The sequence below is a fragment of the Mixophyes fleayi genome, chromosome 2 (genome assembly GCF_038048845.1).
Source record: "Mixophyes fleayi isolate aMixFle1 chromosome 2, aMixFle1.hap1, whole genome shotgun sequence".
NCBI lineage: Eukaryota > Metazoa > Chordata > Amphibia > Anura > Limnodynastidae > Mixophyes > Mixophyes fleayi.
The window spans coordinates 201,313,257-201,457,435 of NC_134403.1; the positions used below are offsets into that span (position 1 = coordinate 201,313,257).

At 39.7% G+C, this 144,179-nt stretch overlaps 1 protein-coding gene across 2 annotated transcripts; it reads right to left on the reverse strand.

Annotated features, from left to right (window-relative positions):
• Window positions 1-24,983: 24,983 nt before the first annotated feature.
• On the reverse strand, window positions 24,984-97,233 carry LUZP1 (leucine zipper protein 1). Of its 2 annotated transcripts, none has more exons than XM_075195339.1 (5): window positions 97,025-97,233; window positions 51,460-51,508; window positions 31,897-35,025; window positions 28,045-28,209; window positions 24,984-25,298 (listed from the first exon to the last, which is right to left on the reverse strand). In XM_075195339.1, the coding sequence occupies exons 3-4, from the start codon at window positions 34,885-34,887 to the stop codon at window positions 28,069-28,071; spliced, it is 3,132 nt and encodes a 1,043-aa protein (XP_075051440.1). In that variant the 5' UTR covers window positions 34,888-35,025; window positions 51,460-51,508; window positions 97,025-97,233; the 3' UTR covers window positions 24,984-25,298; window positions 28,045-28,068. The 2 variants fall into 2 exon arrangements, with proteins under 2 accessions (XP_075051440.1, XP_075051441.1); XM_075195340.1 differs by lacking the exon at window positions 97,025-97,233 and adding an exon at window positions 88,238-88,258.
• Between the last annotated feature and the right edge of the window lie 46,946 nt (window positions 97,234-144,179).

The window sequence follows — 144,179 nt, forward strand, 5'->3', positions numbered from 1 at the left end:
TCAGCCCAGCCTATCATAACCTAGCACTGGCAACTTTTTTCGTGTGGAGACACCCAACAGCTTTCATCCATCTGAAATTGCCCCGCAATTAAGCCCAAGTTATCATTGCTTGTGTTTAGACCACTTTAGGGTGGGAAAGTGTTCTGTTTGTTTTTTTACATCCAGGCGCCCACCCAGGCAGGGGGGGAAGGGGGGAGTTCGAGGTCTCCATACCCCCCCCTTCTCCTGCCAGGACTGTTGTCAGGCTTGTCCACTTCCTTGTACCCAGCCATGGATGTACAGATCTGTTCTGATCCGATCTGCTCCCCATCTGCGGTATACGCCCGCCCCCCTCTTTCACAGGATGGGCGGCATGTCATACTGCAGTAAGTAGAAGACAGAAGTGTCTGCCAAATGGAAGGAGGTAAGAAGGTAAGTGAGGGCTTATTGTAATAAGGGGGGAAGCTGGTTGTTAATTTATTGGTGAGGGTGGGTAGTAATCATTTACTAGTGTGTGGGAAATATTAATTTATTGGTGGGGAGAAATAAATTCATAGTATTATCTAATTTAATAGTGGGGTTATAGTTATTACTATTAATTTAAGGTGGTGAAATGGCATTTTTTAATTGATGCCAAGGTGGTATGGGGCATATTAATTTAACATGGGAGTGAGTTTTGGGAGAAGGAGCTGTATTTTTTAATTGTGAACACCAATTATTTAAAATTAGGGCAATGTGGGGGGACATATGTTTAATAATTAAATGGAATACTAATTAATTATTTACTATTGGGGCTGTTTGGGGGGGTGGGGATAAGTGTATTTATAAAATGTGAATACCATTAATTTAATGTCAGGGCATGGTGGGGAGAATTAGGTCTGTCTATTAACTCTGAATGCTATTTATTTAATGCTGGGGCTAATTGGGTGGGGGGGGGGTAGGTCTATTTATTAGATGTGGGTGATATTAATTTAATGTCAGGGTTGGTAGGGAGGAAATAAGTCTATTTATTAAATGTGGAAGGTATTAAAAGTTTGGGCTGGTAGGGTGGAAATAGGTCTATTTATTTAATGTGAATACTATTAATTTAATGTTGGTCTGGTTTGAAGTAGGGTGGCCTATTTATTAAGGCCTAATTATTAAACATAGGTGCTATTGATTAACATCTGGGTTGGTTGGGGGAGGGAGGCCTAAATGAGCTCATTCACTGCTAAACTTTCCATATTTTATGTATCTCCCTTTTTAGCAAATAGGGCTCCAACATTCCAGGAACCAGACAAGCAGCAACCAAGGAGGTGTGCAGCACCGTCTGCCAACTGTCCTGATTCTGGTGACTACAGTCTTGATTTTATGTGACTAGCCCGCTCAGTCAGGAATTTGTCCTGACTGCAACGATAGTTGGGATGTATGTCCCACTTCACACTGTACTACATCCATCCCAACTATTCTTGCAGTTGGAACAAAGTCCTGACTGAGCGGGATAGTCACATAAATTGGGACTGCCCCACCAGAATCAGGACAGTTGGCTACCATCGCCGTGGCATTGGGGAATGGAAACCCTCCTCTAAAAATCCTGCGTTTGTGTTAGGAACCCCTCCAGCCGGCACAACACAACCCGGAATCTACTCTGCCAGTCAGGTGTTCACTGGAGCCCCTGATGGTGGGGACAGACTGGGCTGCAGACTGACAGAGGGTCGTGAAGTGTGTACCGGCTGGGGAGAACCCAGGCAAGCGGAGTAAGGTCCACGCAGAGGTCAAGGGCCGGCAGCGGACAGCGGTATCAGTAAACAAGCTGAGGTCAGGGGGCACAGGCGGATAGCAGAAACGATAAACAGGCCAGGGATCAGGGTCACAGGATACACGAGCGAAGTCAGTTCAAAGCCAAAAGGTCATACACGGTAAATCAGACGAGGTCTCAGAAGACTAGAGCAGGAACAAGCAGGTCAGCAGACTGGAACACAGAAGCTATAACTGGCAATGAGGCAGTAGACCTCATTGCCTTAAATACACAGATGGGCCAATCAGAGCTTGCCTGCACCCCTGAGGACTAATCAGCAATCTGGCTCCAGACCAATCAGGGCTAGACCCTGTCAGACACCCATCGTTGCAGGCTAATGCCTGTAACTACAGCCCTGCATTAATTAGCCCACAGGCTTGCCTGCGCACGAGCCCAGCAGTTCTCCTTTGCTGGGACGCGGCACTCTCACTCTCTCTCAGCCTCCTGACTGTTGTCTAGGCAACGGCCGGGACGAGCCCCCGTAAGTGACGTCCCGGTCGTCATAGCGACGGCCGGGACGGATGTAAGGAGGTCGCGGCGGCTGGGCACCGCCGCGGCTTGTAACGGTTTGCTCCTACCATTCATCACTAAAATGCTAGTCATCAAGCTGATGATGATGACAACTGGTGGCTGTAGTATGTGGCCACATTATGATATGCATCTTGCTGCTGAAACATTTAACACAATATTCCAAGTTGCACATACATGGCCTAATTCATTTCTGGACATTCAGCACTGTGCATGCCCAGAAACGCAATTGCATGCAATTCATGTCTGTACTCCCGACAACTTGACAGGCAGAACGGGGGAAGGAAGGGGAGGACTAATGCAGGTCGTGTACAATAAGGGCATGCCGATACAGATGCACCCGGTGCAGGGAGCGTTTTTTCAGGCCACATGTCGGCCTCTTTGAAATGTCAGATCCTAAGGTGATTCATCACTATCGGCTTCCAATTCATGTCACCATGGACACAATATGCATTGTGCACAGTGACCTATAGCCTCTGCAAAACAACACTGACCAAACTCTTGGCGCTGTAACATTTCTGTGCATCTGTCATTCCAGATCACAGTGGGTGTTGCAAAAGGATTGTCCCATCTCACCTTTAGTTGTGTACTGAAGGTGGCGCTGCGGACTTTCCTGTCACGCATGCGTAACTTTGTCCATTCGCCACACGATGAGGAGTCCCTTTTGAACATAAAGCAGAAATCTGCCATCATAGCTGGTTTTCTGCATTTATTTTAGGGGTAGTAGATTGTATATAGTCCTAATTCCATTACGTGAAAATTAAGCTATCTTTAGGAAAGCATATCCCCTTGATAAATGTTCAGGCTATATGTGATACACAAGTGCTTGCAAAGTGTTAAAATGGTGAAAGGTAAATCCCCTCGTATAGCTGGTTCTCGAATGTGCCTACCCAAGCAACATGGTGGTTTAGTGTTACCAGATTTACATAAATATCATCATGCTTGTCTATTATCCAAAATAAGAGATTGGTCTCTACCCCCAAATCAGAAACCTTGGGTTGATTTAGAAAGGGCATTGTGTTTGAGGTTCCCACTAGAGGACTTGATCTGGGTCCCTAAATCCTGGCGTCCGGCAACTGCTCTTCTTCCCAAGATGATTAAAGACTCCTTGGCAGTGTGGGATAGGTTTATTGCTAATTGCCCAAATCTCACGGTCCCTACTACAAATATCTCACTGGTAACTGTAGCAAAACTTATCCCAGAGTTAAACCTAAACCGTTGGATTGAGAATGGGGCTAAATCTTGGTCAGATCTACTTGAGGAGCGAAAGATTTTGTCATTTACGCAAATACGGGATAAATTTCGCCTCCCCGCCCAGGAATTTTATAAATATTTGCAAATTAGACATTGGTTCTTTACCCTCCCTGGACAGGGATTGGAAATGTCTCGTGCTCCAGCCCTGATTTATACAAGATTGACGAAGGGTTCTAATAGGGCAGGTATTACCTTTTGGTATAAATTTCTCTCCCCTCCCATATTGGATACTAAGTCCAGATCCCAAATACAATGGGAAGCTGACCTTGATATAACGCTCACTACTGGTGAATGGAAGAAAATATTTACCAATTCCTTTCAAATGTCCAAATGTGTGAATCATTCGGAAATGATGGTGAAGTTCATTAATAGACTCTACATTACGCCGACTCGTCTGCACAAAATGTGGCCCGCTCAGTCCAAATTTTGCTGGAGACGATGCGGCTCCATAGGGGATATTATGCACATATTTTGGGGGTGCCCCCTCCTCTGTCCATTTTGGGAGCAGGTGTTTGAGTTTGCCAATAAGATCACCTCCCAAAAAGTAGATCCCACCCCGGAAGTGGCTTTACTCCAGCACTTTCCACAATTCCCTCTTCATGCTAGATATGTGTTTTGTCCCATTTTGATAGCTGCTCGAGCAGCGTTGGCCCAAAACTGGAAAACTCCCGATCTGCCCGCGTTAAACAAAGTGATTGCTAAAGTACAGTTTAGCTTCGAGATGGAGATGTGGGGGATGCCATATTCTTCATCCCCCTCATCACCCCTAATAAAGTGGTTTTCCTGGCACGTGTATACTACAGAGGGAGAGGGGGCAACCAGAACTCGTACTGATTCGTTGCTACCCCTTTCACAGTTCACCTTGTATGAACCCCTGCCAGAATTCACATAGTTTTATGATGGGAATATACCATTGGGAGTTTGCCCTCCTGGTTAATACCGGTTTCCTTTTGTTGTTTTACTGTTCTACTGACCTGATAGTCTCTAATGTATTAAGTACCGTAAATTTCGATGCAATGTAATGTGTTTACCCTACTATGTACCCCCCCCCCCCTTCCCCTCTCTTTTTTCTGGTCTTTCCTTCCCCCTCCCTTCCATTTTTTTTTTCTGTATCCCTTAACTTTGGAAAAAAATAAAAAAAACACTATTGAAGTTAAAATGAGGAGTGGTTCTTCATTACCTGAGATTAGGAAGCTGAGTAACCAGTTTTGACCGCCATTGTTTTGACCAGAATTTAGACAGACAGAAGATAGACATGGAGGCACCAACCCAGCAGTGGAAAAGTGCACATGGAGAGGATCCTAATCCCTCCCAGTCTATCCTGAGACAGAAGACCTAGGACTACCCATGAAAGACGGGATTTCCACCATGGCAAATTTGGACAGTTTAAAAAGCCTGCATATGGAACCCAGGGATGTTCAAGGATTCTACGAAGCCTGGTGTAGAGTTTCGTCTCTCAGTAGCTCCATTGTGGTTCCTGCTTCAGATACTGCATCTGATACACATCTACTCATCACATCTTGCTATTGGGAACCTTTGCTCCACCCAGAGTTGCTGTGGGCCTGCTGGAGCAGGGAGACTGGGGTTCTGGTCCCTACCAGCCCTGTAGAGAGCTATGTATGAGCAGCTAGGATCAGCAAGACAGAATAGAATTTGGGCTACAGCTTGCTGGCAATTATTATTATGGTGAGATATCTATGGGCTAAACAGCTTTGCCGGCCAGGAGTTTAACTTCTGAAAGATCCGGCTGACCCAAAGGCTTCATTGCTCCAGCAATAGCCTCAGGACCACTCAACTTGGCTACAGCTTGGCCAAGACTTGGTAATAACGGATCATATAGGAACTAACAGCTCATTACGAGTTTGTCGCACATTTACCTTTGGAACGGACAGACAATTTAGTCCGGTGTTGAGTATACCCTCCATACTGGTGTACCACCATTGCATCTCCTCCACGACTGCATCAGGAGCAATATTAACACTGTAGCTTGGCCGGATGCCAGTTATGAAATAAAATAACACCCAATAGCCTCTCAGTGCTTTTAAGTGTGGTGAGCACTTGGGGTGAGATTTAAATTATTACTATGGATTACATAGGGTTGTTAGCTTTTGTAATAAAGATACTGTTATATCCATCCTCTCTTTTTATCTGTGTGATCCTGAACCCTTAGATACCAGGACTTGCCTTTGGGTTCCTACTCTAACATCCTGGTGTTTTCCAAGATTATATAGTTTTTCATACACTTTTTGACATGTGTAGGGTCATTTTAAAAACCTCAAAAATAAAATGAATTGACAATATCCATAGTGTAAACTACCACTTTATGCCTATGTAGAAACTTTACATATGCAGCCATTTTAATTATCTAGTCTCCAAGTGATACTCACAGAAAACACATAAGTAAACTTGACAGTTTTTTTATGTATCATGCATAATAACTACATGCCTGTATGTTGCGTTTATAAAATTATAACATTAAGTTATTTTAAATTTCATTATTCTAAAATCATGACTTGCCAATGTCTGATCGCTTGATTACATCAACCAGTGGTTATAGATAGAAAACAAATACTGTGCAAACTTAGAAAAAAGAAACCGTAATATAATGCTTATTCACTTCACAAAATTAGTATTTTGACCAACAACTCTCAATCTTGTGTCAGATATTTGATGTAGCTAGTAATTTATTATTGCTGAACATTTGTTCTTTTAAAATATTCTATTGCCAGAGCTATGCTGACAAATCTACATAGCAGATGGGGAAAAACAAGATTCAGCACTTTCAGTAATAGCACAATCAAACTGTTACCTGCCCAAACATGCTTACAGACAGAATACTAGGTTATCTCCAAACAAAACAGAACATTCCTTAAAGCAGAGTAACTCTTTATTCCATTGCTACATATTTAACCATAATTCTTTAAAGATTTTGGGGAGTGTTTAATACTGTAGTCTATTATACTAAATAAATATACATAGTTTATTAATTAAATTATCAAATATACCTATTTAAAAAAAAAAAAAAAAAAAAGGCACACTGTTAAAATCAAACTAAACATCCATATTAATCATAACTACATTTAGCCCTTAAGTACGACACTATGTAGAAGAACTCTAAAGTCGGCTACCCATTTTACAATGTGATTATACTTTTTTTTTTATTGAATTGTTAAAGAATTGACAAATGTGGGTGACAATCTATCCAGTACAATCACATGCATTGATATTCTGATATATCTCAAAGTGTCAAATATTTGTCTAAAATGCTCCAATTGTAAAAAATTGTTGTGCTAATTGCCTGTTTGTTGAACTGTGTAATTAAAAGTGATCTGAACATGTGTACCTCAATAGTACATTGATGCTATTGTACATAAATGTGATTAAGGGAAAAAAAATGCATGTGACCATCTTAACATAGACTAAGATAACTGCGAATTCTACATAAAGTAAACATATGTAGCAAAACAAAGCAGGTATTTTATTAATCGAATATATACTATCATAGACATATATAAAGTACCTTATGAATGTATCCATCTATTTCATTGCTTGATCCTCTCCACTGTATTGCTCAAAATGTAAAGTAATTGACGTCTATCTAACGCATAGTTTTTATTATTTTAGTAGATTGAATAGTGAAAACAGATGTCACTGTTTATACCTGTCTGTGCAGAGGTATTGTCTGTAACATCTGAATGTTATTAAAAAGCACAACATCCATCAAACAAAACACAAATAGCGATCGCTATCTGCATAATGTTTAAAAAAATCAACTTTCAGGATAGGAAGAATTCAACTTAAGAGGTAGAGCCCTACAATGATTTTCTAAAAAGACACGTTATACTAACAAAATGGCCATTTTATAAACAGTATGGATGACATTTATGAAAACAGGGGTACAAGTAATTTTCAAATAAGGTAAAAAAAAAAAGGGTGCTATCTCCTCTTTAAAAGTATAACTAGCACCAGTGCTTATTCTGGACTTGAAACCGCTATACTGTTTTGTCAAGGAGTGTGGGAAAAATGTATTATTTTGAATGGGGATACTGTTTATGATTTAGAGTATGTTGCAAAGTGCCGCAATGTGTCTCTGTAACAGGCCAAGGAAACACTTAGCGGCAGCGATTTTACCAAGACCTCCGCTCATTTTCCCCTCATGTCCCATAGGCATGCGAGTGGAAATGAGCTGAGATTTTAGCCGGCAAGTTGCGCAGCCGGAAATAGAGACAATATCCGGTGGCAACTCACAGCAATTTGAATCTGCCCCTAAAAATATATATTGGCTCAAAGCTACTTAAAAAAACAAAATGATTTTACTACAAAAATGTACAAAAAGTGGAAAAATCTGATTGCCAACAAACCCATCAAGGTGCTCCTGCTGTAGTAGACCTATATGCACTGCATGTAAATTTATTAGGAACAGGGAATTGGAGATTATATCTAGTGTCATGAGTGAAAAATATAAATAAATAATTCTATTAACTGTGAAACTTCATTCATAATTTATGTGTTGCACTGTCCGTGTACCCTGCAAAATTTGGGCTGTATAATTTGTTTATTTAAAACCCGTTTTTGGGAAACATTGGTGTAATATTATAAGTGGATGTTCAAAGTGTTTAGAGACACTTTTCTCAAGTACATGCGGGTAATCCTGCCGGCCTTATAATAACAGGGGTTGAACACATTCAATGAACCTCTAGAGGGGGAGATAGATATAAGAAGTTGTATCTACAAGCGACTTTCTGGATGTTTAGGTTACATACTTACATCCATAGGGCCTTAATTAAGCTACAGCTTTCAGAAACCTGCATGAAAGTTGATTTATCCTTCCCTCTGCTTCTTTTAAGTGTTAAGAATGTATTTTTAAGTAGAATATAGAACTGTATCTAGTTATGATGGTCTATAATTAGATGTAAATATGCATATTTTTATTAAGTAGTGCAGTATCAAAAGTTTTATAACTTAATAGGACACTATCTGGATAAGGAAACATATATGTATGTATTTTGAGAGGTTAATTGATTGGAAATACAAACAAGTTTAGATTTATATTATACTAATGGGATTCATGTAGTTATGATCAGTGGTTGAAGCGGAACTTTAGATGTGGTGGTATGAAAAATGTAATGGAAAAGTGAAAGGAATTTGAAAGTTTTACATTGAAGGCAGTAGGAGAAGTGGCGGTATGGCATACCATCGTCTTCACTGCTCACTTTGACCACTGGTTGGGATTGTAATTATTGGGGTTTAAGATGTGGACCCTATGAAAATAGTACCTTTAGTGGTCCAATTCTGTTTGAAGTGCTTTCTTTTGGCATCGATATTATATATGTGTTAGGACTTCATATAGGTCCTTTTGAGGTTACTGTTGTAATATTACAGTAAATGTATGTTCTTAACATGTATAATATTTGGTGATACTTTATAGTAAAATGGGATATTTTTATAATTGTGTTTCTAGGTAGTTTTGCTGACCACTTCCTTTGCTACTTTTAAAGAAAAGACCGGCTTCTAAATTTGCTCATTTGGCTTACTAACCACACAAGGGGTGGATTAAACACAGTGCAATTTGAAAGCTGCTAATTACGATACGGAGAGGAAGAAGAGAGACTTCGGTGAATATGCAGATGGTGAACTGTTGTTAAAGGAAGCTTCTTTATACATATAAGGCACATATATGATTTTAAGGGATTTTTTTTAGCTCCTAATTTGTTAGTGTGGTTATTTAAGCACAATTTGTTTTATGAGGGTGTTCTATGTGTATGCTTTTTATTTAAAATTATTTATTTTCCTAATATTCATTTTATCCTTTAATAAATTAGCTGATGTTTTAAATGCCAATTCTGTTATGAGTTAGATCAAAAAGATGTACTATATTAATAAAAATGTGTTATCTTCTCTAACACCCCTGCATTATAATTTCATGTTTCTAAGATTTGCTGATTCACTAATTATCTGTGACCCTTTTGTCGTTAGTAACTCAATTTCAGCTACTTGTTTTCATTTGGTGATCTCATGTAATACATGCAGCTGGATCCACCCTACTGATGCAATCACACTCTGTTTTGTGTGGTTAAAATGATTAAAGTCTAGATCCTATACTTGCTAAGGACTGGAGACAGTAGTATTGGGGTATGACACTTCATTATCTCCTGAGCAGTACTAGACAATTCCTGTCTGGATTTAACTATGCAGTCCTTCTCACTCCTACTTCTAACCTCTTTTCAACCTTTTGAAATATTCTGTACTATGTTTCCCAATATCGATATCAACAAAGAGCCAAAATTATAAAAGAGAAAGTATAAATGTCCTCTGCAAATATAAGCATCAAGTTTATAAATTCTTTTGCATACTGCTGCAGAAAAATTCACTTTGAAACTACAGTAATAAATGCAATTAAAAAATAATGCTACTAATTAAACAGTTTCAGAATCGACTTAAACTGCAGTAATCATATTAACAGAATACACACAAATCTCTTCCACCAATATGTTTAGTCCAACGATCCAAGACGATGGATCTTCAGTTTATACAGTAAAAACACATAACATATGGACAAAAGCAGTAACAATAGTTACATAGAGCAATAATCTTAGTTGTCTATAATTGTTACGCCATACAATAACGCTGATTGTCACTAGATAGCAAACCATATGATACATATTTCTTTAGATTTTAATAATCATAACAGTAACAAAAAATAATTACACAAAATCTATATAAACATATATCATTCAATCAATAATAAATATATTTAATGATCGAAAGCTGAAATAAAATAAATAGGATTTTATAATAATGATAACAAAGTAACACCAATAATAAATAAACAATAAAATTAATAATTATAGTAGGAGGCAGAGCTTCTGACACAAACTAAAATGATCTAAATAGATTAAATTAAATGATCTAAAGTGTTCTATCAGAAGGGCAATACAAATTCATTGGTAAATAGAGAGGGAAAGTATTACCTCCTTGCAATACCATAACAATATTAAGTATTATGTACAAACATGGAAACAATAGTTCTAATCAGCATTATATAGCCTCCAACAATATCTACACATACCCAATAGTATGACTCAATATATATTGAATAAGCTTTTGAGACACATTGAATCCATTAGATGTTAATGAACTCAACCATATCATTAAAACCTTGTGGAGCGAGGGTCTTCAACTGAAAGATCCAATGGGTCTCCCTTTTACACAAAAGATTAAAACAATCATATTCCCCCCAAGTAACATGGATCTGTTTGATCGCTTTCACTTCAAGTTCCTTCATATCTAAATTTTGACATGATGTGACATAAGTAGGTAGACTGAGTTTTCACTTTCTTCAATATGTTCAGAGTGATGTTTCAGAAACCTTTTATGGAATCTAGTTGTCTGCTCTGTGGTGGTCGAGTACTGATGGGATTTCCTTCCCTTACCTTGTCCTCCAGACACGAGTCAGGTTCTTTTTTGGTCGGATATCCGGTGGTCAGGAGATAAATACTTCAATGAAAGGGACAAGGATTGGTCAAATAACTTGGGTTTATTAATAATGCAGCAGAGATAATTTTGGTAAGCCATCGCGCCACTGACCCCTTCAACTCAATGGTAATGACAAAATATTCATTTGATCAACATAGAGCATAATAGCATTTAACATATAATATACAACTGGTGAGTATAAGGCACAATAGCGATAACATCTTCAATAACAATAAATCAATTTTTAGGTAAATCACTTAACATTAACATTCAACTAAAACATTTGGTGCACCAATATTATCCCTGGTAACGTTACCATATTTTACACTCAGTCCTGGGCTGACCTGTGCACAGGAATTTTGTAGTACATTAAATCTGTCAGCATAGAGGAAAGCAAGTGGAGGAATCTGTGACAAAGGTGATTTGCAGACCTACTATATTTTCAACTAGAGTTCCTTCATATGATCGACTTCCAGCAGTAATACATCTTATCTCTCTCAGCCTGTTCCTGAGGTAGTGAGCAGCTACATGGAAAGATTCAACTCAGATTTCTTATCTTTCGGTCTGTCTTCTTGTCACTCATAAACCTCATCTCTCTCCCTCAGAAGTCTAGAACTTTCCTCTCCCCACTGCCTTCTGGGAGTTCACAGTTATTACCAAAGTTAGTGGACTTGTTGCTATGACACAAAACTCCTCCTTCCTGCACATCCTCTTGGGAATTGACCTTTTCAATTCAACTATCAACTGTCAATTGTCAACTGTCATTCCCACTGTCTCTCTCTCAGCCTCTATTAACCCCTTGTAGCCCTGCATTTCAAAAGCGTGTATGTACTTCCTCTGTGCTGTCCAATAGGGCTTTGGGTCACCACAGCTCCATATATTGAACCCCACATTGACATTGTATGAGAAGTTACAAAGCTTGACCAACAGTCAAAACATTTTTCTTATAGGGAATTTTTCTTTTGCTATAGAGGAAAAAAAAATTACATCTGTGGTCCGCATAAGTACGTGTACGGCATCTTGACTTCCCCCATTTGTAGAAACCATTAGGTCTACTAGTCGACCAATTCAAATTAATGTCCTTACGAGTCTCCTTCAACTCCTCCTTTTAAAAAAAAACCTAGGAGCTAATTTTTGTTTCAAACTCCCTAACACTTTCTAAATATAGTTCTCTCCTTATTATTACAAGGTCAGTTCATCCAGCTACAATAGTTCTTCTCTATGATCTTCCTAATCTCTAGACCATATGTATTAAATCAGATAATTAAAAAGTTTAATAAAACATCAAAAGACAGATCCACGGTCTTACTTTTTGCCAAATGTACAGTCTAATAAAGTACTCTGATCAGTTTCTTCAACCTCCTTAAGAGCTTTCTCAAGGATAAAGTCAAGATATCATTGTCTTCTAAAAAACTGATTTAACATGTTCTGTTTATTCTGAACAGGACAGACATGTCCTGCTTGCTCTTCGTTGGAGCCCAGCTTGGAACTCTTTCTGGGCCCCGCATTTCACCTATGGAGATGCCTGCCTCTGCTGCCGATACTTGCTGCTAATGGCTCGTAAACTCGGCCACCACTCATTTGGGTGCTTCCTCCTGCTGACCCAATACCCAGCGGCTGTCTCTACTTTAGACCGTGGCTTGGGCCTTCCTCTCCGGTCTCACCTGTTTCTACTGCCGGCCCTGCATACTTTGGATCCCTTCCTGTGCTCCTGTAGACTGCCCGCTGTTCCGTCCCCGACTGTCATCTACTCCAGACCGCAGCTTGGGCGCTTTTCACCCTCATGCCTCCAGGTCCTATCTCCAGCTACTGATCCTGCCACCTAGTCGCTGACCCAACTCTTGCTCTCCTAAGGCCGCTGCTTGGACTTTCTGCTCCTCTTCCCCAGTGACTCTTGGAAGCCCTGACCCCTCCGCTTGTCTTCCCCACCCTGGCCTCCTTTACCAGAACAGTCACCTTCTCAGTGCCTCCGGATCCCTGTTCTGCAACTTGCTGCCTCCTGCTGGACCCGTTTTGCTCCTCGTTGCCTTCTTTTTTTGTCCTTCCACCAGTGCCTCTGGACCCCTGCAATGCTCATCCTCCCACCATCTGTTCTGTTTACCACCACCTCCTTTGCCTCACTGATTCTGTCCCCTTTTTCCACTCACCTGTGGGCCCCAACCCATGGCCACAGTCACTCCCCCTCTGGAACTCACCTGGACTTCCCTGACGCTCTACTACTGCTGGACCCTGCTCTCTTGCCATTCCCTAGTCTCCTGACCTCACCTGACTTCTCCCAGCTGTTCCCACTTGGTCTCCTGGAGATATCTGCACTCCTGCTCCTGTGGATTCCTACCTCTGGACTCACCTGTACCTGATGTCTCCTGTGGACACTTACCCTCCGGACTCCCGTACAGGAGGTCTCTCACTATTTGTTGTAATGTACTCTTCTTCTCTGACTAGCTTTTTACTTTATAGCACCGCCTATTGTTTGCCTACATTGTACTGCACTTTGTTGTCTTTGTACCTCTTTGCTCATTTTAAGTAATTCTCTACTAGCTGCTCTCTACACTTCCTGTTTCATTTATATAGCACCATCTTTTGTTTTTGCCTGCATTTTACTGGTTTTAGTTAGAGATACTCACTGACCCCCGTGAACTAGTTTTGGTTTTGGATCTGGATTAGCTTCGGGTTTTGGTTTTTGCAAAACCGCCCTCATGTGTTTTGGTTTTGGAATTTTTAGAAAAAATCCTAAAATATGCTAAAATCACATAATTTTGCTCTTTTTTTGTTCCTACATTATTATTAACCTCAATACCACTAATTTCAAGTCATTTGCAGTCAATTTTGACCACCTCACAGATTACAATATTATTTTCATACACTTTCAAACAAAGAGTGCAGAGACCTAGCTGGAGGGTAAGCGACAGAGCAATGACACAATACACGGCAGTTCCTAACACATCTAGGACACATTGGCACACAGCAGTGGCAGAAAAGAAAAATGGGTGTCTGCCCTCCCTCCCAACCACCCACTATGTTGGATCTTAAAAAGGATTCCAAAACTCTCGAGATCCGACGATGTAACAATGACGTTTTGCCTCGTTTTGAAATCCAATGGCGCGCAACAGCACCGAGTCGGCTCGGCACGGTACTTGGATCTGCTAAATTCGGGTATGTTCGGTTCTCGGGGAACTGAACCTGAGCAGCTCTAGTTTTAGTACTTCATTGTTCATTATTGTGTGATTCACCACTTGTTGCTCTCCACACTCTTCCTGTCCCCTCTGTACCTTTATCTCTTCCTCCACTACACACTCCTCTCTCCTGTCTCCCATCATGCCCCCTCATTCATGTCCTATACCCATCCTCTCCCCCGACCCAAATTCTACCCCTCAACACGCTCCAGCAACCCTACTAATCTTATCCACATCTCCCCACATCCTTCCCTTCCTTTCTCCTGTGCCCTTTATTACGGATGGATCTGGTGTTCCAAACTGCCCGCTATCCATGACCTTTTCATCTCTAACTCCTTTAACCTTCTTGCTATCTCTGAAACCTGGCTCTCTTCTTCTGACACTGCCTCCCCAGCCGCTCTCTCCCATGGGGACCTTTCCTTCACCCACTGCACCAGACCAGATGACCGTCCGGAGGTGATGTGGGCCTACTCCTATCCCCTAACTGTACATTTTGGGTTCTTCCCACGGTGCCTTCCCTCTCCTTCGAAGTTCACTCCATTCGCCTCTTTTCCCCCATCCACCTCCGCGTCTCTGTCATCTACCGTCCCCCTGCCTCCATTAAACTTCTCGCCCTTTCTTCCTCTTTTGGTCTCTCAGTGGACCTCTTCCCCCACCCACAGTCTTGGTCACTCCCTTGACCTCATTTTCTCCCATCTTTGTGTTCTCTCTGACTTATCTAAATCTCTAATTCTCCCTTCCTTCTCTCTGACCACCACCTCCTCTCCTTCTCTGTTTTCCTTCCCTGCTTCGCCTCCCCCTAAAACTATACTCACTAGGCGCAATCTTGATGCCCTTGACCTGCTTCCTTCTCCTCCTCTTTTGTAACTCTCCTCTCCCCTCTTCCCACCCTAGCACGCCCTGACCAGATGGCTTCCCTCTACAACTACTCTCTCACCACTGCCCTGGATGCTGTTGCCCCCGTCTCTTCTGTACGTCGCCGCAACTGGCTACCTCAACCCTGGCATTCTAAATTCACCAATTTCCTTCAGAGGTACACTTGTGTTGAGGAGCGCCTCTGGAGGAAATCTCGTTTTCTAGCCTATTTTCTTCACTTCTAATTTATCCTCTTCTCCTACAGCTCCGCTCTCTCCCTTGCTAAACAAACCTTTTTCAAGTTACTCATCTCTTCTCAGTCCCCTCCCCCCTTCCTATCCCACTCTCCCTCTCTGCCACCGACAGCCTCAATTTTGGAGGAGAAAAGGAGGCAATCAGACTTGATATCTCCCCTTTGGTTCACTCTCCTGCTACCCCTGTCGCTCTGCCTTCCTCTAACAATGAAATCATCTCCCTCATTCTTTCCTCTCCCCCAATCTACCTGCCACCTGGATGCCCTCCCCTCCCACCTCCTCCGCACCCTCTCCTCTACTACCTTGCTCACCTCTTCAATCTGTCACTCTCCACTGGCATTGTCCCCTCTTCCTTCAAACATGCCCTTATCTCTCCCATTCTCAAAAAAAAACAAATCTTTTGAAACCTTCTCACTTGCTAACTATCGTCCCATCTCACTTCTCCACTTTGCCTCTAAGCTTCTCGAGAGGGTAGTCTACAACAGCCTCACTAGGACCCTCTCCAATCTGGCTTCTGACCCCTCCACTCCACTGAAACCGCCCTGGCCAAAGTTACTAATGACCTCATCTCGGCTAAATATAAGGGCCAATTCTCTGTCGACCACCACCTCTTGCTGCAATCCCTTCAATCTCTCTTGGCCTTTCTGGCTCTGTCCTTGCCTGGTTCACAGCTTATCTCGTCAACCGCTCCTTCTTCGTATCAATTTCTGGTTTACCCCCCCTCTGCCCTCCCTGTAGGAATTCCTCAGGGTTTGGTTCTTGGACCTCTACTCTTTTCACTCTACACTACCTCCCTGGGTGCTCTCATCACATCTTTTGGTCTCCAATATCACCTCTACGCTGATGACATTATACTTTATATCTCTTCTCATGTCATTTCCCCCCTGCTTCTCTCTCGTGTATCTGACTGCCTTTCCACTATTTCTTCTTGGATGTCTTCACGTTTTCTCAAAATTAACATCGCTAAAAAAGAGCTCATTGTCTACCCTCCTTCTAAATCTTCTTCCCATCTTGATCTCTCTATCACTGTTAATACCACCATCTCATCTATTCCCGTTCTCGGCTGCCTGAGCATCACCCTTGACTCTTCCCTCTCCTTTACCCCCCACATTTAATCTCTCGCCCAATCCGGTCGCCTTCAACTCCGCAATATCGCCCGCATCCGGCCCTTCCTTTCTCAGGATGTCACCAAAACCATTATCCATGCACTCATTTCCCATCTTGACTACTGTAACCTTCTCCTCACCAGTCTCCCCCTCTCCCACCTTGTCCCCCTCAGGTCTATACTTAATGCTGCTGCGAGACTCATCTTCCTCTTCCGGCGTTGTTCTTCTGTCTCACCTTTCACTGGCTTCCATTCCCTTACAGAATCCTCTTCAAATGCCTCACCCTTACCTACAAGGCCCTCTCTCACTCCACTGCCCCTTACCTCTCCAATCTCTTCTCTACCCACACCCATCCCGTTCCCTGCAGTCGGCCAATGACCGTTGCCTCTCCTTCACTCTGATCACCTCACCCCACTCCAGAGTCCAAGATTTCTCCTGGGCTACCCCCCTCCACTGGAAGACCTCCTTCGCTCCATCCGACTCTCCTCTAATTTGTGCACCTTTAAACGGTCACTTAAAACCCACTTTTCACTCAAAGCATAACAGCCAACCACTTAACCTGTTCTCCATTCCTCTCTTGCGATTGCTACCCTCCGACTCCCTATTTTGCCTCCCGTCTGTTTGCCCTCCCTTTAAGATGTAAGCTCTCACGAGCAGGGCTCTCTTCCTCCCTGTCTCTACCTATTCTTCTGCTCCATCTTCAATGTATATGCTATGTTTGGAGCTTTGAAGTCCTGGTACTTTTCGTTTATTGTTCTGTATGTTTTACCCTGTATGGTCCACTGTGTCTGTATCCTGTACGGCGCTACGGAAACCTTGTAGCGCCCTATAAAGAATAATAATAACATATCTGCTCGTTTCCTAAATTTCTCTATAGTGGTACAGTTCATACTAATATGAAGTAACTGGCCTTTAGGGTTATTTTTTTCATGACTTGAAATGACTGCTTTTGCAGTTAAGATATTTGTTAGAATCTACCTCCTTTGTAAAGGCCTCTGTAACAATATAATTAGCCATTGCCGACAGTGCGACATCCAAATGGTTAATCTGTGAATAACTGAGTGCTAGTGAATCAGAAACCAAAATAACTGATTGAGAGAAATTTTAAAAGTGTAAGTTGACAGATCTTCACTATCCCCCCCCCCCCCAAAAAAAAAATCATCGATATACCCGCCATAGAGAAATAGGCGGGTCCCATATAGAGGTTAGAGAAGCTTAGAGCAAACCTAGTTCCCATGGCAGTCCCAAGTGTTTGTAAATAAAAACATGAATCAAATAGAAAAAAAAATGTGATGTGCATCAAAATAAACTGTATGAGGGTGATTAAATTAGAAAAAAAAATGCGCTATGTGTCTCTGGAACGTGCAGAGACACCTTGCACACATTTTTTTTTTTTAGTGTATATTTTACTGTACTACCAGTAAAAATGCACAGCCACAATGTTTTCAGGAACATTGCAGCTAACGGATCTCCCCCTATGGATCATAACACAAAATCATGCAACATTTAATCCATAAGAACATTTTTTCAGAAAGTGTTCAGCCGCCAAGACCAGAATTGTGAGGTATGTTAGAATAAAGTGATTCAACATCACACGTGAGAAATTGATAAACTTTTCTAATCAACTGACTCAAGTTTCAAAAAAATGTGTGGTAACCTTTGTATGTAATTTCAAAAGAGATTACATTACCTGGTAAATGTGAATCTACAAAAAAGAATGTTAGTTGTGAGGAAACACACTCTTGAGATGATAGAACACCCAGGGGGTGATGTGAGGGATTTGTGAACTTTAGTTAAATGATAGTAAGTAGTCACCACAGGATGTGTGATAGACAAGAACTGAAAGTCTTTTTTGTATATCAAGGGCACCATCTGGTATGTAAATTCATTTTGATTCAGAAGGGTTGGATCACCATCGAGTGTAACCTAAAACTTATCATTTAATTGTCTCAAAGCTTCAGACACATTCTAGATCACCAAACTCCCTGCTTTATCCGCTGGCTTAATAATGATCTCTTTATCAGAGATTAGATTTATGAGGGCCCCCTCTCCTATTTTGTTAGATAATTCCTGAGTGGCTCTTATACAGATCTATCACATAATGCCCTACAATCCTCCATTGTACTTTAATAAAAACTCTCCACATAAGGACCTTTAAATTTTAAGGGATACAAATTTGATTTATTCCTAAATACCTTCAATGGAATAGGGTTCTCAATAGCAAAAAATATACCATTTCCAGATACATCAGTATCCGGACATTTAGCTTTTAAAGATTCGACTGCTCCCAGAATCTCCAAATCTTGACTGTCCTTCAATGTTATCCTTTTTGAGAGCTTTGTGTGCAAAATATCTCCTGTGAATCAATGTTCTGACATACTTATTCAAATCTACAAATAAATTGAAAAGATTAGGTTTAGCAGCAGGAGCAAACTTTGGCCCCTTTTTCCAAAAGCCTAAATTTTAGACTTATCAAGAACCTTAGATGATAAATTCAAAACTCATTTCAAGGTTAGTTTAGACATATACTTTTTGAGCACCTTATTATTCCCTCCTCTACATCCTGTTGCTCGAAAGATCCGTTTCTTTTGGGCGTAAGGTTTAGCTTTGATCGAACTTTAAGCATGTAAGGGGTTGTGAACCTCTTCCTAAAAAAAAAGAAGAGGAAAAGGCAATAACTTTTGATGTCACTGGGTTTTTCACCAACTTAGGCTTTGCCTTCTCTTTTCATGTTTCTTGTGACTTTTTGTAAACCGTCAAACCTATTTTTGTATGGACCAAATCACTATTTGGACCTGTTCTCTCCCTGCAATGCTACATGGTTTTTCCCAGGTGCAAAGTTATTGTTTTTTTATGCTTTGTTCTCCTTAATGACTCAGGCCCAAGGACTACAACTCTGCCTCCTCTCCATCCCATTTGCCACATAAGCTCAATGATGACCTATATAAAAAGGTAATAAAAATAAATAAAAGATGCCCAATCAAAATAAAATAATCAAAATTAGGCAATAATTAAATAAAAAGCTAAAATAGTGCCTATGTAATCTGTTGCTCTCAAAAATAGTGTAGTGAAACCTGTATACAATATTTTGTACATCAGTGCTTTCGTCACTTTTATTTACATTTTAATGTTTGTTTCAGTCAAGGGAACATTCAACCAGGGATTTGCAAAGGAGCAAGGGGTTTGTTAATATAATCTTTTCTCTAGTATCACTAATTTCTTGAACCGTCCCTGGCTGACAGCACATAAAAAGGTCCAAATATAGGGAAGGGGCATCATCAATAATAGGTCAGAGGAGAAATGTGCAATATAGAGATGATGGGGGGAATGTGTGACCATAAATACAACATTGTGCATGTGAAGGTGTCGCGACGTGTGCGCGCACGCGTGACATTGCACGCACAGAGATTGGCACGTGTGTATGCCCCTACTGCGCTTCCGCTGTTGACGCATGCACTGTCATAACAAAGAACCCCACTGTGTGTACCGATTCAAGTCAGCACGCACATAAGGTCCACGTGTGTGTGGTGAATCACCACACATGTTACCGCTGGGGAGGCCGGGAGTTTCCGGGTCTGGACTATCAAAGCCAGACCCGGGACTCCCCCTAGCTCTCTTCCTGCCTGCCCCTGGACAATGAGCATTACACTACAGAAAAGGGTTAATAGGAACACTATAAAAGAGGGTTAATAGGGACACACTACACTACAGAGAAGATATAGGAAAGGCAGTATACTATTAGGGATACACTACAGAAAATATATATTCTAGTATATTACACTACAGCAAAGGATAGGAATACACCATACTACAGAAGACCTACACTATGCTGCAGAAAAGGACTCTATACTACAGGAACGTTCCCTACACTGCAGATCAAGAATTGGATCTAGGATACAAGGACTTGATAAGTATCATTAAAATTTTTATATATATACACACACACATAGAGATTATATATATATATATATATATATATATATATATATATATCTATGTGTGTGTTTGTAATGTGGATTTAACTATCTGTATACATATAACTGTGTAGCTATAGTCTGATATCTGTGATAGTTAAATCATTATTATAAATACTGATTCTTATCAAGGATACATATGTAAAGAAAGGATAGCATAAGGAAAAAGGTGGTGAACCTAGGGTTAATGTTATATTGAGATACTATATTATGTTGAACAACGTTATGATATATGTGTGAACTGTGAATACAAGCTTTTCTGTGTTAACAGTAAAACACTGATTTAAATGTACATACATATGTTGTGAGTATTGGTTATTTATAACGAATACATACTGTGACGTACTGCTGAGATACAGTGGTTATTGGATAAATAATTCTGTAAAGCGTGTGTTATTTAGTGTGGTCAAAAGACTGAGTAAGGCAACACTGTAAGGAAAAGAGCATAAAAGTGCGAGTTTTATAACGAATGTATCTGAGAACATAATAAGAGGACAGCGTGCGCGTGTGAGGCGCTACCACAGGTCCTTTTACAGTGCATTTGACAGACTTTAGTTTTTTACTCAGATGAAATTACAAAACGCATACAAAAAAGAATCAGCCACAAAATGAATTGTGAAGTAACAAAGCGACAGATTCTTAAGAATTGTTTTTATTATCAAAGAACCATAATGAACATCTGTACAGCCACATTAAAAAAAACAAAAAACAATTGATAGGTAGAGTAATGTAACAAGAGTTAATACATGAACTGAGTGTAAAAATATATTTTATGGTTTCTATGGTTTGTATACGAGATACATGTGAACATTACAACATAAAGCAGCTCAGGAATTTGCTTGTGTAAAACAATGTGTTTAAATGAACTGATGAAAGAATTTCTACCAATAAGAGATAAATATTTCTTGCAAACACACACAGAAAGCAGTCTGTAATAATTTGACTTGAAGCATAACCAGAAAATATGCATAAACAGAGTTGTATATAGAAAATAAGGTTTCCTTCAGTGACTTTGCAGGAAACCTCCAATTAATTAAGTTTAGTCCATAATACCTTAAGAGATCAGAGATCGGTGTGCAAGAATTGCGATTACATGCTCACATTCAGACAATGCTTTGTGCTCACGAAACCATCACATTGTAAGCAGTGAAACATTGTAAAGAAAATAGTGTTTTTGTTTTTTTTATACTTACTACCACATAGTGGCAGAATACTCTAAGCACTTATTACACTGGTCAACAGATTGGTGCATATATATTTTGCTCTTGGTATCCTGGACTCCAATTGCAGTCAATATTAAACATCTAAATGCTTATATTTAAAGCATTAACTGAGCAAAGATACATTTTAATTACTAAACTAAAAGACCTCAAACACATGTAGAAAAGAATATTAAAATAAAACAACAAAAAAAACCCACACAGGGTAGACAATGCAGATTAAAACATTTTCCACCTTCAGGAGGACTTCAATTGTTTTATTTATTTTTTAAAGACCTCCTGCAGCTTTTACTAAATATACTGCTTCCATTTCCTGTACTTTTGTTGCCAATACAAGACTGCATTTGTCTTTAATGTACCCTTGCAGATATACGCTGCAACAAATATAGCCAGATAATATACAAACTGAAGATAGTATTTTTTAATAAAAGCTTCAGGGCAACATGTACAAATAAATTAAAGTCATCTGAAGGTATAAAACCCCTTTACGTGCAGAGTGAGGAGTCAATCCTGGAGGTCTGGTCCTACTTTCATTTTTATTACAAAAAGTGGTGCAAGCACATTTTAAATGAGGTATCATTGGTACACGTTGCATTCCTGCTCTACAATGAGTTCTCCAGCACCAGTCAGGATTAGTTTCTGATATGGCGATTGCAGTGAGATGATTTTATAATCTAAACAGCCCAAAAACAGACTAAGACATATCAATGCACCAAAACAAGAAACAAACAAGATCTCAGGATAGCCACATGCTTCAAATATCTAATTGTTTAATTTAAATCAAGTATGTCTTGATATGTAGTATAAAAGTGGAGGACATTTACAGTATTATGTTTGCGTGGGTTTCCTCCCATACTCCACAAACATACTGGTAGGTTAATTGGCTGCTATCAAATTGACATGTGTGTGTGTATTGAGAACTAAGCTCCAAAAGAGTCAGGGACTGAAGTGAGCGAGTTCTCTGTACAGCTCTGCGGAATTAGTGGTGCCATATAAATAGCTGATTATGAAGTGCCTGAAGATTCCCTTTACTTACAATACAATATCCAACCAACCACAGTTATTTTCCACATTGCTAACTGTTCTATAAGGACACACATCTGGAAAGTCGAGTGACAGGATCAACATTCAATTTGGCCAATACAACTGCATGGCCAAATTGGTGAAACTTGCATGCTATTGTGGTCGACATTCCAGATCAAAATCGGTATTGCGACTAGTGATGTTCTGACCACATTTTCTGCCATGCCCAATAATGCAGCATCATCACTAAGGACAAAAAAAAAAAATACTGTAAAAAAATAAAGTAAATTACAAAATGAAACTCCGCTTTAAGAAAGGGAACCTGACCATTGTTATGAACCAGTTTATTAAAAGCAGTTTTTAAAATGGATTAATATAGTAAAAACAAGTGTAAAAATCTTATCCCAAATTATGATTATACACTCATTGTAAAAATGAAATATTTGTCTTATCAATCAAAATTCTTGTTTTTTTCCAACGCCAGCTGTTTTCTTGTTTCACTTAAAACCATTTCTGTTAAAAAATTGGTACATTTATGTTACATGCATGCAGATACAACCAAGTAAGTACTTATTCCTGCTAGCTGTATTGACTATTTGGAATATGAGCAGCCTTAGGCTATGGTAAATGAATGTGACTGCAAAGATCTAGGGTTCATGCACAAAGGAAAGCTCCTGCATTCAACTAAGCATAAATGCACATCAGAGTGCTTTCAAAAGCCATCATCAAGAAATATATGGACAGATATGGATGCTATGAGCAATGAAGAGGCATAACAGATTTCACTCATTCTATGCTCCATTCTGCACTCCACATAAACATCCAAGTTGCTCTTGTGTTCACCATAGGAAGATTGTAAGTTATGTCTACATTCTGCAGATAAAAAAATAATAATTCTGGGACACATTTGAGAAAAAAAAGACAAAGTAGAAACAAACCCAATGTACATGAACAGTGTTGGCCCAGGAATGTACAGAACAGGCATAGCAGCTAAATGCCTCTGAAAATTAAATTTAAAGAATGTTGAAAGATGATAATAACTGCTAATACCACATGAAAATAGTGCTTCTAGGCAAAGTAACCAAACAACATATAAAAAGAGACCTCGACAGTAAGAAAACTTAATTGTGACGGATACAGTTTTGTTAATATTTGCATTAAAGAACAAGTTGGTCTCTGAATGCTGATTGGTCATGATGGAACCTAAAAATAAAAAAATATTTAACAAGCAAAAAAACCCCAAAACATAGATTGACAAAAGGGAATGACGTGTATTACCATATACCTACATTGCTAAAAACTAAAGCTTGGAAAGATCAAGTGACCTCCCTCACTCTGTCTGGGTAAGTCATATGTTATAATAAATACGAATTAAAAAAAAAAAAACAACAACTATTTAAATAAGGTTTATTTTATTTGGGCCAAATTAAAGGTGTGCCTATGGACTTGGTATTTTCTTGCTTTAATAGGTGTATTATAAAAATAAATACATATCTCCCTACCAAAAAGACAATATCTATCAATATTCAATTTGGTCACAGGTCTAAAAGATGACAAGAATAGATTAATCATATGTACAAGCGTACCTACCACCTACACATATTGAACGCATACATTATGTGGATTAAACAGTATTCGCAAGAATGACGCTTATCAGTTAAGTAGGAACAAGCGACATCACTAAGGCACGAATAAATCAATATTGTTTCAGACCACAAAATGGTGTACACTTTCAGTCTATTAAAAGTGATAGTTTTTAACAGGAGTGCATATTACGCAAATCATGTGATTCCTTTGGTTTCTTTTTCACTGCAATAACCTTTTATAATAGTACATAAGACAATATATTTTATTTAGTAGTCTTGTATACAATTTTGACTTTAAAATAAACAGTTTAAAAACACACAAAAATTGTTTTTGCAGAGGAACGATTTCTGCTATGATGAGAATAAGACTGCATATTTGACAAATGTAAAAATATGAAAAGCTGGGGATTTAAAAAACAAAACAGGAAGCGTCTCATGCTTCTAAGAATCTGTTTCTTGCTCCTATATACATATACAATTTGCTGCAAGAAACTATACATTTATCTGATATTTATACATAGTTACATGCGTAGCATCAATTAAACAGAACCAGACTGTACAGAACTTAGAACTTGCACACAAAATTTTCTACTTGCCCTGCACATCTCATATAAGTTAAAGAGTGGATTTAAAAACCATGTACTTTTAGTACCTACACATTTAAGAGCAGTAGCCATGCAAAATATATATATATATATATATATATATATATATATATATATATATATATATATATATATTATATACACATATACATATACATATATATATAATTCTTTTTTTTTCCTTTTATTTATATATCCCATCAAGAGCCATTTTCAGTACAGAGTATTATATACAATTGCAACATCTGTGCCTTCTTTTTACCCTGAGAAATCATGCAGTTATTCCCTTGCCTAATTTGTGGATAAAGCTAAAGAATAGAAGAAAATAAACAAAAATACTAAAACTAAAACAAAATATGTCACAAAGGTTGGCTGAGGTCCATTCAGTGCTGGGGGGGGGTGGGGGAGGGTACATAGGAACAATAGGAAAACAGTGTCTTCTTCAGCTTTAAAGTGGATAAAAGTCCATTTTCTTCTAGAACACTGACCTGGAACAAAAAGACAGTGGAGGTTAGAACTGTACCAGATTAAGTTCTTGATGACCCTACTACTGTGGTGTTAATCATAATGTCAATTCTCTAGCATGTCCAAATTATGAACACAAAACATTCACCTTGTTTGCCTAAGTCTCAATTAGGGAAAGCAACATATTAGAAGATAAAACTGATCCATAGGACATCTGATGTGCAGTACAGGAACTTAGTACTGTAATCATTAGTTGTTGTTGTTGTTGTGATCCAAGCTGTTTGTATTAGCTTAGAGAAGAAAATACAAAATGGATTATTGCCACTTCATGTAAAAAAAATGTATTTATGAAAAATAAAATAAAAATGAATGTATGCTCACAATGCATATACACAAATTAACTTCTGTACAAGCTTTACTGCTATAGTTCTCAATCTAAAAAAATTAATTTTCATCTCAAGACGCCTTAAAGTCTTGCCTTGATTACTTGCATTTGCTTTCTTGCTATTATCAAGGCGTTCAAAAACATAGCTGTGAAGTGTAAGTAGTATCCATATTCAAATGAGTCATTGAAAACCATTACATATCAGGCAAGTAAATAGGAACACCGTTCCATTTACAATTGCATTATGTCTGGCTAAAAGATGGTTAGTCAATTCATGCAACAATACAATTTGAAGAATAGCTTACGCTGTAACTGCACAGGTTATAAACATTTAACCACTTTATGAAATATGAGATTGATAAATAAAACTAAGTTGGCACATGGCAGTATGATAATTAAAATCATTTTCAGTTGCTGGCCATATGCTTCTGCTGCCATAGCTAGACCTCAGGTGCCAATGACAATGAATGTGGTATAGTGATGTGGCCAATATACCAAATAATACCACCCATCACTCAACAATGGCAAAATATAAGATACAAATATAAATGAACCTAGATAAAGAAAACCAGAAATATATATCGCACTGAAACACAAACCGGAACCTACATACCAAACTAATGCAAAAACAATATATGACATTAAGGGACAATTAAAGAGGAATGCACCACAAAAGAAAAGAAAAAGACACAGGTATAGGTAGAGGGATAACATGGTATCAGCTGATGACATCACACAAGATACAAAAGCATTATGGGCCCAATTCATCTTTGGGGTGCAATTCCTATTTTGTGCCGTATTTTGCGTTAAATTGCACTGCCGCATGCTCAGAAAGGGACTTTACACAAGTGCATGCAATTCAAGTACAAACGCAAATGACACTTGCGACAGCCTAAGATTTGAAGGGAGGAAAGGGACATATGCATGTACAGTAAGGGTGTGTCCAGGATGATCACATGCATCCGATTCAAGCTCTGGGTATCTCCGAGGTACATGATTTTAGCTGTAACACATGCATTCCAGAACATGCGTTTGCAATTAAGAGCAACTTTTCAAATACATTTCATGCACAGAAGACATCAAGAACATCCTGATTTATGCATTTCATTTATAAATAGTTTTGTTTTTTTATTTTTTATTATAGTATTTACAGGTGGTAATGTATTTAAATATATTTTTTTCCCCCAAGCGTTCTGATGGGATTTTATATTGCACATATGTATATCCTGCAGTGTGTTCTGTCTGCATACAGCAAGTACCGTATAGTGTACTTATACACGTATTGAAATGGAAACGTTTCTTGAGATCCTCTTGCACTTGAAGTAGGACGTACGTGTGTGCAATTTGCAGCCGATTTTAAAAAAAAATAAATAAAAAAATATATGAGTCATGTATGCTCCATCAATTTTTTGTGTTCGAATACAAACAACGGTATTTTAATATAGAACACACAAGCATTCTATGAACCATATTAATACTAGCACAGAAACATTGTTCTAAATTATCTATCAAAACCGATATGAACACATCATAATAATGGAAAAATTCTCACTATGCGACAAATGTGGACTATCTGCACCTTTTTTTCATGTTTATTATTAAAGTCTTTTGATCTTTTTGTAAGCCTGGAGAGTGCACCCCTTTCTCTTTAATATTATCAAAACAGTTCACTTCTATCTTGGAGTAGCACCATACCAGATAAATCTTGGATACGTGAGTGTAGCATATATAAAATTTGATAGTTCTCTAATGAAATCACACACCAACAAAACTTATAAATGGGTGAGGCTGCAGTCAATTTTAAAATGATTGAAATAAGTCAGTAATATGTATTGGTTATAGATCTAGATTTTTGTGCACTCGCCATTTTTAGCTGAGTTACAACAAATAAAGCTACCCTGTTTTTTTTTGTTTTTTTTTAAGAACAGTCCTCACCAACTTTTGTCAAATAACAGATTGTAAGAGTTGATTGTGTTGTAATAGAGCCTGTTACTTTGAGAGCAGAGTGCACTAATCAGGAGAAACACTGGGAGTAAAGAAGATGGCCGTTTTATTTTTCTTTCTGTCTTCCTTATAAATACTGCTGACCTATATGAACTTTGGGGCCAACTTCATTGTGAAACATTTCACACATTTGTTAGATCAGCGCTTCACATTCCTGTAAATTGTTTTAGGCAAATGAGCATTTAAAAAACATTAATTGTATAAACTTTAATTTTCTTTTATATAACTGCTGCTGACAAGCTCAAAAGGAAATACCATTACTACTACAAAGGGTATCAAATCTGGTATTGCTAATCATATGTAATCACTGTTCCGCTTTAAAATTCACCCCGCTTGTTGGTTTCTTGTTGGGATGCAGTGCCTATGTAAAAATGCTTTACCTTATTCCCTTAATGGTATTTAATTTAATGCTCTAATTTTCGTATCCGTTCCTCCACCATACTCTTCTGAGGCCTCTGGTTTTGATTTTGAGTCTGCCTCCATCCTGAGTCTGCTCTTGACAGTTTGTCACTTGTATATTTTCTTCTGGAGCTGAAATCGTCAACCTGAATAGAAAAATCCCAGAAAGGAACATTGTGATAAATACCATAAACAAAACTGAAAAGAAAAAAAAGGTAAAATAGGCTTAAAAGTCTAAAAATTATCTGAAATTCGTATGATATTTGCTTAAAAATAAAATGACAATGTTTATTCCCTTGTTTACTTAAATACAGTTGTGACCAATTAGCACCCTTTCTTCAAATACACCATTTCTTCCAGAAAAATATTAAAAGGAATAATTATTTTGGTATCCACATATGTATTTGTTTTACAGTGGAACAAAACAGAAAAAAAAAAAAAAAAAAAGAAGAAGTCCTAACAAATTTCCCATAGAGATCATTAATTGGATCAGAGAAAATTGACACCTTTGGAACTGAACTCACTCATTAAAAAAAGCTTCAGTAGAGAAAATAACATTTTTTTTTCTATTTTGTGAAACTGTGTGTACAGCAATGTACATGGAGAAAAGAAAGCCAGAGAAGTGACTGAGGACGCCAGACAGAAGTTTGTAGCCAAGCATGGACAATCTCAAGGCTACAAATCAATCTCCAGATATTGTGATGTTCCCGTACAACCGTACATTATGTTAAAAGTTTAAGGCTCATGGCATTGTAGCCCACATGTCTGGAAAGAGAAAACTTGATGGAAAGTTACAGTGCAGAATTGTTTGGCAGTTAATCAAGGTACTTTCTCCACAACTCAATTAGATTCAAGCAGACCTTCAAACACATGGTACGACAGTTCCTACTTTCACCATATGTTGCCTTCTCAATGAAAGGGGGGTATACGGTAAGAGGCCCAGTAGGGCACCATTGCAGAGAGAAAGACATATAACAAAGCCTGACAGGAGTTTGCCAAAACACATCCAAACAAGCCAAATATATTGTGGACAGTTGACACCAAATAAGAGCTTTCTGGTAAAGCACATTATCCGTATTTTTAACAGGAGGCAAAAAGAGAACACCACCTTCTTTACAGTCAAACATGGAGGAGGTTCAGTAATGTTTTGGGGCTGCTGTTCTGCATCTGGTACTTGGCATCAAGAAATTTTGAGAATACCAGACTATTATGCAGTGTAATGTTGAACCCAGTGTCCAAAAACTCCATTGAAGGTCATTGGTGTTACTGTCCTAATGGAATACCAAACACTTCAAAAATCCCCTAGGAATGGTTCGAGACAAGATGCTGGACTGTGCTTAAGTGTCCTATATGGTTGTTAATTTAACCTTATGATTAAAGGAAATTGTTAGTTATTTGAAAAAAATACAAGGGTACCATTATTTTTGGCCCCGACTGTACTACTGATAAAGGAGAAGTGTATGGATGAAATTGAGATTTTTAAGCAATAAACTGATGTTAAGGTTGTTTTGGGGAAGAGACAAGAGGACCTGGCTAGTGTGAGATAAATAGGTTTCCAGAAGCCCCAGGCAACATCTGAAGTTTGTAGCAGTTTCCAGAGTGTAAAGATTGCATGGCTTACACTGAAACAAGAGGAAAGGCGGGGTTTACCTATGGTTAATATAGACAGGCTCTTAAAAACAATTAAAAAAATAAAAGAAAAAGGACCAGACATGAATTGGCACAATTTATAGATTGTGCCAATTCATGTTGAAACAGATTGGTGGCTGCTTACTCTGGATCAATTGCAAATATAAAGGATAACAGGAGATCCAAAATAGGTTGAACCTCATCAACTTTAAATTCAAAAGAATAATTTTTCTTCTCCAGATTTGCTGATGTCTACATTGGGAGATGGGAGCAGCAGTATATTTTCAATAATAATCCTTTTAGAGAAAAATATTAGAGCCTTCAAAAAAAAAAAAAAAAAAAAAAATGAGGATATTATTATTGCATGGGAAGGACCTAAGGAGATATTTGAGGAGTTTTTTTATATATTTAAATATAAATAATTTTAATTTAAAATTTACTTCTAAACATTCAAGACTCTAACATATAGTTTTTGGACTGCATCTCGGACACTATGAATTGGAACCCCAGGCAAGAAAATAGACACAATCATATATTAAACCAGGGGACACAGCAATATCTATCCGCATTTTAATCATTTTACGCCAAATTCCTGGAAAAGAAACACCCCATTTTCACAATTATTGAAAAGAAAAATAAGAATTGTGCAAAGGACAGTTGTTTTGATGAACAAGCAGACATCTATTGCTCTAGGTTTTTTGAAAGGGATTACCCCCTCAAATGTAATAGTAAAATTAGTGCTAAAAACATCAATCAATTTTCCTTTTCTGCTATATGAGTGCGCCAAAACTGTAAGAAAATGGCAACTAAGTAGATATGGATTTCAGAAAAATGGCAGTCAGTATTGTATAGGATTGTTTAGACCATAGGAAAATGGCGGCTGCTAATTTATGCATGGACTCCCCAAAAAAATGGCGACGGCTATTAGTGGTTTTGAAGTATAAAAGAAAATAAATGCTACTGTTCGGACATAAAAGATCCATAGTGAGCATATAAGATATACTCAGTTGCATTACGAAATTCAATATGTCCTTTGTTTATGGGCGGTTTTTTTAATGAAGCATTTACCCGGAACTTCTATGAAATGTCTGCCTGGCCTGGAGCTGTACAGTGCCACTCATTATCTCTTAGGAAGTGACAAAACGCGTAGAGCGGAATCTTGAATGGTGTATTTGCACTGGTCTACTTTGGAGGTTTCAGAGAAAGAGGCTTGGACCACATTAGGTATACCACACTGCCAGGAGATGTCAAGGCACCAGTAACTTACCTATGACAAATCTGATTTCTGGGCTACAGCTACTAATGTCTACATATGTTAAATGATTTTACATGTATGTTTCTTTAATATTTTTCTGTGTGTGTAAATAAAAGTCACTGCATTATTCCCCCCCTTTTGATCAGATAGACAATTGGCATTTTGAGGCAAGTCACAAGTGCCTTGGAAGGTATTTTATGTGCCTGGATAGCCAAAAAACAAAAACAGACAGTTGATATGCAAAGCTGGTATCTAAATGAGCAAAATGGAGAGGTGTCCTTTTGTTATGAGTAACTACAGAGTGCAGAAGATAGATTTTTAGAGCTCCTTTGTTTATAATATTTGATGCTCAGGATCAAAGCAAATAATTATGAACACATGAATGACAACAGCACTCCAGAATGCAGGTCAAAACACAAAATTAAACAGTAAATATTTTCTGATGTTGCTTTTGTAGAAAAGGTGAGAGAAGGACCACATATCAAAGACTGGCAGGGCTCAAGCATGCTTTTTCAGGTTTGTAAACACAACTCATGGAATATGCACACAGAGGAGATACAAACCCATTTTAGGCCAACCATAAGATGGACACACTTATGTACTTTGTAGGTGTTCACATACGTAGACACAGAAGGAGACACAAGTGCCAAACTTCACCTAACCTTTGTCCACCAAACAGCAATTTAGACAATAATGACAACCTGGTGTAGAGGTGTTCATTATATCAGCTTATGGTACTTGTTAAAAAATCTGGAATCAAGGAGACCCACTTTCTGAAATGATTTAGCAGGACAAAGTGATGCAAGATATTTAAGATCTTTTCAGCAGTTAATACATCAATAAGGAACCAAACAATAATTGCTTTGAGCAGTAGCAATAAACCAACTGGTAAGTATTAAAAACTCCACCTAACCACCACCAAATACAAATCCTTAAAATTGCAACCTACCTCAAAACTAGGACGACTCCAGGAAGCATGCCCTTTATTTAAGGAATCATTTGAAGCATTTCTTCTTATGATTTCTGTTGCGCTTAGGCTGCTTTGGCTCCTTTTAGAAGTAAATTCTGGGTTAGTACTCCAACTGCTTACACTTGAACTTTTATTTCTGGAATAAAGCTCACGACTATGTAATCTCACAGACTTTTCCTCATCAAAACATGATTTACGTCTATTCTTCGAGTCAGAGTCTTCCCTTTCATTACTTAGTCTATCTAGTTCTTCAGTGGAACCATAGGCACCTTTTCTCCAAGAACTTTTAAATGCTGTACGTTTGTCAAAATGATTTGTTCCCACAATATCATGAGTTTTCCAGGCGATTGCTTCTACATCGTCGTCATTATCATTCCCTTTCATCTGATCTTTTACAAGACTTTGATCCTGAACCTTACTTATTTCTCTATGATCGAAGGTCATGTCTTTATCAGATACCTTTAACAACATATCATCTTTGTTGATAGAGATTTCAAATGGGATGCTAATGTTGTTTTTTAACACTGGCTGATCAGTTGCAGATAGTCTAATATTACTAGTAGAAGTATGTCTCTCTCTTGTGGTCTCATCAGCGTTTGTTCGGGAGGAGACCGTTTCAGAGGGATAAATGATTATACTGCTCATCATTTTGTTTGGTGTTGTGTTCATGTGGGGTCTGCTCACTTCTGAGCTTGATCTTGCTCTGTAGTCACTCATAATTTCTTTCCTGTCTTTTTCAATTATAATTGGCTTAATGATCACGGTTGACTGTAAACCTTCTCTTGGACTACATGATCTTGTTCGTATTGCAATATGTGAATTTATTTCTGTATTTTCTGAGCCATCAGAAGACAATTTTCTGGTTGTTTCCGTTATCTCTCTTTGGAACGAATGATTATGATTTTCAAAAGAGGACATTCTCATATTCTCTTGAGCTGCCATTTTTTCTTTAGTACTGGACTGTTTCTTAGTGTGAAGCCCTGACAGCCTAGCCCTTTTCTCGGTTTCTCTATGGTTTGAAGTTTCTAAAATATGTGGTTTTTCAGGAATTAATGGTTTTGAAGCTCTAAATCTTGTTTTATCTCTAATGTAAGAACTTTGATTGGTATGTGGATCCATTTCATATTTACTTAACATGATAGGTTTGGTGGCTTCTTCAGTAATCATATTTGTGATGCCATCTCTTCGTGGAACATCTACAGATCTGGACAACCTGTCTTGAGAAGTGGATTTAATTTCAAAATCTTGGGAATTAACATGTGCTTTAAAGTCATTTTCTATCTTTAAGTCACTGTTTTCTAGAGTACTAAAATGCCTTAGAGTAGGCTTAACTGGTTCTGAATATAATGTAGAGGCTAAGGAGCCGATGTCAGCTGGAACATTTTCTTCAGGAAGATTTGCGTTAATGACATTCTCAAAATGGTCATCAGATGGCCTTTCCTTAATTTCTTCATTTTCCAATGATATCCTTTTCTTTGAGTAAGCCTTAACAGAATAATCTTCCCCAAAAAGCTTTATAGACCTGTCTGTCTGTTTACCTGTAGACCCTTTCCAGGACTTGGTGGTTTGGTCTTGAACAGCTGGCGGATACCGACTTAAAACAGATGGATGATCTTTAGGGGACTTTTTAATTTCATTTTGTATAGAGCCAAAATCTTTACTACCTGGAAAATAAGAAGACAATGTGTCCTCTTGTTTTTTTAGATAACCTGTTGTAGTATCAGTGAGAGTGGATCTAGGCGATTTTCTAATGTTTGAACTAGAATTTGTCAACTGCCTCTTAGAAAGAGATTCTGAATTTCGAGACCTTTCACTTGTCAATTGTTGAGGGAATATATCTCGAGAAGTATATTTTAAATTGGCAGGCTCAGTAGATGCTACTTTACTTTTTGTTCGTTCATTTTTAATTATACTTCGTGAGATAATCTCATCACTATCAAGCACTCCATTTTCTACTTCTTTGTTCTGACTAGATTGTCTTTTTAAAGTTTGTAATTCATCAGTAACCCGTTTGGCTTTACTCTGCTCACTAACGTAGCTTTCTTCTAGTTCACAGTTTTTTTCTTTTAGTTGTTTCAACTCCTGTTCTAGTCCCTCAAAGTGTTTGAGTTGATTCTTAAGTTTCTCAATTTCTTGGTTCAGTTCTTTAATTTTGTTGTCTTCTTGATATTTATTTTTATCATTTTCATTTTTGCTGCTTGTTTGAATTTGAGAGGATTTAGAAGTTAGGTTCTCTTCAATCCGGAGATTATTACTTTCTGTGCGTTGATCAGAAGACCTTTCCAAGATGTCAGACTCCTTCTTGGTTTGATCTCCTGTGATTATTTTTGCTCTAAATTCCAGTTGCTCTTTTAGGTGCAAAATATGTTTTTCATTCTGCTTTTCTCTTTCTAAAAATAGTTTTCTTTCATTAGCAAAACTAAGGGTAAAAGACTTAATTTTTTCCAGCTCGCTAGTTAACAGCTGTTCAGCTTTATCCAGTTTGTTTTCAGAAGATTCTAGTTCTCGTACTCTGGTCCTAAGTATTTCCAGTTCAGAAGACAACTTTTTAGACATATTCTTTTCTTCATTCAAGCTAAGACACAGTTGAGTGCAGTCACTTTTGCTCTTGTTGAAAGCTTCCTCCAGCTTCTCTAGCTCGCCCATTCTTCTTTGTAGGTGCTCAATTTCAAGTCTAAGTTCCCGGGTAACATTTTCCTCATTTTCTAGCTTCTCTTTTATTAGCCTACACAAATCCTCTGCTTTCTTCACTTCTTCATCTTTTCCTTCAATCTTTAGCACTCTTTTTCTCAAGGCTTCTACATCTGCTAGCATACTAGAGTTACTCCCTTCTGCCTGTATAATTTTATCCTGAAGATCAAGAACTTCATCTTCTGCTTTTTGCAGATTCTTTGTTGCTTCTTCAAGGTCATCCAAACGCCGACTAAGACTTTGCAGTTTAAATCGCAGATGACGACTTGAATGCTCCATTCTTGTACAATATATAGTGATGACCCTTGTAAAATTCCTTAATAGATTAGCTTTTTAATTTATCTTTTGAGCGATCCACAATTATCCTTTTTCTTCTTGATGAGCACACTTTGTTTGACATCCAGAGACCATCTTAACCTATAATATGTATAAAAAAAGAATTGAAATTACTGTAAAGGCATTACAGGTGTACACTGAGGCACAGTAAAAAAAAAAAATATAAAAAAAAAAAATGTTATAATCATTTAAATTAAAACAGCATATTTTACCACTTGCATCACCATGAGACATATACTGGTTAATAAGGATGTTGTTTACTCACCAAGAAAAAACAAAAAAAAAAACACAACGCAAACAAGCTATATAGCATATTACAGACTAAACATGTCACACATGGGGAAATTTTTCACAGAACATTTTAATTCATACCTCCACCATTTTTGGAGATGGAGAAGGATAGACTGAATAGCTGAGTGAGATAAAAAATATATTAAGAGCAGAGGGAGAAACATCAGAAAAAGACAATGTTAAGAGGAGACAAAGAATGTTTGCATTTGTGTGGTGGGGAATTTAAATTAAGCTTCAATTGGGCCAGGTCTGATGTGAATAATTCAATATGCTCTGGAAAGAGCTGTATAGTATGGTAGCACTATAAACACAAACAATATAATCATGTAATCTGAAAGGTTGTGGTAGAGTAACTTGGCGGAGGATTTTGTCTCCTTCAATCTCACTTACAATAATTGCTGCATCTGGAAGTAGCACTGCAGTATCAGGAACTAGCAAAGCAAATGTTTTGCCCGATAGGTAAATCTACTGGTCCGCTGTCAATTGTGCCCGATACGACCATGCCAATTTGACACATTACTCTCTATTATTGAAATAATGAGTGGTGTTCTGGGCATGGAACAGAAGGCCTCTCCAAAATGCTTGGTTTCCCAGGTATAAGGCTCTGTTGCCTAGCGAGACATTCGTTGATGAATGAGCAGTTGGCATTAGCACTGCTTACGCCATTCTTGTTAACCCTAGCACTGTCTCTGTTGTGGTAGATCAAGTATCAGATTTGCCAACTTAGATCCTGAGCATGTAGCATTGTCTGTTCAGCTATCCCTGGGCACAAACTCCATGTGGGAGTTTTTAATAAAATACTACTCAGTGGGTTGGTGGGTGACCGAGATTGTCACCTGGATCATCCGCAATGCAGGTCAGGGAACCAAGGACTAGTTGCCCTTAGCACATTTTGCAGGATGAATTCAAATGTGCTACTGAACAGTGAGGGTCAGCCCCTGCAACACCTTGAAAGAGTGTGAGCTCTGTACCTACGCTGTTACATTAGCAGTTGGTACAGCCTTTATCTAGTGAACATGATCCTAGGTATAGACTCCATCGCTCGTACCCTAAATCACCATTACCATGAAGAACACACAGCCAGAAAGTACATGAACAGTAGAAGGAATCAGAAGGAGGCAATTTAGCTTGCTCTGGATGAACCAAATTGTTTTGCAGTGTAGACAATGGCACCTCCATTCTTCACAAGATCTGTGTGTCTCATACACACTGATTACCTGCTCCCATTCCAGTTAAAGGACCTTTTTAGGGCTGCACCCACTTTGTGAAATTCCTTTGCTTACAGCAAGACTCTCCTCTAGTCTTATACCATTCTAGAGTTCCCTAAAAATCCACCTCTTCAGGTAAGCTTATAAAATTCCTCAACCACCCTTTATAAGCATACCACCCTTTATACAGTTCCTACAAGACAACAACCTTCTGTCAAAAACACTGCTGTGCGATTAGACCATATAGCCCCCTCAGTACTTTTTACCTGTGCAATCTGACTGGGCCAATATGCAATATAAAAGCAACCACCACATGCATCAAACTCCTATTGTCCTATAGATTGTAAGCAGGGCCTTGTTACCTCTGTCTGCATTACTCACTATTATGCTGGTGCTATATAAATAAATGTTGATGACAATTCATGGGCTACTACATCCATCTCAAAGTGTTGTCCGAGACTCTATATTCTGAATAACCCTGACTAACTTCACTAGCTGCAGTCGCAGGTAGTCACCCACAGGCCTCTACAGAAGTTTTGTTCCTCACCTCTTAAATATCAAAGTTCCGCATATCATAACAAAACATTAGACTTTGCCTGCATTTAAAATGCTTATCCCAGGCTACTTCCCTTTCTGATCCATTCATCACTTCTGAGGTCTGATATTTATTATTTTATAAGTAACTGTACTAAATTCCAATTTTACAGGTGACAGAATAGGCACATGTCAGAGCAGGTGGTTTTGTGATTATGGTGTGTTGTGTGTCATTACATTATTATGTTGTGGTGGATGTTACACAATCCCTTACTTTATTTAAATTGAACACCATTTACTCTTTGTGCCAGCTTATGTTACTCTCCCTTAACATTTTGGGCAAAGTAGTTTCAAAATCCTGCTTTGCAAGCAATCTGGCAAAATGGATGCTGCTGCAGTACATTTCTATTCCAAATACGTTTGACCCCTTAAGTTGGACCCTCAAATGAACTCATAATGGTAGTGTGAAAGGTAACACTAGACATTAGATTGGGAATGTAAAACTGCAGTGATTGACAAATAAATAGATCAGTAAACCTGCACATCCAAATTGTGGATCCATCAGTATAGTATGTATTCAAATATCTAAATGCAAGTAAAAAAAAAAAAGAAGGACGGAAAGAAAGAATAATAATAAGTGCATTTGCCATTTCCCAATCCAGCATCCCAATTTACTGCTTTTGTTGCTCATGAAGCTATGCACCTATACATATTGAAAATATTATTCTACATATGGTGAGAAGTGGAGACCTCGGAATAAAGAAAAAAAAAAAAGAAAAAAAAGAAAAAAGTAATAAAACTATCATTTAGGCCAGAATGGGAGATGGTTTTAAGATTTTAAGTACAGAACATTTCTCTCTGTATTCCATGTTCTGTGACAGGGTTTCCAAAGCCCAGTTCTTCAGGGTCCCCCAACAGTGCATGTTTTCCATATCTCCTAGCTGGCTGACACATTGTAACAGATCAAAGCTTTGTACTAATTTTACTTGTCAGCTGCAAAATCTGCACTGTTGGAGATCTGGGTTTGGGAAAGCCTTTCCTATACCTTTAAATAAACACACTGACATTGCCATAAAGTTTCCAGAGGTGTTTAATTTGAGGTTGTTTGAACCTGTGAATGCTCTTTCTACAGTTAATAACATTTGCGGATATTACAATGATTGCATCTAAAAAATATGTTTACTTACTGTACTACTATTTATTAAGCTTGCAGTTAATGTATAATTATAAAAGCCAAGAATAAATTTATGCATAAATCATATTGTGGTTTCAAAAGTCTGTACTGAGGTTAATTTTACAGTTGGTAACCTGCCATTACTGGCCACCAGACTCTCACCACACCAGCTGTAGGAGTATAGTCGCTGCCACCACCAGGCTCCTACACCCAAATCTACAACCAATTACTTCTGGGTGTCGTGTCTAGCAGCTGCAGCAGTACCTTTTGCTGGTGACTGTGGCTGGTTCTTCCTGATTGCTTTCAAGAAAGCGATGACTGAGCGATGGCCAAAATCAGACAGTTGGGGACATTGATTATTACACCTGTAGGTCACAGGAATTCAGCAGATAATGGGCAGGAATAGAAAGGATATTTAGGAAGAGGAGTGTTTACTGATCAATAGAAGTAGCTCTTTCAAAAAAAACAAGTTGTTGTTAGATATCACTGATAGGTAGAGATTGTACATACACATTTTACATTGTACTTTGTGACAGGGGAATGTGTTCTTCTCCAATGTCCATGCACCCAGGGTGGGAAATTTCTAAGCCAGTCTGAAGTAATTTGTGCAGAAGTCTCCCATCCCAGCTTGCACTCCAAGCTGAAATATCCAGAGGGAGAGCGTGTCCAAATCATGGGGCACCAGTCCCCTTGCTGCCACCATAAAGGCCCTTTAGCCTCTGTGGTGAAACAAGGTATTAATATCCCTCTAACCAGCCTGTCCCTCGTTTCTCACAAAATGTGGATTATAGCATATAAAAGTTTTATAGCCCTTGCTTTTGTTCCCCAGCTCAACAGAGTACAACTGCAGTGTCTAATTACATGTGGATAAGGGGACATTGTAGCTCATTGTAAATATGTATATTGTTGATGTGGCAGGGGTTTTGGGTAGGGATCAGATTGCAAGATACTGGTGAGGGGAAAGGCTAATTAGTACCCATTGTTCTCACAAGACTACTCCAGACGTTTGGTCTACAATCTAGCAGGGAAGTTTCTGTGGAAGTACAGCTCATCTCTACTCCCCTCCCCTCTCCAACCCCCTAGTACAGGACTGACCAATGTTTAGTAATGAGAGGTCCAGGGGTTTGTCCAGGGAGGGGAAAGCACTTTGGAAATTTGACTCTAGATATAAGGAGCCACTCCAGGAGGGAAAGGCGATGTTCATTCTGGGAATTGATGGCTGGAAGCTGCAGGGTGGCTGATGGCTCTACCAGTGAAATACATCGGCAGATCCATGGGTTGTCAAGTCTGGACAGTGAGGTGACTAGCTCCTTAAGCTACTGGGGTAAGGGACAGATGATGTGGTGAACCTGCCTGGCATTTCTTTACTGTGTGTACATAATATTCTAGCGATTGTTTTTGTTAGAAAAGTACAACAGTACATTTATTGTAACTGCATTTGCCTGGGTGACTAATAAGAACCTTAAAAAGGTACTGGATAGGCTTCCCTGGCCTAGGAAGGCACCCGTGGGTGGCCATCCAAAGTGTAGTGGGTAGATTTGGGCCAGAAAACCCGGTATCTTCACAGGCTCTATTGTGGATTCATTTAATTACAGGAAGCAACATCAGAAGCCCTCTGGTGACGCTGCTCTACAGCTGCCAGCTAGACCGAAGTACAGTCACTGGACCACCTGGGATGGGGAAACCCACTGGAAAACAAGGGGTAGCAGCATATTGCTGCCAGATGTGCCTTGATCCCCACTGAGCCACCAGTGTAAGCAAGAACATTAAAATATTTAAATGTATGTAAATAAACATTTATACAGTAAGCGTAGAAAGTTTTTATCATGAGTTAACAATTAAGGCATCAGACATTTACCCTTCTGCAACAGGTTAATACATTTCCACAACAATCCACCCTTTATAAAAGGTCATGGAACAGAATAAAACTAAAGGGGAGAACATGGCAAAAAGAACAAAGACACCGGTTCGATGTATAGCCCAAACACTATCATCCCCTCTGGTTTTAATGATTGCGAAGATCTTAATGTCTTTTTTGAATAACTTTTTTTTTCATATTACATGTATTTATATTACATTTTTATGTATATTGTTAACTTTATTTTCTTTTGATATAGGACTTGTATGTTGAAAGTTTTTCATTTAAGGACATGAGTATGCAAAGTTTATTCTATATATACATAAGCAACTGTGTTCCAGAGCCTGCTACAAAGGAAGTATCATTAAACCGCTTAACTGAACATGATTTCAACCTACTTAACCTGGTCAGATTGTGGTGGGAAACAGCTTGATCTACTTCTCACAGCACCACCGTAATATTACCAGTGACTGCTTTATTGGTGTGGAGGTGAATCCTCCACCTGCGACCCTGAGTAAGTCACAGTAACCAGCAGAGATACTGCAGCAGCTACGCACAGCACCTAGATATACACTGTTCCAGATGCCTGTGAAGGAGCCTGATAGTGGCAACTATTCTCCTACAACTAGTGCGCATTTGCCAAAACGGAGTTGTTGACTGACTGGAATTGTCAGTAATAGTGGGTAAGAGGAATGCTAAGCTAATTCTGCTCACTACCATTCCCACACACTGGGTGGTAGAGTAAGCCCATCTTGTCATAAGTAGTCAAATGTATGCACTTTGGTCCCAATTTGTGCAAGTGAACCTAAATCTTCACCAAAGAGGATTCTGGATGGCACCTTCAGAAATGACCGCAGCACCCTACTACAGATTGGAACTTTACGGCTGCATATATTAAGGTGGGTCTCATTCATGATACACCTCGCTGAGGGTTTTGTTATTTATATAGTAGCGATGAACTTACCTTTCAGCCGTATTTGCTTGTACTTTAACGTTTATTCTTCTAAATAAGATACTGTATAGTATTCCAATAATAAAAATATTCTCTAAAATGTTTCATCTCTGTGAGGATGGACGTAGCCATAAAAAAAAAAATCATAACCCTGTTTGTATACAGAGTGGAACGAACCCCCCATTTCCGTCAGCTAAAAGGCTTTTCATTCTTTGATAAATAGACCCTTGAGGTCTGGAAGAATTATATGCTGCAGATCAGTTCTAAGAATCCCTGGCAGCTGTGCTGGGGTTGGGGCTGTGATCCTGAGCCTGCCTTCAGTGCATAAGAGTGGAGGAGTGCACAGAACGTCAGGACTTCTTGCCCTGACACACTTAATTTGTCACAAGTACCTTGCAGCTGGGTAGAGGAATATCTTTCTCTTGTAACCCATAGTAATCTGCATGCCAAAAAAAAAAAAAAAAATAACCAGCTAAGCATGGCAGAACATGCTGTAGCTGAGGTTTTAACATTTCATGGTCCACCGAGTCAAACTCAGCAGAAAGGTTACCACCAGTCTTTAACATCTGTCTTTTGTTCGTTTTTCCCTTAATGGCTTCAGTTAATATATTTATGCTTACATGGCCCGATTCATCTTCGCCGTGTGCTGTATCTTGCATGAAATTGTTCTGCACATGCTCAGAAATGAACCGTACGCCAGTGAACGCAATTGTATCTAATTCATGTCCAAATGCAAATAAAACTTCTGACTGGCTATGTTTTGAAGGGCAGAACAGGGATGGGAAGGGGAGGACAAACGTAGGCAATGTACAGTAAGGTTGTGCCGAGGTCAAGCACATGCACTTTTGTCCAATTCAAGCTCTGTATAAGTGGATCCAATATGCTAACAGTCTAAGGAAATTCGCTCAACGAATGAAACGCGTTGGGTCACACCCACTCCGTGGCATCATACCGGAAGGAAGTGTTGTGCGTTCACTGTGGCGCGCACGCTATCTATCTCTCGATCCCCTCACACACGGTTTTGTGGCCTACCGCTCAAAGCACCTTGAGCGCTCTTGCTTGCAAACGGATGCCTAGGACTTCATGACTACAAGGAAACATCATTCAGGACATTGTTGGACTGATCTATTCCGCTGCTGACACCCATGTTACCAAGGTTGGTCATAGACGGTTAGCATATTGGATCCACTTATACACCTTTTCCTCACATGATTGAAGTCTCCCAGGCAACCTCATTTCAACAATATTTGGACTCTTTATCTGGAGTGTTATTCAGTCATTTAGCTATCTTTTTGCTTAGTGACACAAGTGTCATCTTTTTAACTGTGTTTTTTATCCTTATCTTTCTGTAGCGGTTATTGTTGTAATATATATTTTGTTGTTTTTAGCATATAAATATAAATATTTGCCCACTTTATACCATATTTTGTTATTAACAATATTCGTACAGCACCTATTTCTATACATACCTGTATTCATCTCAATACTGTTTTCTAACAATTATCCATTTCCAATAGAAGCAATAGAGCGCTTACTAGATCAGTTTTATCATTTGCATCAGGGAAGGGACATCCCTTTTTAGTAAGGCTGCTCTTGCCCTACAGAGGAGTAAAGAGCAACCTTTCTGATTTGTATTGACAATATGTGTATATGTTTGTGACACCCTTGCTCTGAAAATGTTCAAATGACATGTGTCTGTTTTGTAAGGTGTGCCTATGCCTGCAGGAACATACAGGCCTTATTTTTGCTCGAAGACAGATATTTTTGTGTGGGTGGGGTAGACCAAGCCCAGTGCAATATGTACCCACCCAACTAGTCAATCCTGATGTTTTACATAGCTATCTGATTTGGGTTGTACGTTGTTAAAATATTAAGAAGTCTACATATTGTTCCATCTGTGCTCAAGTAGATTGTAGACCTTAAAAAACGCCAAAAAACTATAAAATGACTGATCTAGAGAATAGTTATGTGTATCATTTTAAAATACAAGGGCTCATATTGAGCCATTGAACTCTTTTTATAGTATCCATAAACACCTGACAAGAACCATAAAGCCCAAAATTGCATTGCATTAGCATTGCTTAGCATAACAAAGTCCAATTAATGTTGAAAATTAGCAGAAGGAGTTACTGTGACAGAATAATGGAGGTACATATCAGGGAGTGGACAAAATAATGTAGAATACAGAGACTAGTCTGTCAGATCTAGAAGCCAGAAAAATATTTAAGGAGCTGGGGAATGTGTGCATCCATTAACAGTAGAAAAGACTATTAAAAGTTAGGCGCCGGCAGTTAATGTGGTGGGCGCATTGACTATTTGACTCCTGGAATTCGTCTAGTCCTAGGTTACATGTAACAAAAACAAAAAATAAGCATAAACATGAACTGAATAATTAATTTTTAATTATAACTTTTATAAATTGTAAAATCTTTTGTTTTTGAACTACATGTTATGATCACACTCCAGGTCAGTGGCACTGGGTGCCTGTCACACTTTTACTATGATTTCTTCTACCTCCTATTCCTTGAAAAACCCCACCATTTTTATGCCCCAGAAACTTTTCATCTGTTCAGCACACAATCTTCCAGGTCAAAGACCATGTCTAGTTTGTATACAAATAATGCATCAGTTGATTTGAAAACCTCTAATAACAATATTTTGCTTAGAGCAAAGTGTATGCATATGTCATACAAAGTTTTTTACACAGCTACATGCCATGCAAATGCTTCATTCGTTATCTTAATAAGCAGGGTAATGGTTGTGGCTTCCTTGTACTTGAGAACGGATTATTTCCCTATAGTTTTTGTGGCACTGCCACACTGGTTTGTGCAGAACGTGGTCACAAGACACCCGTCATGTTTTTTTGCTCTTTACTGTGGAAGATTCTGTGCTCTACAGGTTCTTACCCACAGAAACATGCTGATGTGAACCATTTCAGGGACAGAATGCTAATAAGTCCTCTTTGCTACAAACTGCTTCATTTAACTTAATTGCATATTATTTTATTTAATAGCACAAAATTTGACCATAAACAGATTAGCCAATACCTTTGTAAGTGTGAAACACAGGCAGATTGTATACTCATGTGCGGTGTTCTCACTAGTCGGTGTTTTCCCATCTGCATTTGTCTACTTTGCATGTGTAATGTATGATCCGTTTTCCCCAATGTCTGACGCCTTATAAGTCAACGAAAGGCAGTGACAGGACAAGATGTTTAGGTACCCAAGGCAAAGATGGCAGAATGCAGAAGTGTACAGTACCTATTCTCCTAATTCTGTACAAAACAGAGCCAAATCCTCTAATCAACACTCACCTGTGTTAACGAGGACAAGGCTGGAGATCACTCCGTTGTGCCGATTGTGTTAGAATAACAGGCTGGAAGGTTTAAAAAGGTTTAAAAAGAGGGTGGTGCTTGAAATCATTGTTCTTCCTCTGTTAACCATGGTTACCTGCAAGGTAACACGTGCAGTCATCATTGCTTTGCAGAAAAAGGGCTTCACAGGCAAGGATATTGCTGCTAGTAAGATTGCACCTAAATCAACCATTTATCGGATCATCAAGAACTTCAAGAAGAGAGGTTCAATAGTTTTGAAGGCAGCTTCAGGGCGCCTAAGAACATCCAGCAAGCACCAGGACAATATCCTAAAGTTGATTTAGTTGCTGGATCGGGGCACCACAAGTGCAGAGCTTGCTCAGGAATGGCAGCAGACAGGTGTGAGTGCATCTGCACGCACAGTGAGGCGAAGACTTTTGGAGTATGGCCTTGTGTCAAGAAGGCCAGCAAAGTCATCCCTTCTCTCCAGGAAGAACATCAGGGACAGACTGATATTCTGCAAAAGGTACAGACAGGGATTGGACTGCTGATGACTGGTGTAAAGTCATTTTCTCTGATTAGTCCCCTTTCAGATTGTTTGGGGCATCTGGAAAAACGCTTGTCCAGAGAAGACAAAGTGAGCGCTACCATCAGTCCTGTGTCATGCCAACAGTAAAGCATCCTGAGACCATTCATGTGTGTGGTTGCTTCTCAGCCAAGGGAGTGGGCTCACTCACAATTTTGCCTAAGAACACAGGCATGAATAAAGAATGGTACCAAAACATCCTCCAAGACCTACTTCTTCCAACCATCCAAGAACAGATTTTTGACGAACAATGCCTTTTCCAACATGATGAAGCACCTTACCATAAGGCAAAAGTGATAAGTGGCTCGGGGAAAAAAAAGTCTAAAAGCACTGAATCAGCAAACTTTGTGAAAACCCAATACTTGTGTAACTCTCAAAACTTTTGGCCATGACTGTACATTTGGCTCAAAATCATTCATTGACAGAAACTCTCCTATTAGATAGTTCAAAGTGGGAGCAGGTATGCTAGCTTGAAGGCATCTCTACTCACTTAAGGGATAGGATATATACAAAAACCTACCACATTGGGAGTCCCCCTAACCTTTAAAAGGGTCACATATTACCTTTAAATCGATTCTAGCAACGATTGAAAGACCAGACGAGTATGAAAATTCATGTGCACACACCTACACATTTTACCTTCAGTACTATGATCTTCATCTCTTATAACAGTCTGCTGAAAAGACATGGTTTCATAGTTGATCGTGATTTTTAGGAAGTTTAAAAAACCATAAAATCAACAGATGTGTTTTGGTACAAAAAAATATGATCGTGGGAACGTACACACTCTTGCAATATCTGACCAACTGAATCTCGTGCTCTGCAAGATAATTGCATAGATGTGTACCCAGCTTTAGAGGCACATATATAATAACGTGTCAGCAGGCATATTACACAAGTGTTACAAGCAATAACAAACAAATCTGACAAATTAGGAAGGAGCTGGGAGCTGCAGGTGAAGGCCTGAAGGGCCACATGCGGCCCTAGTGCATCCTGTTACCCAATACTGACCTGTGAGAACAGAGAAAGATTTTAATGTCCTACTTCCTAAAACATTCTATATCATCTTAATTGTGATATTTTTAATGGGTGCTTGCCATGACTATTCTATCAATTATATAATCATAGTTGCCTACTTTCCCGGAATGTTCAGGAGACTCCCGCATTTCTGGGAGTCCGGAGAGCAGGCAAACCTCCTGGTTCCTGGCCCGTATGGTTAGTTGACTGGTGGGGCTTAATGATGTGGTGCACGCGTCATCGCGGCCCCGCCCCCACTATGATTGGCCAAACTAACTGACACATTAGGGGGCGTGGCCAAGTTACATGTCCCGCTTGGCCACGCCCCCCAAAAAATCATCAGCGAGATCTACCCTCCCAGAAGGAAGATCTCAAAAGCTGGTTAGTATGCATATAATTCACCTGCTGATAACCAGTTGCTGAAAATCATTTCAGTGTGCTAAACTATATCTGTACTTACCTTCCTAGTCATTCACTTACTGCACTCCAATAAGCCACAATCCATAAAAACAAAAAGGAGACAGAAATTTGTGTCTTTATGAATGGAAAAGTAATGCTAAGAATTATTTGTGAGCTTGCGCGCCCCCCCCCCCCCCTCCCTTATCTCCTCAGCAGCACTTTAAGCAGGTGAGGCTTAGTGTGTCATGTAATTGTGGATTCAGTTCAAGTCATGTAGTCATCAGAGCACAGAATTGATTGCTCAACAACGGTTTGCAGTGGGAATATAAATTCTTAAGCCTAGCAATTTTGAAGGAAGTTTATATCTACATTTGTCTGCGGCTAGCTAGACCGGGAAACAGACACCCATTGTAGAAATCAGTGTTATTTAACCTTAAATGAGCACTAAACCTATGGCTGTGGCTGAATTCATTTCTTGCTTGCATAATAGTACATCAAATTTTAAATATCATAAAAGGAAAGCAAATCGTGATTATATGCAAGTTACACATTTCCTTTACCTACTATAAAGATTCAGTAGAATGTAAGGAAGTAAAGAACCCTACTTCTCCGAACTTTATACATTTACTATCTATCTGTCATGGTAAAATTACCGCCCTGAAACATTCATGAAACAATTCCGTCTGGTGGCTAAATGTCAAAAAAGTGGAAGAACATTTTATTTTTTTGCTTTGTTAACTTTTAGGAAAAGCACAAAAATATGCAATTGTTGAAGATCATGTGTTACAAATTAATTGAAAAACAAAAAATAAATAAAATAAATAAATATCGATAAACACTTTTATTGTGCTTAAATATAAACAAACAAAATTAAAAATAATTGGTACATTTAGGGAAAGTGAAAGTAAAAATGGGAAGATTTTATGGTCACCTAGCAAGTTTCAGGATAGTTAAAGTGTATGTGTTCATTTTTTTCAACCTTGCTATGTAACTTTGTTTGTTTTCTTTCTGTTTTTTTTTATAATATATATATATATATATATATATATATATATATATATATATATATATATTTACTTTTATTTTATTTTTTTACAAACTTACATGGTAAGGTTGAAAAAAATGTAATGAAAAATTCAACCTTCCATAAATACCATTTGTGTTAAAACAACAAAATGCACAGCAATGACAAATTAGGGGGAAAGCTACAGGTGCCATTTCTAGAGAGAAGAGCATCCAACCCATTTTAAGTTCAGTTTATTTATTATAGAATTTTCCATCCCAACCTCCAGGTCGCAAGGAATTCCAGTCTAACCACCCTGACAGTAAAGACCCCTTTCCTATGTTCAGGATAAAATTTAACTTCCATTCATAACGGATAACCACCTTTCCCCTCTGTATAGTCCTTGGTACAAAAGGCTTGCTTAACAAATCTGCATAAATGTGTCAAAAGTCAATAAAAATATTAATTAGGCACTTTTTCAGCCCTAAGTTAATAAACGTTGCTGTCTTTTGAGCCCTCTAGAGCTCTCCTAGGTCCTTTTTACAGTGAGGTGGCCAAAACTCCGCTCAATATAATAAAATGAGGTTTAGTTAGTGAATTTATCCCTCTATTTATGCATACCAGCATTTTATTTGCTTTCCTTACACTGCGTGCTATATCTCTGCTCTGTCAACTAGTATTCCCAAGACTTTTTCTATCTCCATTTTCCCCAGTTGTACTTTATTTAATGTGTAAGCAGCATAGTTATTACCATTACTTGGGTTCCTTACTCTACATTTTTCACATTGAAGTTTATCTAACATTTTGTGGCCCAGTTTGTCTACATTTTTTTTGTAGCAAATTACTATTGTGATCTGTGCTTATAATTCAACATCACTTAGTGTCATCAGTAAATATACCTTAGTATCCAAGCTATCTACAAGGTCATTAATAAAAAATAAAAAAAGGACTGTGCCCAATACCGATACCTGTGGTACAGCACTAAACTTTAGTCCAGTCTGAATACGTTCAATTTATGAGTATGGTTTTGTCTTCTAGCCTTCAATTAGTTGTTTATATATGTACATACCTTTCCCCTAGACCTAGTACTCTAATACAGTTTCATAAGAAACATTAAGAGTTATAGGTTTTCACAAAATCCAGGTAAATAGTATAATTTGAGGTTACCATAGCTTAATAAAACTAGACTAGATGGGCCAAGCGGTTCTTATCTGCCGTCAAATTCTGTGTTACTCCTTTGCACTACCAAGCTCCAGTTTGATATTTACCTCCTAATAAAACTCATTTGTTAGGTATGACCAGTCCTTCATGAACCAGTGCTGACACATTATTTTATACAATGTTTTAATGAATAGCATCCCTCATTATGCCTTCAAATAGTGTACCAATGAAGCAAGGCTCACAGGTCTATAATTCCCTACTTCTGATTTTGTTCCTTTTACATATCATCTGCATTCTGGAAATCGTTTGGCACTTGGCAATTTATGAGGGTTGTATTTTTTTTTTTATCATTTGTGTTCCCTTCTAGCACAATTGTATTTCTGGACATATTGGTGCCATATGCTATGTATATTCAGCAGTAAACCATTTAAAAATATCTTTACAAGCTTCAAGGATCAAACTAGAAATTTGTAGACGTCCTCTTACAGGCACAAAGTTTCCCTTCTGAAATCAATTTTTGTAGCTCTCAAAAAAACATTTTGCGAACATCAAAGTCAAATGTTACTTTATATTCTGAGAATAGAGATTACAATGTTTGGTATACAGGAAAGCACTGGACACAATGAAGAGGAGCTCTCTAAAAATTTAATTTTTTATATACAATTTACAGTAAACTGCAAATCCCAAACAATCGCAAGGTTTGGTCATTGGGACAGTTTACACTAATAGTATTTTCTTATACAGGAAGACTCCCCACTGGGGACTCCAAAACAATGCACTGGTTAAGGTAACACCACCACCCTACCTGGGCTAAGACCAGATGTACCTGAATACATTTTCTGCAATTACAATTAATTATACAAGCCACATTTAAAAATGTATGGATTTCTAATGCAGCAGGCAAATCCCATGCTAATTAAGCTTTAGGGCTAGATTTACTAAGCTGCGGGTTTGAAAAAGTGGGGATGTTGCCTATAGCAACCAATCAGATTCTAGCTGTCATTTTGTAGAAAGTACTAAATAAATGACAGCTAGAATCTGATTGGTTGCTATAGGCAACATCCCCACTTTTTCAAACACGCAGGTTAGTAAATCTAGCCCTTAGTCTGAGTCTCAAATCAGTGACCAACACATCTTTTTAGCCTGAATACACAGCAGGGAGTAGTCACCTTTTTATCCTGTGTATTAGAGAGATAAGAAACCTAACAGCAAGTAATTTAGGAACTCACAGATTGAGGTAAATTTGTGTATCAGAAACCATATATGAGCTATATTTTGTATTTCAATGAAGTAGTATACCATATGACCTTCTGGAAGATCACTAGTATCTTTAACTAGTGTGTAAATGCCCTTGTAAAGATCCTTCAGCAATAAACATCACTGCTTGAAGATTCTGCCTGATGCCTATTGCCAGCTGTATCCTGTGACCAACAGATAAAAGCTTACAATCTAATCCGTTCCCTGGCTGTCCTGAGTTAAACCAGGCATCTCCGTTTCAACACTGTGTCCACTAACCAGCAGTCCTGATCCATAGTAAGCGGTCAGGATGTACCAGTCAGCAAACAGCAAAGAGGCACTGCAGAGCTATACCAGCTACCCAGAAGTAAGCTGTTCTAGATGCCATGAAGGAGCCTAGTGGTGGCAGCGAGATTCACCTCCAACTATTGCGCAGTTGGCGAGTATTTGGTAGCAAGGTGACACCAGTAAGAGTCGCTGGTAATAGTCGGTTACTGACTGTGAAAGAAACAGATATTCTGTGTAAGAAGAACATACATTCATCCTTCCTCCCCTAATAGACTGGATGGCGAAGTAAGCCCATCCCGTCACAGTCACACACACACCACACCACCCTCCAGGGAAAGTGAAACTAAGGAACCAGGATCCACATAAAATCATTTATATCTAAAGCATTGTGCCATGCTGGACCACACTATTCATCTGTTCATACATATAACTATTTATTGCCATTTCACTAGATCAACAAAATATGCTTGTAATTTGTTGAGACCCAAGGGGAAAAAAAACTAATATAGAAGAGTTATTGTTATGGAAAACAATAAATATTATAATGGCTATTGACAACTAATGAATGTTTAGTATATTTAAACTTCAAAAGTGATCTCAGCTTCATTGATCCTAGAAGCATTTACTATTAAGAGACATGGTCTTACTCAGAGTGATTAATTAATCTTTCGGAAGCCATAATGCACTATGAATCCTATTTAGAGTTAGAATGATGTCTAGCTTAGAAGGTATAATTACATTTGCACCTCTTGCATTGCAATATGGTATGTACATGGTGTGCACCCTTCAGCTAGATTTGCTCCTGACACTAAATTAGGTCTTTTATCACTTTCCTTTAATATTCTATGAGGACCTTAAGATTTCATACATCACAAAAGCACTAGTATGAGCTAAAATAATAATAATAATAAAATATTTATAATAATAACAACAAAATTTAAGAACAAGCTATTGGTCTTGCATGTTTTAAGTTGTCCGTTCTAGCGGCATATTTCATTTTCTATAACTGAACATTTAGTAGACACTCCAGGAATGCTGAAAGCATTTCATGCTCAGGCTTTAAGAGCATTGTGGTACCTGCTAAATTGGAGGATAGCAGATAAATAATTTTTCACCCAAAATGAAAATGTCAATTTAATTTGTGCTAGCATATGCGTTATTGGTGGACTCGATAACTAAACCGCACTTCATACCAAGCAAATTACAGCTATGATTTGTGCATGAGCCTTGACCTTAAAGGGTTGCTACATATTGGCATAATTAATTGGCTTGTCAATGACCTCTTGCAACATTTACTTTCTAGCTATTTTCTCCGTTTTCATGCCAAGATGCTATATGGCAAGACTGAGCGAGGAAGTGGAATTAGAAAACAAATAACAGCTCAGATCAAATATTTAGCTTTTTAGTATAATTACTGTGTCTCCAGGCATTTATTGGTAGAAACATTTGCTAAATCATGATAGAAGGACAAACATTTAATCAATTGTAGTCATACCTGTCAAGCTTCATACATTCCAGTTATAAGTAGATTGGTGCATCTCTACCTGTAAAAAAAAGACATAGGTCTGTTAAACAAAGGACATTAATGGACCTTGGGTCAAATTCAAACATTGTCATGCAACGACGCCCAAACAGATGATAAAGCTTGCAGTTATTCAGTGTCTTCCTGGGAGGAGATAAGCAGGGTGACAGGATACAACAAAGCTTCATTCATTGAAAAGTGAAGTATCTGGAGTTGGCACACACTCACATGCAAATTTCTACTTTATTCCAGACCTAAATTGTACCACGTTTACTACTGAGGGTAATGACTAGCGGTCCTTGGGTAGCAGACCCTGAACCTCTGCTTATATCAGCAGCAGTGCGTTGCTTGACCTCTGCATACAGTAAAGACCATGCACAGTAAAAAAAACAAAAAAAACCCCCAAATAATAAAAAAAACAAAAAAAAAAAAAACCAAAAAAAAAAAACACTCCCTATCCACTTTATCCTCCTTCTCATCCCTGGACAGAGACACCAGGAATGGGGAGCAGCACTATATACTACCTGGAGGAGTGTTTATTCCCTGTCTCGGTCTACAGCTAGAAAGGACTAACCCAGTGGTTCCCAAACTTTTGCAGTTCGCGGCACCCTTAGAGTCTCCAAAATAATTATTGAGCAGTCCTGTTTTAGAAGTAGTTGGGTCAAAAAATTGTAATAAGTATTTAGGTCAGGACAGAAATACTTATTTAGTTGTATGCAAAAATGCCCCCTCTGCATCCAGACACTCTGCCCTCAGGCACTCTGTCCCCTCTGCATCCAGACACACTGCCTCCTCTGCATCCAGAGACACTGCCTCCTCTGCATCCAGAGACACTGCCTCCTCTGCATCCAGACACACTGCCCTCTCTCACACTGCCCCCTCTCACGCTGTCCCTCCTCCTCTGCCCTCTCTCACGCTGTTACACTCCTCTGCCCCCTGTTACACTCCTCTGCCCCGTTGTGCCCGAGCTGTCACCCTCCTCTGCCCCGTTGTGCCCCAGCTGCCACCCTCCTCTGCCCCGTTGTGCCCCAGCTGCCACCCTCCTCTGCCCGTTACACTCCTCTGCCCCGTTGTGCTCCAGCTGTCACCCTCTCTGCCCCAGCTGTCACCCTCTCTTTCCCTCCTCTGCCGCGCGCCAGCCATAGAAAAAAAAAGAAAGAGCCCAGAAACTTACCAATCTGCCGGGCGCCGGGACCCAGCAGCCTCCTCTCTCCCGCAGCAGCTTGTTACTGACGTCGATATTCAGCGACAGCTGCGGGAGAGAGGAGGCTTCTGGGTCCCGGCGCCCGGCGGATTGGTAAGTTTCTGGGCTCTTTCTTTTTTCAATGCTTGGCCCGCGGCACCCCAGTGACAGCGCCGCGGCACCCCTGGGAGCCGCGGCGCACAGTTTGGGAAGCGCCGGACTAACCCATTGTCAAGGCTGCCATGGAGGTGTGAAGAGAAAACGTTAGTTTTAATTTTTTATTAAATCTACATGTCTTAACTATTCTTACCTGCTTCTTGTTTTCTAGAAAATAACTGTCAACATAGTCCCCTTTACAAGATAGACAGTGCTCTGCTCTAATATTTCACATGAAATTTCTTAAAGGACCTGGACATTAAACAACTGATGACACCAACATTTTCTGAAACAGTTACTGAATGATCAATAAAAAGTTAATTTGCTAAAATAGCACATACAAATGTAGTACACTATGAAATTCTATTGACCACTCAGATATTTTTACATAACTTGCTGCAAGTAGAGGCCCAATGAACACAAATTTGAAGAGCATATGATTGAGATCTTTATTGTGTAAGCAGAAACCGTTAGATTGCACTGATAATTCATCATATGGTCGACCGCGCTGCTGCTCTGTACAAGCAACAGAATTTGTTGATGAGATACAAAACCATTTCTCCGCCACCCACCAAGTCTTTACATTGAGAATTATACCACTAATCTCTCCTGAACAAGTTTTATTCCTAATCAAATCTTACAGAAAATAAAAGAACACAAAATCCTGTATACAATTAAAGATGTTACAAAAAAACAAAACAAAAACAAACAAAAACAACCTGCCTGAAATCTGTATCTTTTTTCCTCCATCTACATTTTTGTAACTTCTACAAACTCTATTCAATATAAAACTTTCTAATGAGACCTGAACTGCTTAACGCCATAGTTTAGTTTGCTTAATTAAATGATTTCTAAAAAGATAGATATTAGTCTGTATGCTAAACACAAACTTTTAATTTTTTATACATGCAAACTAAAAGTGTCAGACAGCACTGACATGGTATAATATGGCATAGTCAATGCTCGCATGGCATTTCCATGCAAAACCGAACAAATCATCATCAAGCATTAGCATACCAGTGGCAAATTTTAGATTATGAATGTACACATTTACATTTTAAAATTAGATCTGTTATTAACTACATTGCCACTTTTATGTGCACGTATGATGGACTTTTCAATAAATCAAGTTTGAAATTATCAGACGGACAGCATATTCTCAAACATTATTTGGGGAGATTCCGCGAAGACCAGACCTTCCTTCTTAACAAACTCTTACTTCTACTTCACTGCCCCTTTGTCTACATACATTGAGATTTTGTTCAATCTTCAGGCCAAGAAACCAGATCTTACTGCCAAGAGAGGCTTCTGCACTTTAAATTTAATTTGTATTCAGTAGGACCATCTCACATACGGTACAATAATCATGATAATCATTGTTTGTTTATGTGGCGCACAAATCCCGTACTGCCCGACATAACCATACAGATAGGATATAAGCAAAAGAGGTACATGGGTACAGATGAGCAGAATTCATGCAAGGGTGAAATTAGCAGAAAAAATTGCATGGCGTACACCAAAAATGCAGTATAAAACAGTCATACAAGAAAACAACAAGCCAAACAACAGGTGTGGGGTTATAGTGTAGCAGAATAATAAATGCATGAATGCAATTAACAGAACAAATCAAATGGCATATAGAAAGTTTCAGCAAAAAGACAGGACAAGGGGAAAATGAGAGACTGACCGTGGACAGACCTGAGACATAATATATAGAGACATTATGACAATATACTGATGCAAGTTGCATATGTACATTGCTTGCTATACAAGTCAGTTATTAGAATAAGGGATAATTCAGTGATTCATTACAGACTTCTATTACTGCTGCACACCACCTTAAGGCTTTTCATACTATAAAACCTTCTGCAATCTGGAAAGACTTTACTTTTTTTCTTGTGCAAAAAAAATAAAATAAAAATAAATAAGTACAAAAATGCTGGGACGAGTCACATAGCAACATATGTGGTATGATCTCTGAGCACGTCACACACACTGGTCCATTTTATTAGAAGCCAATTAACCTACCACTTTTAAATGTTAATAGCTTATTAAAACTAGTTTAGGACAAAAAGGTGCTGTAACTCATAGCAAGTAGATGATACCTGGATGCATAGTAATACATTGAAAATAAAGGAATTTTAATCTGAATTCTAAAATCTGTGGTTTCTATCTCTGCCAATGTCCCAGCTCATTACCAGAAAGTTTTTTCAAGTTCCTGACACTGGTTTTTCAGAGCTATGTTGTCTGAGGTCCTTTTTCTGTCACTTTTACCCTTGGCGGCAGAACACATGCAGTGTATCTTTAATAATTCAGTATGACCTTCTGACATGAAACACTGAAAAAAAAAAAATTACAGCTCTGGTAACTTGCTCTGGATGCTCACATCCTTATTGTTCATTTGGGCCGCACAATATTCTAGCCATTGCACATAACAGGTATTTGTCATAAAACACTACGGTAACATGCTGTGCAGTGCATATATGTGTCCATTGAGGGGATTATTCTGGTAATACACAAACGTTTTTGTTTTTTTTAAATGTTTCAAATTAAAATTTACCAACTAAATGTACCCAAAATAAGTTGATACAAACTTCGAGAAATGTTGAGCTTTCCTTGCCTGGAAGCGATTAAAACCCACTATTATGTTACAATCCAAAGTTAGGCAGATAGCACAGCATTGAAGGAAACTGCACATACAGACCTATCATGCTGCTCTTCTAGAGTGCCAAGAGACTGCATCATTGTGGGGTCTGTTGGTGCCATCTAAAGATGTTCACACACACACACACACACACACACACACACACACACACACACCACACAATAGTAGTTACCATGGCAGATTATAAAGATGTATACATTTTGAATTTAGGATTATTAAAGAAGCACTGCACTTGTTTTGTTGCTACGCGCATGCCAATAGTCCAAAATCAGAGCATGTTCAGCCAGCATGATTGTGCAATGTAAACAAATCCTGAAAGGTAAAGAGGATAGAAGATGAAGGGCAACTTATATGTAAATGTTAAAATTGTATGGTCCCAATAATGATTGCATTGCAATTATTGTATGAGAGTACCATTGCACCAATTTTCCCCATGACAAAACTTCAAAAATGTTAATTATTTTCTTCGCTCTCCATCTCAAGCCGTTCTGGTTTCTGCAGAGCAATAGGATAACATCTAAAGAGTTGCCAACATAGCAAAAGGTTTAAAGAACAAAGCATTGCAGGTTATACGGATTCTTGCTGACACAACCAGCAATTGCCCTGAAGTAATCTGCAATATGTAAAAAAACATTTACATTGCATAGGATACATAAAAGCCAATCCTACAAAGCTCTTTCCACTGTCCCAGAGTGATGCAAAGCAGAAAAAGCAGGCTAAATATAATCTGTTTCACTAAGGGAACAGACAGACAAAATGCTGGTCATTAATTATTATTATTAATTATTATTATTATTATTATAAGCACATCAATGATCTAAGGCACTGATAGGCAAATTCATCATCCCACAGATTGGAAGGAGGGAGAGTACAGAGCACTCCCTTCTCCTTTAGGTATGCCACATGACCTCATTCTGATAATTTCAGGTGCAGCCAGGGGCTTCAGGTGAAGATCACCTTTTGCCAACAGCTGATCTATGTTATACTGATTAGATTAAAAATATAGCCTTTAAAAAGACATAGTCAAGTTCAAGCTGTCTTTATTTATTCACCATTGTGTTTTACTCGAGAGGAACCCAAGCTCACCAAATATTCAGAAGGTTATGGAGTAATGCTCTGTACCAGAATGAAAATGAATTATTTGGAGTAAATTAAAAAATGTTTTTTTTTGTTTAAAAGGAAATGAAACACTGCATCCCAACCATGAAGCATGGGGCTAGGACTGATTTGCAGTCCAGGATTCAGATGGCTTGCAATCATTGAGGAAACCAGAAACTGGATTGTGGCAGCAAATTCTACAGGAAAATGTCAGGATATCCGTTAAACATAAGCTTAAACTGTAGCTCATGTAGCACAGCAACAATCCTAAACAGAAAAATCTACAAAAGTATTGTTGAACAGAAAAAATGTTATGTTAAACCATTATAGCAAAAAACACACACAGACATACTCCCAGGGGCATCACTATACATCATCTACTGAAATGCTGTCGGTATGGATAAAATTTTGCTCAGAAAACAAATTTGACAATGAGGACCAAGTGTTAGGCAATCAAAGGAGACACATACATACACACTAAAAAATATATATATATAATATATATATATATATATATATATATATATATATACATATATACACATATATACACATATATACAGGTATTCCTCACTTAACGACCTAGTTCCGTTCCAACGACTAGGTCGTTAAGCGAATTGGTCGCTAAGTGAGTACAGTACTGTATACATATGCATGGCAATAAAAAATCAGCATTTGAATATGCAGTTTTATATTCCTCCCTTTAGTAAAAAGATATTATATTTATTTAATGTCCTTGCAGTATTACTTCAGAACCAAGTGCTTTCAAGTACTGTAGAGCTAACTTACCGCACGATGGAGACTGCAAGGGTATCAGGTGCGTCTTGTCTTGTCTTCTTCAGCTCAGAAAGAAACTATGCGGGTACTATGGGCGTGGTTACGTCCCGTCGCAAGGGCACAGGTCATTAATTTCCCCTATTGCTAAGCGGCGGAGCCGGACGTAACAACGGGTCGTAAGTCCGAATGGTCGCTAAATAGGTCGGTCGTTAAGTGAGGAATACCTGTATATACACACACATATATACACACACACACACAGGGTGATTCAAATGTCGCAGTACACCCTTTTATTTCAAAAACTCTACAGGAAATTGGGAAACCTGAATACTCCAGTAAGGTATGGGTGACATGGTCTATCTTTTACGGTATGTACCAAACATGGGCGCCATCTTGAAATCGGCCCAATTCCTGTAGAGTTTTTGAAATAAAAGGGTGCACTGCGACTTTTGAATCAGTGTGTGTGAATATATATATATATATATATATATATATATATATATATATATATATATATATATATATATATATATATATATATATATACACACACACACATACACATACATATATACATACACACACATATATATATACACACACACAGTATATGGGCAAAAGTATTTGGCCACACCTGTTAATTATTGAATTGAGGCGTTTCATTAAGACCCATTGCCAAAGGTGTATAAAATCAAGCACCTAGCCATGCAGTCTCTATTTGCAAACATTTGTGATACAAAATGCTGCTTCTATAGCTGTAGAGCTCCGAACTTTCACTGGCATTAATGTAAGCGCAAAAACTGTGCGGTGGGAGCTTAAAGTAGTGGCCGAGCAGCTACAATGAAGCCTCACATCACCAAGACCAATGCCACGCGTCAGATGGAAAGGTGTAAGCACACAGACACTGGACAGTGGAAAGGTGTTCTTTGGATTGACTAAACGATTCTCTGTTTGGCAATCAGATATGAGAGTCTGGGTCTTGCAGATCCCAGGAGAACATAACCTGCCTAACTGCATTATGCCACCTGTGAAGTTATGGCGGAGGAGGGATAATGGTATGGGGCTGTTTTTCAGTATTTGGCCTGATCTCCAGTGAAGGGCAATCTTAATGCTTCAGCATACCAAGTCATTTTGGACAATGTTATGCTTCCAACATTGTGGCAACTGTTTGGAGAAGACCCTTTTTTATTCCAACATTACAGTGCCCCAGTGCACAAAGCAAGGACTACAAAGACATGACTTTTATGAGTTCTTTGTGGAAGAACTTGACTGGCCTCAACCCCAATGAACACCTTTGGGATGAACTGGAACGGAGATTGCGAGCCAGGCCTTCTCGTCCAACATCACTGCCTGATCTCATAAATAATCTACAGAATGAATGGGCACAAATTCCCACAGAAACACTCCCAACATCTTGTAGAAAGCCTCCCAAGAAGAGTGGAAGCTGTTATCTCTGCAAAAGGGGGACCAACTCTATATTAAAGTATATGTATTTGAATACAATGTCATTACAGTCCCTGATTGTGTAATGGTCAAGAGTAAGAATACTTTTGTCCATATAGTGTGCGCATAATAATAAATAAAATATATATATATATTTATTAATAATAATAATAATAAAACTCTGGAACTTATGTGCCAACTATCAGAGAATTCGGGCTATCCAAAAATCACCATCCACCAACAGAGGGATTGTTGAGAGTTCTGTCCCTAGGACTACTAGTGGAGACTGGCTAATTACACCAAGATCCCCCTTTTTTTTTTTTTTTTTTTTTCAAAAGGGTTAAATGTTGGGAAGTCAATTTTTTTGCATTAACTTTACTCCCCACACATCCTGCCCCTCCTTTTTATCCTGTATTGCTTAACAGGAAGGCCATCTTCTCCGTATGATAATGCAAGGAATTAAAAAAAGAAAGACAGGAATTTTTATTTTATGTTCAGCAAGTGAAACAAAAGTAAAGTGTTTGCAGATAGACATTCCTCTGAAAAGGAATCATCTCGTTTGCACAATCTGTAACACTCAGAAAAACCCAGGCCTAAAAAGCAAATATACAGACTTACTTATTTTAAATGCAGCTTTAAAATGATGGTCTAAAAACATTTTTATCCAACATCCTCTACACCAGATTTGCTCAAACCCAAACTTCAAGAGCTACAAACAGGTCATGTTTTCAGGATTTCTGTCTGTAGAAACAGGTGGAATGATTATGGTCCCAGAAAGAGGGATTAACTCACCTGTGCATGATTACAAAATCCTGAACACATGATTTCAGGACCTCTGGAATACACCCTCAACTAGCAGAACCATGTGCATTACATACCAAGGCTGACACAGTTCTGAAGAACTCATGCCAGTCAGTGCTGCAAGGTTCCTTGTGTTGTACTGACAAACAGGAAAAACAGTGGTCCAAAGAGCACTATATCACTTTCTAATATGGATGGGAATGTAATCAGTGTCTGTGTTAGTAACCACATTCAAGTGTGTGTGAGTGTGTATGTTTTCTGATCCCTGGTCAGATTAGTGCTATACTATTATGTGCCAACAGCAGAGCAGGGGTTTCCACCCTGTTTAAACATAGAGGAGTTTTGTTACATCAAATAAAAGCATCAAGAGCTAAATCAGGGCTTGCAACTAATTATGTCTTAATAATAGTAGACATCTCATTAACGTCTATCTCATTCCTTTACCTCCCAGATTGCATAACTGTGACACAATCAGCCGTTTCATTGAATAAGAGGGTGGAGAGGTGGAAGTAATTCATGTGTAAAGTGTGAGTCAGAGAGAGATATCACATCCCCATTTCTAGTCACTGCATGCTATAGGGAAATGGTGTAGTGCAGGGATGGGCAATCTTGAGCAGTCTAGCCGTTCATGAACTACAACTCCCATTACGACTATCTCCCGGCATCTTCAGAGGCTGGATACAGTAACTGAGTGTTACGATATCTTCCCATTGCCTGTCTATTGAGTAATAGCATTCCTACTTGGTAACAGCTGGGTAAACACTATACAAAATTTTGCGACAACGATTGAAAAAAAAAAAAAAAGAAAGAAAAAGGCCTGATCAGCATGCAGTTGTGTACACACTAAACGCCATATACTTTCAGAACTGTGCTTTTCATCTGTCACAACCATCGGCGGGTGACAATATTGTGAGTCTGCACACTCCATAGATCTGTGGGTACAGTCGGTCAAAAGTGCATACACACTGTAGAATTGGAACGATCTTGTTCAATCATTGAATGATATTTTTAGTCCAGTTTAAAAGTCAAACGATATGATGAGATTTGGAACGATAATTGTTCACCATTGCAGGGCCAAATGGTTGTTTATCATTTGACTGGCCCGATAACGGGCCAAAACACTGTAGTGTGTATCCAGCCTTACTATGAACAATCTTTCTATTTTTGTGTAAACAGCACTGTACTCACTTACTTAATAAAGCTGCACTCCCATTCAGGGTGACTAAAAATAATTAAAAAAAAATAATAATCCAGCTCCCCTATCCTCAGCTCCCAGAGCTCCGTTGTTTGTCCCTGCCTGACACTGCAAGAGGGGGCCTTGCCACACAGACTAATGATAAGCATAATTTAATTTCAACACACATAGCTTATTCCCCATGCTTTACAAACAATACACAGAAGGCTTAATTAAGAACCTGGAGCAGCGATGTGCAACCTGATACGCTTAAGAGGCCGTAAGGGGAGGACCTCTAGCCTTCAAATGGGCCGCACACAACCCTTAATATAAGTAGTAAGTTAAAATACAAAAACGGAAGAAAGAAAGTTATCTAATATCAAATATTACAAGTTATAACAAACATACTTAACTAAAGCAGTAAGGTCTCGGGAGTATCGCATGCTGCACATCACTGATTTAGAGCAAAAGAGCACCCACAATAACCTCAGAAGCCATTCTAATGTGAACCAGACAAAATTAAAAGTTAATACATAAACTACTATTTGACAAAATTAAAAGTTAATACATAAACTACTATTTGATGCAGCATAATTGTGTCATCTTCCCTCTTAATACATAAGCATTATAAATGCCAATATGTACATTAAATACCTTGCAGAATTTTTACACTGTATTGTAAAAATTACTGTACTAAAAAACTGCACGCTTTTTCTAAACTCCTGACATACTTCTCAAATCCTTTTTTGTCCATTTGTTAACAAACCAATGTAAGATCTTCCCAGAGTTGGCGGTGCAGGAAGTTTTAAAGTCTGGTCCATACGATTTGTCTGCATATTTTTCCAGCTACTAAGCTTTGTTCTAGGAGTGATTAATTTCCTTTTAAGCACTACATGCATTTTATTAACACTTGCAGAGCTGGGACGATGAGTAAGGAGGAAATAGAACAGCAGTAGCACAGGGCTATTTTGCTTGGAACATGCAAGAACGTACATAATTCATATTAGAGGGTGAGAAAGTAAAAATGGGCAGGCAGCAATTGGCCCAGTGGTTAATATTGCTGCCACAAAGAACTGGTCTTGGCGGAGTTTGTATGGTAACAGTGGCGCACGCAGGGGGGGTTTCTGAGTCTCCAGAAACCCCCCCCCCTGCGCTAAGTGGCCGCTATAGCCGCACTGTCCTATACAGCAGCCGCGGCGCTGTCAAAGAAGCGTCCACGGCGGTGCTGTAGTGTAGTGTTTTTTTTTGGGGGGGGGGGGGTTCGCCCCTGGGTATTCATGTGTTTGTTTGGCCTTCCTTTGGGTGTGTGGGTATGTAGAAGAGAATTTAGATTATAAACTCCAGTGGGGCAGGTACAGATTAAATATTCTCTGTTAAGGGTTGCATAATATCATCATTTATTTATATAGTGCCAGCAAATTCCGTAGAGCTTTACAATTGGGAACAAACATTAATAAAACAATACTGGGTAATACATACAGACAGAGAGGTAAGAGAACCCTGCTCGCAAGCTTACAATCTATAGGACAATGGGAGTTTAAAACACAAGGGCATGTGCAACATCATATTGCACACTGGACCAGCTAGAATGCAAAGGTAAAAGGATTGAGTGGGCTATGTGATCAGTCACACAGCAATGTTGGTCAGAGGGTTGTTGTCTTGTGTTAGCTGTGTAGAGGGTGGTAATAGAGTGACCTAGGGAGATTAAGATGGTGGTTGAGGAATATCATAAGCTTGCCTGAAGAGGTGGGTTTTCAGAGAACACTTGAAGGTTTGAAGACTAGAGGAAAGTCTTACTGTGCGAGGGAGGGAATTCCACAAAGTGGGTGCTGCCCGAAAAAAGTCCTGTAATTGGGAATGAGAGGAAGTGATGAGAGTGGAAGAGAGATTCAGATCTTGTGCAGAATGGAGGTGTCGAGTTGGGAGATATTTTGAGACGAGTGAGGAGATGTATGTCGGTGCAATTTTGTTGACAGCCTTGTATGTTAGTAGAAGAATTTTATATTGGATTCGTTGAAATACGGCCAACCAATGTAGAGACTGACAGAGTGGCTCAGCAGAGGAAGAACGGTTTGCAAGGAAAATCAATCTAGCCGCTGCGTGCAAAATAGATTGTAGGGGTTCAAGTCTGACTTTGGGAAGACCAGTAAGGAGGGAATTGCAATAGTCGATGCGGGAGATTATGAGTGCATGAATTAAGGTTTTTGCAGTCCAGTCTAGTGTGAGATATGTGTGGTTTCTGGAAATGTGCTTTAGATGTATGTAACATAATTTCGATATAGATTCGATGTGGTGATTAAATGATAGTTGTGAGTCAAGGATTACACCTAGGCAGCGAGCTTGCGGAGTGGGATTTATGGTCATGTTATCAACAGAAATAGAAATGTCTGGCAGGAAGCTTTTGTTTTTGGGTGGGAATATTATTATTAGTTTTTGAAAAATTGAGTTTGAGCTGGCGAGAAGACATCCAAGATGAAATGGCAGAAAGAGTCAGTAACGCAAGACAACACAGATGGTGAACGATCAGGAGAGGATAGATAGATTTGTGTATAATCCGCATAGAGATGATACTGAAATCCAAAAGGAGTTTATTAGTTTTTCAAGAGAAGTGGTGTAGATAGAGAATAGCAGAGGACCTAGGACTGAGCCTTGTGGAACTCCAACTGATAAAGGAAGCAGAGCAGAGGTGGATCCAGAGAAATTAATACTGAAAGAGCGATTAGATATGTAGGATGAGAACCAGGATAGGAAAGTGCCTTTAAGACCTAGAGATTGTAGCGTTTGTATGAGGAGAGAGTGGTCAACAGTGTCAAATGCGGCAGAGAGATCCAGGAGAATTAGAAGAGAGTAATGGCTTTTACTTTTATGTAGGCACTATAAAAATAAAGGATAATAAAATAAGTTAACGAGTTAGTACTTCATTTATAGTGTCGCAGTTTTGTTTCGCTGAAAATCTGTAACATTACTTATTTTCTTACAGTTCATATACTTGACACACTCAGATTAAAGAAATCAAAAGGGACAACAGTGCTTTAATTATTTAAACAGTATTTGGCACCCGAAAGTAAGCAACTGGCTTTTTTTTTTTTTGAGTGTAATATAATGTCAGGTCACTTGGGTGTCCCCATTTTCTTTTTCCAAAAATGATGGTTTTATTGAAAGTACACTGATATCTGTCTATGATATAGCAGGGAGAGGTAAAGACAAAGAACAGAAAGGGAAGAAGTAGGGGGCGTGAGATAGGAAACACTGACTGTGATAAAAATAAAGACATTGTGATATTAGCTATCAATTCTCATATGGAATCAGAGGTTGGGAGTTCAATTCTTTATAATCCTTGGCAAGTGGCCAATTCTTATTTTTAAAGTTGTACACAAAGTTTAATCAAGTAAAGTATATATTGCTTTCACTTTCTGATAATCTGAATTAATATAATTATTCTACAACCAGCTCTAATCTAAAGGAAGGGCATGTATTTCTTACCTAAAGCTAATAAATAATTGCGACGTGTAGAAATCCTCTCCGACTGTGTTTTATGTGGATGTTATTTAAGGAGTTGAAGCAGATGCAATACATTGCAATGAGATCAGTACTTTACTTAGGGGTATGAAAGTTAAGAGGCTATATGTATGCAATCAGCTGTTTCAAAATAAAGGGAAAGACAAAACAGATTAATCAACTAAAATCACCTAATACCTCATTATGTTTATAGACATGAAATAATAATAAAGATCAATAAGTAACTGTGCAAGGTTTCGTTGTAACCATTTAATTTGTGTGCTGGTAAAAGATGTGTCACAGGATAATGATGCATTTAGTCATTCCTTCCCACCTTGCTCATATCATTCTGTTATCTCTTGTGGCTCACACCTAATATACCCAGAATAATGTAATAAACATAGAATACTCATCTGCTCTTTTCAAAATAAACGTCTGACATCTAACCTGACTTTTAAACAATGGGTGAATAACTGCGTATCCTCCAACTGAAACAAAAACCTTTGCATTGCTTCACAGATTATTTGTTTTCACAACAGGCCACCCTTTTACTGGTGAGCCCCACTCAGCCTCAAGCTAGAAGTCATTTATTGACCAATTAAAAGTAGCAACCATGTAAGTTAAAGAAAAGCAAATGTGCTATTGGTCACCTCCGGTTACCGCATATGGGCCAGGTTCACTAATGAACGTAAATGCAGATATGGGCAGTATTTTGCAAAAAATTGCTCTGTGCATTCCCAGGAACTGACTTTATGCCAGAGACTGCAAGTGTCTGGCATAATATGCAATTTGTCATTGAGCACAAAGGACACTCATGACAGACTACGATTTCAGGGGTGAAGCGGGAAGGGGAATGGGCAGATGCATGAAGTCAATATACAGTAAGGGTGTGCCAAGTTCCAGCGCATGCAGCAGCGTCCAATTAAATCTTTGGGCTTCTCTTCGGTACGTGCTTTTCAGTCGTACAGCTTGCACCAGCTACAGGTCAAGTGATGGTGAAGGTGGTCGTGTATGCACACTAGAACATGTGTTTGCAATTAAGAGCAACACTAAAAATGCATTTTATGTCCATTAGTCATTAATAAAACATACGGATGCCCGTATTTCATGAAGAAAAAAAAAATTCTCTTTTCAATGTCTTTTTCTTAGTGACTATATTAACAGATGACAAATGTTTTTGACTTTTAAAGTGTGTTCAACTGGGACTTTATATTCCACATAGGCATAATACATATCCCTGCATTGTATTGTGTCTGTATATACGGCACTTGCAGTATTGGGTCAGCGTATACCTAGACCCATATTTAAGAAGAGACATTTCTTCAGTTCCCCCGACGTTGAACATGGATGTGCGTATGCCCGAATTGCATGCGTCTTAAAGGCACTTCTTTTGCGTGCCTTAAGGAATCAGGCCTTTTATATGCAAATTGACATTTTCTTTCTTTGAGGAGTTGCCAACAGTCCCTACTTTGGAATCAGGCTGCCCTCCTAGCCCTCACCTGTGGGCACCAGCTCCTTCTCGCTTTATTGTCAGATTCATTTCTTATAGCTTCTAGCACTTGTTTAAAATGCCTGCTGATATGGTATTACAGATTCTTTGATTAAAAGGCATTGTTTCATCGGATTACTAAGACTAAAGGCTATGTGCAGCCTTTTTGAAGGTAAAAGGGCCACCCACAAGGCCCCTTAAGTGTATCAGGTTGCCCATCATTGCTTCACATAACCACAAAGAAAAACATTACAAATAAATAAAATAAAAAAACTTTTATAATTTAACTTTACTATATGTGTGTGCTTGTTTGAGCTGAACTTTATCGTTTAGCTAGCTATAACATCACAAGAAATAGATCACTATAGCAGTGTATGTGTCTCGTACATTTTTAGTCTTTGTACACTAAAGCAGTGAGGTGGAGAGGCTGTAGAACGATTAGAATAGAGCCACCCGGTTTACTTTTCACTGGTAGTTACATTAGGACTATTATGCTGGGTACACACTACAGAAAATTTCTCCTGATGCGACATCTTGAATGATTTTACCAAACGACATAGAAGAAAAAAAAAGAAAAAATAAGTCTGATTGATGTGTACACACTATACTTGTTTTACCTTCAGATCTGTGCTCTTCATCTGTCATAACCATCGGCGGTTGACAAGATTGGGAGTCTGCACACTCCATAGATCTGTGGGCACTGCCGGTCAAAAGTGCATACACGCTGCAGAATTAGAACGATCTTGTTCCATCATTGAATGATATTTTTACAATAAACGCTTTCAAAAGGTTATTTTTTCCTATGAATAAGTGTGGGCAGTTATCAAATGATTTTTAAACATTAGCCAATAGGATTCACATAACTTAAATTTAACTGGATGGAGGCAGCAGAACAAGAGCACTGGGTGGCTGATGTATACTCCATAATTAGATAATTAATGGTAGGACTGACTACTGCCATAATAGAAAAGAAACTCAGGAAAATAAATATGGACAAACAACAGACCCCTCAATTAAATAATTAAAATACCAATGGGGCAAGTATAGAGAGAAGTGTACAAATGAGGTTTGTGAGAAAGAAGGGAAATCCCTAACTGCATTATAGGATGTCAAACTGCAAAGAGTGAGTGCTGTATAGCTAAATTTGCAGATTTGATACTGCAACAAAGTTAAAAATCAGTTCAGTAATTGTAATACAGTGAAGTAGTGTCTCATCTGTATACGTACAAGCTGCCTGAAATAGAGAGACACAGATGGGGGACCAAACCGAAGACACTTTGTGCGAGAGATTTTGATAGAAATCTCTGCTCATTTTTACTCACGCCCCATAGAGGTGAAAGAAAAAATGAGCGGAGATCTCTACCTATAGTAACTGAAAAAGTGCGCAGCTGAGAACATCGCAGATGATTGAACCTGTTATAGGGTCCTACATTGTCAGCAACAGGAGAATCCAGCCAAGAAAACACAGGCAGTATTTATATGTTAATTTACACAATGATCTATTGTCATATAGGGGATGATCTATATTTTGCCCCATTGCATTCGTAAGACATTTGTCAGTGTTTGTGAAAGTAGGAGAATCATTGTACCTAGAGGGACTCTCTCTATATTCTGAAGTCATTCTGCATGATTGGCTGTTTGGATACATACCTTTATGCAGATTTTTTTTTTATCGTTACTGAAAGAAACGGCTCACTTCACCCTTTATGATCAAAGAGTCAGTCGGGCCAGGCAAATAAGCCAATTATCAAACATAGGTTAATGTTCCTAGTTTATCAAGATTGACCGACGTCCTGAGCGCAATACAAACGGTGACAGAAGCGCTAAAGTGTCATAGATTTGCATACAAGGTCATTTAACCTGTAACGTGTACCATTTGTATTGGTTTGGTGCATATTGACAGAAATTTCAACTGATTGCTGAACCTTACTTTATGTTTGACCCGGTTCTAAAACCCATTGTTGCATCTATCGTTGCCTCCATTTTGGTGCAATCCTTGGAGGAGGGGAATCTCTGCAGCAGCCCCAGTACGGAACAAATTACAAAGGTGCCAAGGCCGCGGTTTCTCACTGTCTAGGATAATCCCACCTGTCCCGTATCATCTTCATCATCTTATCTTGAACCCCAATATCTCTGCAATTTACACAACTTTGTACTATGAAAAAGGCAGATAGATTACGTTGTTTTGCATGGCAAGGATCAGAAGATTCACTTAAACGATTTCAATTTTTTTTTTCAAGTTGAACAATAAGTCAATGGCAAAATGTTGAAGAAGCAGTGAAGTAAATGGATTTGTCCTTTAATTAAATGTTAAAGAAAAAAAAAGAAAATATGTTTTAGGACAATAAAAGTCTGCCATTTAAATTAGGAGGTCACAACTAGCTAATCCAGTCAAAATCTCTACAGATTTGTAAATGGATGCTGGAAAAACAGATGATAAACTGCAATATGTGAAAGGCATTTACCAACTGGGCATTTTGCACCTCACATAATGCAATTGTTCTGCCCCTTGACGGAAACATTAAATCCGTCCAAAATAGACTTTGGCAAGGCACAATGTGGATCAAAGAAGTCATCAAACTGTATTTTTTGCCTGCCTAGGTCAACACTTGATAGCTCCAAATGAGATGCACATTAGTATTGGTGGCCATTTTTGAGCCATACAATTTAGTAATTTGCTATCAATAAAAGGCCATCAGACTCAGTTTGTATGCATATCGTACATTTCCAAGGTATTACCATGTTTTGCAGGGAGAATGATCACAGTCTGATTTAATCACATTAACAATAGACCAGTGGGGTGACACATATAGACCAAAAGTTTGAAACATATACACTATATGTGTAGAACATGATTAAGGCCTTGAATATCTGAAAAAGCAAGATATGAGATCTGTACAGCTCCAGGAAGTAGGGCCAGGTGGTAAACAAAGTTACAATAATTTATCTATATCTAAACAGTCCTTTATTTTTATGGTATGGCCATAATCAAACACATTAACAACTGTACTTGAACCCGGTGAAACATCTTCTTATATACGATAGCTTTAATGGCTAATCTTCAACGGACAGAAGGCGGGGTGGGCAGTGACTCAGCAGACTAGGATGTGTTTCAAATTGTTCACAAAACTTTTCAGTAGCTATATTATTTGTAGCTAGCAACTTAGAAATTGCATGCCTTGTTTTTCTTCAAAATATTATGAGTGTGAAGCATTTACATTTTACCGTTGCAGACAGACTGCTCCACAGTTAATTCAGCACTGAATGTGACCAAATCAAGACATTTCCTTTTTCAGACCAAAAATAGAAAAGTTTATCTAAATCAAAACAAAGCGAATATTCAGATAGAGCCAGACACAGTCCAGACGGCTTTGTTTTTGGAGATTTGGTTTAGGTCTTAATTTCACACATTTGCATAGTAAAAGTACAAAGTAAACCTGCTCTCATACAAGTAAGACATAGGGCTAGATTTACTAAGCTGCGGGCTTGAAAAAGTGGGGATGTTGCCTATAGCAACCAATCAGATTCTAGCTATCATTTTGTAGAAGTTACTAAATAAATAAATAAAAAGCTAGAATCTGATTGGTTGCTATAGGCAACATCCTCACTTTTTCAAACCCACAGCTTAGTAAATTTAGTCCATGGTGTGAGACAAATAACGCCCAAATATTGGTTGGACTGAAACAATAATAGCGCTACTAAGGTGTAATAGAATGACAGACAAACCAGGATGGAATTAGTCATCAATCCGATGAGTACTTTTCCTATAAGCCTTATAGCAACAGTAATTTGGTGACAACTCTAGAACTCCAACTTTCAGGAAATGCAGACTTACCTAAAAACCGATATACAATATTTCCGACACCTGTGGTGCCGTCAGTCTAATTTTCGTCACTTAAAATGACGACATTCACATTGCCAGAATAAAGGGGGCAATGCCAGGACCTGACCTACATATTAACAACTAGCCCATGCATTATTGTGGAAAGCTATGTAAAATGTTAAGTTTAAAAGGGAGAACTACAAAGAAAAAGAAAGCCAAACAAGCAAAACTCCATATAAGCTTTATTTCAGGAGATACTGATCTTTACTTGCAGCAACTACATGTTGCTTAGTCAAGCAAAATAACTTGAAGTACAAAAGTACAGCTGATGCACTGAATGATGTTGATGATTCTGACTGGAAGGGTGTCATATAGTGACACTTAATAGTGAAGAGCAGCCACAAAAAGCAGATACAAAGTTAGGTTAATATGCAACTATGGGGTAAGGTGCTCAGCTTATAGTGACCAAATATATGTTCTAGTCCCCTATAAGCACTGCAATCCATCTGCAAAAACATTGGAGAGATCCTGGTCAACACAGCGCAATGCAGCAAAGAAAACAGATAAATCAGTTTAATGGCTTTAGAATACTTAAGACACAAACGTCACTTAAAGTCAAAATGCCAAAATGTTTTTGGATTGGCAGCCATCACAACAGACATGCGCCCATTAATAGCCTTATTCAGAAGCTTATTTGGATAATTTTCTGTGTAGAAATGAGCATATTTTCCACACAATGGAGGTAACCCTTTGCTGGCTGAATCAATACACATGCAAATACAGGCTATCAATTCACCAAGAATAACTGTGCTATGAATAAATGACAGGCAGTATACTGAGGAATACTGAGCAAAATGGGAGCAAATTACTCAAAAAATAAAATAATATTTTTATAAAAAAAAAAAAAAAAAAAAGATATATCCGCTCATATGCAGAGATGTAAACATCTCGAGACATGCCCGCCTCAGCAGCTTATACACCTGGTTTATGACAAGTCATCACTATCAGTGAGTACCTGCCCTGTAGCAGGTACAAAAGATACGCCTCCGATCAGGTATATGTGTGTGTTTCGGTATTTGGTTAAACATGCCTTTACTGTAAATAAAGGCAAGAACGCCCCTTCTCTTCCCCAGCCCACTCCACCAGGAGCCAACAGGCACAAGTGTCAGATTCAAGCAAGTCTGCATAGCTGAATATGTGGCCGCTCACTTACTATGCATGCACAATGCGATTTTTCGCAAGATACGATGCTCAAATCTAATTCTGCATCAGCACTTTTGTTTTTACTACTACATAAATCAATCATTTAACCACTGCTCATTCATTCCCTCTTTTGTTCTGCCAAATGCTTTTCCTCAATTATATAGAAAAAAATAAGGGTAGTGAAAAATTATTAACACTTTAGCATTCATCATCATTTATTTATATAGCACCAGCAGATTCTGTAGCACTGTACAATTGGAAAAAACAGTAATAAAACAATACTGGGTAATACATACATATGTATTAAGGCTCTGCTCACAAGCTTACAATCTATGGGACAATGGTTTCATACACAAGGGTAAGTGCTACATCATATTAAATATCTGTCCAGCTATAATACAAAGGTTACAAAGTAATTAGTGGGCTGTGTGATCAGTCACACAGCTATGTTGGTCAGAGGATTGTTGTCTGGTGTTAGCTGTGTAGAGGGTGGCAATAAGGTAACCTAGGGAGATTAAGAGGATGGTAGAGGAATATTATAAGCTTGTCTGAGGATGTGGGTTTTCAGAGAACCCTTCAAGATTTGAAGACTAGAGGAAAGTCTTATTGTTCCAGGGAGGGAATTCCATAAATTGGGTGCAGCCTGAAAAGTGTCCTGTAACCGAGAATGGGAGGAAGTGACGAGAGTGGAAGAGAGCCGCAGATCTTGTGCAAAACGGATGTGTCGAGTTGGGAGATATTTTTAGACAAGTGAGGAGATGTATGTTGGTGCAATTGTGTTGATGGCCTTGTATGTTAGAAGAATTTTATATTGGATTCGTTGAAAAACAGGCAACCAATGTAGAGATTGACAGAACAATTTGCAAGGAAAATCAATCTAACCGCTGCGTGCAAAATAGATTGTAGAGACTTGAGTCTGATTTTGGGAAGACCAGTAAGGAGGGAATTACAATAGTCGATGCGGGAGAGGAGTGCATGAATTAAAGTTTTTGCAGTGTCTTGTGTGAGATATGTATGTATTCTTGAATGAATTTTAGATGTATGCAGCCTTATGTAAATATAGAGTTGATGTGGGGAACAAAGGATAGTTGCGAGTCAAGGTTTACACCTAGGCAGCGAGCTTGCGGGTTGGGATTTATGGTCATATTGTCAACAGAAATAGAAATGTATGGCAATAAGCTTCTATTGTTGGGTGGGAATATTATTAATTCTGTTTTTGAAAGATTGATTTTGAGTTGGCGAGAGGACATCAAAGATGAAATGGCAGAAAAACAGTCAATAACGTAAGACAACACAGATGGTGAGAGATCAAGAGAGGATAGATAAATTTGTGTATCATCTGCATAGAAATGATACTGAAATCCAAAAGGAACTTATTACTTTTCCAAGAGAAGTGATGTAGATAGATAATAGCAGAGGACCTAGGAATGAGCCTTGTGGTACTCCAACTGATAAAGGAAGCGGAGTGGAGGTTGTTCCAGAGAAATTAACACTGAAAGAGCGTGTCACGGGCACTAGGAGTTTCTACCCAGGATTCACCAGGTGTGATTATGCTTACCAGAGGGGTGGAGTTTATCAAAGCGATCCTCTGGGCAGTAGGGTGAATGGTTGGAACAGTACAACAACTTAGGATAAAGAAAGTCAGCCACTTGCAGCTATGCGGCAGGCGAGTCAGCCACTTGCAGCTATGCGGCAGGCGAGTCAGCCACTTGCAGCTATGCGGCAGGAGAGTCAGCCACTTGCAGCTATGCGGCAGGCGAGTCAGCCACTTACAGCTATGCGGCAGGCGAGTCAGCCACTTGCAGCTATGCGGCAGGCGAGTCAGCCACTTGCAGCTATGCGGCAGGCGAGTCAGCCACTTGCAGCTATGCGGCAGGCGAGTCAGCCACTTGCAGCTATGCGGCAGGCGAGTCAGCCACTTGCAGCTATAATGCGGAGGTAGGTATAACAACTGATGTGCAGTGAAGACTCGTGCCAGTGCAGGTGGGTAGCTGGGAGAGTCAGTGGTCTGCGAATAGCAAGTTGTACCACTGCGGTGATGGGAAGACTTGTCCAGGTGCAGGTAGGTAGCGGGAGCGTCAGTGGTCTGCGGATAGCAAGTTGTACCACTGCGGTGATGGGAAGACTTGCCCAGGTGCAGGTAGGTGGCGGAATAGCGGGTAGTCTGTAGCGGCAAGTATACCACTGATGAGCAAGGGAGACTTGTCCAAATGCAGGCAAGCAGCTGAATTGCAAATAGTCTGTGGCGGGTACGTTACCACTGATGAGCAGAGCAGGCTTGTCCAGGTGCAGGTATGCAGCGGAATGGCAACCAGTCTATAGCTGGTACGTTTACCACAGAAGAGCAGATAAGGCTTGTCCAGGTGTAGGCATGCAGCGGAGTAGTGGTAGTCTGTAGCGGGCAAGTTTACCACGGATGAGCAGAGAGGACTTGTCCACAGCAAAACTGATCACACGAGCAGAACACAGGAAACACCTAGGAGTCTCAAGGGAATGAGCACCAAGAACAGGCAATGAAACTAAGGACACAGGTGCCTTAAATAGTGAGTGGCGATTGATTCACCAATAGGATTAAAAGCAAGGTTTTAAGTTCAAGAGTCCTGCACATGCGCAATCCAGTCAAGATGGCGGACGGCCGCGGCTTAGGACAGGCGCCGGCAGGAATGAGAGAGAGCCACGTACCAGACCAGAGGCACTAACTGTCCGGTGAGTGACAGAGCGATTAGATAGGTAGGATGAGAACCAGAATAGGACAGTGTCTTGGAGACCTAGGGATTGTATCTTCTGTAAGAGGAGAGATTGGTCAACAGTGTTGAATGTAGCAGAGAGATCTAGAAGAGAGTAATCACCTTTAGTTTTAGCGATGATCAGATCATTGATAACCTTGGTAAGCGCAATTTCTGTGGAGTGTTGAAAGTGAAAACCTGACTGAAGAGAATCCAATAAGCTGTTTGCAGAAAGGAAATGTGTGAGGCATATCTCTATTGATGCATTAATAGAACATTAAGATGAGAATACATTTTAAGATCATAAAATAACTGAGCCTATAGATTTTGTAACTCAGCATCTTTAGCAGCAATTAGCAATTATGGGGGTGGTGTGGGGAAGAGTTGTCAAAGTCGTATAATTGGATGAACGAAAGTATATTGGTTTTACGTGGCGTGACACGATCGCACGGTAAAATACGCACGCACACACTCGCATTACAACAGTTAGTTATTTATATAATTTCATATTGGTTCTGTTACACTGTAATTCAGGAGCAGATAGTATTCGGTTTATTATTAGATAGAGATATATATATATATATATATATATATATATATATATATATATATATATATATATATATATATATATATATATAGTGATTATATGTACATTGTAGTGTTATTAAAGGTTTAGGTAATAGGAAAGGTGTCCATGCCTGATATCATATTGAAGCCCTAATCATCAGCAGCTGTCTGCTGCAGTCGGCGAAGAGATCGCACATTGCATGCTTTAGTTATTGATATTAGAGAGTAAACCTTTGTATGATACTGGCTATGAAAAGGAGCAGACCCCCTGGAGAGAAGATCCCCACCTTTGGATTCCTTAGATTGAATCAACCTATTACCTGTCTGGCCTAGACCCACCCAACGTCTGGACCTATAGAAACAATCTACGTCATCTCTATTGTTCACAATGAAACACTGACTGTATATATATTAGCTGCATCTCACTGGGGCCTCAGTCAACTCTGACACAATATTCTATACAGAATATTGTCCATCGGGTCCCGTGGGTACGCAGCGAGCGCATGCGATTGCAGCGGTATGTATGTATTTATCTTTTGGTATTGGCTGTGCTGTACTGTACTTTATCATTATATAATAATGTATTGAATTGTTGACTATTTACATCTGCTAAAATAAATTACTTTGTGCTTTGGACACACATACAATTGATTGGGCAATGCTTATTTTAAAACGATAGAATTACTTTAATAAGTTAATCTTTGTTTCATCTGTCTACAGAACATTCTTCCAGAATACTTCAGTATTGTGGGATTTTTTTTTTCCCTTTGTAAAAAAAAGGGAAACCAATCCCCCAAACTCACACCAGATTATCATCTCATCGACTATAGTATTTAACTAAAAACCCGTTAGAGCAAATAGTCATGTGCGGTTTAACATCTGCTGATGCTGAAATCCTTACCAAAAGGTGACCTCAATTTAAAAGTTTATCAAACCAGTGATTAATACGTCACTATTACAAATGTTAATTTATACTCACAGTACTTCTATCAAATGTTGAATGTATCATGGATGCAACAAACTCCTTTAGTGATCTATCTGATGGATTATTATTACTACCATTTATTTCTATAGCGTCACTAATTTCGCAGCCCTGTACAGAGAACTTCCATCAGTCCCTACCCCATTGGGGCTTACAGTCTAAATTCTGTAACAGAGACACAGACTAGGGTCAATTTGTTAGCAGCCAACTAACCTACCAGTATGTTTTTGGAGTGTGGGAGGAAACCGGAGCACGCGGAGGAAACTTGCGTTGGTTTTTCAATAGCAAACAATTGCTTTTGAGGCAAGCGCTTACGCAGCTTTTTTCTTGATGACTGCAACACAGGACAATGTACTGCAAGTATGGAAGTCAAACCATCCTTGATTAAGTACTCCAATGTAGTTTTTATTAGTACAAATACATTTCCAATGTTTCAGTAACATCTGCGCTTTAGGCCAAAATAACGCAGGGATAGAGGGAATTCTAAAAGCTTCACAAAACATTAGCTCACCACTGTATTTTATGTTATAAAGACAACACTATATTATTTAGAAGGAGAGTAACATAAGGTGCCTTTTCCTTTGCTGAAAATACAAACAGGATTACCATGGTAAATGACCACATTACAAAGCAATTCAAGGTAATTTGGTCATTTACCATGGTAACCCCCTGTGACCTTTCAGTATTACATTTACATGGCTTGCTCCTTCATAGATCATACATCTCCATCATACACTTGGAGACGTGCTGAATGGGCAGGTGAGTAATGAATGAATTTAGAGGGAATTAAGATAGAGGTAGTTTAATTTTGCTCTTCACATAGATACATATTTCCCTGACTGTAGCTCCTGTATCTATAAACACTGAGTGCCAATCATTACGAAAAGCTGAGGAAAGTTCAGACCTGGTCCCACATCCCTTAATAATAAAATCACTTCAATGATCTATTTTTAAGCCAGTGAAATAAAAGTCAAAAAGGTAGAAGGCGAGGAGGTAAATCCATTTATACACACATACACCCAGACTGTTTAGTAAACATGAGCTCTAATACATTGAAGAGTGATGTGGCAGTACAAGGAGACATTAACAGCAGGCAGACTAACATAACTGAGAAAAGCAAATAATAGAAGCCAATGTGTGTATATGCACACTCTGCAACAAGTCTTTCCAGCTATATGGGAAAAGAGTTTCAATTGAAGAAATAAAAATATATGTCATCCATCATCATAATCATTTATTAATATAGCACCACTAATTTCACAGCGCTGTACAAAGAACACACATCAGTTCCTACCCCAATAGAGATGACAGTCTAAATTTCCTAATACACACACACACACACACACACACACACACACACAGACTAGGGTCAATTTTGATAGCAGCCAATTAACCTACTCGTATGTTTTTGGAGTGTGGGAGGAAACCGGAGCACCTGGAGGAAACCCACGCAAACACAGGGAGAACATACAAATTCCACACAGATAAGGCCATGGTCGGGAATCGAATGCATGACCCCAGTGCTGTCAGGCAAAAGTGCTAACCATTTAGCCACCGTACTGTCCATGATGCTAAATATTTTTAATCAAACGGACATTTATATTAGTCAATAACTGCTAACAAATCCTAACTAGCAATTGAGGACACAATAGGAACTCCACTGCCCATTACGTGAATAGTAGTTTCCACTGCCATGCTCAGACACAATCCCATGACAGCTATAAAAACAAAAGTCAATAAGAGTATATTCATTGGGACAAAAAGTCACATTGTGATATGGATCTTTCTCCTCTCCGCCACTCCTTCCCCATGTGTATAGGACACCAACTTGTCATATTGAGAAAACCTCCATGTGTGGGACAATTACAGGCCCAGTGAATTAAAATGAATTCAATAGAGCAAAAAGAAATGCTTAAATGGTGGTACCGCGGTAGTAAAACTACAGTAAAAATAGGTTATATCATATAGTACATGACAGGCTCCAGTTTTTTTTTTATTTTAAATAATAATAATAATGATGATGAGTTAATATTCTGTGACTTAATTTGGCTGAAATGCTCAGAGGCAGGATCAAGCCTTTGAAACAGGACAGGTAAAATTAACTAAGCATAGGGGTTCAGCCTAATTCATGCAAATTTACTGGAAGTGCTGACAAAAAGCTAGGGAGTGAAACAAGATTTGCCTTTGTTAAGCAGGCAGCCATTTTTTTTTTACAATATAAAAAAAGTTATTATTATTGGGGCACGGATCATGAATATAGTACAGGTTAAACTGAAGGAAAAACAAATTAAAATAAAACGTGGTGGTGGTCACGTGAAACGTAGACTACAAAGACTTGGGCATACCAAAATACAGATTCATTTAACAGAGGTCATGGCATCTCCTGAAATAAGAGGTGGGCTGCACAATCACTACAGTTGATTGCACCATTGCTTTTGATCGAATGTGCTTCATAGACACTTCAAGAGACTAGAAATATACACCCCGATTAATGGTTCATGCAGTTCTTAATAGCAGTCTGTGAAGGAAGGATCTTTCCCGTGTGGCTATTGCACATAGCGACAGGATTTGGCGATGGATAAAGCAGGAGAAATCTTGGTTGTCTCCTGCTTAAACCCCTTAATAAAGTAAAACTGCAATAGCCATTCTCTGGAGAAAACAGCTGTTATTTCCATATTTTTTGGATCATTGCAGCTTAGTAAATAGACCCCTGTACACTTGAAATATGGCATGGTAGAGGGCACCAAAATAAGTGTCATCAGATCTATTGAGGATTAATCTACAGTACATGTATTTAGAAAGGGCCACCACAACAACAGAATACCGATTTGTTTTAAACAAGCACTCCCAGCATTATACCCCTCAGCTCCTTTGCTCTAATCTTAAGGGTATGTGCAAACAGGAGCGTTAGTTGTGGAGATTAAAAGGAAAAAAAAAAAAAGTCTATTTTCTGCTCATTAAATACAATATTTATAGTGTTCATGCTTTATACTGTCTCACTCCTACCATTAAATCACCCTCCCTTACTACAAGGTATTGTTGACAACAATGTATTGATTCAATTATATATTATTCTCATTATAACACCACCCTCTCTATATATTCAGTTGGGGACAGAGTTTTAGAGGCGGGAGCACTGCATTCTACCATAAAAAAAACCTCTCTGACCCACAAAAACTGCTTATGTAGACAAAGAGTCAAAAGTTATTCCTGGTGAAACTGGTACACCACAAGAATGTGAAACTTGTTTCAATCATTAAGTGGTTAGTAATATAGGTAGTTTCTTTATAAACTAGTACAATGACTGCTGTATTTCTATCTATGTGTTTCCATAACATGTCACTGACATAAGGAAGGAAGGAAGGAAGAGAAACAGAAAGAAAAACAAAAGAAATCGAGACATGTGTTCTGTGGTTGGGGGCAATGTAATCATGAAACACCTCGCTCCTTCCTGACAGGAAAGAAATGCTGCTACATGGGGTAAAAATGATCACCAAATGCCATCAAGTAGCGATTAGCATTGACCTCGCCTTTTGAGTGAATGACAGCTCCTACTAAACCATACCAGAAATAGGTGCCCCTCGATATTACAGATCTAGCAGAACCCTTTACAGTTGGAAACAAGCACTCAGGGCTTAAGAGTTCTATAGGCTGGACAAGAACATGGGTAGTGCAGTCTGTCAAGAAGATTATGAAGGATGAATCATCTGACCATATCATGATTCTCTAATGCTCGGAAGTCCATTGCCTGTGCTCTTTGAACCAGTGCACTTACAAACATGCATTACCAAGTGTAATGAGCGGTTTATGCCCCACAACCCAACTATGATATCCTGCTCTTTAGAGTGCTTGTCAGGTTTTGTTGTGGTTTTTTATTTTATAAAAAATTCAGCTGGTGCCACAGGTTAAAATTTGCAATCAATTGATCTGCAGCTGTTCGGCTGTTTTGCCTTTTCCAAATTAATGCATAGAAACAACAACAAAAAAAAAAAAACAAAACAGTAGTTCAGACCCTTGCCATGCTAACAAAATTAAGAGTCCTATTAGGAGTAAAGCTGATATATAAATACAATTAAATCATTATGGCAATGACCAAGCCTGATTTTGAAACAGGAAAAATAAATTTAATATCCCAAATCTACTACCAGCACTAAAACTGCCATTCTACTGGATGAGCCCTTATTTGTTACAATATATCCTATGAATTCACTAGACATCAATAGAGGTATGAACTACTTCATGAAAGTGATTTTTTTTTCATTACAAACTATGTAATCTGCACCATACTTTACAAGAAGTGCTCAAATAAATGTGTTCAGCTTCACCAACAGGCAAGATTGGCTCACTGACATAATGGTGGGTCCATATACAGTACAGAGTTCTATTCAACTGCATTTATGCTGTACATTGTAGTATCAACGTGTAACAAATTCTTGCTTATCCTTCAGGGGATGCAAGAGCCACACCACATCTAAAACATTTTGAGCAGCATACAAAACATACTTTCCATTCCATGTGTAAATGACTATATGTTAAGCATGTCCTAGATAAGTCTAAGATTTTCCTACATCAATTTCAACATTAAAACCACACATTAAACATAATCATTCCATCTTGCCAAACAAAATACTCGACACCACCCTTTTCAAATTGCTTCCAGTTTTCACTGTGACCTTAATCTTTGCTACCCTAAACGAACTGTTGCGCTCAATTTAAATTTAAAGCTGCATTGTCACTTAGCAGTAGGGGCACCTTGGTAAAATCTTACTATGTTCCTCTTACAGTCCCATACGAAAACCAGGGGTGAAGGGTGTGAGCTGGAGCACCAATCACAAATTAAGAGATTGCCGCTTGTACTTTGTTTCTCCCCCTCACCTCGCCATCATTTAAAGTTAGTGAATGAGAGCGATTTGCCAGTTCTGAGGAAAACCACTGAATATAACAGCTCCAGGATAAAAGGGAGAAGCATGTTAGGTAAATATTTTCTGTAGGTGTTAATGCAACTTTAAGCACTTCCTTAATAAGTGTGCTAAGAAGATTCGAATACATTAATAAATCCTGAAACAGCAGTTAGTCCAAATTGTAAAGAAAAACATAATGCAAGAATTACTTGGCCTCCTACTGGTTGCAAGCTTAAAGACTTTAAAATGTGCAGGACATTTGAGTAAATGGCTCTCCAATAGATTTCAGGACAGGGGTCCAAAAAAAAAAAAAAAAAAAAAAAATATAATAAAATAAATAAATAAAAAAAAAACACACGACAAGTATGCTTGCATGTATCCCACAGGAAGGATGCTGGCTTTCAGTGAACGGAAAAAAAAATAATAATAATAACAATAATAATAATAATAATAATAATAATAAAAGAAAAGCCTTCATTTTGGACTTTATGCCACCATCCACATTTCAAATAAATACTTGAGTTTAGGGACACTTGAAAGAAAAGAAACACACAAAAATATATACAGATAGATTCAACCTAGCCTTAACGTAAATTACCAACAAATTTGATGGCCAAGTTAATGCAACAATAATTGCATCTACATTTTAAAGGTTAATGAAATCCCCCCCCCCCCCCACAAAAAAAGCAAAAACACATACTCGGCCTACAAAACTGAAGACCAACAACATATAACATTTAAAATGCCAAAGATACAGCATTCTATGCAAGAGGCATGTCATTTGTACAGACAAGCACACGGATGTCCTAAAGTATGCAATATACCTTAATGCATGAAGACCAGAGCAAGTGTTGTAGAAGAGCAAAATAAACAACAATAAATGTTTTTATACTGACAAAACAAAACTTTATAGTCATTTATGTAAGTACTAAGAACTGGAATCACCTTATCACGTGCGATGATGAAAAACATACCTGATTATTTTCAGCTAACAGACTAATTTGTGTTGGAACATGCAACACTCCTTAATATTCTGAATGATTATGTGTGCAGGTAGGCAGTAGAAATACTTGTGCAAGGCATGTTGTAGCAAGATTTTTTCTTCTTTTTACTTGCCTCAAACTACTACTAGGTTTAACTTGTTCATAACCAAAAAACCCCCAAAAAAAACAAAAACAGACATATTGTATAAAGGCAGACCATATAGAAATTGGATTGGAAAATATAAAAACAAAAACACCAAAAGAGACTCTTAGCATAACATTGAAGTCATTCATGAAAGACAATTTCTCTCTGCTGACAGAAATGGCTTTAAAGAAAAAAAGGGTCAAGAGTCAAAATCACTTTCTAGATGATGATTCATTTATGGGTTCTGGTTTTAACTGAAAAACCCAAGCGTGTGGGATAGCAGGGGGTAGTTGAAAGTGCAAGGAAAGAGTGTGGAATGCCCCACAAATTTTCCACCCACGAGGCCCCCGTTACACATTGTAATCCCCCTTCCTAGCACACAATTTCTGCTGCCCCGTTTAGACTAACTAAATCCACCTTCACTGCTGCTGAACAGAGGACTTGATGGGCTACTGCGCATGTACAGCTGAGGTCACACATACAAGCTGTGCTGGGACCCCGACACTGGACAGAGAGGCTCTTCTCTGGCAACAATGGAGTCCTATGAAAAGGTAAGCCAATGCCAAAGCAAAGTTTCACCGTTTATTAGATTGGGTCACATCACAGTCTTCACAGTGGCCTATGGGAAATGCAGTGACCAAAGATTTGTGTGTGAGGTGATGTTCTGTTAGCAGCCATGACAGGCTCCTTGTGGTCTAGGGTCTGATGAAGAGTTGGTGGCAAAAGTACACAGTTAAAAGCATATTTCTACACATAAGCATAGCCATCACCAGATGTGTCTACCTCAGCAGCATGTGTGCCTGGTTTACGATAAGTCATCATCATTAGTATTTATACCTACAAATAAGAACAGGGAGCATATGCCTGTTTTAGAAGGACTGTATGAGCTGGTTTGTGTAAACATGCTTTTAGTGTTCTCAGACATTAGAACTCCCCTTCACTTCCGCCGTGGTTGTAAGTGCCAGAAATGTACAAGTCTGCAAATACGCGTGTGTGTGCACCCATTTACTGGGCCTGACTTCTGACTCTGCATCTGGTCTCTAATAAGGATGTAAAGGAAAATAGGTTGCTCTCACAAGGACAGCTACATTCAAGATATTAGATTTCTGAGAAATGACTAAACTTTTTACATACATATTCGTGAATGTTACAAGATGCTTTGTATAAAAGTGCTGCTTGTATTTTAGAAATTTAGATTTGTTGCTCCTTGAAGGAGCAGCAAACCTAAATGAATATTTGCTCATACAACAGAAGAATGATTATTAATCTTTTTCATCAGGATCCACATTGAGTTTTAAAGTAAGTTATTAAATTTATTTTACTAATGATTGGGAAATTGGATACCTGAACTTTATTAGCTGAAGGAGAAGGAGGGGGGGTTTGAGAAAACAAAAAAAAATATATAACTGACCATTGCGACTAATCATTAAAGTCACAGCATTAGGAAGAATTGCAATACAGTGCGTCCGTGTGGGTTTCCTCAGGGTGCTCCTCCTGCACCCCAACAACATACTGGTATGTAAATTGGCTGCTGACAAAATTAACACACGTGTGTACTTGCATTCATATGCTTGTGGGGACATTGACCCGTTTACACGCCAACACTGTGGGGACCGGAGTTGTAGTGGGGACAAAAACGGAGGTCCCCACAAAGCTTCAGGGCTAATCAATGAAGTGGACCTCGCCGATATGCTCAGCATAATAATTTAGTATGTCCCCGCAAGTCACATTTGTCGGATTAAAAGTGTGCGTGTATCCAATGTGGAGGGGAGAAAGTATGTGTGCATCCCACTGCTACAGGCCAGTATTCCATCCAAATGTATAGCAGGAGCAGGAAAAGGAAATGACTACATCCTACCAGTGCTTTGTAAACCAAGCGGTTAAGACACAGTCGAATCAGTTTGCTGCTGAAGGTAAAGTGGGGACAGTGAAGCATGACAGAGCCCACCAGTAGCACCGACTATAGCCCAGAGAGCAGTGGAGATAAGTATGCCCCTGACACTTCGGAGGAGAGTGGATCAGACACCAGTGGTGATGCCCAGTCGCTCACCAGCGCACCAGAGAGGAGTTCTATGTACGACCATTCTCAACCTTCTGTTAGCCGTGTTTTAAACACAGAGGGACGGAGAGACGAATGTCTGTCCAAATGCTTTCCAGAAACGGTGATGGCTCCAGGGCGTATAACAGTATCGCCTATACTGTGAGAAGCCCCTCTTAAAAATCGTCCGGCACATGGAGCATGTTCACCGTAATGAGAGTGAAGTAGCCTGGGCCCTGAAATTCCCCAAGCACTCGAACGAAAGGTGCATACAATTGGCAAATCTTCGCAATAGGGGCAACTTTGCACACAATGCTGAGGCAATGAGGGCAGGCTATGGCGTTCTGGTTCTGAGCAAACTTCCAGACAAAGAGATGGGTGCTGAAGGCTTCATGCACTGTGCAGTCTGCCAGGGCTTGTTTGCAAGGAAATACCTGTGGCGACACATGAAGAGATGTAAGCTAAACCGAAGGGGCAACAAGCTCACACCTCGCAAGAACAGAGTCCAGTCACTGTGCGCCTTTCCTCAGCCTGTTCCACCTGACACGACCCAGGATGAAGTCTTACTCGCAGTCAAAAATGATCGATGCATTATTCAGATGGGACAGCATCTGTTCAACCGGGTCAGATCAGATGTTAGCAGGCACAAGTACATCCGTCAGAAGCTTAGAGAAATGGGTAGGCTACTACTACAGGCCAGAAGAGCTACCCCTTTGGAGAGGATGGAAGACTACCGCTCCATCGACCTTTCTGCACGTAATAGACGCTGTGAAGCTGGTAGCTGGCTATGACGATGAGACAGATACATTTAAGATGCCCTCGCTGACACTCCAGATCGGGCATGGCCTGTAAAAGATAGGGAGCATTGTGGAGTGCCGAGCGATGATGGAGGGCTGCACTGCTGCGGTTGAAAACACACAAAATTTCAGGAAGCTATAGGAGGCGAGATGGAACGAGTTGATCTCATTGGCTGCCTTAAAAACTCTTATGGAGTCCAAGTGGAACACGTCTCAGCTCTTACCGTTCATGGAAAATGTGAAAAAGATGCACTTGTACCTCAATGAGAAGCAGCAAGCCTACCGAAGTGGACTATTCACCGAGCCTACGATTAACCACTGGGCACTACTTGCAAAAGTCTCCCTGGCACAGATTTTGTTCAATCGAAGAAGGGAAGGGAAAGTTTCAAAAATGTTGCTGACCATCTTCTCCTCAAGAGATACATCGGATCTTCACGAAGATGTGTCCCTAGCACTTTTCGAGGTTGAGAGGAAGCTCTGCCGGCACTTCACTCGGTCATTTACATATCTGTTTCTTTTCAGAACTGGCCCAGCTAGAGAGTGACATGTCGGATGATGAGCAATCCCCCGTGACAGAGGGACAAGGGGCCAAGCGTTTATCGACACTTCCATGTCAGAAGAGAGGCGGTGAATGGACCTGGCAACACGGAACCAGTGCCCAGCCATGGCTTCCACAGGTAGATGTAGCACACAGTTTTGCTAGGCAGAAGAACTTTGCCTTCTCTGTATTTTGTGGAGCCATAATGGACCACTCTACTTCCTTTCATGTTGCAAAGAAGTGCGGAGGAAATCCTGGGACAGAGAGGAGGTCCAGGCTGTGGAGAAACACCTGATGCGGTTTATACAGACATGCCGGGTGCCTGGAAAGCGAGACTGTGTTGCGTGCCTCATGGCTGAGCCATCCATACTGAAAGATCGGAACTGGTCGGGGGTGAAATTCTACATAAAGAACCGCATAGCAGCTTTAATGGAGGGATTAAACTTGTTGAAATGATGCAAAGTGGTTGAACAGGGCTGTAGCCTCCATAGCTAGGTGTTGGTGTAACCGGGCATGTGGATGTCCTCAGACAGTCAAAGTACATGACACTTTCCCCATCTTGCAGTCTGTCAGTACCTTATGCAAAGTCAAAGTGTAACTGTCACGTGGTAACTCTGGTGACAAACCGCTCCTACACATACCCCTATGATTGTTCTGTCAACAGGGCATTAGAAAAGAGGTGTCCCTATACTATGTTCCAAACATGGGTCCTCACGATGCAATAAAAACAAGTGTGTGTGTGTGTTTGTTAAGGAGTTTAGACCATAAACTCCAATGGGGCAGGGACTCATGTGAATGACAAATATTCTCTCTGTACAGCGCTGAGGAATTGGTGGCGCTATATAAATAAGTGGTAATGATAATGGACAAAGCACTTGTCGGTCTCATTCGATGGCAGCCTCTCCCTCCTTCTTGCCTGACTTCTCTCTGTGAAGGAGAAAGGACTATAGACTAGTTATTTACAGTATTTTATTTTGGAGGGATGGTGTGAAAGTGGTAATTCGTAAAATATGTCAAAAATAATTATTTGAAATGAAAAACAAAAACCCAACAAGAAAAAAAAAAAAAAATCGAATTTGTTTGTGGGGGGGATTGGAGGGCTTCATCAATACCTGCCGAATTAGATAAATTACATGTCCAAGGAAAGTAATTTAGTACATCTACCTGTAGCACTCCAACAACATGGTGCTATTATCAGATATGGTTAGCGCAACCAGCATTTTGCTACTCTGTGGGGTGGGTGAAGCATTTATTTTTACTCTTAAATCTGTCTGCATGCACCAACACGTCATGAAGTATATTAGGAAATAGCTCATTTTCTCCCATTCCCGTAACAAAATGCTGTGTCAATTCACACAACCAACCAAATGGTTCTGTGAATTGTTCAACTACAGAGTTCTGTCAAAGCCATTTCCAAAGCTGCCAGCATGACAAAGAGGTTACTCAGTGTTGTCAATGACATGCCAACAGTGCAGTTATTCCTCTGAGGTGCAAATAAAGTCGAAAGAGATACTGTGCAGCCTGTAACAATAAAGTTATGTTAATTGCTCTCACACCTCAAAAAGTTTATAAATATCCTCACTTGTCGTCATATGGTATGTCAGTCGTCTCATCTCTTCCTCCTACAGCTCACTCACCTTATTAATCAGAAACATCATAATTTGCTTAAATAGGGAAGTGACATCAGCTGGGTACAAAAGGTGTATAAACAAGTATCTTCAAAACGGATTAAGACTAACAAATGTTCATTGCTGGTAAAATGCCCCTGAAAATGGTACATGCAGTTTAATGATCAAAGTATACATACACCTACGCTCTACTTACATTTTTATACATACACAATATTTAAATCAGTGATGAGAAGGGAGGGCTTTGTCTCCTTTACATTCATAGTATATGATTAAACTAGCACTGTACATTTCATTAATAAAATCCAGAATGTGACTGGACACTTGGCACATCTTGCTAGACGAGAGCTTAGAAGTTGTATAATATGCAAGTTAAGTCCCTCATTACAATACAGTGTCTACTGCCTCTGCAGGGAGGCTCCACACAGTTTATTTCCAAGATTCAGAGGTTAGACCGATGAATTATTGACTACAGTGCACTTCAGTCTGTGTGACAATTACAGTGTCATAAATACCATAGGAATAAAATAAGATCATCTGCCGTTTGAGAGAGATACCATATGCCCAATGACCATGTTTGTTCTACAATTTGCCTTTAATACTTCTAGACGCTAAATAAGTAGATGTGAATTCCTCTCAACATAGAATTGTGTTCAATGCAGAAACGTGTGTGGAGGAAGAGGAGTCGACCTCTGGCACATTTGTAAAGGAGAATAGAAAGTAATGAATCCCCTGAAAACCACCAAAATAACTTGCCGCCACAAGCGCAACACCAACGTGTAATTAATTAAGCAGCTCAACAGTCGCCCAAAGACTTCGATACACCAAGACTTGCAATCCAAACCAGTTAGATATTTGGCATAGATCACACTGCCTTGCCAGCAATGTTTGGCTGAAATATACCTATATCAAAAGTAGGCTAATCAAACAAATCAAATAAAAGATATAAACATACTCAGTCTAGAATATTCTACTAGCTTATTCATTTAACAAAAGGATATCAATTCATACTAATGTTAACACTCTCTATAGTGATTAATTGTTTTGTTTACCTTTTACAATATTTAACTAACATTTTATCATAAAATTGCTCATCATTGCATATACGATGCAAAATATTTTACAATAAATTTTATTTTTGAAACTTTACATCTACAAAATATTCAGGGCTTGTTCAAACATATGTTCTGGAAAAATGGGTGAACAAACACTTTCCAGTCATTGAACATTTTTAACAATACAATCCATTGCACTGGTAGCACATGTTAATCGTGTAAAATAGAGCTGTGCAAAATTTTGTACAATTTAAATTTTAAATGCAATGGAAACGTACATAAGAAAGTAATCAAACCATTTTTAATGTGCCTATCAGGCGTTCGCGGCTTAAAAAAAGAAAAAAAAAAGTGTTTTAAGAGAGGATAGGTGCGAACGAGTCCCCAATCTAGGGAAATAAACAGGAATGGGTTTTGTTTTTATACCATACAAGGAGAATGGCAGATCAAATCACTCCAGTGAACTATGCACAACTAGAGAACACTCCAAAGGTATGCCCAATTTGTACTTGGGATTCATCTATATACAAAATCATACATACTATTTTTGTAAAGCACAGACACTCTTATGAATAAGATTGGATCTTTTTAGGTCATTAAAGTCATTATCCTAGTTTGATCATTTTAATGATCTTATAAAAAAAAATTGAGACATTCTGTATTTACAAAGATCCTATATAATATGATATTCTATGAAATTTTATATATTGTGAATAGGGGGGATCTTAACACCAGATCCAAGCAACCTATGATCATTTAGGCATCACTAAACAACCGCTTGCATGGTGTCGGTCAATGCCTGCATTAGCTTTGCAAATTAACAGTCTAGTTATAAATTTAGTTTAGTCATCAAAGTAAATGAACGAAAAAGGAATTACATTTTACCAAACTTTGGGAGGGAAATATCCATATTTGCTGTCCTGAAGGTACAACCTGCTCATTTAAGCAGACACCTCATATGATTTTGAGATCTAGTCCTTATACACACATTACTTGATTAGCTATGTTCATAATGGCTATTAAAACACATTTTGTTGCTGATAAAATACAAATATACGCAAGTGAATCAGTACACACTTACATAAGAATTTGCTTGGAGACAAATTAGATACTGCCTGCAGTTTTCAGAAGTGTTAACGCCTAGTAAAATACAATAGGAAAGCTCATTAAGTACACTATGCTGCGATGAAATGTTGAGATGTGTAAATGAATGTATCTCAATTGTTCGGTTAAAAGAAAGTCAAAGTATATGGTATTGTCTGTGTTTACTACTAACCCTATTAAAAAGTTTGGCTGTATTGTAAATAATTATTATTATGATTTCTCACCTTAGCCCTCTGCCATCCACTAAATCATAGGGAATATAGTTGCAAAATAACTGTAGTGCAGTGGTCACCATAATAATATGTTTTTTTTTACCCACAAGAGACATTGCTTTACCATTATGTTGAGAAACCATTGCTCAAATGAATAGACCACTTCAATAAAAAGGTCTTAACTGCAAAGTGAAGACTAGAGTGTTTATATAAAAATTTTCGAGGTCTTTCTTGAGCTGGGGGGGGGGGGGGGGGGTAGCATAAAATATTACTTTTCACTGCAAGGCAAGTTCTGGTTTTCACAAAAATGACCGCAAAGGCACCATATTGAATATGCCTGTGTTTCTTTTGCACGCTTACGATTAAATGAAAGGCTGAAATACATTCTTTGTGTGACAACTAAAACATAATTCTTAAATGACATGCTTTCAACTTCAAATAATTGAGACATTCCTGAGTCAACTAAAGAAACACACAGTACCTGCCCGGAGGGAAAGTTCACTGCTTTACGAACCACAAGAATCTTATGGTTTCCTTATAGCTGTGTGTTGCTTAGAATGCCACCTGGTAATCACCAAGGCATTGTCGCTCTCATAGGTAATTATTTAATCCTTTTAAAGTACATTCCTTTGAATATAGCATCACTGATACACCTTTACAACAAAATGTAAATGATCATTTTGCTTTTATCTTGTAAGCATAGAAATTCAACTACATCTGTCTTATGGTCAATAAATTGCAATCCTCTGCTGCGATGCTCTGTCAGATCAGCTCAACAATATTTCTTTTCTCTCTAATTGTATTCCGATAATAAAAGAAAACAGGAATAACAGTGCTTAAGGATGAACACCACTTGAACTTTCAGACTTGGCCATGGATGCCATCCTTAAGAACTGTAATTAATGATTAATGCAATAGACAAAACTGCAGCTGAACAGTGCAAGGGGGGGAGTTAAGCATCAATTTATATCGTATCAAGTGTTATTCAATTCTCTATATAATAGTTCTAGAAAAATAAAAATATACTTTCTGAAATACACAAAACAGGTAGATATCACGTTTTGCATAGGTTCCATTTGTTTCAGTAAGGACTATGAGGGACAATTCACATTTTCTTTTGCTGAAAGGTTGCGCACGAGAGAAAAAGAAAGATAGTAAATAGTAACCAGATAGAATTAAATTTAGCAGAAAGACCAGATCGCAACATGTGTGACTGAGATTGCAAGAAACTGCTGCAAACTGAAATTATTTTTGGAGGTTTGATTCCATTAAAAACCTGTTTGAGTTTCCCTAAAACATATAAGATTCCACTGAAGGGCTGACCAGATGGGATTTTTCTCTTTCAAAGAATAAGAAAAGCACTGGGAGAACATTTCTTCAGTTGATATCTTGGCCAGGTCGTACATGCTGTCCAGACAGAAAACATGGATGACTGTGGTACAGAGATTGCATCAAGAACGTGCTAAACATCCACCAGAATGAGACCATAAGGATGGAACAGATACCATGACTGACTGATTTAAACATGTAGGTTCTGATTCATTAAGGATCTTAACTTAAGAAACTTCTTATTTCGGTCTCCTGGACAAAACCATGTTACAATGCAAGGGGTGCAAATTAGTTTTCTGTTTTGCACATAAGTTAAATACTGACTGTTTTTTCTTAAGTTAAGATCCTTAATGAATCAGGCCCGTATAAACAATTTAGTTAAAGTGTATTTTGTAGCAGAGTACAGCTTTGCAATATGTTAATGTTAAAAAGGACAACAAATAAACAACCTGTGCATGGACACTAATTTCCAAGATCACAGAGTTTTGCTATTATTATTCCATAATACCTTTATTATTCATAAGGAGGACTTTGTTCAGGTGACATTGCAGAGCAAGATAAGGACTTTATATTACTCCAGCTGCGTATCTCTGAAAAACTGAGTAACCTAGCAGCTTATTGCTTTAGTCAACAAGTCTCTCTCGTCACCTCATGGAAATTGCAACTTAGTATTAAAAATAGTATTCCAACATACTTCGTATGGCAGTGCACTATTAAGGCAGAACCCATTCCTGGTTTTCAATGCAATAAAAGTTAAAAACAGCAGTACTTGGAAACTACACAGGCACCACTAAATCAGGTTTGTACAAAGCCCTCCAGATCAATGATACTGAAATCATTGATCCAGTAGAGAAATAAAAAAAATATATATATATATATATATATATAATAATATATTATATTATATAAATATATATATATTTATTTGGGGGGGTTTTCATCTGGGACCTAATTTTTTTTTTTTAAGGGATAATAAAAGCTCATCATCGTCATTTATGGAGTACTGTTATTTAGGGGTTTTTGTTTTTTTACTTCTGATGGAAATTACCAACATTGATATGCTTGCCAGACAATATAATAATATGGATTACAATCTAGGAAGATATATTGATTACTTGCAGTTAAATAAAAATGTTTAGAGCACCCGTCCGCAGTAGAGAATAGCACACAACATTACAGGAAACAATACAATGGCCACATAGCTCAGAACATTATACAGCAGGACTTAGCAACATATGGTTTACCAACTAAAAGTTCCAGAATTTCTTGTCAGTCACCACATACAGTAAAATATTAATCTGTTTTGAATACACATATATAAATAGGTTGACAATGGTTAAAACATCCTGGAGGCTACTAGATGTTCGAGACATGTGGTTCAACTTTTAATCCCTAGTAATTGTGTCCACCCTTACAGTTTACAGTCAACATATAGGACAAATCATGTTTTAGAAAGTTTGATGAGTAATAAGCCAGCAATTATTTTCATGCTGTGAAAAACTAACCTTTCCTGTCATTGTGAGAACCTGTTTGACAAGATTATAAGGTTTCATGCGCTTACTTAATTTGGACATGCATAGACCAAATCAAATTCTTAATACTCCTCCCTACCCCCACCTCCCAAAAAATGTCAGTGCTAAGAAGAGGCGGCCCACCTAAATCTGAATTAGTTCTGAAATAAACAAAGACATAAACCCAGATAAACAATTATCAAAATTTAAACAGTGTCAGCTCTTAAGACTATAAATATCTCAATACGAAGAAATAAAAAAAAAAAGTTAGAACCAATACAACACACATTTGGAAGCACTGAGTTACAGTGTGCACCCAAGATGGTTGCCTTGACTTCTTATTCTGTGACCCTGGGATACATACAAATAAATAATTACAATAAAAGTATGTTATATCTAGGGACTGTAGAATGTTGCATAATATAAACTATCATTTTGTATTAATTTCCCCAAAATTATCTATGTTTTAAGGGATAGCATATGGTAAAAATAAGACTATGGAGTTAATTTATAACCATGTAAAAGGACAATTTCCCTCCACTGTCTGCTTCCTCCAATTTTATACATTTCTTGTCTTCAAGTGGGTGCATTTTTTTGAGATTTTAACCACAGCTAACATGCAATCCCATACACAATTTGCAGCGAATAAAATCAAAATGATTCAGGAACAGTGACAAAACCGTATTCTGAAAACCAGATGGAATATATGCAGGACAAAAAAGCGAGCACAACATGGAACTAATTAGAAAGAATCATTCACCAAGGTTATGTATTCCTATTTGTGTGCCCCAACTAATAATTCTGTGCACCTCAAAATGAATAGATGACAGATGTAGGATTAGTGCTCATTGCACAGTCTTTGTTTGCCATTAAGTTTGAAGACAGACAACCACTAGAGTGTATGTGCGTCACTTTGGGTTATCTATTTTTGAAATGTCTCTCCGTTTTTTCAAGTATAAGTAAACATGGCCACTGCTGTATGTAGAATGTTTCAGAACATATATACCAGAATCAGTGGTGTAGTTAGAGCTTTGTGTGCTCACTGTAAAATTCACAACAAGACCCATGGGGCATGGGAAAAACAAGACACACAAAAGATAAAATTACAACTACACAGAACCTCACAATGAGTAGCGCATACAGTATGCGCTACACATTACAAAATGTGTCCAAGGTGTGAAAACAGAACATTGGATCGGTGTTAATTAAGCTTATAAGTTCCATAGCACTTGCACCCCCTGCCTTTACATAGGTAACACCCTTACCCATATGCCTTCAGACATTGGGCTACCTACACACAGGGTTGGGCTTAACTGAAATTCATAAAAATGCAGCCTGTCAATTCACTAGAAATCAGCGAATCTTAAGCATTAATTGTCTCAATCTCATCAATAGTCTGCATTATCGTGAACAATGGTTCAGTCCACAACATGGCTACCTCAACAGTTTGTAAGCGACAGATACCGTTTCATATACTGGCTAGACAATAATTACCCACATTTTATGGCAGTCTCCAGGGACAATTTGCTGCTGTGGCAGCATAATGAAATAAAACTCCCATCATGTCATATTTATTACATTTGGTTACAATATACACTTTTGTATTTAAAATTCTCTTACTCAATAAATACTACTTTGTAAAGCCCAGAGAATAAGAATTACATCCAAGTTGCAAAAAAATAGGAATGTATCGAGCAGTTGGTCAACACTGCAAAATACTGTAATTTAAAGGGGCAAATCCTAAAAACTGGAATTGTCCCTAGAAAGTAGGGGCAGCTGGTAACTATGCTAAACTACCACACTGAATTCAGATACTCTACTATATATACACATGGTGGCAAAAGGGCAAACATTGTGTCTAATATGATGCTGTAATAGTGCAGTTCTCTATAAACCTTTTCTAAATATACTGTACTTACTCTTGAAAAATTACAAAAGAAAATATGTAAAATTCTAACTTTACTGTTTCCAAAGCTTTAGTGCTGCTCCCCAATTCATATTGCCTGTAATAAAAACGTGCATAAATAAAACCCATAGACAGCAAACAACAGTGATATGATTAGACCACTGGTCAAAGTGGGCTTGTATATGCTGGTATGCCATATCACCACCTCCTACTGCTTTGATTGTAAAACCATCAAATTCCATTCACTTACGCTAGGTACACACTACAGAATTTTCCACCAACTTTTTATGCCGATCGATTTTACATGCGATCAATGTTCCGATCGCTCGGTCCATGGACTGCATATACACTAGCCTTGTTTAGGACGATAAAGGGAAGAGCGGACGTCCCTTTAGCGACTTTTTACAGCCATGTTGTCGTGAGCAATGATTGCAATTTCGTCATGGATCGGTCGGAAGTTTATACACACTACACAGCGGAAACGAGATTGTAACGAAAATATTAAACGGTACGACCAACCAAATGAGGCGACAATTGTCCATTTGGGCAGACTTTCGACTATCGTGTCACTGCACAAACTGACCCGCCTTTTGAACGAGCGGTCGTATGTCGGCTGATTTAGCTGATTATTGGATGAAAACTGTGTAGTGTGTACCTAGCTTTACATGTCGCATACCGCCATTTCTATATCTCCTCTTCAACCACTGGATTAGATGGACCGTCACGGATGACAAAGAAGTCCAATTATAGTAATTTCATAGAAAGCAGTGGGACATTAAAATCAGGTGCAATCAATTTGTATAATTACTATAGGCTTATAAGTATCCAGGTAGACTCACATTGTTTTCAACTGTGGATACATACAGTATAGGCAATTTCAATGGATTTGCCTTTGAATGATAAATGACTGCAACCAAATAACATGCAAGTTTAATTAACAAAGAAAAGAAAACCCATGAAACTAACTTTGTACAGTTTTACAGTTTACTGCAGACAACTGAAAGCAAATATCGGACTGGTTGATGCAGTTTATGGGACACATACTATTTTGTACCATGTTATTAAAAATTATATATACGTTTGAGATAATTGGTATTTAATGACACTTAATGTATCAGTGATCAGTCTCATATTGCATTCTACACAGCACAATTGCTAAGAAAACAAGTTTGTTTATTTCAATGTATTGTTTTACTTTGTTATTTTTGCTCAGCTCCAAATGTAATCAAAACAATACAATAGTGTTGTATGTTCATACTAAACATCTTTTTCCAGAAGTAAAGCAGTATCTTCTTACGTAGTTTTGTACTAAAGACAGTTTAACTGCTGGGATGAAAAATGTAGTGACGTTTCGCTTTAACAAGTCTACTACTAAAGCCACAGGTTTGGGCCTTCACTATACACTGTTATAGATCTATAATATTACAAGCCTTCCTCAGAGTCATGTGAGAACAAAAATGGATCCCACCTCATAAAAGTATAGTCCAGAGCAGAACATATTCAGAAAACAATGGCAGGACATTTATTATTACAGCCTATGAAGATCAGAATTTAATATCAGAGGACAGATTAATTGATCTACATCTCAGAATAAACTACGATTGATACAGAAGATATAATTTACGTAAGGCGATTTAATAGCATAATTGAATGACAACACACAACAAAGCGATAACAAAACCAAACCAGTGGTATAGTAGAGTACAGGAAACAAATGAGCTACAGAATGAACAATTTCTATTATTAATCTCTTGTCATAGACCAATAAAAATAACCTGTGTATCCTAGCCCAGAGTGGAGATACCCATATATCTTTTACTGAAAACAGGGGGATTGGTGATGTTTCCTCATTGACAGACATTATTGAAAGGACAGGATAATAATGGCTATTGGTATGAATGATCTCTGCGGCCACCTGCATCATCAGCTATTTATATAGCGCCACTAATTCCACGGCGCTGCACAGAGAACTCACTCACATCAGTCATGTTCGATGTGGCTCCCATGGATCCACTGAAAAGTGAGATAGTGTAAACCTATCAAAGGCAACTGGCAAAGTGGGAGCAAGAAGACAATCTTTTGAAATGGCAAAGTGCCAAGTTTCAATCGTAACCTTATTTTGTCCATATAGTGACCTTACGCACTTTAGTGTGTATTTGCCAGACTACAAAAGGAGGATTTTGTTTGAAGTGTAGGACCCCAATATTAACATACACATTTTTTGGACATGAGCATAGAGAACAATCAATGCTTGCCGCAAAATGCTGTATACGCAATCTGTGGGAGGAATACTGGAGGGACCAAACACAGGCATTACAGTGCATGTTTTGGTGAATAACTACAGAGTTTAGGTTGATATGCAGGATTAATATCCAAACTCAGTTTGAAAAGATCAATAATGATTTAAAAATGTTATGATTTAAAGACGCAGTTTACTTGGAAACAAAAAGATTTCTCCTCATTTAGCCTTTAACCGAAACTTGTAATTATGACTTTGCTGAACCACACAGCAGACTTATACAAGAAAATGACCTTGCTGCAGTTTGTGAGATTATATTGCAGCTGTTTTTCTTATGAAAAAAAAGTTTATCCATCCATAGGTTACTTTAAGCATTAACAACACACCTAAATTTATAAAAGACGCACCTAAAAATCTTTAGAACCAATAGGCAAAAATACACAATGAGCAGAGACTGAGATAAACATCTGAATTTAATTGAAATAATTTAACATGCAGAATCATTTATACAAAACAGGCCTTCTGTGGCGTATAAGCGAAAGAGGATAATGTATTTGGTGTTCACCTTCATTATTTTTCTCGCTAACTTTTCGTTCAGATTACCTTTAAGCCTCTGCAGGCATTAGACAGCGAAATGTGCTGCAGATGGATGATTTCAGCAGAGCATACAAATCTTAACTAGGACATTACTGATTTAATGTAACCTACCGGCCAAGAACCAACTCTATTTCTTAAAAATAAAAACTACACTAGATTTAAGTTGTATATACAATGCAGTGTTAGTTCCTAGCGAACCTCACTTTAAAAATAAAAATCAATAAGGAAGTGATTTTATAATCCCACATACAAGGTTTAGCCTTCTATGTTGCCAAAATCAGCATAAGGAATTCATAATCATCTTTTAATGTTAGCCAGGCCTATTTCAGCATTATTTAACCTCTTACAAGAGGAGACTCAAAGTGTCAAAGTTCCATGGCAATAAATTAGTTAATCGTTTAATGGATGGCTGGTTAGCAAAAATTTAAATGAAATGCCTTAAATTCCTCCATATGCAATTAAGACTCCATGTAGATTCCCAGCTAAGAATCCTAGTACAGGCAGCTGTTAGGAGCCACCTGATCTCCCCCACTGCAGATGAGGTTACTGCAGTCTTTTTCCCCCTACTAACCTCTGCTCACACACACATACCACAGGATCCATCACATTCCTTCATACCGATCGTCTACATTTAGTCCACCAACGAAATAGACACTTCACCATTAAAAATAAATTAGGTCTTCTAGAGGGGATCAAGCAGCATAACGATTATCTGTTTAATGAATCGGAAGTGATCTTTCTGCAGAACTGTGAGCTGAAGAAAATGATCACGATACTTTGAAAACATAATTTGACCCTTTGGTGAGATCTACTGTAGCCCAGGTTCTAATACCATTAATGCATAAAAAAATGAAAGTGGTCCCTGAGTCAGCGATGTGACCTACACAACAAACTTTAAAAGGGGGATCACCGTGATCCACATGTAATACAACCGCAAAAATTAGATCTCAAAGAGATCGTTGTTTCTTACCTTGCTATGCAGTGATTAGCAATCCCAAAGCAGAATGTACAGCGTGTAAAGTCCCTTGAAGCGGTTTCCTTTACCCAGATCCTCTCCCCCTTCTCTTCCCTTCCCTGCAGTGCAGGGCTCAGACATCACATTCCAGGCAAGGGATAGTAACAATGCTAGGTGGGCTTCCCTTCACTAAGACCAACCTCCACACTGCTGCCGTCAGTCCTCGGCCATATAAGGAGAGGCTGGGCAGACTTCTCGGCTTTACTCAGCACTAGGCGGAGTCCTGGAGAGCCCAGGGGAAGGGATAGACCGGGGAGACAGGGAAATGAGCTGAGACACGGAGAGAGGAGGGGACAAGTTGGGAGAGAAACACGAGATTGTTTCGTGCGAGAAAAGGAGGGAAATAACATGAGGGCAGGGAGAGAGGTAGAGGTGACAAATAGGCCGGGAAGTGCTGCAGACGAGTGGTGAAGGAAACCAAGGCTGAGGCTGGAAACAAAGTTAAGAATTGAGTTTAAGAAATAGAAAAGAGGGAAATTGAGAACGTCAGTTTTATTGAGACAACGATGTTACAATTTAGCAACATTTCAATAAAACGTCATTGTCTCTTGTGAGTGGGTTTTTTTTTGTGACATTTGCTTATAAAGTGTGATTTGGCGCCCACAAAGGCAAGGGATGGCTTTGCTTCACTGTGGGGCACATTTATCAATCATCGGCAAAAATGAAAAATAGTTATCAATCCTTATCGCATGGATAAGGATTGAACTATTTCTCAAATTTATGAAAAACAGATCACAGAAACAGCAGTTCCGATAAACTGCTGTTTCTGTGATAAAAAAAATCATACTTACCCCACCTCTTCGGAAGTGCTGTCTCGGGATCTCCTCCAGGTGTTCTTCGCTCCTCTTCATCCTTCAATTGCGCATGTGCATTTCGAAGAACTGCACATGCGCACAAAGATCCCCGCTCTGTCTCTGCAACTATAGTTGCAGAGAGCGAGCGGTGAGTGACAGGGAGGGATCATGTGATTCCTACACACATGCGCTGTCCAGCTCTGCTCTTCGGAGCAGAGCTGACAGCATTGGATTTTTTCAATTATGATAATGTACGCCAGCTTCAGCCATACTGTTGAATGGTGACTGCTCCCAAAAACAAAGAGGAGTGCAAAGCAGCAGATATCCACGATATCTGCTGCGATGCACCTTTCATAAATATGTGGAGGACACAGAGGACCTTAATTTCATGGTAAGTGCACTGTCGTGCTTTCTTAAATATGCCCCTGTAATTTAGAATATGTATTTGCCCCTTAGTGCTGGTAAATTTGCGCAGAGAGAAGCAATGGAAGCTGGCAGTTGAAGCCTTTTTTTTAATTTAATTTGGCGCCTTTCAATGGTGGAACTGGGATTTGGATTATTATGTTCCAATGCAATGCCATGTAGAATACATTTCTACCACCTTGTGCAGGTATTTTTGGTGGAACCATATACAAAAAGGGTCTTTTCTGAAGAACAAAAGTGGAAACAGCAGCACAAAAGCTCCTTTGTGGTAATGCCACATGCTGACTTTGTGTAATTGCAACCATTTATACAGGAAAAGACATAAATGTTTGGACCAAGTTTGTTTATGGGGAAAGGGGGGGGGGTGTAACCACCTGTTGGAGGAAATTGGCCTAAAGCTGGGTACACACTACAGAAATTTCGACCAACTTTTTATGCCGAGCGATTTTACATGTGATCGATGGTCCGATCGCTCGGTCCATGGACTGCATATACACTAGCCTTGTTTAGGACGATAAAGGGAAGAGCGGACGTCCCTATAGCAACTTTTTACAGCCATGTTGTCGTGAGCAATGACTAATATCGTACTCACTGTCGTACTCGGTCGGAAACTTATACACACTACACAACGGAAATGAGAATGGAACGAAAATATTAAACGGTACGACCAACCAAATGAGGTGACAATCGTCCATTTGGACAGACTTTCGACCATCGTGTCACTGCACACACTGACCCGACTATTGAACGAGCGATCGTATGTCAGCTGATTGAGCCGATTATTGGACGAAAACTGTGTAGTGTGTACCCAGCTTTACTCTTATACCACATACAAAAAAAGCAAGATTTAGTTTTGCAGGATAAGATTATTTAAACAAGATATATTGATGGAGAGGGTGCATTCTAGGGATGCACCCTAGTGATTGGTCTGTGTTATGGTGGGCAACCCTTTTCTCCCAGCAAAAGCACTGGGTTTTCATTGCTTCTGTAGCACCATAGACAGGGACTTGCCCTGTACATAATGCATTGCATTTTGAACCTTACGGTTTCACTTCTGTGGCAAAGTGCATTTCTAGGGAAATAGCAACCAATATAGTATAATGCTGTGTGCACATAAAAGTGACACTTAATGAAAACAATTTCCCCATAATTTCCAGCTGTCTTTGTTTTTTTCAATATTGAACAACTTCTCTTTAAAAATTATTTTCTTTTAAATAGATGCATTTCTGCTCTTATTGTCTCTGATTTTATGTTGATATTTAATGCAATGCATCAAGGCTTATGGAAACTGCACCACAGATGACATGATTAGATGCACCCAGTGGTGTCACTGGGCTTGGACACATGGCACAGATACCTAACTTAGTGCCAACAGCCTGGCAGATACCCATAGGAAACAATTACCTGCTGGCTTCCTCTTTACACAATTGTCTCTCACTCCTCACCTTACATATGAGAGTCACAGTGTGAATCTTCAGACCTGACCATACTATAGTCCAAAACACAGGGGTAGAGGCACATACCTGAAACTTTTCTACAGGTATGGAAAAAGTGAGAGCAACAGAACCCCATTCAAAATACTGGATGGTGACCACAAAAAAGACACAAGTGTAACACAATTCACAATACTCTGTTATTACAATTAGTGATTAATAAGAGTGCACACACTGAGAAATCCAGCTATTTATTATTGATGTTCTCCCATTTAATTCTACATTGTAGTATTTAATTCAGTTCAGAATTCTGGTTGTATGATATGCAGTGTATGGCAATTCTATCAGGGTCGCACAGAGGATTTGTCAGGGGGGGGGGGGGGGGTTTCCTCCGCCCCCCGGAAAAAAATAAATAAATCTAGAGACCTGCCGGCTGCACTGTAGTATACAGCAGCCACTGCGCTGTCAAAGAAGCGTCCGCGGTGGTGCTGTATACAATACAGCACCGCCCCGGACGCTTCTTAGACAGCGCCGCGGCTGCTGTATACTACAGTAGGGCACTTGTAGTGCACTTTTTAGCAGAGGGGGGGGAGGTTTCTGGAGACCCAGAAACCCCCCCTGCGTGCGCCACTGTCTATAAAATAACAGTACAATAATATTTATTTAAATTGATATATTGGAATCCTTGTCAATGTCATTTTGGACATACACCACTTCACTTTCCTGTATCCTGAATGTATAAGTCGTGGACAAAAAAAAGGAAACGCCAATATAATATCACTTTATAGGGCATAGGGCCATTGTAAGGCCAAATAAAGCCTGTATGCACTATAGAATTGAGCCTACAAATGTATGTATTTGGGCAGGAGGAGTGCAGCACTATTCTTCCACAAGAAAATCACTCGGCTGATGCTCGTCAAACCACTGGGCGAAAACATGATCTGTGGATGGGGACATTGTCATCCTGGAAGACACTTCTTTTGTAAGGAAAGTAATGCTGCTATATGGGTTGGATATAATCGCTCAGTACTAAGTAGCGAAAGCATTGATCATGTACTCAATACTAAGTAGTGATTAGCATTGTAGTCAAATTATCTGCAATTGCTTGCCTGCTTAGTTTTGCATTTCAACTTAATGCATGGACATCATAATCCTTGAGTATAATGCTTCTACCAATTGTGCCCTTTGTTGATGTTTTTCCCACACAGTTACATGCTGACATCACCTCAGACACTGATGCAAACCCGAGCCAACCACTAGTCTTTTCAAAGTCACCGAGGTCTCCTCTTGCAGTAATGCAAGCCATAATTATAGGAAAGGAAAGCAGAGCAGACCAGCAATTTTATACATGACCCTGACAATGCTGGGATGTTGTTTGCTTACTTAAGACATGATCCACACCTATGTGGAAGCCTTTCTTTCAATGTGCTCAGTGTCCCTCATTTACCGAGGTATCTTAAAAGTTTTTTTGACATTACCTGCAATTATAATTATCACCCTTGTTATGTTCGTCTAGTTGCTATTCAATGAAAATTGTTCACTTCGAACAGTGTGGTTCCAACTCACAATGCGATTTAATAGCAAAAAGTAACAGAGTAACAATTCAATAAAATAAGTACAGCCGATTACATATGCAGGCGCCCTGGATCCAGCATACAGTCATTCAATCCCGAAGTCTGTGTTCAAGAAGACTGCCTGTTGGTTCCAGAGTTGCTGCTTATATACAGCTGGTGTTACATTGAAAACAATAGAGATGATTTGACATGTTTCCATAGGTTCAGGCTTCAGGACAGTCCAGTATAATGCAGGTCATTGGTCAGTTCAAACGATGCCCTCCGAGGGTGGGGGTCAGCTCTCCAACAGATGCATACTAATTTTCCTGCCGAAAAGCTGGTTTAAACTGGTCTATTTGCATTACACACACAATACCATTTTGATAATTTATTCCCTATAATCCATAACTGGCATACGAAAGGTGCGATCTCTTAGCCAATAGAACCGGACGTCTGAGGATAAATAGGGGATTAGAATGAGACTAGACATAATATGTTTCCTGTAACCTGAACCTTAGATCTCAATAAAGTGTATTTAACATTATTATATTTAACTATAAACTATTACATTTGATCATAAACAACTATGTGTTGGAACTATTTTAAGATGAACTATTTACAGGTGAATGTGTAAGTGTAGATGTATGTAAATGTGTTCACACGTGTTGTGGTAAATACACCCTTCCACACCGTAGCATGCTATATGCATGTTTTCAGACAAAGACAATCAGATTGATGTATATTAATTTGAAACGACTATATCCAATTATTTGACTTCGAGAGCTCCACCCTTTGATAGTGCACAAAACTATCGCCTAATTATGCTTTCTATTTCAGGATTATAATGCAGTTCTTAATTTACCTTGATACCTGTACTTCTTATCACATTACAGTACCATTTTCAGTAGAACATTTGCCACACTTTAACACAGTAGGAACACATCTGACACATAAGGCAATTATTAAGATGACACCAAATATAAGAATGAGGAGCTTACCTATACTAGCAACCACTTCCTGTGCCCACTCCCCTAGACCTGAGAACCATTTTATAGGATTCAACCACGACAACCATCCTGTTACCTTTTCTCCTATCTCGTACAGTGAAGAATTATGGTTCTTTCGAAATTCCCACTTTAGTTGTAAGATTTCATACATTTTCCGGTCAGTAGCTTATTTGTGGTTGTCAGTATTATTGGTAATATATGTGCAACATTTGACACCAAATTGGGTGGCCAAAAGTACAAAATATCCTCCAGTAATAGATGTGAGTTAATTCAACACCAGTCTATGTTGCACCACCTCCTTTTTATAAGCCTGTAGCTCCTTACCCGAATACCTGAACGTGTCATCATACATCTCGGTGATATTGTCTATCAATTTAGCCAGGTCTTAAAATGTAAAGTTCCCGAACGATCCTGGTGGGATCTAATGCAACCATTACTTGGAAACCAGTAGTTTCACTAATTAATTTTGTAACTATATGTTCTTCACCAGGAATCATATTTCTTTTGCCACGATGTTGATACTGTGTGTGTATGTATGGAGGTGATGTAGTCCTATGGATATCAATCATTTCATCATGTGTAATGGTCATAACTTCGGTAACCAATTTACCTAGAAAACATAAACCCTTGGAACTTGGAGTTAACCAGGAATAAGCCTTCATTCCACAAACATAATACACATAATCTGAGAGGACATAAGGTACAGTACGATCATTGATAATAGTACACAAAGTTTTGACGAAACTACCCATGCCTAGTGTTATATCTCCCGTCTATGGACCACCCTCCCTGTAATTCGAGGACCTCAGAGATCTTTAATGGGAATGGTACCAGTCTTATATTATGCTGTCCCTGAAGCACATGAGAGCACACCCAGCACTCGGTTTGGTTTAAGACCTTACCCACTAGGGATTTATAATCCTCCAGAGGATGCCTGCCTAAATCCAGATCACTATTGGACTGGCATCGCTCGATGCACTTCACAGTTCTTACAGATACAATATTCCTCAGACAATAGCCCCTCACACTGTCACCGGGTTCCAGAGCTAGCAGATCTTTTCATGACCCCTGAAACGAGTTTGACAATAGGCTGTACTGATTGTTCTATCAACCTTTCCTCCAACTCCACTTCATTAATATCACTACCGGACCCTTTCTCTGTCATCTGTCCTCCATAACAAAAATAGGATGTCCTAAAAAGAATAAAAATGAGAAAAATCCTGGAGCAAGAAAAATATAAAAACCGCCACTCCATTGCTGGGATAATAGTCTGTTCAACGTTCCTGGCTCAGGTGTCTTAGCTGCAGTCTTTAGGTCTCCAGGAACAAGTGACAGATCTGTGTTGTCAGTTTCAGCTTTGTCTTGTACCTTCTCCGGGTTGTTGACTTTCCTGCAGTTAGTAGAATGGACCCAAATGTCTCTTTCTGCTACTTTCAGAGATGTGGTACTGGTCATCAAAACTTGGTACGGGCCTTCCCAACGGTCTGTTAAACAACCCGAGCGTAAGAAATTACGGATCATAACATATTCCCCAGGTTGAACATCATGACAGTTTGTTTCTGGCATACCAGTTGACAGCATTATTGCACAGTCACTTCATTATTGCACTTCATCGTCCTGTGGACCTATGATCAAATGAGGTTGTCTGCCAAAAAGTATCTCAAAGGGGGACAGCTTAAGAGGAGGTCTGGGATTGGTTCTGATGCTATGGTGGACTAGTGGCAAAGCTTCTGGCCACGCCAACCCAGTTTCAGCCATTATCTTACTCGGTTTATTCTTAATGGTACCGTTTAACCTTTACACCTTCTCACTGGCTTGTGGTCGGTAAGGAATATGAAGCCTGCTATTGATTCCCATAAGTTTACACATGTTATGAAAGATGTTACTGGTAAAATGAGTACCCCTATCACTTTCTATGCAGGAGCAAACTCAGGATTTGAGGAGGCAGGTTTCCACGGCACACCACCAGTAGGCGTGACCAGCATGCATGGAGGCATGGCTATAATTTTAAACAGTGCTAGGTAGCTCTCCAACTCTTCCAATCCCCCTTTAAATACACGAGCAATGCTGCGTGCACTGCTGTTGGGTGCAGGCAGCTCCCCCTTCATGAGCAGAGCAGTGTGAAGTGGGACATACCTCCCAACTGTCCCTGTAGTCGGGACAAAGTCCTGACTGAGTGGGTCAGTCACCAAACTCAGGACTGCCGCACCAGAATCAGGACAGTTGGCAGATTGTCCTGCTCTCTCCTACCTGTTCTTTCTGCTTTCAATACTTGTTGCTGCTGCTCGTGTCCTAAGCTCAGTTGTGCTTGTCTGGATCCTGGAATGGTGGGTCCCTGTTTGGAAATAGAATAGGTACATGAGATATAGAAATACCAGCAATGAGTGAACACAGTAGGCCTCCCTGCCTCTATTCAGTCCGAAATTAAATCAAAACAACTCATGTTTTATTATTAGTGCCCCTTTCTTGTAACCAGCTCGACTGTAAAATAATTTTATTCATCTTTAATAAAAATACCTATTTCCCCGAAACAACCCCAACAGTAATTGTAATCACATTTATTAAATAAACCTATTTCCTATTATACAACAAATAACTTGCATTCACTTTTAAGAAATAGCAATCCTTTTTCCAAAACTCTGCCACACATTTAATTAATAGCGCCCAAACCACCCCAACTTTAAATGAATAATTCCACCCTACATTAATAAGTCTGCACCAACCCCACTATTAAATTAAATTGCCCCACCATAGCCCCACAAACAAAATAATACCCAATAATTAGACACCACCTACCTCAAACATTACATTGCCACAAGCCCCCTGTGCAATCACACAAACTACATTGCCACAAGCCACTTGTGCCATCACACACACACTACATTTCCACAAGCCCCTTGTGCCATCACACACACACTACATTGCCACAAGCCCCTTGTGCCATCACACACACAATACATTGCCACAAGCCCCTTGTGCCATCACACACACAATACATTGCCACAAGCCCCATGTCATCACACACACACTACATTGCACAAGCCCCATGCCATCACACACACACTACATTGCCACAAGCCCCCTGTGCCATCACACACACTACATTGCCACAAGCCCCCTGTGCCATCACACATACACACTACATTGCCACAAGCCCCCTGTACCATCACAAAAACATTACATTACCACAAGCCCCATGCCATCACACACATTGCACTGCCACAAGCCCCCTTGTAAACACACAGACACACAACATTGACATCAACCACACACACGTCACTGACATCAGCACCTCTCACTTACCTTTAGGTGCACTTCTGCATTGCTCCTCACTGCTCAGACAGGAAGTGAAGTGAGCACTTCCTGTCTGAGGCCAATCAGCAACAGGCAGCCTCATGATTGGCCACTGACCACAATGATTTGATCGTTGCCCCTCGCCCCCCCAATCCCCCTTCTCCCGTAACCCGCGCCGGGTGGAGAGAAAAAAAATGAGTCAGGCACACAAGGCAGGACAGGGGTTTCCAGAGACTAGGAAACCCCCCCTGCATGCCAGTCTGCTATGATTCTAGGGATACCATATCTGCATACAAATTCCTGAACAATTTTCTTAGCAGTAAAAACAGCAGTATTAGTGGCAGCTGGAAATGCCTCTAACCAATTAGAAAACACATCAGTACAAACTAATACATATTTGAAATTCCTGCAAGGTGGTAATTGGATATAGTCAATTTGTATTACGTGAAAAGAAGGGATATGGGAAGGCTCAGTTGATATTGTCTTCCCGACATTTTTCCCCAAACAAGTAAGACAAGACATTGCCTTTTTACCGGCTTGAGAAGAAAAGCCTGGTGCACACCAGTATGCTCTAACCAGCTTACACATACCTTCTTTACCCAGATGAGTCAGACCATGTGCTGCCTCAGCCAGGCCTGGGTAATATGTCCTGGGAGCCACGGGCCTACCTTGTCCATCTCTCTAGAGTGCAGAGGACTCTTGACTACATCCCTTCGCCTTCCAGACCGCCTTTTCCTGTAGGAAAGACAAATCTTGCATTTCAATTAATTTCTGTGTGTCTGTTGTCTGAAAAACCATAATTTTGTCTGTTGATACATTTACAGGTAACCCTGCTGCCCATTTGGCAGCTTCATCCGTCCTGCTAATGCCCACTGACACCGGGTCTTCTTCTGTGTATGTGTGGCTTTTGCATTTTATGATGGCTACTGCCTTAGGTAACTGTATCGCTGTCAAGAGTCCTTTTTTTGCACTGTGAATGTGCTACTGGTGTGCCTGCTGCTGTTATAAAGTTCCTAAGACGTCAAAGAGCCCAGCAATCATGTACTACCCCGAAGGAGTACCTAGAGTCAATATATATATTAGCTGATTTACCCTCTGCCAAAAAAACATGCTCTCCTTAGTGCCACTATTTCGGGCACTTGGGCTGAGTGGAGTGGGCCAAGGGGTTTAGCCTCTATAACATCCTCGTCATCTACAACAGCATAACCGGTGCATAGTTCTCCTTTGTCTGTTTGTCTATGACAACTCCCATCCGTGTAAAATCTACCTTTTCTAAGGGTGTATCATGTATGTCAGGTCTTGCAGTAAAAGTCTGGTTCAGATATTCCATACAATCATGTGTATCAGTATACCTGCAAAACTCATCCCCAACCAGAGTCTTTTCTCTTTCCACCGTCTGTGCATCTCAAGGGACATATTGTAGGTATGTAGCTGGATTTAAAGTATTGTACCGTTTGATGGTGATGTTTGCAGGTGCCACCAAAGCTAGTTCCCACTTTGTAAACCTTGCTGAAGAGACATGTCTGGTTTGAGCTGAATTCAACAAAACAGATACCACATGTGGTGTATAGACAGTTGAATCATGTCCTAATAGTTCGTCCTCGTTCTTACTTCCCAGAAGAGCAGTTGCTGCTACACTTCTTAAACACGTGAGTGATCTTGCCACAGTGTCCAATTGTGCACTGTAGTATGCTACCGGTCTGCTATCATCACCATGTTTCTGTGTCAAGACATCTGCTGCACAACCATCAGCTTCCGTACAATATAACTCAAAGGGATTTTCGTAATTAGGTATTCCCAAGGCAGGTATCTAGTCAGACTATCTTTAAGGTTAAAGAATGCCTGCTCTGACTCCTCTGTGTGTAATACGCTCAGGTTTTGAGGATGAAACTAACTCCTGCAATGGTAATGCCAGAATAGAAACACCTGGGATCCATGATCTACAATATCCGCACATCCCCAAGAAGGTACGGATTTGCTGTTGGTTCTGTGGCAGAGTCATTTGTTGTATTGCCTGTATTCTGTCCGTTGTCAAGTGACTTAGCCCCTAGGTGAGACAGTGTCCCAAGTATTTAACCTTAGTCTGACATGGCTGAAATTTATCCTTTGCAACCTTTTGTCCTTGTTGTGAAAGATGAAGCAACAACAATTTAGTATCATGTAAACATAACATAAACTAATCAGAGCCACGGGCCTGCCTTGTCATCTCTCCAGAGTCCTGAGGACTCTTGAATTAGAGCACAAGAACAAATTGTCCACATATTGAATTATAACAGACCCATTGCTTGGTTGGTAGGATTGCAAACAGTCATGTAAGGCTTAGGAGAAAATACTAGGACTGTCAATGAACCCCTGGGGTAACCTCGTCCATGTATATTGCACCCCCTTGTAGGAAAATTCAAAAAGATATTGACAGTCATGGTAAAGGGGGACTGAGAAAAAGGCAGAACAGAGATCAATGACAGTGAAATGACTGGCAGACGGTGGAATCTGTATAAGGATGACAGCTGGATTGGGCTCTATGCAACTTTGTTAACTCCCCTTAAGTCCTGGACTAATCTATAGCCCCTCCCCCCACTCTTCAATGGGAAAATGGGACTATTGGCTGTGCTGGATGTACGAATTAAGATCCCCTGTTGCAGCAGCCTCTCAATTACAGGATACACCCCTAATTCCACCTCTGGTTTTTAATGGGTACTGTGGGATTATTGGAGTTTACCTGCCCCTTTTCAGATTAACCATTAAAGGAGATACATTTGCCATCAATCCAGTGTCATGTCCATCTTTTGTCCATAGGGAACCCGGTATTTGCAATAACATTTCCTTTACACGAGATGGACTATGTTCTAGAACGGTAACATTAACCTTTGTGGGGTGTTCAATATGTCCTGTACCTCATGTGCAACCTTCCCTGGTATGTCTAGGAATACACCATCAGGGGTACAGTAAATGACAATCCCATTTTGCACAACAAATCCCTGCGCATTAAGTTAGTAGGAGCCGCTGCAGCCAAGAGAAATGAATGCTTGGTGTGCAGAGGCCCGATAGTAACCTCTGCGGGTTTGGTCAAAAGGTATTGTAGCCCTCTCCCCGTTACTCCCATAGCTGGAACGGATTTGTTAGTGACCTGTAGATTTAATAGAGAAGTTATCACTGACCTGGCCGCCCCTGTATCTGCAAGAAAAGTTTATTTTGTACCAGCTATATCAACTGTCATTGTAGACTCTTCCCTAAGATTCTCAGTTAACCTAACTGGCTGTAGAATACAGCTATGACCTAATCGCTAGCCCTGGCTATCACTCTCCCGCAAAGCATTTGCTGCTATTACGTGTGCGGGAAACTTGGGGATTATATGAAACTTGCGCATGTCTTCTCTGTGGGTTTCTATGTGATTCCCTCTTAGGTGGCCCATAACTTCCTTCTCTACAGTACTTCCTTATGTGTCCCTCTTTATGGCAATTATAACACCTCGCTGTTATACATCATTTTCTGTATGTGTTGTAAGTTTGTGGTTTTAGTCCTTCTAAAGCCTGGATACTTACCATCATTAGCCTATCACTTTGAGCCTCTTTCCTCTTACATATGTTTTTATCATGCTCCACGGCAGACTCTAAGTGCATCTAACGTGATTCCTCTCCAGTTAGGTAAAGAGGTTTGTACCCTGGTCTGCAGATTTTCCTTGAGACCATCCATTAGTACCGTAACTGCTACTTCCCTGTGATGCACATCATCCTTTGATATCCCTGTGTACTGTGTTATTGCTGACAGAGCTCTAGCAAAATCTGCTCTAGCAACATCTGCTGCAGTCTCACTATCTTTTTCTTTGATAGTGAAAATTTTGCTCCAGTTCACTAATTGGAAAGTATATGGCCAACTGTGAGATTATTCGTTTAATATTTTCTTTGTTATCATCATCCGTTGATGATCTATCGTCCTCCAATATACAGTCCTTAATAAACTTTTGTATATCAATATTGGGAGGAAGACAGGCCCTTAACACCACTCGCCAATCTTTATTAGTTGGCTCATGGGCATTACCTAAGTCTTTGATGAATTTCTGACTCTTTTCTAGGATCTGGGAAATCAGACCTAATTGAATGGAGCTCAGATCTTGTTCAAGGACAATGCATTGCTACATGTTTTATAGGAACTAAACCATCTTTTTTTTTAACTTAAAAGGTTTTTATTAAGTTTTTAGTAAAAGAATATGTAACAAACATGGCAGTTACAACAGAGTACAGTGCATAATGTAGATCCAATAAATCAGTCAGAACTGCCCATAAACAAACAATCAAAAAAGAAACAACAAACAATAACACAAGAAACATTCAAATACACACAAGACAAATACTTCAAGGGGGAGGGGGAGGGAGACAGACAGGGGGACAAGAGTCGGAGACTGGCCGTATTAAACCCAATCAACCATAAAAATACATTTTGAAAACAGGACATCTACCCTCCAGAGGGGTATACAGCATGGGAGAGTTAGGTGGGTTAGGTGACAGACACAGGTTTGTACCCTAAGAAAAATTCGTACCATGTGAACCATTTAAACAGGGGTGAGGAAGCCCTTGAGGTGTAATTAAACCCTATGGTTTTCATCTCATAGCTGTGTTGTACTTTGCTGATGATTTTTGTAAGAGATTGAACCAAAGGGTGTTTCCAGCTTTGAGCTATTGCGGCTCTGGCTGAGATGAGAATGTGCCCAGCCACATAGTGATTATGACTCTGAAGATGAGGGGGATATAGGTGTAAAAGCGCCATAGCCGGGGATGGGGATAAATCATCCTTAGTGACCTGGGTAATTAGCTGGAAAATTTCAACCCAAAGTGGTTGTAGCTTAGGGCAGTTCCAAAAAACGTGTATAAGGGTACCAACTTCCCCACAATTTCCCTAACAGTATTTGGTTTCTGACGGCCAGATTTTATGCAGTTTGTCTGACGTGAGATACACCCTGTGAACCATTTTAATAAGCATTTCTGAATGGTTAATACACTTTGACATTTTGTATATATTCTTATAGATTTTCGCCCAGACCTCTGGCGAAATATCCAAGTCAAGATCTCTCTCCCAGATCCCCTGCACCGAGAGATCTGTGCTGTCCACAGGAACCATCAAGAGTCGATAACAAACTGAGATGCCTCCCGCATAAGAAGTTGGAGAGAGAGACGACGGAACTACACCATCTTTGTCCGCTTTCCCATTGGGAACTGCTATTGTGCGAACAGGATGCAAACCTACCAAATCAAGATTAATCAAGATTAATTGTTGGAATTACTGTTTCGATGAATGTTGTAACCCGCCTATTACTTTCTCCACTATTCTAACCAATTTCAGCCGCTGCCCCTGCTGGTGGGACCACTCCCTTTCCTTGTCTGCGTGGTGCCTCTTGCATGTTAATAGCATGGGCAATGGCTGAAATGACGGTGGGTTCATCATCTTCTTCAGAAACATTACCGCTAAAATGGCTTAACATGGAAAATAATTTGCTCGTTTCATTTTTAACATTTTTTTGTATCTGCTGTACTTTTCCCCCCAGCCGCATATGGCTGCGGGGGCGCGCTTGCATTCCCATCCCGTTTTGCAACACTTCCTTCCGGTACGCACGCATTACCTTGCCACGTGTTCCCTTCCTGTTGCCACAGTTTTAAGCAGTCATTGTTTTAATTCTCTTTTTCATCGATTTAAAAAGACATATTTTATCTTTAACAGTACTTAGCACATCGCAATAGAAACTGCCAACCTTGGGAAATGGTCTCACACATTCCCTGGTCATCGTGACTACACACCATATTTCCTACACATAATATACCTTGCCGAACCAATCGGCCCTTCCTTAGACAGCACCTCATCAACCATCTCTAGCGTTTGCTTAGCAACCATGTGGAAACAGACTTTTCCAACGCTTCGCAGCACACAACTACCACTAGAGATTTTTATTGGCCGTGGACGAATTACACAAGCTGCATCCACTCACTCCTTCTCAACTGTGTAAAACTGAACAACACTCGCGATTGTCAGTGTACCCAGCGAGGAACCCTAACACAGGACCTGGGAGAACAAAAGTACCAATTTCGCAATACTCTGCCTTTCCAGCACACCTGCTGAGTATTTTACAGCTGGTAGCACTAAGTATTTACTAATACCAGCCTTGCCAGCGTATTTCCTCCCGCAACTTCCCAAGTCACAATCACGGTCTCACGCTGTACCATGTGGTCCGATCGCACCACTTAGAGATGCTAACTATTAATAAACTTTGCGATTATTATTGGAAGTGCGATGAAAACCTCTTGTTTTCGTTACCAGTATACCTGCCGTGTATACCAATCCTCGGCTGTCCTACCTGTCTCGTCAAACAGCAACCAATATTCCCTGTCTCATTTCAAGAGTAAATCAACTTTTTCTCTTCATAATCACATAACACAATCACACAATATACACCTTTGTTTTCTGCGCGGAAACATACTTTCCCAAGTGATCGTAATAACTTTTCAGAGGCTTTAACAATTACTTTCACATAAAATACAATAGGACTATCTATCAAAATAATTGATTAAACACGTGGCAACAATACAGGAAATGCATACGCAATACAGGAAGTACACATACGCTATGCAAAATAAATCACATTAAAACGCACAGTGACAATGAAAGAAAACAGTTTTTTCTTTCTTGTCCCTAGATTAAAATCAGTGTTCCTTGGATTACACAAAAACGGACATTCGGTTTCACAACACAGAATGATAAACAGGCTTCGAACACATTGCAACCCGTATATGAGCGCTATGAACACCCTTTGTTGAGGAACCGAAATCCGTAGGCTTTGCGAATCTTCAGTTAGTGTTGTCTCCGCTGAAGAGCCCCCAATTTGTAATGTTCGTCTAGTTGCTATTCAATGAAAATTGTCCACTTCGAATAGTGTGGTTCCAACTCACAATGCGATTTAATAGCAAAAAGTAACAGAGTAACAATTCAATAAAATAAGTACAGCCGATTACATGTGCAGGCGCCCTGGATCCAGCATACAGTCATTCAATCCTGAAGTCTGTGTTCAAGAAGACTGCCTGTTGGTCCCAGAGCTCCTGCTTATATACAGTTGGTGTTACATTGAAAACAATAGAGATGATTTGACATGTTTCCATAGGTTCAGGCTTCAGGACAGTCCAGTATAATGCAGGTCATTGGTCAGTTCAAACAATGCCCTCCAAGGGTGGGGGTCAGCTCTCCAACAGATGCATACTAATCTTCCTGCCGAAAAGCTGGTTTAAACTGATCTATTTGCATTACACACACAATACCATTCTGATCATTATTCCCTATAATTCATAACTGGCTTACGCAAGGTGTGATCTCTTACCCGATAGAACCGGACATCTGAGGATAAATAGGGGATTAGAATGAGACTAGACATGATATGTTTCCTGTATCCTGAACCTTAGATCTCAATAAAGGGTATTTAACATTATTATATTTAACTATAAACTCTATTACATTTGATCATAAATGAGTATATGTTGGAACTATTTTAAGGTGAACTATTTACAGGTGAATGTGTAAGTGTAGATGTGTGTAAATGTGTTCGCATGTGTTGTGGTTAAATACGCCCTTCCACGCCGTAGCGTGCTATACGCATATTTTCAGACAAAGACAATCAGATTGATGTATATTAATTTGAAACAACTATATCCAATTATTAGACTTTGACACCCTAAAACTATAGTTCTCTTCTAAGGGTGCTTAGCTGCCTCAGCAGTGGCAAAGACATGTTGTAATGACCTCAGTAAACATTGATAAGAGCTTAATGACATAATTAGCTTCCTTATACGCCTTGCACCACTAACTTAATGACACAAAAAGCGTCAAGTCTCCCCCCACCTTTTCTTTGATTACCTCCCTCCACATCTCCCCAAGGGATGGAATGCCACTGCAGACACATGGCATTAACTTCTGTTTTGTAGACACCTTTGCATGAAAGCTTGTCAGATGCTATGTGGAAGTGTCCATTTAGAGTTAAGTATATGCTCAAAAAGCATTTAGGTAGCGTTTTATTGATTTATTTTGTTTTTATTAGCAATAAAATTAACTTTTGTTATTATTATTACAGAAGACTTCAGACACAGAATTCCAGGTAAAAGAGTATTGAGAATGTTAAAATAAAGCTACATAGACGTGGTTGGGACACATCATATGCGGTCATTGTCTGTTGTTATATAATTCTACAAATACAGCAAGGGGGATTCACACAACAAGGGACTAATTAAAGTGGTTAAAAGAATAGTCTACCTTTATCAACTTTATTTTTTAATAGATGCAATAGAACTTAAGCATCGGTATTAGAAATTAAACACCCTACCTAATGAAAACCGTTGGTTAGGTATAGTCTCAGTAGAGTGTAACTCAAAATGGTGCTATTATCAAAAAAAAATATTCTCTGTTTAGTTCAAACCTAGTGATGTCAGTCTTAATGCTGCCCTGGACATCATATTATGTGATTATGGTGCCTGTTAGATACACATTTTGGAGGGTAGATTTAACAGACTTTCTAAAAAGGAAAAGTGGCAGTGTTGCCCATAGCAACCAATCGGATTCTAACTATCATTTTCTAGAATGTGCTACATCAGTGACTGTCAACATCTACTTCAAGGGCCACATCTGCGGCACTCCCACCTACCAAGGGGCAACACAGAGGAAGGAGGGAGAGCACACCCTGAGTTTTGCTGAGGAGGTCACGTGATGCTGAAGTCTGCTGCCCCTGGTCTGCATTATTCTATGCTTTAACCACTAACAGCTTAGGCTATGAGTGAGACCACATAATTTTCTTGAATGAACCTTACGTTGAGATCCTTAGTGAGCATTTTCTCATAATATTGCTTTTGAAAAAAATGTGAAAAAAGCTCTCAGAAAATAATACATTAACAAGGATTATTGATTACTGTGTCAGGACAGATCAGCTTTTTAAACTTACAGCAGTGCAACTGGTATTTTGCAGTGACTTGCAATTCACACTACTACCAATGTGAATAACAGATGCGTGCTGGTGTTAATGCAGCATTTTCTCAGTGAAACACAAATCACGAAAATGCTTACAGTACATTTATCTGAACAAGCTTTTAAATTCCGCTCCTTCTACATTTATAGATTTAGAATATTTTGAAGTGGGTGCTGCTCAAAGACTAATGTAAATCATAGAAGACAGTTTCACACTGATTTCTGCCATTACTGGAACAACCAAACGTGCCCTAACAAACACAGCCTTGAAAGGCAAACAATATGGCAAAAAAATATTTTACTATGTAGAGAACATAATTGGAAAAATAGAAATGGGGTAGAGAAAAGAGAGGATGAAAACATGATGGGATCCAAAGGAAAATGTGCATTTTCCCTGATGCTCTTACTCTGAGGGCCTACAACTGTAAGGAAACCAATATTTTGAAAATGTGAGAGTTTACTGACCATTCATAATTGGGGAATAATAATCTTGTATAGCGCATACTGCTTATGTGTTCTTTTCATGAGTATTGTATATCCCCACCTCTGGCCTTTTTTTGTTGAAATATTCTCAAGTACAGCATGTTCCCTGGTAGTATAGAATCTCAGAATAATATCAACATTAAGCAGTCTCTTGACTATTATTGAAATGAGATAATTCTGGAAGAAGATATTCGTTATAATGACTTTTGTAAGAGTAGGAAAAGGGCGCTATTGTTAAAGCATATTTTAACCACTAAAATTACCAAGTATAAATTTTGAAACCCAAATTACCATAAATAAAGACAATAGAAAATACTAAAAAATAGTAAATGGTTTGTTAATTGAACAAAAGGAATAATGTTAGTAAATTTCTCTTTTAATGTTCTTTCAGTACAACCCACATATTGAAGGTTGGGTGGGCATGTAAGTGCATACACCACATAATTTTATTGGAAATAAGTATTACATTTAAATGGAAATTAGCTTCTGTTACTAGAAGAAAAAAGGAGTCAGTACCATTGGCTTCAATAATTGCTCATGTACACCTTTGGCAGATAGACCAATTTCCATTTCTGGAATCCCTTGAAATAGCAGGTAAGGAAGGAGCAATCCTATTTTTAGATTATTATTTTTGCAATATATAAAGCTAGATTTATCAGAAAACACAGAAAACATTTTTTTCTTAAATAGGTTTTCAGATATCCTGTGGTCATTGCTAAATGCTTATATAATTCTACATCCAAAATTAACATTAGTTTGAGTACTGCTATCTTCAGTATGTGGGTCATACTATCAGAACCTTAGAACCTTATTAAACTAAAGAACACCTCCCACTATATACACTGCCATTTTGCAGAATGCATATTCTATTTATCTTAAATCTTATGGCATAGAAGCAATTACACTAAATAATAGAGGGTGTGACTGATTGGCCCATATCAGGAATTACACAAAAAACTTCCGGATTCAAAACAGCCAGACCAATTTGATACCTGTTGTGGAAGGTATTCACCAGGGACCCCAGCATGGAAGTATGGGCTTAGCTTCTATCCCATTGCAGGTAATGGCCCTCCAGAAAAGTATCACTGGCAAGTAGCTGGAATCAGGTATGGATGCTAAGTATGTGCAGGATAGCAAATAATACAGTACATTTTGGGATTGGATGAAAAATCAGGAACACACTGACGTGGATGAAAATAACCAGGAACAGGCTGGGGAACATGGAAATAACCAGGAACAGGCTGGCGAGTATGGAAATAACCAGAAACAGGCTGGCGAGTATGGAAATAACCAGAAACAGGCTGGCGAGTATGGAAATAACCAGGAACAGGCTGGTGAGTATGGAAATAACCAGGAACAGGCTGGCGAGTATGGAAATAACCAGGAACACACTGGCAAGGATGTAAATAACTATGAACAACTGGCATGTACGGAATTAAACAGGAACAGGCAGAACACTGAAGTGATATTCTCAAGAATCACACTGGAGGAGCCAGGAGCTAACTTGACAGGACAACAGACTTAATCTACTGGCAACCACTTGCTATCAGATGTGCCATTTATATAGATGAAGCAATAAGGAACTGGGAAGGCATAAGCCAATACAAGGAGGCAGAGTTTGCAATTGTCAAGAACCTGGTCCTCAAGACTTTCAAATCACCACTTCTTTGGCTATAGTACCGTGGTTATAATATATGTATCTGGTCGTGGCCCTTATTTAGCTGATTAATATTCAGTGTGGTTTCATATATCGACACCTAAGCAAGTATATTTAAACCAGATTAACTCCATTATTTATTAACATTACTAATACTAATGAAAGGATATCATTTATCCAACATTCACACACAATACACCACAATGTAACACAATCAATGAACAATGATATACAATTGTCACGGGCACTAGGAGTCTTTGCCCAGGATATCACCAGATGATGGACTTACCAGAGTAATATAGCTGGTACTATGGTTCTCTGGTAGCAGGGTGACAACGGAACAGGAGAATCAGCAGATGGTGAGAGAATGCTCAAGGAAAGTCTATGACTAGCAGCAACTGAGTAGTTGTATGTACACGAGGAACCAGATGGACAAGTAAACGTGAGGAAAGTCAGTGGTCTGCGTATAGCAAGTTGTACCACTGCTATAGTGAGGAGGAATGTCCAGGAGTAGCGAGGAGGTAGTGAGAGTCAGCGGTCTGCGTATAGCAAGTTGTACCGCTGTCTATAGTGAAGGAATGGAGTCCAGGTGAAAGTAGGTAACGGGGAAGTCAGTGGTCTGCGTATAGCAAGATGTACCACTGCTTATGTGAGAGGATACTTGAAACTGGTGTCACAGGGAACAGGAGTCAGTGGTCTGCGTCAGCAAGTTGTACCACTGCTTATATATGTGAAGAGGGGCACGAGGAGATGAATGTAAAGCAGAGTATACACGGGGCACACAGAACTTGATCCCACGATGATATCCACAATACACCAATAACTGACAAGCGCTGCTTGAAGTATACAAAGTCACAATAGCTATCCAGGCAATAGAAAACAAAGTCAATGGTAACAATAGCTTCAGTGGATAGGAGGCTCCGGAGGAGAACACAACTCAGTCCAGATGGATATGCAATACAAAAGCAAAGTCAATGGAAAGTATGCATACCACGGTTCAGGAGAGCAGGCTGTCAGAGAGGTGTGCAGGGATACCTGAACGGCTAAAGGCCGGCAGGAGGAGAGACCACTGGAGGGTGGAAGCGGTAATCAGGTTGGTGCAGCGCACGGCAGGTAATCCAGAATCAACGAAGCAATACTCAGGAAGCAGTAGTAAGTGAAACTGGAAACATGAGGAACACGGGAGAGTTGAGGCTGTCTGGTATCCAGTAGTAGTGGTGGAGGCAGCGGAGAGAAGGCACGCTGAACACGGGAGAGTAGAGGCGGTCTGGAACCCTGTAGTAGTAACGGAGGCAGCGGAGAGCAGACACGCTGAACACAGGAGAGTTGAGACGAACTGGAGTCCGGTAGTAGTAGCAGATAGGAATCAGCTGAGTGCCGGCACGATGAACACAGGAGAGTTGAAGTGGTCTGGAAACCACAATAGCAGAAAACAGGAATCAGCAGGAGCTGAATACACGAGGAAACACAGGAACACCTTCAGAGGCTCATGGGGAATGAGACTCCAAGATCAGGCAACCAGGTAATGATCACAGGTGGTTTAAATAGGGAGGGTTGCCTGATCATCCAATCAATTAAAAGCAACAGGTACTGAAGGTTTGATAAGGGCTGCACATGCGCAGACCCTCAGGATGGCGGACGGCCACGGTTCCTGAACACACGGGAAATGGCACTCACAGTCCGGTGAGTGACAGTACCCCCCCTTTTAAAGGTGGGCACAGAACACCTGGAACCGGGTTTGTCCGGAAACTTGGAATAAAACTTCTTAAGAAGAGCTGGAGCGTTGAGATCTTCTGCTTTGATCCATGACCGCTCTTCAGGACCAAAGCCCTTCCAATGAACGAGGAAACTAAGAACTCCTCGCAAAATTTTTGCATCCAATATGTGAGTAATCTCAAAGTCCTCCTCTTGATGAATTTGAACTGGCCGAGGTGCTGAAGGAGGGACCGAGAAACGGTTGATGATAAGAGGTTTGAGCAAAGACACATGGAAGGCATTGGAAATACGAAGGTTCTTAGGTAGTAGAAGTTTGAAACAAACTGGATTTATCACTTGAATGATCCTATACGGACCAATAAAACGAGGAGCGAACTTCATAGATGGGACCTTCAAACTAATATTTTTGGTTGATAACCAAACACGATCTCCGATTTTCAGTGGTGGAATAGCCCGTCTCTTTTTATCTGCAAAAGACTTATATCTGGCAGATGTTTTCTTTAAACAGGTTTTGAACTGAGACCAAATATTTTTGAAGGTCTGACAAATAGTCTCTACAGCAGGAACTTGGGTGGGAGGGAGGGCAGGAAATTCCGGAAAAGACGGATGGTGACCGTAAACCACAAAGAATGGAGTTTTAGAAGATGACTCATGATACATGTTGTTATGAGCGAATTCAGCCCATGGAAGCAAATCTACCCAGTTGTCTTGGTTGGCTGAAGAGAACATCCTTATAAAAGTCTCAAGATCTTGATTGACCCTTTCGGTTTGTCCGTTTGATTGAGGATGGTAGGAGGATGAGAGTGATAATCGGATACCCAAGGTCTTACAGAGGGCCCGCCAGAATCTGGAAACGAATTGTACTCCTCTATCTGAAACAATCTCGGAAGGACATCCATGAATACGGAAGATTTCTTTGATGAAATAATCAGCCAGAGTAGATGAAGAAGGTAAACCGGTCAAAGGAATGAAATGTGCCATCTTCGAAAATCTGTCCACCACTACCCAAATAGTATTGCAGTTTTTACTAGGAGGAAGATCAGTAACAAAGTCCATACTAATATGGGTCCACGGCTTGGAAGGAATGGGTAGTGGTTGAAGCAAACCCGCTGGAGTTCTGCGGGGAGTCTTAAACTGGGAACACAATTCACACGCAGCCACAAAATCTTTGACATCTTTCCTCATAGAAGGCCACCAGTAACTTCGAGAAAGAATTTCAAAGGTCTTGCGTTCACCAGAGTGTCCAGAAAAACGAGAAGAGTGAAACAACGAAAGGATTTTCTTCCTAAGAGCAGGAGGCACGAGGGTTCTCCCAAATGGTAGCACCTTAGTGGAAGAAGCAGCCAGAGAAACACATTTGGGGTCTAATATAGAGTGGTTGGGACCATCTTCAACGTCTGAGGACGTCACAAAAGCTCGAGATAGAGCGTCTGCTTTTTTATTTTTTGCAGCTGGTTTGAAGGTTATGATTAGTTCAAAACGAGAAAAGAAAAGAGACCATCTTGCTTGGCGAGGATTCAAACATTGAGCAGACTGTAAATATGACAAATTTTTATGATCAGTAAAAATTGTCACAGGATGACGAGCTCCCTCCAACAAATATCTCCATTCCTCTAATGCTACTTTTATAGCCAGCAACTCATTGTCCCCGATGGTATAATTCTTCTCCGCAGGCAGAAGACCCCGAGAGTAAAAGGCACAAGGATGGAATTTTTGTTGCTCCGATCTTTGGGAGAGAATGGCTCCTAAACCAACATTAGAGGCATCTACCTCTAGGAAGAAGGGAAGCGTCACATCAGGCTGTCGAGGAACAGGAGCAGAGGAGAAGGACTCTTTGAGAAACTGGAAGGCTTGAAGAGCCTCAGAGGACCATTGTTTAGTATTGGCCCCTTTACGAGTTAGGGCCACAATAGGAGATGCAATCGAGGAAAAATCTTGAATGAAGCGTCTATAGTAATTGGCAAAACCTAAAAAACACTGAATTGCACGAAGAGTAGTTGGCTGAGGCCAATGTAACACAGCATTCACCTTTTCTGGATCCATCTGAAGACCAACTCCGGAGACAATATATCCCAGAAATGGAATCTGGGGCAACTCGAATGAACATTTTTCTAACTTGCAGAATAACGAATTTTTCCGGAGTCTGGAAAGGACCTCTGCCACATGTTGATGATGAGAAGGCAGGTCCTGCGAAAAGATCAATATGTCGTCCAGATAGACGACGACACAAACATATAACAAGTCCCGGAAGATCTCATTAATGAAGCCCTGGAAAACAGCGGGGGCGTTACATAATCCGAAGGGCATTACTAAATATTCATAATGCCCGTCTCTGGTGTTGAAAGCTGTCTTCCATTCGCCACCGGACCTGATTTGAATTAAATTGTAGGCACCACGAAGATCCAACTTGGTAAAGATCCGGGCTCCCTTGATACGATCAAATAACTCAGTAATTAATGGAATGGGATACCGATTTTTGATAGTTATGGCGTTAAGTCCACGGAAATCTATGCAGGGACGTAATGACCCATCCTTCTTTTTTACGAAGAAAAACCCTGCTCCAGCGGGAGAGGTAGAAGGTCGAATAAATCCTCGCTGGAGATTCTCTTGGATGTACTCAGATGTAGCTTGAGTTTCAGGTAACGAAAGTGGATACACACGTCCCCTGGGAGGAGTCTTGCCAGGTAGAAGATCAATTGGACAGTCCCACGAACGATGAGGAGGAAGACGTTCAGACTGAGTTTTATCAAATACATCGGCAAAAGAAGCATACTGAGGAGGAAGTCCCGGTGAACAAGGTGAAATGGAGGATTGCTGTATTTTGAGAGGAACGACTTGAGAGAGGCAACGATGATGACATTCAGGCCCCCAAGACGTAACTTGAGGAGTGTGCCAGTCAATCTGGGGAGAGTGACGTTGAAGCCATGGAAGGCCTAATACAATCGGACTGGTAGTAACAGGAAGAATTAAAAATGAAATTTCTTCCTGGTGTAATACACCAATTTGAAGGGTTACTGGAGACGTACTCTGGGTGATGAGACCATTAATAATGCGTGATCCATCGATAGCAGTCACAGTAATAGGTATTTTCAAAGTAATCACTGGTAGGGACCATTGATTCACGAGGGATTTAGAAATAAAATTTCCTGCAGCTCCAGAGTCAATAAGTGCTTGGGACTTAAACGATTTGGTAGCAAAGGAAACTGTAACATCAAAAGCACAAACTTTTAATTTCATAGAACATGGAGAGGACTCCAGGGACCCTAACTTCACCTCTCCAGAACTGGTTAGGGCCTGGCATTTCCCGATTTTTTAGGACATGAATTGAGCATATGAGTAGAATCAGCACAATAGATACAAAGTCTATTTTTTACTCTTCGGTCCCTCTCCTCTGAAGTTAATTTGGAACGTCCTATCTCCATGGGTATCACCGGAGATGAAACTGGGCGAACTTGAGGACTTGAGCGAAGAGGTGCTTTAAATGAAGTTGTTTTTTCAGACTCTCTTTCACGAAATCTCATGTCTACACGGTGGCAAAGAGAAATCAAATCTTCTAGAGAAGTAGGTAATTCTTGAGTAGTCAGTGCATCTTTAATTTTATCAGAAAGCCCCTGCCAGAAGGCGGCAATTAACACTTCAGTGTTCCACAGAAGTTCAGAGGCTAATATCCGAAATTGAATGACGTACTGGCCTACAGTACAAGAACCCTGACGTAGACGGAGGATGCTGGATGCAGCGGAAATAACATGACCAGGTTCATCAAATACACTTCGAAATGTGGAAATAAATTTGGCACTATCCTGTAATAATGGATCATTTCTTTCCCACAGAGGGGAAGCCCATGCGAGAGCTTTTCCGGAAAACAAGGAAAAGAGATAGGCCACTCTGGAACGATGAGTAGAGAAATTGTGAGGTTGAAGCTCAAAATGAACTGAGCATTAATTTAGAAAACCCCTGCATGTTTTGGGGTCTCCATCATATTTTGAAGGAGTAGGCAGGTGTAGCGTGAAAGCAGTAGACACCTGGGATGGCACTGGGGAAACGGAAGAAGGTACAGGAGCATCAACAGTAGCTGTGATATTTTGCACAGATGTTCTTTGGTAGGCTAACGCCTGGCAACATTGCTGCAAATGTTGTTGGCGAACATCCTGTTGTTCAATACGGGTAACCAGATACTGCAGCATCTCTTTAGCTGTAGGTTCCGCACCTGGGTCTGTCATCTTACTGTCACGGGCACTAGGAGTCTTTGCCCAGGATATCACCAGATGATGGACTTACCAGAGTAATATAGCTGGTACTATGGTTCTCTGGTAGCAGGGTGACAACGGAACAGGAGAATCAGCAGATGGTGAGAGAATGCTCAAGGAAAGTCTATGACTAGCAGCAACTGGTAATGAGTAGATGTATGTACACGAGGAACCAGATGGACAAGTAAACGTGAGGAAAGTCAGTGGTCTGCGTATAGCAAGTTGTACCACTGCTTTAGTGAGGAGGAATGTCCAGGAGTAGCGAGGAGGTAGTGAGAGTCAGCGGTCTGCGTATAGCAAGTTGTACCGCTGTCTATAGTGAAGGAATGGTGTCCAGGTGAAAGTAGGTAACGGGGAAGTCAGTGATCTGCGTATAGCAAGTTGTACTACTGCTTATGTGAGAGGATACTTGAAACTGGTGTCACAGGGAACAGGAGTCAATGGTCTGCGTCAGCAAGTTGTACCACTGCTATATATATGTGAGGAGGGGCACGAGGAGATGAATGTAAAGCAGAGTATACATGGGGCACACAGAACTTGATCCCACGATGATATCCACAATACAACAATAACTGACAAGCACTGCTTGAAGTATACAAAGTCACAATAGCTATCCAGACAATAGAAAACAAAGTCAATGGTAACAATAGCTTCAGTGGATAGGAGGCTCCGGAGGAGAACACAACTCAGTCCAGATGGATATGCAATACAAAAGCAAAGTCAATGGAAAGTATGCATACCGCGGTTCAGGAGAGCAGGCTGTCAGAGAGACGTGCAGGGATACCTGAACGGCTGAAGGCCGGCAGGAGGAGAGACCACTGGAGGGTGGAAGCGGTAATCAGGTTGGTGCAGCGCATGGCAGGTAATCCAGAATCAACGAAGCAATACTCAGGAAGCAGTAGTAAGGGAAACTGGAAACATGATGAACACGGGAGAGTTGAGGCTGTCTGGTATCCAGTAGTAGTGGTGGAGGCAGCGGAGAGAAGGCACGCTGAACACGGGAGAGTAGAGGCGGTCTGGAACCCTGTAGTAGTAACGGAGGCAGCGGAGAGCTGACACGATAAACACAGGAGAGTTGAGACGATCTGGAACTCTGTAGTAGTAACGGAGGCAGCGGAGAGCAGACACGCTGAACACAGGAGAGTTGAGACGAACTGGAGTCCGGTAGTAGTAGCAGATAGGAATCAGCTGAGTGCAGGCACGATGAACACAGGAGAGTTGAAGTGGTCTGGAAACCACAATAGCAGAAAACAGGAATCAGCAGGAGCTGAATACACGAGGAAACACAGGAACACCTTCAGAGGCTCATGGGGAATGAGACTCCAAGATCAGGCAACCAGGTAATGATCACAGGTGGTTTAAATAGGGAGGGTTGCCTGATCATCCAATCAATTTAAAGCAACAGGTACTGAAGGTTTGATAAGGGCTGCACATGCGCAGACCCTCAGGATGGCGGACGGCCACGGTTCCTGAACACACGGGAAATGGCACTCACAGTCCGGTGAGTGACAACAATGTTGCAAGTTACCCACAACTTTTCAGAGCTGTTTGCTTCCTGAAGCTATAGATATCCCATTACCACATAGACAGGTCCTCGGGGCTTCAGTACACTTTCCTCCTGACTCAGTTCTTGAAATCTTCTGTGCGGGTCATACAATTCATTGAGCAGCCCTAGCCAGAACTGTAATCCAGACCCGGCTGTCTTACATACCCCACTATCACCCCATGTCACCCCTGAACTATATTTTGAGTCCCCTAATTTTTGTACGCTATCACACACCCACAGGGAGGAGGGTAGAGTAAGCAGCAATCTCATTCCTGAAGGCAGAAGACCCCCCCCCCCCCCAGGTGCACGGTGTGTGATTAATGATTGGACAGTAGGCCAAATAATCTTATTGTTCCCAGCAAGGGGTAGATTACCAAGGATAATATGTATTATTACATCAGCCCTTCCTAGTTTAACCATTTACATGTTTTTCAGGGCATGAGATGCTATGGAGATTACGGTACTTCCATTGCTGTGGATGGTTTACCCTCAGTGTCCTATACCCCTTTTCTCACTAACATGCAGTAGTTATATCGAATAGTAAAATAACCAGTCAAATGGAAGGCACATTTCAACAGTTGCACTTATAGCTCTTAGCAAACAATAAATCATGACACATGTAAAAGCATTTCCTGGTGAGTGGGGAGAGTTTGTAGTGAAATAACCTTGATTGCATACTACCAGGGGCCCCCAATGTCACAATAATTAGAATGGGCATGTACACTATATCAGACCATCGGTGGCACCTGAACATAGAAGAGCATGTCACATCACGGAAAGCACAAAGGAAGGTCTGGCGAATGGCAGTACCCCCCACCCCCCACCCCATCCCGACCCCCATTCTTATTAGGGGCGCACTCAGATCACTAAATAAAAAGTTTCTTGGGAAATTTCTGATGGAGTTTTTTCGGAGTAACGGGAGCAGCAGCAATCCAGGTGCACTCTTCTTTTGCCACATTTTTTCCAATCTACTAAAATCTGAACTTTTCCATGAGAGATTCTGGAATCAAGAATTTGCTGTACTTCAAATTTGTCACCGCAGTTGGTCTTAATAGTAGACAGAGGAATGGATGCCGAGGAAAACCAATTATCATAATAAGAGGTTTGAGTAAAGAAATATGAAAAGTATTTGGAATGCGTAGCAAAGATGGTAGTTTCAACCTAAAGGTCACTGGATTAATGACATGAAGGATCTCAAATGGACCTAGCTGTAAGTTTCATACGAGGCACTTTCAATTATAGATATTTAGTAGATAGCCAAACAATGTCTCTAATTTTCAGGATAGGAACAGGTCGACGTTTCTTGTCTAAATTTTTTTTTTAGGGAATTGATGATTTTTTTCAAATCTCTCAGATTGCAGAAATAATCAGACTTAAAGAATTAACTGCAGGAACCTCATTTTTTTTGTAAAAAAGAAAATGTTGGTAGCACAGGATGAAGACCATAAACGTATAGAAAGGAGTGAAAAAGGAAGTTTCATAAAAATGATTATTGTGTGTAAATTCTGCCCATGAAAGGAGCTCCACCCAAATATCTTGATTGGCGGAGGTATAGATCCTAAGAAAGGTCTCCAAATCCTGATTCGGCTCTGTCTAACCATTTGACTGGGGTCGATATGCTGTGGAGACATTGAGATGAATATTCAAAAAACTTACATAACAATCTCCAAAATTTGGAAACAAATTGCACTCCACATGGTTTAATGGACACCTCCAATGGACATCTGTGTAAATGACAAATTTCTTTGATAAATAATTTTGATAGATTTATTTAATAAATAAAGCAGTCAGGGTAGAGGCATTAGGCAAGCCAATTAATGGAACAAAGTGAACCATATCAGAGAAACAACTACTACCCTAATGGTGTCTTGCTGGAAGGAAGATCAGTAATAAAATTTATGGCCATATGGGACCATGGTAAAGTTGGAATAGGCAGAAGATGAAAGGGACCCAGATAAGCTTGTCAAAGACCTTTATTTTGGGCACAGGTTGAGTAAGCAGAGATGCAATCTTTCACATATGGATGAAGAGTTGGCCACCAGTAGTCTTTAGTAATAGGATCCAGAGTTTTATCGTAGCCAGTATGGCCAAAGAACGGAGATGAATGTGCCCACTGGAACTGCCTCTTTTGAAGTTTAGGCACAATCAGTGTTTTACAATGAGGAGAAGTAACTGTGGAGTTACATAGGAGATACTGAAAATCCAATATAGGATGATTCTCCGGTATTTCAAAATCTTGTTTATTATCAGAAGAATAAGATAAGGTATCCGCTGTTTTATTTTATTCCCAGGTCTGAAAGTTACATGAAGATTTAAACAAGTAAAAAATAAAGTTCACAGAATTTGTTGAGGTGTTAGGGTTAAATTTGTCTTGCACCCTGCTGGATACTTAATATGTGCTGTGCACTTCAGCTGTGTCTTCCTCTGTGAGCTGATTGGAAAACTCCACTATTTAAAACCTCACCTCTCGTGCACTCATTGTCACTGATAGCTTTGGGCATGCTAGCTTCCTGTTTGTAGGCAACATCTCCACTTTTTCAAACCCGTATCTTGATAAATTTGCCCCCTCTTGTCAACATGATTTGTCAGGTGGGGTGCCTAGGTCTCTCTCCCATTCTTTCTCATGATAACTGTGGAAGACAAGGGTAGTATCAAAAATCAAATTAGATATATATGAGATCACACCTTTCCTCAGTGGAGGGTTCGGACAACTACCCTCAAATGCAGTTAGGTCACCAGGGCATTTATTTAGAGGAGAGACATAACATAATGTCTAATCTGAAAGAATTAAAAAGAGAGAGACACCCAATATCCATGGGAACACAAATCAAAGACAACCGTAACCCCCACCTGCAACCAAAGTTTAAGCTGGGTGTCCGACAGTCAGAGGAAAGTTTGGATTTTCCCTGATCAGAGTTACAGGTGAAAGCTCAGAAGAAAACTTAAATCTAGCCATACAGGAGTCCCAGATGTGCAGTGGCAAGATAATGCAATTTTTAAATCAGGGAATCCCATACCACCTCTGCACATTGACTTCTTAAAAATGGAAAGTTCTATGGGGTTTGTCATTCCAAATGAACTTGAGGACTGAAGATCAAGTTTGTGACTTTAACTGGGAGGTTTTGAAAGAGGTATAATAACCTTGGAACTATGTTAGTTTTGAGAGCTATGATCCTACCCAGACACGAGATTATAAGCTTTTTCCAGGATAGCAAATCGGACGCTAGTCTTGTCAGTACATGAGGAAAGTATTCCTGGTACAAATGCTCATATGTTGAAGTAATAACCATAAAAATAAAAAAATACTGTATCTTTCGTTTCTGCCACTTTAAGTTACAAGCCAATTGAATGGCTATCTTAAGGTGAGATGGGACATGAAGAAGCATGGCGTCTGATTTAGAAAATTGAGTTTATAGCATGAAATTGCAGCATATTCATTTATCAAAACAGTGCAGGGTAGAATTAGAGGTCTGGGGTTAGGTAGGGGACAAAAGGGCATCATCTGCAAAAAGAAAGATTTTAAATTAGTGCCTACCTCTACTCTGTGTACCGCTGAGGATCTCCTAATCAGCGCCGCTAAGTTTTCTATAACCAGGGGTGAAAGTAGGCAGCCTTGTCTAGTTCTGTTGAAAATTGAAATTGGATCTGACGGGTTGCTATTTTCCATTACTTTGGCCAAGGGGTAGTATACAGAGCCTGGATCGTCGAATGAAACTCACCCAAAATCCCAAAAGTTTAAACGTTCTGGAACATAAATTTCCAGGAATTTCTTTCAAAGGCTTTTTCAGCATCTACAGACAGAATAACCGCTGGGAATTTTCTTCTGTTTATAATTTAAGGTCCTTTTGTGTTCTGCCTGGCCCTGGTATGAGTCTAATTTGATCATAATTGATCATATCTGGGAGAATTCTATTAAGTAGATTAGCCAAGACCTCTAATTACCGCTTTATGAGAGTCACATAACGCCATTGGTGAGGTCCCTGTGTATGCATCATATAAATTAGGTCACAATTTTGCATAGGTCAGAGTTTATCTAGTTAAACAAGCGACATTAGCATATTGTTCGAGATGCTCTAGATTGCCCGTTGCAAAATGGAGGTCCCAAAATGCATCTCAGAAACATGGACTCTGGTTAACATAGTTCACTTTTAATCCTAATTATGACTGCAATCGTAGGCCAGTGTAAGTTCAATTTACTTTATTCTGCTAAATAAAAAACTGCATTTGACCTATGTGCCTGTATTATTCTTTTTGTCTAGCACTTTGCAATCATAAATGTATTATTAATCCCAGTGGGTGGCATTGTTGCTTGGGATAGCATCTGATTACTAAGAAAGTACAGTTGGATAGTTGCACTTAAGCCTGTCCTTAAATCAGGCTTACTAGCTATTTACACACTTGGTGAATAGTCACTAACTCAGAATGGTAAAAACTATTAAAGAATAGTCCCCATTCCTAATCTTAAAATCTATTAAAAGTCACCTATGAAAATTCCAACTTTTAGGAGGTGATAAAAGCCAGCATTAGCCAATTTTTCACATTATCTTTAGCACACCATTATGTCTGCAATGCATGTTGTTAACAGTATTGTACATGTACGTAAGCATGCATATAGATGCATGTTTCTTTTTAACATTGCCAATACATTTTTTTTATCAAAGTGAGTAACTGTAACCCAGGCTTGAGTTACATGTCAGGGGCCTGTACGCACAATACCTTTGGTATCTTAAGCCCTGCTTATCATTTAGCTACACTTTTGCTAGTTAGTTCTCCATTCTGGCTTTTTTGGGTTTGATTTTTTTTAATACAACCCATATCTAACAGTTAAATTGTCAAGCATCGGAAACAGCAGAAGTAACCATATAATGTGACGCTTGTCATGTATGCAAATATACAGATACTTTTACTAGGAAATGCTTTTACTTTAACTACTATGCTGTCACATTATTGCATGCAGTGGGCACTGGGCACAGTATTGCATATGGGGTTACAATTATGTATGTGGTGGATAAGAAGCTATTATTTTGTAATATATATGTGTATGGGGAACTTTCTAGGCATCAAGCTGTATGGCTGGCATTACTGTGGATGTTATGTGGGCATGCCTTTGTCTATATATAGTTGACATGCACTCTTATGCTGGAATGGAGCTATATATGGGGCATTGGGCTCTTATGGTGCCATAGGAGTGGGAAGACAATTAGGCCTGAATAGAAGTTCCCCATGATCTTTACTACTTGTCCAAGATAGGTCATGGTCTAGGGTAATGAGGATGGGACTTGAAGTCTTCTAGGTAGCGTACATGATATGAAGTGCTGATAATCAGGCCCGGCGCTTCCATTAGGCAACCTTAGGCAGTTGCCTAGGGCGCCGGGACCTGCAGGGCGCCGCTGACTAGATTTTATAATCTAGTCAGCGGTTTGTGGCAGAAGTGCAGCGGCAGCTGTTTTGTATTGTTCTGATTATCGCACTCGCACATGATCACTGACAGTCAGTCAGTGATCATGTGATCTGACTCTTCAGTGGTGCCTCAGTCCACCAATGTTCCGGCGCCCCATGTTCTCACACTGTCTGTCAGTAACAGACAGTGTGAGTAAAGTTATTTCCCGATGCCCCTCCCCTTCCAGCATGCACTGCTCCGCTGGCAAACTATGGGGTAGAATTTCTCCTCTCCCCTCCTGTCGGGCGTGACATAATCATTACATCCCAGCAGAGAGGAGCTGCTGTCTAAAGAAAAGTTTAAGGTAAGTGTTCCTGGTGTACAGGAGAGAGAGGTTACTGGTAAGCTGCAGGGGAGGGGGACACTGAGCTGGACGGAGACAGTGTGATACAGGTGGGCAGTGAGCTGGAAGTGGACACAGTGATACACGGGGGGGAGGGTGAGCTGGAGGAAGACACTGAGCTGGGGGGAGACACTGTGATACAAGTGGGGGGGGCAGTGTGATGCAGGGGGGAACATTGAGATGCAGGGGGGACAGTGTGTGATGCAAGGCAGAGGCAGTAGTGTGATGCAGGTGGGAACATTGAGATGCAGGGGGGACAGTGTGTGATGCAAGGCAGAGGCAGTAGTGTGATGGAGGGGGGACAGTGTGTGATGCAAGGCAGAGGAAGTAGTGTGATGCAGGGGGGGGCAGTGTGATGCAGGGGGGACAGTGTGTAAGGCAAGGCAGAGGCAGTGGTGTGATGCAGGGGGGGCAGTGTGATGCAGGGGGGACAGTGTGTGATGCAAGGCAGAGGCAGTAGTGTGATGCAGGGGGGAACATTGAGATGCAGGGGGGACAGTGTGTGATGCAAGGCAGAGGCAGTAGTGTGATGCAGGGGAGACAGTGTGTGATGCAAGGCAGAGGCAGTAGTGTGATGCAAGGGGTGGGGGGCAGTAGATATAAGTGTGATGAAGGGACATGTTAGGGCCGTCTATTCGGATTGCTTGTCATTTCCCTTTGGACCAATAAAGGAAAGAAGATGCCCATTTCTTTTAATAAGTGCATAATACATAGACTAATTGTGTCAAGTTTTTTGCTCTGAAATCTAACACCTGAATACCTCCCCTCTAGAAATTCTGTGTTTGCAGCAGAGTTGGGACAGCGTTCTGCATCAAACATCACTGCATCTGGGCCGCTGGAGGAGGTAAGGCTTACCTTTTTTTTTTTTTTCGTTTGCAAAAGTCAAGTGTGTCATGGTCTTGGAAGTGGGTAAGGGGAGGGGCGGTGGGTTGAAATTTTGCCTAGGGCGCCGAAAAACCTTGCACCGGCCCTGCTGGTAATGATGCTGATTTAACTGATGATGCTGCATTCAATGAATGGGGTGGATACATGTTGAGTATTTGTGGCTCTGGAGAAGCAGCTAGTAAGCCTCATGAGACTAGTGAGTGATTGTGATTGTATGGAGAAGTGGGAGATAAAAGAAGAAGCAGTCCAGAGCTTCTTCAGGCTCCCTACTAAAGTTATTCATACTAATCTCTTAATTGCCGCTCACCCCTTGCACACACAGTTGCTAATTGTCACACCGGTACCTAGGTAATGATAAATGCTGTTTCTGGGCAATACTGCATTAAAGTTGACTCTTAGGCTGGGTACACACTACAGAATTTTCCAACCAATGTGTTAACTACAACGATTGTACCAACGACTGAAAAAGAAGCCACGATCAGCATGCCGATTGATGCGTACACACTATACATGTTTTAAAAGATTTACCCTCAGATCTGTGCTCTTCAATTGTCATGCACACTGCGGGATTGGAAGGACGCTGTGCCATAGCTGAACGAGATTTATAGTTCTGCTGGACAATGAAATCAAACGATGGTCTGTGCTTTAGAACTATCCTTGCTCATCGCTGGAGCGTACACACTAATGTAATATTGGAGCGAACATTCGTTTATCGTTTGATTGACCTAATACTTAGCCGAAAAAACTGTAGTGCGTGTAGCCAGCCTTAGGCTGGGTACACACTACAGGTGTTTCAGCCAATTATTGCATTAATGTCTACACAATGAAAGGCAATGATGCCAAAGTACCGATCATTGTTTCATTTGATTGTTCGCAGAACTATAAATCTCATTCCAACCGCCGTCTGATCCTGCAGTGTGTATGATGTCACGACCAATTGCTTGACCAACTGCCAAAAGTTTTTCAAGCAGCGACTCCTAATTGGGCGTGTATATTTAAATTTCTGATGTTGTCTCTACCTCTGCCACGTGGTACTGTGTCAGAACATCATTGAAATGGGAATAATGTGCTTTTAATGGAGAAGCAATATTAAACCTGTTTTACACACTCCATTTGATATTTATCTGTTTCTTTATGCAAGTATATACAAAATGTATTCTTACTACATGTGAAAATAAAAATTCTCATTAAAGTATTATTTATTTCCTGATGTGACATGTGTCCATGTATTGGATTTCGTATGATTATATTTAATTGTTTATAAAATACATGCCATAATATTCATATATGTATGTATATTGATTGTATATATCATGGCCAGTGAAAACTATGTGTATAGAACTTTCTTACAGTAATGGGCGAGTAGCTAGCAACTGATGTAGATTGCACTTGACTCCATGTGTAATTAGACACAAGTGTCCATCATCATCATTATCATCATCATCATCATCATCATTTATTTATATAGCGCAAACATATTCTGTAGCGCTTTACAATTGGGGACATCCTGTCTGGACCAAACGAACAGAGCAGTGTATTATATAGATGTGTATTGCATATGTCACCTTGGATAATTTTTCACCTGTATGTATCCACCCTGTGTGTTTCCCAAAGACCATAGATGGGTATTGAACATGTTAATTGGTTTTTCCTGTTTTTGAAGTTTATCTTTCTTGCAAGTTCACCAAATAAAACCACAACGGTGTTATCAATAGCATTTATTTTTATTTTTAAACAACATCCACTGAATTGGATGTAAAAAAAATTAGCAAAACTTCTTAATCCACTAACATATTTAATGTTTAACCTGGCTACTGCATTTTAACATTACTCTATCATATATTTGAAACCATTCCAGGTAATTTTTCTCCAGTTTTTGGAACTTTTTCTTAACATCACCAATGTTTGATTTCAAGTCTTTAAAATATTCGTTAAGCTTTTCCATCTTCTCGACCACACCTTTTCCATCACCAGAAGTGCTATTAATATTAGTACGTGTTGCATCCTTCTCTCTTTCTGAATTTTCGGCAGATATGACAATGGTATCTATATAAGGAAAGGAATAGTATTTTAATTATGTTTAACAAAGAAACTGAACACAACATCGTGTTTACCAGAGAGACTACTACTATTTGCTCACCTTGGACACTGCTTGAAATCACTTTATGCTGATGTCCCTCTTGCGTCTGGCCAGGCATCCTGCTTGTGGAAAACAAAATCCAATGAATACTCAAACAGACAAAATAGAAGTGCAGCATATGAAGATGTTGTGAAAGTGTGCCTTCTAAATATACAGTGGGCAAAGGGGAAGATACAAAAACTAGGACTGTATTTAAAAAAGAACTGAACAAGATTGCGGCCTCCAAAAAATCTGTGGCAGGGAGTGATGATGTGTATGTGCCCAAGTTGCGGTACTTTGACCTCCTGCACTTCACTTGTTGTGAGGAAATTGCTAGATAATCCACCTGCAACATGGAGATGGAGAGTAGTTCCACACCTAAACTGGTACAAAGAGGTAAGTGGAACAGTAAGTGAAACATAACATTGGCACGGCCACAGTTTGGGAAATTCCTAAGACTTTCAAAATCTTCCACAATAACTTGCCATTGCTCAACTGTTGCAGGAAACTGAACGATAAAGATTGTTCAAATGTTACATTGGTGCATGTATGTAATGTTATACTAACTAGTTTGTAGGCTGGACAGTACAACACCCTTCGATCAAATTCAGTGACCTGCATCTCAAAAAACCGGATGGGTTAAATCTCACAGAAACAGGAATGCGTCTCTTTATAGAACAAATCTATGGGTTTTGCCCTTCTGCTCCACAGGAGGTCTCTGTCCTCCCTGAGCTCGCCTTAGGATCCTGCGTTACTGTTTGACAGGCGTACCGCCATAGTCAAACTCCTCACCTGCCACTGTCCTCATTACACAGCCTGCAGTTTTATCTGAAGCCACAATCTCTGATGTGGCAGAGCACCAAGGCACACCAATGCAGGCCAGCCAGCTCACAGTAGACAGCCAGGACATAACAGATCTACCCACACAGCCACAATGGAATCAAAGTGACAGAAGGAAAGAGAAAGGGTCCACAATCTCGAGCAAAGTGATTAACTCACATGCAAGATTATAGAGTCTGCAACCCAATTGATGTCACAATAGACAAATTTGATCTGCTAGGAGCAACTCTTGCAAGCAAGATGAGAAATGCAGGTAGAGAAATGCAAATTGAGATGGAACGTTTGGTGTAAGACATAATTTGTAGGTCAGCAAGGTGTGATCTCTCACCAGACACTGTCTTAACACAATCCTCCCCACACACAGGAGCAAGGACATTTCAGGCCGTCCCAATCATATACCTTTCGTCAACTATCTCTCCACATGCAACAACCCATCATGGGAGGACAATCTGTTACCCCGGCATCCTACAGGACCTCTACTCCTATGGGTAGCACAACTATGCTACAGTATACTGAGAATATGTCACCATTTGAAAACAGTGAACATTTTCAATAAAATACATAGTTGATAAGGTTGAAAAAAGACACCAGTCCATCAAGTTCAACCTATTTTGGATGTCCTACGATCCTGCACTTATATTTGAAATTGATCCAGAGTAAGCAACCGCTAATCTGTTTCAATTGGGAAAATCTCCCCAGACCCAATATTGCAGTCCTATTTTTACCCTATATCTACTACTATCCTTCATTTTAATTAACGGTCGTATCCCTGGATACACTTTTCCACTAAAAAAATTTCTAACCCTTTCTTAAACATATCTATTGAATCTGCCATCACGACCTTCCCTGGCAGTGAATTCCATATCTTCACTGCCCTTACTGTAAAGAACCCCTTCCTTTGCTGGTTGTGAAATTTCCTCTCCTCTAACCTTAGGGGGTGACCGCGTGTCCTGTGTATAGTCCTTGGGGTAAAAAGTTCCCATGAAAGTTCTCTGTATTGACCCTTAATGTATTTGTACATAGTAATCATATCTCCCCTTAGAGATCTCTTTTCTAAAGTAAACATGCCTAAACTGGCTAACCTTTCCTCATAACTTAATGACTCCATACCCTTTATCAATTTTGTCGCCCTTCTCTGAACCCTTTCTAGTTCCAAATTATTATTTTTTTTTGGAGTGGTGCCCAGAACTGTACTGCATATTCAAGATGAGGTCTTACCAACGATTTATACAGTGGCAAAATTACACTGTCTTCCCTTGCATCTATACAATCTTACAGTACACAATATACAATACAATCTTTTGAGACTATGTTATGCCTGACAAAAATAGTTGGCCGGACAGTTAGTTGGGCAAAAATCCTTTAAAACGTGTATAGTGTGTACGCACGAATCTTCCAACCATTAGGAAGTGTAGATTCATGTGTAATATCATTTTAGATAACATATTGGTTTGAAAATTCTGTAGTGTGTACCGAGCCTAAGTCCCTGCTGCCTCTAGGCAGATCTGCCTGACAGCAATTACAACCTAAGGACACAGACAGGTTCTAGAGCAAGTGTAGCTATTAATGTGTGGTTATGACTTTAAAATAAAATCGCCATATAACCATTTTCTGTTCACACAAGTGTTTTCCCTTTTAACTATGGTATTATTTTACATGCCGATTTAAAGTTTTACTGCCTTATAAACCCTGTAGACATAACTAAAGGGACTTGCAACTTATTTTAGTCACATATATGTGTTAATAAAAGGTCATGTTATTTACCAGCATTCTTTGCTGAATGGTTAAGGGTGTAGTTTTAAAAATTGCATAAACAAGGTGGGGATTATCAGGGTACTCTGCAGTAACCTATTTATATATATATATATATATATATATATATATATATATATATATATATATATATTTTAAAAAAACACATCCAAAGCTGGACAACCCTTTTGAAGAATTACGCGGGCACACAATACATTTATTACCTGGCATTGGAATCACAGTATGATTTATTAAGGAAGAGTAAAACTTTACAGAATTAAGTGCTGAAATTGTGCTTAGAAATAGTAGCTGAAGTTTTAGCCCTGCAACAGTTTTTATATTTCTTTCTTGCAATGTATTTCTTTAGTTGCCTTCCATCGAATATTTTTTAGGTGTTGTTTTTCCCCATTTTTAAACGTAGCTTAGATTACTTTATCCCCCACAGAAGTGTTGAAAGCTGAACAAACTTGAAATGCACATGCTAAATGGTTGCACTGTAGTTAGTTTAGATGTGTGCAACATTCTTGCATACCATCAGCCAGTAAAAGTCACTTTGCCAGATATTAATTGGGACTGGTGGAAAACGTGACCACAGTCTGACTGTTCAGAGTACAAACATTGTAAACGTACCTTTTAGGGGGTGGGGATTCAATTCTGGCGCAAGTAATGTGACACTAAATCTATCACTGTTACTACGGTAATTTTAACCCTGCTTTCTGCTCGCAGCTACCTGAGCCGCGAGCAAAAAGCCAGCGTTGAAATTACCGTATTAACGGTGATTACGCGCACTATTACCGTAAAGTCGGTAATAGTACTTTTTACAGTTACGCGACCAATTGAATTCCCCCCATAGTGTGGTATATGTGAATCTTTGCATTGACTGACAGGAAGCCTGCTCAAAGTAAATAAATGCTTCTCTGACTCCAACATCTTCTGCCTTATCTCAAATATATTTAAATCGGGATATGTCCAGCACCCTTGTAGTTCCTTTCTGTAATTATTCCCGCCATTGCTAGTTAAGGACCCTTCACCAGTCAGGGCTTGAAACAAAAGTTTAAGGGCCTGATTCATTAAGGAACATAAATTCCATTGTGTGCCAAATGTGCCGTTAAATTGCTCTGCGCGTGCTCAGAAATGGACAATACGACAGTGAGCGCAAGTGTGTGCTATTAATCTTCAAATGCAAATGATACTTCTGACGACCTGTGATTTGAAGGACAGAATGGGGGGGACAGTAAAGGCCTGCCAAGGTCGGGCGCAAACATATTTGTCCAATTCAAGCTCTGGGCATCTCTCAGGTACGTGATTTTTAGCCATATCAATTGTTCCAGTTACAGGGCAGGTGCAAGTGCTGACTGATAGTGATGACGTTCCTGTGTGCATGCCAGAACATGTGTTTGCAACTAAGAGCAACTGTAAAACTGCATTTTATGCACAGAAGATATTAATAACATGATATGTATTTCATGAAAAAATTTTAAATATATTTTTATTAATGATTACATTATTAACAAGTGTTAATGTATTTATTTATTTATTCTATCTATACGTTCTGATGGGATTTTTATATTGCAGATATACATTGTGCATATCTTGCAGTGTGTTGTGTCTACCTGCATACGGTAAGTACCGTTTAGCCAGAACCCACTTACACCCATATTCAAATGGCAACATTTTTTCAGATATGCTTGTACTGGAATTGCATGCAATTTCTGTCCATTTTATAAAAAATGTGAATTGCGTTCACTTTGTGTTCCTTCATGTATTAGCCCAAAATGAATACACCACTCATTGCATTGTTTCAATAAAGGTGATTGAATGATTGTGAATATTAAATATTAGTGATCCTGTTATAAGCTAATATAGTCAGTTTCGAAGTTCTGGCAACAAGCATTTCTAATACTAGCGTGACCTTTTCCCTTTCCATAAATTGTTCATATGATGTTTGTCAATTATCCTATTTATGATTCACAGGTTGTCCCTTACGCTTGATATCAGCAAAGAGGAACTTGAAAAGTAACCATCTGTTTTTGCTTGTCCATAAATACATAATAACTTATTGTACAGTGATGCAGAGGTTGAAGATTTGCTCACTTTTTTAGTATTGACAACAGTATATATATGTGGCGATGTCTATTGTAAATATAAGGTATTACTAACACTAAACAAGACAAGGCAACTCAAAAGTGAAAATGAACTTCTGGGTTGAGTTGAAAGAGTTAATCTATAGATGAAGTGGGTGTTGATATCCAACCTATTGAACTTACCATTCGCGTGATTTTGCATTAAAATAAACACAGCATCAATAGTGTCGGACTGGGGCATGAAGGGCCCACCGGGGGACTGCAATGCTAGGGGCCCACCAGAGGGGGTGTGGCCAGCCATCATAGAGGTGAGACCAGACACTAGAGGGGGAGTGGTCAGCCCACGAAGAACAGCTAGCACCATAGTGTAGTATATGAAGAATGCAGTGTATATAAAGAGTACTCAGTCTTGACCTGCCTCTTAGATTGGGCAGAGCAGTCACCAAAAATCGGGATTGTCCCACTAGAATCAGAACATTTGACAGACTGTCCTGCTCTCTCCTACTTGCTCTTGTCACTTTCACCACCTGTGGCTGCTGATTTCATTAATTGCGGCTTGTCTGGATCCTAGAATGTTGGAGGCCCTATTTTGAAAAAAAAATGGGTACATTTAGAAAATTACAACCAGCTCCGGGATTAAATCAATAGGACCCACGATTAATACTTAGGCCTTCTTCCAGCCCCAACATTAAAGTAATAGTATTCCCATTTAATAAATAAACCAATTTCTCTCCCTCCAAAAAGCACCAGCAATAAATTAATAGCATTTACGTATAATAAATATACCTATTTCCCGCTACCGTCACTGCCATTAAATAACTCACATTTAATAAATAGACCTCATGCTCCTCAAACTCAGCCCCACATTTAATCAATAGCCCTCAAACCACCCCATCTTAAATTAATAGTTCCCACTATAAAATTAAATTGCCCCGCCATCACCCCACAAACAAAATAGCACCCATTAGTTAGCCACCACCTACCACATACACACACATTACATTGCCACAAGCCCCCTGTGCCATCACACACACATTACTGTGCCTCTTCGTCACCTTGCTGTGCCCCCTTATGATCACACTGCACCCTCCATGCTGCTTTTGCTCCCCCCTTCTCCTGGCCCCCCTTTATCACACTTTGCCATGCTGCCTTTGCTCCCCCTTTACACTCTGCCATGCTGCGTTTGCTCCCCCTTGCTTCCGTCCCTTCACTTACCTTTTCTATCGGCTTCTTCTCACCAGTTTGTAATAAGTAGCGCAAAATGCTATTTGCGCAACTCGCTTCAAACATGTTATTTTTGGGTGTTTGATATGCCAGCCATAGACAGAACAATGTATACACTAGGCCTCACAAAGATAAAGGTGAGTGCTAGATACACTAGCAAATCAATTGTACATAAGAGAGGAGTTATATTTGCAAATATTTTAAAATACCCTTTTTGGTCTATATTGCACACTTTACGATTTAAAGAAAGATTACACTAAGGGGAACTTATCCTTTGGTGGACTCTTTTGAAGTATTTATTTTCTGTCTAGAGCATTTTTAAGGGCAACATCATGTCACTGCATATGAGTTTGCAGTGTGAACATTTACAAATAATTTTCTGGTCATACAAGAGCACGGCAGAACATGCTAGGCAAATCACTTGTGAACTCATTGATTACCCAGCTATGGAATAATTCACCTATGCTTTAGAGTGGATATCTTAAAATCTAACCTGATACTGGGTCCAGAGAATGACCCTGAAAACTACTGACACAAGCAATCTCCTTATCGTTTGGAAAGTTCATCCATAGACATTCCTGCAAGCCCTTACTCAGTGTGAAAAGTCCCAAAGAAAGAAAAAATAGTTTCCCCAGACATGAAGGGATAAAGAACACATTCCAGCCTGATGATGTCATTGCTTTCACATTGCTACGGAGCACCCATAAACAGTAAGAATGCATAGAAGCATTGTGGGAGGTAATGTTGCAGATAAAGTATTTGCCTTGTACAATGTCAAACATGTACTTGCTTGTATATAGTATTTATATTTATAGGCAGAAAAAAACACAATATTAGAAACAATGGAGCTTGACTATATCATGAACAAGTATTGTGGATGAAAACATTAAATAAGCAATCCCCTTTGAGTTTGTCTGTATGTATTTGTAGGGGTAACTATTCAGCTCATCTATATGAAAAAGTATAATTTCTCATCACATGCTTCTGTATGTGAAAAACTATTACAAAGGGAGTCAGAAGCAAGGTAGTCTGTTTGCATCCATTTACTATTTTATAATACAGTTGTGTTAATAATATTAGGATATGTGAGTTACTCAGAGTTTATTTATCCATTACAATTAAAGTTGTGAAATTATTGCTTCTCAATTCTTTGGAACTGTTACATAATATGATAAGTAGATTAATTTACCATGAATTTTAAGCAAAATGTCCCTGTATGAAGGTTGTTGCTACCTTTATTTTGTGTCATTGATATATGTGTAATGTACAGTAAAGAAAATAAAGATAAGATATATCTCATACACTGTAGAGGGTTAATAGACAGTGTCATTTCCGTTTTAAATCAGCTGAATTAAAAAAAGACAAAACATAATAATACAATAATAATAATAATAATACAAGATGTTGCTGCTGATGTATCTTTCTCTAACAAGAGCAAAAAAGGAGCAAAAGCAAACTGTGATTTTCATATTCAAGTAATTTCAATAGCAGAGCAGCGGTAAAAGGGTGCCGTGGCATTGAAGAGGTGTTCCTAGTGGAGGGTCCTGTGGACAACCCAATGCTTGGATATGTAGGAAGTAGTCATGCCTCTGTGACCCATGGCCCTGTCTCTTTCCCAACTACAAAAGTTGGGAGGAATGATTCCATGAAGTCCCTATTTACCAACTACAAAAGTTGGGAGGTATGATACCACAGCATAATCCCAACCATCCAGCGACATAACAAACCTGGCCGTATTTATGAGATTTGACCTGTAAAACATGCTCCATATGCACTGATTCCTCTTATTTCTTCAAGAAGCAAATACTTATGCTTGTCACTGAAAACAACTTTACGTGTCCCCTAGTGACATAAAACCCCAGGGTTGGACTGGCACGTCGGGGGACCGGGCTATCCCCCGGTAGGCACTGACCCTGATCGTTCCCCTCTTCGTTGGTGGGGGGAGAGGGAAACTTAAAAGAAAAATTTGCACTGAATGTCGGCCGTGACGTCATCACGCCGACGTTCAGTGATTAGCGCCACAGAGAGGAGTCAGTAAGAAGACAGAAGAGAAGAAAGAAGCCGATAGAAAAGGTAAGTGAAGGAACAGAAGCAAGGGGAGAGCAGAGTGAAGGGTGAAGCACGGCAGAGTGAATGGAGAGCACAGACAGCATAGCAGAGAGTGAAGGGGGAGCACAGACAGCATGGCTGAGAGTGAAGGGGGAGCACAGACAGCATGGCTGAGAGTAAAGAGGGGCCAAAGCAGCATGGCAGAGTGTGAAGGGGGGCCAAAGCAGCATGGTAGAGTGTGAAGGGAGGCCAAAGCAGCATGGCACAGGGTGATGGGGAGCAAAAGCAGTAAGGCACAGAGTGATGAAGGGGGGCCAGGAGAAGGGGGGACAAAAGCAGCATGGAGGGCAAGTGTGATCATAAGAAGGCACAGCATGGTGATGAAGGGGCACAGTAACGTGTGTGTGATGGCACAACGGGCTTGTGGCAATGAAATGTGTGTGTGGTAGGTGATGGCTAAATAATGGGTGCTATTTTGTTTGTAGGGTGAAGGTGTGGCAATTTAATTTTATAGTGGGGACTATTAATTTAAGATGGGGTGGTTTGGGGGCTATTTATTGAATGTGGTGCTGAGTTTGAGGAGCATGAGGCCTATTTACTAAATGTGAATATGAATTATTTAATGGCAGTGATGGTTGCGGGAAATAGGTATATTTATTATACGTAAATGCAATTAATTTATTGCAGAGGCTGTCTGGAGGGAGGGAAATAGGTTTATTAAATGGGAATGCTATTATTTTAATGTGGGGGCTGGAGGAAGACCTAAGTATTAATAGTGGGTCCTATTGATTTAACGCCGGGACTGGTTGGAATTTTCTAAATGTACCCATTATTTTTTCCAAATAGGGCCCGCGACATTCCAGGATCCAAACAAGATGTAACAGGCTTAAAGTGACACGCTGATAAAAATATATTTTCACGATCAGGTTACTAGCTGGTATTTGCGCAGCTGAGCAAGATGCCGTGGAGTCTAACGCCGGTATTCACCAGGGACCCCCGCAAGAGGGGTGCTTCGCTGCAAGAGGGTGCGCATGTCGCGGGTCTCCAAGACAGCCACCAGCGTAGCAACAGAGTGGACAATGCGTAGTCAACCAATCCGGGTCAGAACCAACGAGCAGCGAGGTGCAAAAGGGAAATCCAAAGAATAGTCAGAGGCAGGCCAAATATCAGGAAAATTGAGCTAGTGGCAAGGTACCAAGCGAAATCCTAACAGAAGGTCAGAGGGAAGCTGGGTCAGAATCAGGAATCAGATGCAGACAAGGTGCTGGAGCAGGGTGAAACCAATACTCTGGCACCCTTATGGTGCCAAAGATGTCCTTATATCCTCCTGGGTTGCCCCTGATAGGAGGGCTGATTATCGGTTTTCAGAGATGCTGACCGCAGCGGGGAAGTGCTAGACGTCCCGTTGCCTAGCAAAGTGACGCGACGAGGATTGCACATGTGTGCGCAGCAACCTGGAAGTAGGAGGAAGTGTCCCATTGCTAGGCAACGGGATGCGTTGATTGGCAGAGCCGCCTCTCGCAACCAGAGTCAGTGCGGAGATGGCGCCTGACAGTACCTCCCTCCCCTCTCTCCGAACAAAATTTTTACCAGACTGTCCCCTAAGGAATTTGGAGAGAAGACGTGGGAGCGTATAGATCCTTCTTGTCCACCCAAGATCTTTCTTCTGGGCCATAGCCTTTCCAATGAACCAGGAGCTGAATTTTGCCGCAAACAGTACGGGAATCTAGGATACGTTCGACCTCATATTCATCTCCCATAACTGATTTGATGGGAGGAGGAAGAGGTTTCCTAGAAAATTCATTAAGAATTAAGGGTTTGAGTAGAGATATATGAAAGGAATTGTGAACACGGAGAGAGGGAGGCAACCTGAGTTTGTAGATAACAGCATTGATGATATGTGAAATGCAAAAAGGCCCAATATAACGGGGTGCAAATTTCATAGATAGGACTTTGAGTTTGAAATTACAAGTGAATAACCACAACTTGTCCCGTACATGAACAACTGGATGGGTTCTACGATGGCGAGAGGGACAAAGTGTGCCCAGCTCAAAGAAGGCCACCAATAATACGTGACCAGCAATTTTGGAGTTGTGGGCCCAGGATAAAAGTTTGAGATGAAGGTGGGCATCCACAAAGGAACGCCCAACCGGAGAAGTCTTGGGTGAGGACTTGGTTAAGGCTAGAACCTTGAGTGGGCCGATGATGGCTTTCGGAAGAGAAGGGCAGGAGTCAGACGGGTCAACAGACCTTGAAAGAGCATCAGCCCTAACATTCTTGGAACCGGGACAAAAGGTCAGGATTAGCTGAAATCTGGAAAAGAAGAGTGACCAACGGGCCTGCCGAGGATTCATACATTGCTCTGACTGTAGATAAGTGAGATTCTTATGATCTGTGAAAACCGTGATGGGGTGGAGGGTCCCCTCCAGCAGGTACTGCCATTCTTCCAGGGCTACTTTGAATGCAAAGAGATCCTTATCACCGATGCCATAATTAGCTTCACAGGGTGAATTTTTTTTGGAGAGGAATCCACAAGTGGAATAGGTGGCAGCAGACCCTTCCTGGGAGAGAACTGCCCCCACCCCAACAAAGGAAGCATCTACTTCAAGATAGAATGGTTAGTGCTGGTCCGGATGTTTCAAAATAGGAGCAACAGAGAAAGCCTCCTTCAGAGATCTACAGGCGATGATAGCCTCCTGGAGCAAATCTTTCACCTGTCCCTCTTTACGAGTGAGGGAGGTGATGGGTGCGATTAACGAGGAATTTTTTTTGATAAACTGTTGGTAATTATTACAAAAGCCGATGAAACGTTGAGTGGCTTTAGGGTCAGAAGGTTGAGGCCAATCAAGGATAGCTTCTATTTTTTTAGGGTCCATTTGCAACCATGTACTGGAGATTAAATTGCCAAGGAAGGGTACTTGTGAGTGCTCATGAAAGCATTTTTCCAATTTACAATACAGGTGATTCTCTCGAAGACGATGTAGGACAGTTTTGACGTGTTCCCGATGCGAGGCAAGGTCTTGAGAGAAGATCAACATGTCGTGAAGGTAGACAACCACGGAGGAATAGAACAGGTCTCTGAAGATCTCGTTAATAATTTCCTGGAAGACTGCCGGGGGAATTACACAGCCCAAATGGCATGACCAAGTACTCATAGTGCCCATCCCTGGTATTGAAGCCAGTCTTCCATTCGTCGTCTTGACGGATCGAAACCAAATTATAGGCTTCCCTGA

Coding starts and splice junctions, on each gene's coding strand:
- LUZP1 (XM_075195339.1), bottom strand. CDS start 34,887: ATGGAGCATTCAAGTCGTCATCTGCGATTTAAACTGCAAAGTCTTAGT. Junction 28,210..31,896: donor GGAGTCGTCCTAGTTTTGAG/GTAGGTTGCAAT, acceptor TTTTCTATTCAG/GTTGACGATTTCAGCTCCAG.